The sequence below is a fragment of the Anguilla rostrata genome, chromosome 4 (genome assembly GCF_018555375.3).
Source record: "Anguilla rostrata isolate EN2019 chromosome 4, ASM1855537v3, whole genome shotgun sequence".
NCBI classification, from domain to species: Eukaryota; Metazoa; Chordata; class Actinopteri; order Anguilliformes; family Anguillidae; genus Anguilla; species Anguilla rostrata.
The window spans coordinates 6867476-7006544 of NC_057936.1; the positions used below are offsets into that span (position 1 = coordinate 6867476).

General features: G+C 48.8%; 8 protein-coding genes and 1 long non-coding RNA gene across 19 annotated transcripts in view; 3 read left to right on the forward strand and 6 right to left on the reverse strand.

Annotated features, from left to right (window-relative positions):
- Positions 1-16813: 16813 nt before the first annotated feature.
- org (oogenesis-related gene) lies at positions 16814-19970 on the reverse strand. Of its 2 annotated transcripts, none has more exons than XM_064330323.1 (7): positions 19814-19970; positions 19405-19485; positions 18864-19071; positions 18550-18713; positions 17850-17952; positions 17461-17517; positions 16814-16928 (listed from the first exon to the last, which is right to left on the reverse strand). In XM_064330323.1, the coding sequence occupies exons 1-6, from the start codon at positions 19865-19867 to the stop codon at positions 17486-17488; spliced, it is 642 nt and encodes a 213-aa protein (XP_064186393.1). In that variant the 5' UTR covers positions 19868-19970; the 3' UTR covers positions 16814-16928; positions 17461-17485. The 2 variants fall into 2 exon arrangements, with proteins under 2 accessions (XP_064186393.1, XP_064186392.1); XM_064330322.1 differs by having other exon boundaries at positions 17461-17523.
- A 5031-nt stretch (positions 19971-25001) lies between these two features.
- peak3 (PEAK family member 3) lies at positions 25002-31353 on the forward strand. 2 transcript variants are annotated; one of them, XM_064330324.1, is made up of 4 exons: positions 25010-26788; positions 27269-27444; positions 28517-29052; positions 29884-31353. In XM_064330324.1, exons 1-4 carry the CDS (start codon positions 26730-26732, stop codon positions 31027-31029), a joined length of 1917 nt encoding a protein of 638 aa, XP_064186394.1. In that variant the 5' UTR covers positions 25010-26729; the 3' UTR covers positions 31030-31353. The 2 variants fall into 2 exon arrangements, with proteins under 2 accessions (XP_064186396.1, XP_064186394.1); XM_064330326.1 differs by lacking the exon at positions 27269-27444 and having other exon boundaries at positions 25002-26788.
- A 2310-nt stretch (positions 31354-33663) lies between these two features.
- On the reverse strand, positions 33664-40615 carry oaz1a (ornithine decarboxylase antizyme 1a). Its single transcript, XM_064330327.1, is given in 4 exon segments — positions 33664-34358; positions 35004-35090; positions 35092-35149; positions 40415-40615. Coding segments are annotated over 4 exon segments (441 nt in total). The 5' UTR covers positions 40534-40615; the 3' UTR covers positions 33664-34181.
- Positions 40616-41716: 1101 nt separating this feature from the next.
- On the forward strand, positions 41717-48551 carry LOC135252352 (uncharacterized). The gene is made up of 7 exons (XM_064330331.1): positions 41717-41834; positions 43095-43208; positions 44648-44676; positions 45080-45140; positions 46050-46169; positions 46455-46555; positions 47057-48551. The coding sequence occupies exons 2-7, from the start codon at positions 43115-43117 to the stop codon at positions 47450-47452; spliced, it is 801 nt and encodes a 266-aa protein (XP_064186401.1). The 5' UTR covers positions 41717-41834; positions 43095-43114; the 3' UTR covers positions 47453-48551.
- Positions 48373-55799, reverse strand: amh (anti-Mullerian hormone). 2 transcript variants are annotated; one of them, XM_064330328.1, is made up of 7 exons: positions 55036-55799; positions 53344-53742; positions 51984-52171; positions 51582-51723; positions 50903-51023; positions 49605-50056; positions 48373-49184 (listed from the first exon to the last, which is right to left on the reverse strand). In XM_064330328.1, the coding sequence occupies exons 1-7, from the start codon at positions 55160-55162 to the stop codon at positions 48763-48765; spliced, it is 1851 nt and encodes a 616-aa protein (XP_064186398.1). In that variant the 5' UTR covers positions 55163-55799; the 3' UTR covers positions 48373-48762. The 2 variants fall into 2 exon arrangements, with proteins under 2 accessions (XP_064186398.1, XP_064186399.1); XM_064330329.1 differs by lacking the exon at positions 55036-55799 and adding an exon at positions 53888-54948.
- Positions 55800-62340: 6541 nt separating this feature from the next.
- On the reverse strand, positions 62341-99520 carry dot1l (DOT1-like histone H3K79 methyltransferase). Its single transcript, XM_064330332.1, has 28 exons — positions 98968-99520; positions 91224-91267; positions 90837-90911; positions 89907-89970; positions 86480-86708; positions 86117-86211; positions 85599-85661; positions 85091-85146; positions 84873-84952; positions 84331-84399; positions 83381-83503; positions 81696-81820; positions 80930-81176; positions 80449-80562; positions 80241-80332; positions 79651-79752; positions 78639-78776; positions 77892-78017; positions 77260-77711; positions 76551-76659; positions 76148-76294; positions 75961-76042; positions 73528-74102; positions 72665-72873; positions 71405-71469; positions 70292-70993; positions 68398-69142; positions 62341-67800 (listed from the first exon to the last, which is right to left on the reverse strand). Exons 1-27 carry the CDS (start codon positions 99046-99048, stop codon positions 68520-68522), a joined length of 4887 nt encoding a protein of 1628 aa, XP_064186402.1. The 5' UTR covers positions 99049-99520; the 3' UTR covers positions 62341-67800; positions 68398-68519.
- A 3320-nt stretch (positions 99521-102840) lies between these two features.
- On the forward strand, positions 102841-106132 carry LOC135252356 (uncharacterized). 6 transcript variants are annotated; one of them, XR_010329399.1, is made up of 4 exons: positions 102882-103867; positions 104130-104190; positions 105677-105695; positions 105823-106132. It is a non-coding gene; the product is annotated as an uncharacterized LOC135252356 (long non-coding RNA). The 6 variants fall into 6 exon arrangements; XR_010329400.1 differs by having other exon boundaries at positions 102887-103704; XR_010329395.1 differs by having other exon boundaries at positions 102883-103867; positions 105677-106132.
- A 414-nt stretch (positions 106133-106546) lies between these two features.
- Positions 106547-120113, reverse strand: LOC135252355 (inositol-3-phosphate synthase 1-B-like). 3 transcript variants are annotated; one of them, XM_064330334.1, is made up of 11 exons: positions 119968-120113; positions 117820-117942; positions 116574-116735; positions 115257-115386; positions 114539-114732; positions 112738-112887; positions 111857-112072; positions 109832-109996; positions 108752-108865; positions 107824-108041; positions 106547-107409 (listed from the first exon to the last, which is right to left on the reverse strand). In XM_064330334.1, the coding sequence occupies exons 1-11, from the start codon at positions 120043-120045 to the stop codon at positions 107217-107219; spliced, it is 1743 nt and encodes a 580-aa protein (XP_064186404.1). In that variant the 5' UTR covers positions 120046-120113; the 3' UTR covers positions 106547-107216. The 3 variants fall into 3 exon arrangements, with proteins under 3 accessions (XP_064186404.1, XP_064186406.1, XP_064186405.1); XM_064330336.1 differs by lacking the exon at positions 119968-120113 and adding an exon at positions 118238-118774; XM_064330335.1 differs by lacking the exon at positions 119968-120113 and adding an exon at positions 118292-118773.
- A 6421-nt stretch (positions 120114-126534) lies between these two features.
- Positions 126535-139069, reverse strand: part of ell (elongation factor RNA polymerase II) — a 55922-nt gene continuing 43387 nt past the window's right edge. Inside the window, exons 7-12 of the mRNA XM_064330333.1 lie at positions 136741-136831; positions 134808-135480; positions 132642-132708; positions 129707-129878; positions 129191-129235; positions 126535-129067 (exon numbers count right to left, since the gene is read on the reverse strand). Coding sequence (XP_064186403.1) covers positions 128951-129067; positions 129191-129235; positions 129707-129878; positions 132642-132708; positions 134808-135480; positions 136741-136831 — 1165 coding nt within the window. The 3' untranslated portion in view covers positions 126535-128950. The remainder of the gene's footprint in view (positions 129068-129190; positions 129236-129706; positions 129879-132641; positions 132709-134807; positions 135481-136740; positions 136832-139069) is intronic.

The following is a 139069-nucleotide window of genomic DNA, read 5'->3' on the forward strand; positions in this document are numbered from 1 at the left end:
ATTTATGAGGGGGTGGGCGGGGGGGGGGCGTGTGGGAGTGTTTACGCTACATCCTTGATGTTGATTGCCTGTATAAAAACGCTTTCCTTGACAGGCAATGAAAGCACGGCGGTCGCTGCTGCATACCAAGGCTCTGGTCAATAACTTATCTTGAGTGCCTGCCCGAATCAGGGGGAAAAAAAAAACACCGGAGCACATAACGCCAAAATCTACTACGTTTATCTTCCCCCATTTTCTCTCGTTCCAATCAACACCTCCTCGATGCTTAACCCAAGGATGAGGGCCGTCTGCGATTGCTGTTCAAGCCGCTGCAGTGTGTGCGTGTGCACCTGTGGGGGTCAGTTCTGCAGAAACGTCCGTTACTGTGTGGAGAGCTGACAGTAAGAGACGTCAGGTCTCTGCAGTGACGTGTGCAGCATGGACGTCCTGCTGGGGTGAAGTGTGTGTGTGTGGGAGAGTGTGTGTGTGTGTGTGTGTGTGGGTGTGTGTGTGTGTGCGCGTGCGTATGTGTGTGTGTGTGCGTGTGTATGTGGGAGAGCGTGTGCATGTGTGTGTATGTGGGAGAGCGTGTGTGTGTGTGTGTGTATGTGGGAGAGCGTGTGTGTGTGTGTATGTGGGAGAGCGTGTGTGTGTGTGTGTATGTGGGAGAGCGTGTGTATGCGTGTGTGTGTGTGTATTTGAGAGAGTGTGTGTATGTGTGTGGGTCAGTGGGTGGGTGGATGTGTGCACACATGCATGCACATGTGTTTGCGTGTATGCGTGTGTGTAGGAGGGGGTGCGCACGTGTATGTGTATGCGTACACGTTTGAGCATAGCGTGCATAGACGTGTCCATCGATGTGTGTGTGCGTGCGTGTGTGTGCATGCATGCGTGTTCGGGCGCACGTGTGCATGAATGTGTGTGTATGCGTTGCACATTCACAGTCACAAGTCGCTGTGGTTTCACGTTCAGCACCGAGCCGCCATGCTACAGGCTAACATGATACGATTAGCTTTCCCTCTGCATTCCATCGCTTCCGTTATTTTCACTGCAACAGATGAATCCCCATAAAAATAAAATATTGCTTGTTCTTAAAGGACACAGGCCAGCTAGGGTAAAAGATAAAGATAAAAAGAGGGGCGGGAGGGAAATCATGCGTTTTTTTCTAAACCTTAATGATGATAACCATAAAAAATTCTGATTTTATATTTAAAATTCCAGCAAATCACACGCTTGAGCGAGCAGTGAGTCAGACACCGAGCGCGGCATTCCATGTAGGCCGCACAGGAAGTGACATTATTGGGCTACGCATCGCACACTAGCACGTGCAACAAAGAGCCCCATTGATGCGAGGCAGAAAGGGTAGTAGCAGCAGCGGGGGGTTAGAATGGAGGGGGGGGATGGAGGGGGGAGGGGGGGTGAGTGGTATAGCGAGGTCACGGGCTGAAATAGAGCCAGTTAATAATAAATACGGAATCCGAGGGCGGCATCAAACGCAGAGCCTGATTAATTATCCGGCTCCAGCTTCTGAGGCGTCGGTTGAGCGGGTGGCTGATGCGCCGCCGTCCACCGGCCGCGCGCGCGGCTAAAGGCTTCGCGCCGCGCCGTTTCCCGTCGAAGAATACAAAATGGCGGCAGTTCGCTTGAGACCAGAGACAAGCGCCTGAAAGGCCGTTACAGGGACAGCGGGGTGTTGCATGAGGTCAGGGCTGGCGACATTCCACTGGGCCCATGGTAACCGTACGGGAACCCAAATTTAGTACTGCAGGTTATTCACAGAAGTTTTGGGTTTGTCGGTCACCTCCTTTGTTCAACGCTGACTGTCCACCACTGATTGTTTGAAATTCGGGCCCTCCCAACAAGCGACTTCACACGCACTGCACATCCATCACTGGCTGTCACAGGCTCACACGGATCCGCCCAAACACCGACGACCTCATACGTCTCCGGGGCGAAACCAGCCTCAGTTTCTAGGACAGAAGCGCAAGCACCCGTTCCTCCGCTCGCTAATGAAACAAAACGGTGAATTGGATTTTAAACATGGGGGGGGGGGAGGGGGGCGGGAGAAACCGACCCTGTTCTGCCCCCCACGCACTTGAAGGGTTGGAGTTAATGGGGGGGAAAAAATAAATAAATCAGCGACTGGCTTGGCGCATACCAAAAAACTAAAAGTGGAACCCAGGCAGAGTAAACACAGCATTTGTTGCAGCCTGTGCACAGCTGAGGCTGAACGATGCCGTTTTTCATCGCGTTTGTGGTTTCATTGCAAGTTTCCTTTTCAAAGCACCTGGATGTGGAGTGGCTATTCACAGTGAGCTCGGAGCCTACACAATGGCCACCCACACCTTATGCAGATTCGCGCGGAACAGAGGCGACCGGAGGTGGGTTCGAAAGCGGGAGGATTATGACATCTTTCACATTTGGATTAGCTCTTTTCCCCCACAATCAAAGTAGCGGGTAGTTGTTCTTAAAAAAATGAAGGCTTGCCAAGATCGCAAAAAAAAGAAAAACCCAGAGCATGTTTGAACTTAATATCAAGGAGCCGCTTTCTAGATGAAAGCGTTGCGTTAAAAACATACATGTGTACATTAACACTGCTGCCACAGTGACACGCGTATCCCATGATGCTCTTTGTGAGATCCGGAAGCTTCCACGGGCCTGTGAGTGTGAGATAACAAAATCCGTGTCCGGATATCTGTCAGCGCGAGGGGGCACTCCTCAGCTGAGGCCTGGCAGGTGGAGATTTATAGCATTACAGCTCTACTAAGAGGAGATGTGTGTGTGTGTGTGTGTGTGTGTGTGTGTGTGTGTGTGTGTGCGCGTGTGTATGATTTCTCTGTCAACGGAAAGATGGTACATCCCCACACTTCACTGTGTTCGCGCCCCCCACACACTCAACACAGGAGAGGGACAGAAACACACAAGCATGCAAGCGAGCCGCCAAACACAACACAACCGATTAAACGTTCCCCTCATGCAAACATATATCGAAATTTTAAAAAAATGCATGATTCTGCAACCCTTCAGTGGTCAGCCACCCAACAGATTACACTAGCGATGTGAAATTCATGAGCTTGCCGGCCACTCCAGAATACCAAACTGAATTAAACAACGCGTGCCGATGAAGTGAAGGAACCCCGTGTTCACAACAGAACACACCGAAGCGTGATTATACACCGCTGACTGCCGCAACGCAAACACGTCAACGAGCGTTCGACAGACAGACGCGAGCTGCGGCTCTGTTTCGCGGAGCTAACAAGGTACATTTACATGAATTCACAGTGGGGGGGGGGGGGGAGGCCTAATTGGTTCTTATTACAAGACATCTGAAGCCTCAGCCGAACACAAGGGTGATCATGTGTTTGGCTGTCTGCTTTGGAAGGCACCTCGTGCTCTATGCTGGAAAGGGTGCTATATAAATAAAATATGTTATTATTATTGTTCTATGCAGCTCCTAGTACACATATGTACGTATGCCACATCTTCTAAAATATTGCATTCTCAGAGATATTGCCGTTTTAGTCCTTTTACGAAACGTTGTTATGCAACACGCACTGAGATGAACATTGAAAGTGAGCTGCCAGTCGGCTACACCGATCCACACGCTCACACTGCAGACAGACTCAGTGGAAAGTTCTCTGCACCTTGTGGGCATGTGGGCGGCGGGGGGGGGGGGGGGTTGGGGGCAAGTAATATGGGTCGGGGATCAGGTGCAGTGCATGGAGACAGAGGTGCACACAGAGCACACCGTCACCCCTGTCAAACTGTCACAGGGTGGGGTGGACACGGGGGGGGGGACACGTCCTCTCCACAGCCCCTGCCCCCGAATTGCCAATTCCTTTCAGAGACGGGAGCGGGAAGAAAAGAAAATGAAAGGATAAGAACAACAACTCCTCTGCTACAGGACTGGTCGTGTCACTTCTCACTCTCATTTATTTACGAGAGTGAGAACCACAAACCCCCCCCCCATCATCCCTCCACATACAGCCCCCCCGCCCCCCAAACCTTCCCGCGGCTGTGACTGCATCGAAAAGGCCGCCTGAGTCCGCCCCCCCCCACCCCCACTCCCGTCTCCATCCCCGCCCCCACAGAGGCTCGGGAGTTGCGTAAGTTTGGACGAGAGTTAAAGCGAAGACTCAGCCGCTTCGGTTCTTCTCATACATCCCCCTCACGGTTTCACAGCTACAGAAGAACCAGAAGCCCGGAGCTAGCTAGCATAAAAATATGAAATAATAAATAAATAAATAAATAAAAAGCTTTCTCTGTTCCCAGCCACGTCGTTGTTTTACGCAGACATTGCTGCTGTGATTTTTTTCTGTCTCGGAGGTGGGGATTTTTGTCTGCGTGACTGGGAATGATGTGCAGCAGGTACCCCGAGGGCAGGGGGAGGGGGATTGGGGGGAGGGGGATTGGGGGGGGGGCAATGTACACGTTTGCCAGGAAGCAGCCAATTAAGTTACGCGTCAATCAGATGTCACGAAAAACTGAGAAGACGACATTTTGGACCTCAAGCACTGATGTCTGGCAAGCAGCCTGCACACACACATTGTGATCTGAATCAGTGCAAAGACGGAGGAAGGACCGTGACACGGAAGAATGGATAGGGTAGCGATGTGGCACAACTGGGCCACAATCCAGCGTTGCAGGTTCGATTCCTACATGAGGCACTGATGTTGTACCCTTGGGGGGAAAAGGACTCATCCAGAACAGCTTCAGTAAAACATCCAGCTGTTTACACATGGATCGGATGCAAAAAGAATGCAAGTACTGCTGTACCCTTGAGCAAGGCACTTAAGCTGCATTGCTTCGGTATATATCCAGCTGTATAAATGCAATGTAAAACGCAAATGTAAATGTTGTGTAAGTCGCTCTGGATAAGAGCGTCTGCTAAATGCCTGTATTGTAATGTAATAATAATAATAATAATAATAATAATAATTATCATTCTGACTGAGGTTACACTATCCAGAACGTTCTTTCCAAAGAATGTTTCCAAAGAGAAATGCGACCCGCTCGATGTGAAAGCGTTACATCACCACGCGGTCCTTTTCCTCAGACAGAACGCGTTGGCCCTGCCCTCGCATCACCCGAAAACGTTCCCGCGGTCGAGAGTGCTCTGTGAAAGTGTCTGCAATCACGTCCAATCATCGCCCTGCGAAGGGTCACCTGAGCAGGGGCTCTTCAACAGGCAGGCAAAGGGGGAACCTGACACAGGTAGGAAGAGGAAGAGGACGTACGTGGTGATATAATGGATACCAAAAGTAACTGCAATGTTACATAAGGCTCTACCCACCTAAGCTATAGATACAGAGTGAGCAGCTGCTGTGCTGCACTTCGTATTATATACGCTTGAAGAAATGCTTCATCAAAAAGCTGATATCAGGAATTTTCTATATATATATATATATATATATATATATATAGATAGATATATATAAATCCACTGCAGGCTAACACTGCAGAGTCAAAATAAGGAATAAACAGATTGTAAGACCAATTCATGCATATGCACACACACACACACACACACACACACACACATACGCACACACACTCACTCTCTCTGTCACACACACAAAATACACACACACAAATACACAATTTATATGCTTCCTCCTAAGAGGAAAAAGGGGGCGGGTACTTGGCTGAAGCATCATGGCGCGGCTTCTGCTCTCGTTGCGTAACATCGCCACGGAAACACAGCAGCGTGGGGAGCCCTTCCACTCAGGCCCGTCGTCGTCAGCGCTGTCTCACTGCTGAGAAAAACAACATTTAGCTCACTGTCTAGAGACAGAAAAATCATTATCTCTTTACTTAATAATGGGTTTGGATCCATTTACAGACTGTTAAAAGACTCACCTTAATAATAATATCGAATTTATTTCACCAATCTCACCCACACTTTTAACCACCGCGCCCAGGTCTGCATTTTAAATCGAATCTGGGTGACAGCATCTGCTGAACAGCAGTAAAGCGAAGTGAAGTGAAGTAAAAGTACTCCAGCACAGGGCGCATTACAGCACGTCACACACTCCATCTCAGTGCACGTTGTTTGTGCTGTCAAAACAGATGATGATGCTCTCCTAATGAGTTTAATAATGCACTTGTGTTTTTTTTTTCTTCTTTCTTTCTTCTGAGCGGAAAAGGAAAAGATGTTTTGAAACAACCCCCAGGGTCTCTTCCCAGACAGATGGCGGCGACTACCACTTCACAGGGTGACGGCGGATCTCGGCTCTGCCACCGCACGCGCATCGAACGGCTCGGACCGCGTGACTGACAGGCCGAAATGCCCCGTGGACCGCCTCTCTCTCTCTCTCTCTCTCTCTCTCTCTCTCTGTGTCTCTCTGTGTCTCTCTGTGTCTCTGTGTCTCTCTCTCTCTCTCTGTGTCTCTCTCACTCTGTCTCTCTCTCTCTGTCTCTCTCTCTCTCTCTCTAGCTGTCAGAACTCCGCCCTGAAAATGAAAGGCAGGCGCAGAAATAAGCCTCTCAGTCACCTGACCCTGGCAACCAGGCAGATCGCCCTCCCACCGCCACCTCCCTCATGAAGCCCTGCGATCTCTTGCCGTCCACGCCTTCCAAAATGCAATATTACTGCAGCAGAGCAGGGACGTGCTACTCCAGTCCTGGAGAGCTGGTGCGCATGTTGGGTTTTTTTTGGTCCTGACTAGTTACTCCGGCTTCAGTTTTCTGAAGAGCTTTCTTTATGTGACATCAAGCATCAAGTGGATCTACGCAAGTGCATCTCTTTGGGAACCGCGGATGAACTCTCTTACCAAGGGCACGCAGGCAGACTTGAGCCACTGCTCGTCATTTTTAAAACAAAGGTGGGCTCAAGCCGAGTTTGATTAAACGAGCACGGATGTTGGCACTGAATTCTGCACCATATATGGTGGAGCCACCATCCCAAAAAAATGAGCCCCCCCATCCCCGCGTGAATTCATGCTCCGGAGTATCGATTGGGCGATCAGCCATGGGACGGACGGTGCCAGCCTCCACAACTCTGTACGTATCAATTACCGCCAACATACAGTATAACGCCAGCGGAGCGGATCACGGCCCTCCCTAGCAGCGGCTCGTCTTGTTGTCGGCGGTCCGCTAGCGCGCGTAATGAAGCCGCTGGGCTGGAGTGGTGGACTTACGCAACACGCCCACCGCCTCTCAGGGGCTCTCTGACGCACACGCGCACACACACGCACACACACACGCACACACAGACACACACATACAGACACACCTGCTACACATACATACACACACACACACACACACACACACACACACACACACACAAATACACACACACACACACACACACACACACGCAGGCGCACACACACCACACACACAAACACAAACACATACATGCATGCATACACATATGCCAACACACACGAACCCACACACCCACTCACATGCACAGACACAGGCAAACAAACAAACACACACACACAAACCCACACACTCACACACATGCAGACACAGACAAAAAAACAAACAAACACACACACAAAACACACTACGCTATTCACCAACACAGAAAAGGCACATACGTACATTCAGCACACTGGTCCCAACTAAAAACCTCCACACAAGTGCATTTCAGGGACATGATTATTTCCTACAGCCACCGCCAGTCAGGGACTCTTGTACTCTAATTACCCCACAGCCGTCTGTCATATCAACGGAACTGAGCTGGTAAGGCCATTCCTTTGAAAAAAAGCTAACTCTCCTAACTCAAGCCCATTGCAATGCCGTGAGACTTATCTGAAACTTAAGAAGCTATTCCAAGCCAAGAAACTCGGTGCTGAACGATCAAAGCAACCTCGTAAATTTGTGAAAAATCGAAAATAACGGTGCACATAGACACAGCAGCCATGCCCGCCATTAGCACGTCTCGCTCACCAGTCATTCGTCCAGCCTGCCCTGAGCCCGTTAGCCGTACCATCACCAAGCTAGCAATGACTAAACAGTCACTGAAAAATGCTCCTTTGAGCTTGTTGGCTCACTGCACTTACATGTCTCCTGATCACATTTCTTGTGGGCAAGCGGTCTCATCCAACAAGAAATACATTAACCAGTTAGCACACCCAACCACTTTTTTTTCTCTCTCACACATTTGTATATTTTTTAAATCTTGAGACCTAGGGCACCCCCAGATCCTATGGGCAGTTAAGCTACTCCCAGGTTACATTCAGATTGTGCAGATTACCCTTCTAATTTTTTTTTTGTTTGTTTGTTTTTCTCCCACTATTGTGTTACATTTTACCTGCTCATTTTTTTTTTTTTATTGTTGCTAAATACAGTTTTTGCTTTTGTTGTAATAACCACCCAAGATGTCTGCCTCTTGTCAGGCTGCCCTTGCAAATAAGAACTTGTATCCAAGTGACCCGCCTGGTTAAATAAATAAACAAAGAAAAACCAGCAAACGGTTCTCCCGATAGGCCAACCAGCGCGCATACATTACCTCAGTTCTGAGCGGGCCTTGATCCCAGACATGCCGGGTCAGCGCCAGCATACTGCTGATCAGCATCTTTCGCGAGCAGCTCTCTCTCCACCGTCTCCGCTCGCTGCCGTCTCTAGGCTGACCTCCTGACGCCCACCCGCTCTCACCCCCAGCGTTTAAACTGACAGCCAACCTCCATTACTGCCCAGGAGGCGTTTAGCAAAAAACAAAAAAAAAAAAAAACACAAACACACACCGCACCTTTCACAGGGACTCGCCTGGATTAAACATAGGAGGACATAATAAAAATCATAAATATACACATACTTAAAAAAAATAAAACATCCCCCCCCCACCTCGCATACCTGCCTTTCCCTGATAAAGTCACGTACCGGAAGCCATTCCGTGTGCAAATGGAGATCATGGAGAGGGGGGTGTCCATACTATACTGATTCTTTACGGATACTATGCTTCCGTATTCAGACGGGCAACAGTCTTTTCTTGGGGGGGGGGGGATTTCAGGTAGGAGCACAGGGCAGGCGGGGGTTGGCAGAGGACACAGAATATCTGGCTCAGGTTGTGACAGGCTCAGAAAAAGACAAAAAAGACCAGGCAGGGTGGCAGACAGGGAGATGTGCAAGACTCTTTAGCGCTAGCCAAGGGTGAGGGGGGGTTGGGGTGCAGGCAGACCAATCTGGCAACCCTATTCTGGGCACTGAACCACCCCAAACTCATTCGCCCAGAAGTCTGTTTTCAAGGGCATACCACCGTTCGGATAATCCAGGATAACTTTGTCCCTGTCACACTGCACAACTCGCTCCCTTAGCGGCCAGGTACACACACACACACGCACACGCACGCACACACACGCACACGCACACACACACACACTCTCTCTGTGCTGTGGGTGACAGCTTCATGAAAATTCGAAAAAAAAATTTCCGGAGTGTCACTACTCAAAGATCTCGGGGGAGGACGAAGCGATGACTCTGATGGGGCATGTAATCGCATGGATCTGTGGCAATCCCCCCCCCCCATCCATCACACCCTCCCCCAAATCATCCCCCTTTTTGGAAAAACACTCAAATGTCATGGGCTTTCAACAGAGCCCCAGAACAGCTTTGTCCCAGATTTTAACCCCATTTCTAAACTGAATTAATTTCAAATACCCCTGTCAACCACGATGGATGTATCCAAGAAAAAGAAATATCACAAATTGCACATCATGCAAAACATGCACATACATATGTATATATACATATATATATATGTGGCAATCTGTCAACCTGTCCTAGCGGCAAGTAGAAAATAATCTTAATTAAACGTGACACTGTAAAGGTGGAGTGTCGCAGGTTTAGCTGCTGCTCACACTGTGGGGAGAGAGCTGGAATTACGGCAGCCGGGAGTAATTACACTGCAACACGTTTGCTTCATTAAGCACGAGAGAAAAAAAATGACCTTATTGAATAGAACCTGCATATCTCTCCCTCAGACACCTTTATTACACATTGGTCGTGTGTATGCGTGTGTGTGTGTGTGTGAGTACACACATTAGAGTGCGACAGCAAGTGCAGGTGTGTGTGCATGTGTTATTAGACATTAGTGTGACACCAAGTGCAGGTGAGTATGTGTGTGTGTGTGTGTATAATTAGACACATAGTAAGACAGATAGTAAGCACAGTTGAGTGTGTGTGTGTCTTAGGCCTCTTCCCAGTTCCCTCCCGTTCCCTCCCTTAAGTTCACTGCTGCTAAGCGACTCCTGACTGACAGGCTGAGGATTGCTGCCATGTTGCTTTGCCCCGCCCACGCCCTGTAGACCAGGGGAAGGACAGGTGGAAGGACACACCTGCGGAGGTTTTAGACGCAGCCTGAGAGTGTCGGTGAGTATGAGAGTGAGTACGAGTGAGTCTGTAAGCGTGTATGAGTGTGTGCATGCAGTGCCAATGTGAGAACGGGCAAATGCAATCAAGTGCAAATGCAAGTGTTAGGGAATGCAATTATGAACAAATGCGACCAAGTGCAAATGCGATCATAAGCAAATTCGACTAAGAGCAAATGTGAGTGAAAGTGAAAGCGATTCTAAGTGCATATATGAGAATAAACAAATGCGACCAAGTGCAAATGTGAGTGTAATCGAATCAGACCTGGGTCAAATTTGTTTTCAATTCAAATACATTTTTCTGTGCTCTGTTGATCTTGCCTGGTGTAATTGAGCCTGCCAATATGACCAGAAGGCAGGGTTTGCACTTTTTGAGAGCATTTCATTGGTTCCATTACACCAAACAAGATCATGAATGCAGTTACAAGTGAGTGCAAAAATGCATTTATTTATTTATTTAAAAACCTCCCTGCTGTACCCCATCCTTCACTACGGTTCTGATCTCCAGCCTGCTGACGCTGGTGATTGACAGGTCCTTGCACGCAACACGACTCCCGCACATTAGGCCGAGCTCCTGCAGGGGGCGCTAGCACACAAGCTCCAGGGGAACTGAACCGTATCTGGCCACAGAGAGTCAGCACGCTCGCCTTCATGCACAGGGATGCTGGGAGCCCTTTTTTTTTTTTCTTTTTTTTAGCTATGTTGACAGGAAGTGATGCAACGCAGCAGATAATGACCTGTGGGTCAGATGGAGGGGGCTTGGCTGTGGTTCAGGCCTCCCCGCCACGTTGTCAAGGCGACAGCGCGCAGGATCTGCTGACCGGTGCAGAGTTCGCTGCCAAGCCAACGGGGAGGAGCATGGAGACGCGCCGGGACAAGGGCAGGCAAGGACAGTCACACCTCAGGCCACCAATCGGGAGGGCGGCTGCGGGAAGGTTGGAACACCAAAAAAAAATTTTTTTTTAAAATATAAAATCAATGACCATTTTCTCCTTCAGCTCCTCTGTGTGTCTTCAGTTCACTCCTGAACGCCGCAGACACTGAACACGCACACAGACTTTTCCACAGACACTGCAGTAACGAGGCCCCTCACCACAACCACAGAGCCCGCCGCGCTGAACTCATTTCACAGCCACCGTCTCGTTTCAACATCCTCTTCTGCAAGGACGCGACACAACCGTTACCTGCGCGTGTCATATGTCTTTTAAAAGACAAAGACAAACACATTTTAAACAGGCAGCTTTCCCAGGTCCCTGTGCCAGACCAGGCCTGCTTCCCACTTTCTGCTATGATCAGAGTCCAGTCTTCAGAAGACCCCCACCCCCCAGAGGGCAGAAGAAACCCCCAAAAGATGGAGCCCCCCCCCCCCCCGCTGCACCCCATCCAAAATGGGCCAGCCCCTCCCGACCACCTCTCGCACTTCCCTGTTCTCCGCACATCCCTCCCAACATCCACAAAACAAAAACAAAAAAAAAAAAACAAACTCCTTTCATTTCACGCAATCTCCCAGTTCCGCGGTTCCCCGAGAGGTCACCCCTTGTTCTATTCAGAATCCTGCAGGGGAAAAAAATCTATTCGCAGAGATGACTGCAGGAAAAAAAGAAAAAGAACTACTCAAAAGAAGAAAAAGATCTCGTAAGCCTGAAAAAGGCTTTGTAAAATTTACGTTAAGTTATTTTTTCCCCCCCGACTCAAAGAAAATACCGGCACGAATACACACACGATGCTAACGAGCACTCTTCTCATTTGTGCTTCATCATGAGGCCTAAGTGGCACAAAATGGCCTCCCCTGCTTTGCTTGTACCCTCCTCTGAACGCCCCGCTGCAGGCCAGTTAGGTTACGGCTACTGCACGCTTTTTACGAATTCGCAGTTCGCTCACGAGTTTACGAAAAGGAACACGGACGAGGCGGAAAGCGCAGGTGACCGTTTTCAGAGGCGACGGCGGTCACGGCATCGGCAGGTAGTCGCACACCTCTTCTCTTCACCTGCGGTCTGGTCATTTTTGTCGCTATGGTGATTTTTTTTTTTTAAATGTATTTTTTTATTTTTAACCAAGTGCCGAACCCCCATAACAGTTTAATGGAAAACGCGTGACCTCGCTGGATGGTGCCATTGTGTTGCTGGAGAACATGAGCGCACGTACGCACCGTACGCGGTATTGCTTTGAGGAGCAGTGAGTAAGCAGCGATTGCTCACTCTATGAGAGGAGCGCTCGCTGTCGGAAATGGCGGTGGTGGGTTGGCGGCGCTGAGGGTGCCCACACCCGTCTATCGAACGTTTAAAACGGCATCCCACCCTCTGGCCGAAACATAAGTGCCAAAAAGTGTGACACACGGTCCTTAGCTTTCAGCTGGAATACGGATGGAGGGGGGAGGGGGAGGGGGGAGGGGGGAGGGTTGGGGGTGGATTCCATAGTAGGTGCACTGAGTCATTTCAATCACCAGCGAGTCTGGTCCAGATGAAAAAAAAAAAAAAAAAAACAATATTTTCACAGCAGCCGCAGCTGATTGACATGCGCATATTCATGAGCCAATCAAGATTCGAAAACAGGAGGGAGGGGTTGGACATTAATCTTCGAGGGTCAGTGGGCACGCAGCATAATTAGTTTACCGTTGGTGTAGTGCAGTTTAATGGTGCGTGGGAAGGGAAGGGGGAAAAAAAATAAAACGTTTACAGACCACGTGTGAGAGGAGCACCTGTACGCAGCTGCTCACTGACACACAGCACTCCACAGTGAGGCACCAGCAGAAAAAAAACAAAGACAAAACAAAAAAAAAATAAGATTTTTCACGAGCACTTCAGCTCAGGACAAACACTGAACAAAATGTCCTGTTCACAAGGGATCAGAGAAATACTCCTGCGTGTACATACCAAAACAGAGACAGAGATCTATTTAAAGCCACCAAAGTCAGAACATAAAGATGAATATAGTATATACTTTTTTTCAAATTTCTAAACTGGAAAGTAATCCAATTTCCTTTTGCATGTCATTTTTCAATGTGAGGGCTTGAGGCCTGTTCATAATCAACTCAACTGCAATGCCAATTGGCTGCCCACTAAATGGACGCCTGATTGGTTAAATTGTAAATTGCCACATTACTTATGCATAGTCTCCTAATAAGTTAATACATTTTAAAGCACTTTTCAAAACACCCAAAGACAATAAAATTACAGATAAGAGTCACAGCATCAAAACAAATAATAATTTAAACAGGCCAAAAAAAAGAATGAATAAAATTTATATTAGATTAATATTGAAGTACATTTTATCATGTGAAATACAAATACTGCTCAGTCTAGGGTATTTTGAAGATATAAACACATATCTGCATTAACCATGGTTAAACATGTGTCTTTCCATTCACTGCTTTAGAGCCATTTGTCTACTATAAAAATAAAAAATGTCAGCGTAAGGTTACCCTGATGTTACGGAGGAGTGTAGCACAGTGGGTAAGGAACTGGGCTTGTAACCGAAAGGTCGCAGGTTCGATTCCTGGGTAAGGACACTGCCGTTGTACCCTTGAGCAAGGTACTTAACCGAAATTGCTTCAGTATATATCCAGCTGTATAAATGGATGCAGTGTAAATGCTATGTAAAAGTTGTGTAAGTCGCTCTGGATAAGAGCGTCTGCTAAATGCCTGTAATGTAATGTTACGCAAGAACGTACAAATTCAAATTCCTGGCTTTGATAACTGTTAGGCCACGCTGCGTATGGCTGAACAGGCTCTACATCCTGCGGCAAGGTTAAAATCCCACAGCGACGTTAGGGACGAGGCTGCAGTCACCACCAGCAGACACAGCGTATCGGCCATGGACATATTACATTACATTACAGGCATTTAGCAGACGCCCTTATCCAGAGTGACTTTTTATCTTTTACATAGCATTTTTACATTGTATCCATTTATACAGCTGGATATATACTGAAGCAATTCTGGTTAAGTACCTTGCTCAAGGGTACAACGGCAGTGTCCTTACCCGGGAATCGAACCTGCGACCTTTCGGTTACAAGCCCAGTTCCTTACCCACTGTGCTACACTCCGTCCCACATAGCTGACCCGCAAAAGCTCTTAAGGGAAAAAAAAAAAACACAAGTAGATCTGATGGTCAGATGACAGCAGAGTTCCCATTGGTCAGATTCAAACAGTAACAGCCAGGAATACCCGCTACTCTCTCACCTTTACAGCATCCGTCACCGCAGATGCCGACCCATTCTACCCCCCCCTCGCCCCTCGCCGAACCCAAAAAGCCCCGTTATTTATGGCTCGCTAATGGAAAAATGGTCCACTCGGCCCGTCTGGGAAAGATATAATTAGCTCGCTCCCTTAATCCACAGCGAGGCATTCTACCCGCAAGTATCCGGCTTAAACTGGCGTCCCAAAGGAGCGCTTGAGAGAGAGAGAGAGAGAGTGGGTACATCACCACCCAGCGGCCATGACATGCGACTCCGGGCATCATGGAATGGGAAGATACAGGCAGGGGTGCCATACTTCTGGGGGGGGGGTGGGGGTTTGGAACATTCCAAGGGCCCTGACTGATAGGGGCCATTCAAAAAAGCATTACTACATAGGGATTTCTGGGAAGACGGACCCCAAAATCACTGGTGGCAACGCAGCACACAAGCTAAGAGCAGGCAGGGACACCCAAACCCAGCCCTGGAGGCCAGTAGCACTGCTGGTTTAGTTTTCTACCAAATATTAAACCGATCGATTTATGCCACCGATTGGCCGGAGACTGAACTCACAAAACAGGGCTTAAAATCAGTCTCGATCAGAGCAAAAGAATGAAAACCAGCAGCACTACTCACCTCGAGGGCCAGATTTGAATATCCCCGCAGTAGATCTACTCTGCGTTGGTGCTTTCATGGAGAAGGATTAAGGATTCAGCCAGCCAACTTGAAAATACATTAAATTTGATGAAATCGGATTAGGAAGAAATCCAAATACGAAAACATTTATAAAAAGTTAAGCTACTAGGCTCAAACGCACACCATGAAATTACCATTAAGGCCACCGAAGAGCAGCACGTCCTTTATAAAAGGACCACAAACCCGCATCGTGCAACTCATGCAGAGGAGCATTTAGTCACTGCCCAACCCGAAAACTGTCCTTCATGCGATATGTGGGGCATGACAAAGCCCGCAGTGACATCGCTTAACCCACTTTAATACCCGCCACAACGGGACAAGGTAAAACTTTGAAGGTGCCCAAGACCTGAGGACACACTTGGTCCCTCGTCAAGTTCACCCAGGAGACTGTGCGAAAGTTCCTTCTCTCCAAAGGAGACTTCCGTGCCAAGGACAACCTGCACACTTGCTTACGTTCTCCATCCTAAAACCGATTTTAAAGTAGTACACACTCACACAGACCGCTCCCCCATGCTCACGGGTGTTACTGCTGCTAAATACTGCCATCTCATTTACTTTTTAATGAAGCCATTTATATTTAAACTGGGGGAGGCTTTGGGGGAAATGGCTCCAGCTGCAAGTATCGACCCACCTGTGACAATGTTAAAAAAAAAAAAAATGCTAGTTACTGAACTGTGGTGAAATTCCACTGCGGGCTCAAATTAAACCAAGGTTATACGCTGGACATTTAAATTATACTTCACCTGAAAAACATTTAACCGTGCAGTGATTTGAATGTCCCCGATGTGCATGACAGCTATACAAACGATCAAGACAACTGCAAGACGTGAAAATGCTGTACTTTGTATACGTAGTACACCCCATCTGACAAACTTATTTCTGCAGTGTAGACAAAAAAAAAAAAAAACCCCAAACGGGACTACAGCTATAGATCATAGTCAAACTCAAATCCAGGGAATCTACATTTATGGATTTTTAAAAAAAAAAACCTGCCAAAATAAGCTACTATAATTAGGAGTTTCAAGTTTATTAAAAAATAATATAATGGAATAAGCCCCTGGAGGGGCATCATGTCAGCAGGTTTGATGCGTTCCTGCATTCAAGCGCCTATTTGAGTCTGAAAACCTTGTTTCCTAGGCCTACATTGCTTTGGGATTCCACCAATTAGCAGCCAGTAGACTGCAGCCCTCACACTGGCGTTCGAGACCCCAGCCCATTGCAAGAGATAACTGAATCAAACCTTCCTGACATCGTACTGTAGGCCCAAGAATCTGTGGGATTAATGACAAGGTGTAGAACTTAAATCTGAAGTTTAAGTGTCAACAAAGAACAAGCTGACTGCCACAGAACCACAGTATGTTCCTTCAAATCATAATCAAGGGTGAACACTTCAATGACAAGGTAATTCCCAAAAGCATTATTCTAGGAAATGTTTATGTAACCCTTTCTAGTCAGTTAAAGGAGCTAGAATTTTGATTTAGCTGAACATGTAAAGTGCTGCAAACATTGGGAAGTGTGGAATTGGCAATATGTACAGCCTAAGTCACGGTAATGCAGCGCCCTCTAGTGGTCAGCTATAACAGTAGCCCAGCTGACCAACAGGAGTTTTAAAGGTACAGATCACAACCAATAACTGACAGTGTTCAAGTTCAAATACGAAAGCTTTATTTTTTACACACAACATACTTTTACATTTTTGTACATGAAACACTGACATCTTGAGCACGTATGAAACTCCAATCATCCCCAGACTGCACCTGAAGGAGAGGGAAACACCTATGAGTGCACAGGTGCATGCTAGAGGTATCCAATCTCATCCAAAAAGAGCCAGTGTGGGTGCAGGTTTATTTTAGCCCAGCACCTACTTAAAGGTTGTGATTGAAGACTACGATTGGTAAACGTAGTTGAAGCAGGTGTCGTACTGTAAGGCTAAAAGAAGCCTGCACTCACAGGTCCTTTTCAGATAAGACCAGATACCGCTGGTGGACACCATTCAGAAGCCTATTAAGTATAAAAGGCCTTAACTTAACAAGCAGCAAGTACAGCAGATAACCAAAGAGGAATTAAGCAAAACTTTCAGGAGTCCTTAGACTCAAATTTAGATCGTATGAAAATATACTTATAGAAATTTCTATACAATAAAGCTAGGAAACTCAAAAAACTAATAATTTTTAAAAAATAAGGTAGCGCCAAAATGCATTCAATCCACACACACAGGAAAAACAAACACCGTTATTCAGCATCTTCTGGCAAACCCCAGCACACCTTGCTTTTGTCTCACACACCTACCTGATCACCGTGTCGTCTGCTTCAGCTATGCCTCAGCAGGCACCTCAGCTCCTGCAGCTGCAGCTGAAAGGGGAGGGGGGTGGGGGGGGTCCAGAGTTTCATTACAAGCTCAACACAGCTGGCCTACATTTTTTCTCCTGAGGTCCAGCCAGGCAGTGAACAGCCTCAATGGCATTCCAAGTCAAGTGCTGTCCATGCAATACACCTGCCACTACACTGTGTGTGTGTGTGTGTGTGTGTGTGTGTGTGTGTGTGTACAGCATACAATTACCCACAGTCAGCAGGACTGAGAAAGCAGCACAAAGTCTAAAAGACCCCCTAAAAGACCCCAGGCCAATGTTAGCGTTTTCAGTGACCCATCCTGCGACTCCTCACGCTCAGGTCCTCACCTGATCCCTCTCCGCTCTCGTTGCTCTCCAGCACTTCCGTGTCACTTTCGGTGTCGTTGTGTGTGCGGTACTCCTCGCTGTCCGTCTCCCCCACGCTGCTGGGCTGAAAGGGGTAAACGGAGCCAAATCCATATATACCCACTTACACAGGACCGTTCGTGCAGTCGACAATTGAAATTAAAACTGGAGAAAATAATTCAATGGGGATATAGGAATCCAAAACCAGTTGGTAATGCATATAAAATTTGAGTAGACTGCTCACAATACACACAGAAAACAGTAAAACCAGCCCAATTCATAGCCTATTCATTTGCAAGAGGCTTACATTTTACAATGCAAGCACACATTCTATAATCTCCGGTATTCAAATTTGCAGGTACCTAAAATTATAATCCAATGCTTGTTGTAGGAATCTGTACAAGCAACAAAATGAAATGCTGAAGTGTTGATACAAAAACAAACTTCAGAGCAAAGCTTAGTGCGCCCCACCACTGGTCAAAATTTGACATGGGATACATGCACAGGAGGGGAGAGAAAAAAAAAAAAAAAAAAAAAATTCAGTCAGTCACCGAAGATTCTTCCATTTGTGTACGCTCATGCCAGGATGTGTTGTAATATCCAGCCCCAGCCCAGATTTCTCCAATCACAAGCCCCAGCCCAGATTCCTCCAATCACAAGCACTGTTAAGCCATGTTCTGACCTCATAATCTGGATCAGCCAGGCTGTCCTCCTCCACCAGTTCCTGGGTCAGAACCTCGACCCAGGATGGCTGGGGCAGCTCTTCCTCGTCATCATCCTCATCCACATCATCCTGCTTCCTTTTGCTGCCCTTCCCAGAGGGCTTTGTGGGAGAGCTTCGTACCTCTGAAAACAAAAACCCAAGGCCCATCAACTTGCATTACATTAAACTACTTTTTTGGGGAAAATCCTTTCCCAGAAAATGTTTGGATAATGTCCCCTCCCCCCAAACCACAACTAAACTGTTCACTGATCTTCAGAAAATACGGTACTTGCCTGGCGACGCCGAGCAGACAATGCTGGTGCAGACGGGGTAGCCGAGCGCGCGCTGCAGCCTACGGGGCAGGAAAGCCAGCACCAGGCGCGTGACCCGATGCAGACGCTTCTTGCCCGTGCGAAACTGGCGTGCCGAAGGGGACTCGGGGAGCTCTTTCTCTGGAGGGGAGAACCCGAGCAGCCACCAGAAGCCACGGAGAGAGCGCATCTGCAACCGCACGCACACGTACCGTTTTTACACTTGAGCACTTAACAGATGCTAATATCCAGAGCAACTTTGCTTACACAGTGTACACCCAACTCCGTTTACACAGCAGGGTATCTACGAAAGCAACTCCGACGTCACGTGTCATGGAATCGTTTGTGGACTAACGTTACAAAGCGTTGTGAACAGTTGCAAACACAGGTTACAAGTCATTTTGACCTCGTGTGTCGCTGTGCTTGAGAGCGCAAAGCTTCACATTTGTAAGAATGAGAGGAAATACGATTTAGCAACCTAATGGGGGTGCAATAAAAACGCGCCAAGATGCAAACCACGTACCACGAAACTGACCGGCCAGAACTGTGAAAGACGACAAAGCACAGAGCTAAGGACAGAGCCTCTCTTCACCACAGCCTTGTCCTATAGAAAATATAAAGTCGTGTTTAGGTTAGAAAACATGCCAATTTATTAACCCCGATTAACGTTATAACTAAAACCAAAGGCCTGTTCAATTGTCCTTACGTAGCTAGTTTTTCACAACATGGCTACAACCATACAAGTTTGCTATGCTAGTCAACAAAATTAGCACTGCGGCTTCTAGTTAATTAGAATCAACAGCCAGATGGATTTACACGTCATTCTCTGTGGCTAGTATACACGGCATAACTTTATTATTAGCTAAATAAACACGTAGGTGAACCGGTTACACAGTCGCTTGAAGTAGGCTTCATATAAGATCAAACATTACCTCAGAATCTTCCAGGTTCTCTGCCTCAATCCTGTAGCTGCAGGTGGTCGACATCGCCGTAGGTGCAGCAAAGGTAATTAACGAGGCGAGCGTTGCATGATGGGGTGTAAATGTATGCTGGTTTTGGCGTCGCTAAACCAATCAGTCCTTTCCAACGCACCTTAAGCAATTAGGAAATTCGCTGAGTCAAATGAGTGGAAAGGCAAAGCAATTTACCTGAATCGGATAACAGTAGCTACATAACTGAATTGATATATGGGCCTACATTTGCCACTCTCAATGTAGATTGCAATCTCCATTACATTGAATGTACGTTTTAGGCAATATGTTTACATACTATCCGTTAAACTATAAATTCAGCTTCAAGGGCGAACTTCAAGTTTAATTTTAAGATGAACTGTCGATCAAAATAAGAACAAAACGTGAGTTAGGCATTACTTGGATAAAGCATTGCAGTTTCAAGAAGCAGAACAACGTTGGTCAGGTTCACAAACATGACATGTTTTGCAATTAAACAACTGGGCTATCATAAAACTTCGCATTTAATCAGGCGTGGTGTTGAAACAACACCACCGGCCCCGTATCTCGAACGCATAGGTGGGCTAGTCTTTTTGTTGTTGTTTTTCCTTTGTCGCTGTAAACACTGTGCTGTTTATTAATTGCCACGTATTAGCATGTGGGCGTGTTTATTCCAGAGGAAGGACGGCCACACTTGGTATATTTCCGCCGGCACATCTTCGTCACCAATTCAACGCGCGTCAAAGAGAGTGGGAGACGGATTAAAGGGTCTGAAAGGTGGGGGGCTGAAGACCGCGACTATAAAACATCAGTGGCGTCGCACGAGAACATGCGAACCATCAAGCGCTGCAGATAAGTGTGCGCACTGCCAAGACAGCTACAATGAAGAGAAACATCGCGGTGACTCGGACCGTCAGCGCTGGAAGCTGCAGCGTTGCCAGCCTCTCCAGAACCTTCAGCACTCCAGAGGACGCGCAACCGTACACCGCGCGGAGGCACAGCAGCGCCGGGGTCAGAGCGCTGAAGTGGGCGACCGCAAGCGCGCGCTCCTTCGGTAGCTCGCTCGTGCTGGAAAACCGAGCGAGCAAAGACAACCTCTTCAACATTGTAGTGACGCCCGACAGCATCCCGCAGTTCACCATTCCCAGCCTGGCGCTGCAGGACGGTTTGAGATTCGGCGGGAAAGACAGAGAGAAACAGAGTGAAAGGGGAGTCAGAGAAGAGGTTCAGTTCAGCTGGGGCGGTAGCACAGAAAACCAGACAGAGTCTCTTCCCCACTGGCCGACGTCAACTTCACTTTCCTCGTCCCCCGCCTCCTCATCTTCAGGTTTCGGTTCCTCCCCACCGCTGGAGCGAAGAGCCCATCGGAGTGTCTCGGATCCCACCAGCAACAACAGGCTTCCGCACGACCGACGCGGGAACTGCGCCTTGCTGGAGGGGCAGGACTTCCACGACCCGGTCACCAGGGCAGCGTTCTCCCTGCCGCACCTCCCCAAGGTCACCACGCCGTACGGCTTCCTGACCCTGAGCCGGAGCCCGCAGATGGCCGACGAAGAGGCCCTGCTCTTCCAGGCTGGGCACCGGCGCTGTCTCAGGGACGAGGAGGGCGTGTCCCGCAGACGCACGCCGGACACGAACGAGAATTCGACTTCTCGGACGGGTCGAACCCGCCTGCCCGCCAGCACATCCTGCCCCGCCCAGCTCGTCCGACGGCGTTCTTCTCCGGACCGCAGGATCTCGGAGACCGGAAGAGCCAAACAGAACGTCCAGGGTTCTGCCAGGCGCCCTAAATCCAGATTTTGGGCTGTTCTGCAGAAACACTTTACCAACTTGAAGGAGAAGTCCCAGTAACTGAACATTTACACCTCTCAAAAAAATGCAAGCACAACATGATGTACTTTTTCCACTGCAAACACAGAGACCAGCAATAATTCAGTTTTGGTTTTTTTTCAACTGCATTTGTGGAAATACTGCACAACCTTACATTTAAAGTTTTATTTTAAATGGCTGTGTGTTTTCTTGGCTTTCGTATATTCATTTGGTATTTAAGGAATGTACATGCATATTTTTATCATTTGTGTAATGTGATGTGCTTGTGAATTATTGAACATCACAATAAATCTTTAAATTTGTATGATACAAACTTTCTTGTGTCAAATGCCATTTTGTGTTCTTTACATTATGTACTTCAGGCATTTGGAAGACCCTCCTATCCAGAGCAACTTAGCACAGCTTGCACTCTTTCACATACAGTCCTTTTTATAGAGCTGGATATTTACTTACTTATATTTAAGTTACTGAAGCGATGCAGGTCAAGTATCGTACTCGAGGGTACAACAGCACCTGGGAGTAAAAACTACAATCATGGAGTTGCAAGTGTAGTTTCTTAACTGTTACATTCCAGCGCCACCCTGGAATGTAACAGTTAAGACAGTGTGCTGTCACCCCCAGGTGATGGAAATACCCTAGCCTGGCTATATTATGTTTAACATCACTGTCAGTGAGTGTAGGTCCAGTTGGTGAGTAATAATAATGATCTTCTTTTTGTTCATTTACATTTTATAGCAAATGGCTTCTAGTTAAGGTCAGGCATCAGTCGCATTGCAAAAGACTGTGTAAGGTACCGTCTGGTAAGCCTTGCACGCTAGCTCTACTAGCCACGTGCCTGGGGAATAAGGGGTGTCTGTGGAGTCTATTTTCTCATTCGGCTGGATACTTAACAGTAAATACTTGAAGTACCCCTCAACTGGGTGCGACTGGTTTCACTGCAGTCCTTCTGAGCCTGTCATAAGTGGCTTGAAAGTGACGATCAATAATGAAATGCCAGTACCCATGTCCAGTGTTAATTCTACTCTACCAGTGTTAATTCAACTCTAACAGTGTTAATTCAACTATAGCAGTGTTAATTAAACTCTTAACTGATAACACTTGGTCCCACTTTGGAATGTGGACCCAAATATTATCTATTGAGAGATGAATGAACACTGGACATTTTTCTGTGTACGTACAGAATACTGCCTTAACGAGTCCTGGAAACTGTACAGTTTATTGGAGGTTTTGGTTGCAAAAAGAACATTGTAGTACAGGGGGAAAAAAACACAGTAAAATATCCAGTGTTAATTCAACACTTAACAGAGTACACATGAGTCCAATAGGGGCCGTATGTACTCTGTAGAAGTTGATTTAACGCGGAACATTTTACTGTGGATATTTGACCAATTAAGACAGTGCTTTGTGAGGACATCATAAAAAGGCGGTTTCTGTCACGCATTCGCATGTATTGAACACCGTTGGCAACACGCAGAGTTTGGCTGTACTTAATGATGCCTCTTCCTATACAGCTCCATCAGCTCATTCCCAGCTGTGTGTCTCGTCGGCGTGAAGAGGCTGGTTGTGCATGATCTGAGCATGCCCTAATGAGGCGTAAAAGGACCGCCCCCCCCCCCCCCCACGGATCCCTCTGTACGCACGTCTGCTCTCTACAGAAGGAACAAGAGGGCCTCTAAACTGATGAACCTCCATTCTGTGCCCCCTTTTCAACGGTTCGCAATCTCTCCCTGTCAAATTTAGCAAAACTTCACAAAAAAATGAAATGTGACAAAAAAATGCGTGTGATGACAAGAAAGCTTTTTCATGAATGCACTCTGACTCTGCAATTCTTAAAATAAACACAAACATCCACCCTTCTATTTTGAGGAATAAAGCAAAGCGTTCCCTCTTTCTACTTAAAAATGGCAGTGTTCTCTTACTGCCCCTCTAAATTCCTTCCATGGCACTATATCTATTGCTGTGGCAGTGGTGTAGTATCATGGGTAAGGAACTTGTAAACCAAAGGTTGCAGGTTCACCTGTATAAATAGATACTATGTAATAATGCTAAAGAACAAAGTTCTGTATGTCACTCTGGATAAGAGCATCTTCTAAATGGTAGTAATGTAGAAATGTAATGCTGTTTTGGGGAGAGTATCTCTGTTCTTCCTTCTTTAAAGATCACAACTTCTTAAATAGTTATTATAAATGAGGAATCAAATAAATACACATTAGGACATAGAGCCTATTTTATTAAGTTGGAATGTTCAGAGCATTCTAATCAGACATATGTGATCTTAGGGGTTGAAGGGGCAACGCTAGAGTAGATCACCCTTTTTGTTAAAAAAAATAATAACATTTAAAAAAAAAGTCATTTCACGTGTCAATGAAGGGCCTATGTACAAACTACCATGCACTATGGCTGCTTGCGGTTATGTCGTGACGCACTAGCACTGTTCTCTTGCTGTCGCGGTGATGACTGACGGACAGCGACGCTCCTTCTCAGAGCAGAAGAACATTGCTTCGCTGAATGGGGACCGTTTTGTGTAGTTTTGTGAATGGATGAGATTTCATGCAAATGCGCGGAAGAGAAAGGTCAGAGGCTCCCCGGTCCGTGGAAAAATCTTTTCGCCTCTGTTTCCTGTAAAAGTACTGAAACATTGGAATCGACGTTTCTCAGGACAGGAAAGCTCTCAGTTGAAGGCGATTAAATTTTAAACATTGCTGTCGGCATCAGTCAAACTAAACTGCGTTATGAAAAGCAAGACTGCTGGGGGTGAGGTGAGGGGCGGGGAGGCATCAGACAATGTGGCCGTTATCAAAGCCCGTCTGATTCACACACACGTCTCTCTCTCTCGCGCGCGCGCGCGCGCGCTCTCTCAGGCCCACTTGAAATCTATATATGCCACATGCAGAGGTTCTAAGGAGCACAAGCACTCAGCTGATTATGCGAACCGAGTTTAATCCAACAACAGCAGGCGCCACTGCTTCAGACCTACGCAGGTCCCTCCATACAGCCAGCCCTCGCGCATTTGTATAACAATGATCCCCTTTTTTTGTCATACGTAATCTCGGTCAGGATGGTGGCGATGACTCAACAGCATCGGCAAGAACAAAATATTCTAAGATAAATGCTAAACCGAGGATGCATTAAAGACAGACTATCTCGTAATTTTAAAACAAACTGTATGTTGTTATCCGTCAGCTAGCTTCACCTGTGAGGCAAATAACTTTGAGGTACTTTGAGCTTGACCAGTTTCATGTGAGCTAAAAGCACACGAACTCCAGACACGCGCTTTGCTAATAACCCAAGGAATCTTGCATGAATGAGGCCCTTCATGCCTATAATGCTAATGCGTTTTTCTGTTTTTTTTTTCTGTTTTTTACTCCTAGTTTAGTATTTAAACTATTGGGCCTGAACAAAACCAACTTTCAAGCCTTTTCATTCTTACATAATCTACTGACATTTGCATTATACTGAAAAATAGATCTGCAACGAGCATTACGTTCATCACGCTGGCTCGACTTTGCTGTGACATGAAAAAAACTGCGAGCGTAAGCAAAGGGAAGACTGTGCCAGTTTTTATGCTCCGTTTCAATGTTTCTGAAACGTATCATTAGTAAAAAGATGTTTGATATACCCCGACCAAACGCAGAGGACAACAGTGCCCTCTAATGGACACTCGTGTATAACGGCCTCACTCAACAAGCGGCCTTTGCAAATTACAGCGCAGTCACGATGATTCCCGTCGTTCAACACTCAGGAAGGAAACGGTGAGTAAATCATATTATATCTTTTCAGTGTAGGCTCACCACAAGAGCCCCAGTCGTGCTGCACAGTAATAGCAAAATCAACACCGTTCTGTTCACGAAAAGAACAGATTGGATTGACTAGCCCAGGAGAGTGAAGTGGTTGATGATTCTCAGTCCAGTTGCATTTTCGATGGAACATACTGTAGCATTTTACCTTTGCTTGTCATGCCAGTACCCTTACTAATCGTAGCCCAAAACACAAGATCGATTCTCCCATATAAATATTTTGGGTCACATCCACAGTGTCACCAGTGTAGAAACATGATCACATTATCAACTTGCAAAATTAGACTTATGTCATTGGAAAACTGGAAGTTTCATGCCAGTAAATGAAACAAAAAAACAACAACGTTTGTCTTCATGAATTCAAAATCAAGCCGAATTGTCCTGTAGAAGGAGAACCCGGTGGAACCAGATTCAGTTTCATATGAAAGTTTCAGGTTGTGCAGGACGAGGGCGAAAGAGGACAGTCTATGTTCCTTCGTTTATTCACGTATTTTCAGTTACGCTGCGCCACAGAAAAGGGAAGTGGGGCACAGTGGAACGGCAGTGTGTGCAGGTCCAGAGAGAGAGAGAGAGAGATAGAGAGGGGTCTAAGAGGAAGGTCAAACGGTTTCAAAGCGAGAGAAGAGTTGCAGAAGCAGTTGCAACGCGGAACGGGGGAAGATGCGCTTGTGTGTGTGTGTGTGTGTGTGTGTGTGTTCTCCCTCTCGCGCTTGTGTTTGAGGTTTTCTGCAGGAACACCCATACCAGCACAAATGGCTGTTCCGTTACCAGCCTCAGACTTCAGAGATCACAGAAACAGATAGTGTCTCTTAGACAACACTTACCCACGGTGAGAGAAAGAGAAAGAGAGCGATAGAGAGTGTGCGTGTGTGTGTGTGAGAGAGAGAGAGACAGAGACAGAGACAGTGTGTGTGTGAGAGACAGAGAGAGAGACAGACACGGAGTGCATTTGTGTGTGTGTGTATGTGTGAGAGAAAGAGAGACAGTGTCTGTGCGTGTGTGAGAGAGAGAGAGACAGTGTCTGTGCATGTGTGTGAGAGAGAGAGAGAGACAGTGTCTGTGTCTGTGTGTGTGTGTGTGAGAGAGAGAGATTGAGAGAGAGAGAGAGAGAGAGAGAGAGAGAGAGAGAGAGAGAGAGAGAGAGAGAGAGAGCGTAGCCAGCAGAGCATACGTACAAACTGAGAGTAGAGCAGTATCCTCGTGTCAGAGGGAGTGAGACCTCTCGACTGCTGAAGACTCCGAGCTCCACGGCGGACCGTCCCACCGACAGCATGTGCAGCAGGGCGGACAAGGCAGGCTACCCCCCTCCCCTGCCCCTGAAACAGCGCAGGTAAGACCAGACCGGCCGCCCCGCCCGATTTCACCCCTTCAGTCGAGCGCCTCGATCTCAGTGTGTGCAAAACAGCAAATAAATAAACGATGAAACGATAACTTCAGCGCAGAGAAACCGTGGGTGCATCCTGCTCCTCGTCTGTGCGTTGTAACGTTCCTGTAGACCAGAGCTGCCGAAGCGTGTTCCCAGAGATCTACCTGTCCTGTAGGCTTTCACTCCAAACCTAACAGAGCGCACCTCGTCCGACGGCGAGAGAACCCGTTGAGCTGCTGATTAGTACAGAATCCAGTGTGCCAGGTCAGGGTATGAATTGAAAACCTACAGTAGACAGTAGATCTCTGGGGAACGGGGCTGGGCAGCCCTGCTGTGGTCTGGTTGAGGATGCTCTCGCTTGTGCTTCTTGACGCTGGCGCTCCTGTAGCTTAGCGCTAGCCCCGACCCCCCCATGCTGATCCCAACGGCCGTCTCGCCCCAAAGGAGCGCCAACTCAGGAGGCTCCAGCACGGGGTCCAGCGTGGATCTGGAGCTGGAGGCAGGGGAGAGGTACAGCCTCCTGGGGTCCCCGTACGAGGCCGCCCCCACCCCCCTCCCGGACGTCTTCTCCTCGTCCATCGACTGCCACGCGCCCCGGTGCCCGATACATCACAGCGACGGTGAGCACGCGGCCCGCGCCGAGTTACCGTGACGACCCCCCCCCCCCCCCGCCCCCCCCCCTCCCCCCCAACCAAACACAGACACGCTGGCTGAAAGTTTTTTGTGCTGTGTGCTTCTTGGGTTGGGGGGGTTCAGCGTCCTAGACATCACGTGCTTTCGGGGCACCGAGACGAAATCGTGAACTTGCTTGTCGAAAAAGCAAAGCTTGAGAGAACCGTGCATGTGTGTCGCTTCCCCATTCGACTCTGTAGTGAATCGGAGGAAGTTACACCTGAAACCAGACTCCCTGTCACAGACCTCAGGCTGACAGACGTCAGACCACAGGGTTAGAAGGCTTCACACGCTCTGCGTAGTGCTCATTTCCCTCTGAACACTTGTGCCACTTGTAGGTTCAAAAAAAAAAAAAAATTGCTGGAGAACATCTACAGACTTCAAGTGTTCAGTTAAGAACAGTGGTATTGTTCTCCTTTTGGTATGGTTTCTGGTCCTGTGACTTTTGAAATGGGGGTGGGGGGGTGATTGTGTGACTTTGTGTGTGTGTGTGTGTGTGTGCGCGCTTGCACCTGTGTGTGTGCATGTGATACTATTTCTACCGCTGCTGTGCGGTTCAGCGATGATTAACCAAACGTAGAAGTTGCAGAAAGTGCAAACGGCAAACTGCACAAGCAGAGCAAACATCATTCTACATTTGCTGTATTAATAGAGCCAAGCTACATATTTCGGGAGACTATTTTTACCCGATATGGTCAGACCGCGACCGACAGGTTATGACATGTCACCGATACGCTGCAGTTTTCCGCACTAACTCGCGTGAACACACAGAAAGCCTGGTCCTGCCTGGCACATGGCTAAAACCAACAGTTTTGCTGAAAAAAAATCACCACACTTTTTTTTTTTCAGGAGGCTGCATCAAGGTCCAGTACAATCTAGCACATCTCCACATTATTAAATGTGATCGTTTTCTCTCGATAGTGTTATTTTCTTTTAAAGCCGTTAGCATAAGTGTCATATGCGTTGGTGGCAGGTAACTGTGGTACGACGCCTGTGTTTCTAAGGGCCTCTCTTCGTCAGGTCATCAGGAGAGATTTTTTTCGGAGAGCACCCCGCCGCCGGTCCCCAAAAAGAGACTGGCTCGAGCTGTGTCCTTACCGGGGGGGTGTCTCCACCCCCGGTGCTCCCTGCCCTCCAGACACCAAAACTACGACAACCCCCTCTACATGCTGGCCCCCATCAGAGACGGCCAGCCGGAGGTGGAGAAGAGAGAGAGCCAGAAGCCGGCGTTCCAGGCCCCGCCCCCTCCTCGTCTGCCCCTGGGACTCCTGACCTTCGACACGCCCGACCCGCAGCTGCCCCACTTTTTCGGGAGCCTCCAGGACCAGGAGCAGGTCTCCTCGGCTATCCAAGAGTGCCACCTGCTGTTCCTGAAGCGCATCGCGCGGCAGCTGGAAACGCTGCCGCTCGGCTGGGCGGAGTCCGCGAAGGGGATCGAGTCCTCCCAGCCTCAGGAATTCCGGCTTTGTGAGGGTCGCCCGTCGAGACAGATAGGGGATGCCGTTTTCTACTCCGTCCATTGCCCACAGTTGCCTGGGAGGGTGTTTTCAGCCAAGGTAAGCGTGCGGCCGCAGGCAGGGCGAGTGTTTAACGTGTAATTTTCCACTAGACCTGAGTCATAGTGTGTTTGTCACCACCGTTAATGCGTTTACTCAAACATACCACAGAATTTCACAGTTCCGTGGTATATTAGGCTATGTCTGCCATATCCATATATTGTGTAACTTCAGAACACACCATCAGGGCAGTCATTCATTTTATATTTAGCTGCAAATGGTATAGGAACCAAAGGAACAAAAAAAATAAGTTGTGCATAATAAATAAAAAAATCCTACTGCAGATATTACAGATATTTTCACTCCTCTGGGCACAGCAGAAAACTGAGACGATTTGCACATGCTTACTTATCAGTGCTGCAGGGTAAGCACCCCAGGTGGTTCACTGGGAGGTGCCTGCTGACGAATGGCGAGCACAGAGAAAACAATCGCGAGAAAAAGAAAAGAATTAATCAAGAAATCGGTTTTTATCCACCATAGAAACACACGCGGGCCTCCAAGCCACAGATTTGAGACATACCCATATATGGCAACCCCCTTTGCTCCCGCTGTAGAATGAACACATTTGAGAAACACTTCCTGCGCTGCAAGCTCCAAGTTGAGCAATTTAACTGCCTGTTCTCGTGTAAGTGATAGAACGTGGCCTCCTGGCACCACAGCGCTCTGTGCAAGAATGAGGCTTTACAGAGGCTGTTTTCAAACATGCTCATATTTGGAAATTGTATAATCGGGCGTTAGTGCAGCGACGGGTTACTCATTACTTATCAGCATCTGCGCACGCTGAGCGAGGGAAGAGGTTGGAAAGTCATCTGCAATTTTCATCCCCCTCAGGTTTACAGGCCAAACAGCAAAGCCGCTGCAGGAGCCCTTTCGAAGCCCCTGCCGCCCCACGTCAATATTCAGCAGCTCTTAGTGCATTTCCCACAATGCCCCGGGCCGGAGAGAGACGTCAGCGCCGAGGATCGAATGTCCCTGGAGTCGCCACACGGTGGCAGCACTGAGCAGGGAGAGTCTCCCGAGCGCACGGTGGCGTCGCTGCTGTCGGACGGCTACGCGGCGGACGTCGAGCGCGAGCTGCCCAGGGGGACGCTCGAGGACTTCGTCCGCGACGGAGCCGCCCTCCGCCGCGCCCAGCCTCAGCTGTACGAGCGGCAGCTCGGCCTCCTGCTGCTGCAGGTGGCCCGGGGCCTGCTGCACCTGCGCGAGCACGGAGCCGTCTGCGCAGAGCTGCAGCCGCGCGACGTCATACTGGCCTGGCCCGGGAACGGGAACGGGGGAGGAGCGGAGGGAGGGATGGAGGGAGCAGGCGAGAGAGGCGCCGCAGAGGGAGGGGCCTGCGGAAGAACCGAAGGACTGGAAGGTGGGGTGGAGATGGAGGTGGGGACGGGGGCGGGGGCGAGGGAGGGGGAGAATCCGGGCGCACCCGTACAGGAGCTGTGGAAAAGATGGGGCCCCCCACGGGCGGCGCTGACGGCGTTCCAGCCTCAGTCCGAGCGCGAGGCGAGCGGCGATTCCTACGAGGGCCGGCTCGGCCGTCTGCTGCTCCTCTGCCTGCATCGCCTCCCGGAGACCCCCGTCCCGCCGCCGGACCCGAGACCCTCCGGCTGGGACCCCCCCCAGGGCCCCCCGTCCCCGTCCCCCAGCGGGCTGCTCCGGCTGGCCCACCTGCTCCTGGACCCGGGGAGCGGGGTGCGGGCGGCGGAGGCCGCCGGCGTCCTGCAGGTCCTCCTCTGGGGCCCGCGGGCGGAGCTCTTCCTGCAGGGCCCGCCCGGCGCCCCCTGGCCCGCCCTGCTGGCCGGCTGGCTGTCGCTGAAGCGCTCGCTGCTGCTCCAGGAGCTCTCCGAGCTGGCGCTGTCCGGCGCCGGGGGGCGGCCCGACCGCGAGGACGTCCTGTGCCTGCAGTACCTCTCCGCGGCGGAGCCCGACGCCGTGCTGAAGATCGCCGCCCTGCTGGGGCTTCACCACACCGCGCCCTAACTACATCTACAACTGCATAAGTGACTTTAATTTTACGTTCCTGGCTCTCGCATAAATTTTCCCTAAGTATTATTTCACACTCATTACAGGATTTATTAAATGTTTTTCTCAAAAATACTTTCCTTCTCGTAGCAATTCTCACCTTTATGAGTACCTACAGGGAAGTGAACCCTTGTGAGCCTAAAGACTACATACACTTTCATCAGCTGAGTATATACTGAAAGAAGCATTTCAATTATCCCAATTACAACTGTTGCAATCCTGAGTTTGCATTTCATGCTGATCTGTCAACTGAATAATTAAACAGAAAATTCTGGAAGTGAACATCCTTTATCTTTTAACCCATGTCTAATGGAAACACCATCAATCCTGGCATGCAGAGCCAAACTAGCCAGTGACTCCTGTGGTTCATTCCAATCGCTTATTTTATCCATCCTCGTCTGATGCAGTAATCCATCGATGGCCGCCATCTTGGGAGTTCCAATTCTTTAAAAGCTCCTTGGAGGAGCGAGGAGGATCCGAGAGGATGCTTCATTTAATACACAAACGCAGCTTTTGCAGAAGTCTTTTTTCGAAATGCATGACCTCCGGACCCCACCTCTCCCAATTGGTGCTGCGTCAAACTGATGCTAGACTGAGCAAAGAAGGTGCCAATCGTCTAATGCACGCTTCCACGCTTTCTCCACCCTCTTATCTATCCCCCTCGCGATCTCCACTGAGTGGAGCGAAGGAGTGAGGAAAGGACATGGAGATGAACGGAGTAAAAATAAGCGATTGGAATGAACCCCTGGTAGGCATCATTCCCCAAGGAGGTAGGACCAGGCTATTGCCGGGGACAGCCACAATCCACCTGACTAATGCAGAGCCAAGAAGCCAAATCAAACATGCACCGGCACGCTTTTATGCAAAGATTTTAAAATGCTTGAAGGCTTGATTACAGAATCTTACCCAACATTTAATCTAACTAGCAACTAATGCTGCATAGTATCTTGGGGAGAGTTAGCACTTGCATGGCAAATTCAATAGATCAATTTAGCAATGTATCCATGGTCGGAGAGCTTGCAGACACGTCCAACTCGTATGAAAATCTGTTTGTAGGTCACACAAGGCAAGAGTGCAAGGAGACGTTCATAAGCCACGGTTTTAAGGTGAGCAGTTTTATTTTGCGCACTGTTACAACATGCAGATTTTCAGTGAAACCAAAACAGGTCTAAAAATTCAGAATCATGCACACATATAAAATCAATACAATAATGAAGAGGAGAAACAAAATAAATCAACAAAATGAGAATGAAAAACTAATTACACTTAATTGTGCATGGGAATCTTACCCATAAATATTACATCCTAAGGATGATCAGTAGGCGTTGGATTGAGGACACTGGTGAAGCTAAGTCAGCACAGTTTCCAAAACAAGAGTTTAATCTCCCAGGTTTTCGTGTTTTTGAAATCATCCAATGGGCCGGTCGGGCTGTCTCCAGTTTACACTATGGGGGCATGGATAATCCAACGTGTACGTGGGGAGAGAGAAGAAGTGAAGAGAGATGCACAGGTCACCAGCTGAGTTTCATAGGAGTGGGGGAGGGGACAGGGAGTGCAGCAGACGAGAGGAGGGAGCGCAGAAGAAGACGCGGGGGGGTTAGCTCAGCCGAAGTGACGACTGAACAAAAGTAAGGCGGCTTGCCTTCTGGGAAGGGATGGGACAGGAAGATAATGACAAGCAGAGCCTAGGGGGAGAAGGGGAGGGGAGACGAGAAGCGTATGATCATCGACGCTTGTGGAGCAGATGAAGACGAATGGCACACTGCAGCTGATGTCAGCGAACCCTGTGAGCAGGAAACAGGCAACTCGTGTGGAAGGGGGAGGCAGGAGACAGTGATGTCATCGACTATAAGCAAATCTTCACCTCCCAGCAACTAAGAGACATTCGTGAAGCCAAATGTAGCCTTAAGAATACACTTCTAGACCAAAACTAAATCTGAACACTTTGACCAAAACTAAATCTACATTTATCTATATAATCCATCTTCTCAACACTAACCTCATGAAAAAAAAACCAGTTTAAAAAGAAAAAAAAGAGGAAGTTTTCCATTCGTCTCAACCTTGACAGACCATGACAAACTTAAACTGAAGGCGTCAACCAATGGGGAAGCTGGATTTAGTTGAGAGAAGTGTGTCCTGACCAATCGCGCATCAGGAAACATTTAAAAATACATGAGCTAAGCCTGTCCAGCTGTGCTCATTGCTCATACTTGTTCACAGTGTGTGGCAGTTAGGAATGAGCTCTTCTGACTGATCACAGCTACGAACTGGATCTCAGGTGAGCTGGAGCGGAGGTCTAATCGAAGTGGTTTAAGAATAAAAAATTTTAAAAAATAAAAAGTAAATGCTGGGAAAATATTTTCTTAAGACGGCCTGCAAACCACTCAACCTGGCACTAACTAGACATAAAATTAAACTTTAAAAACCGAAATGGCTAAGCCAGGTCTTAATTTTAGCTCACCTGTTAAAGGTCACGAATGCCTTAAGGACAAAACTGTTAATTGTGCACCAGTTCGTTTACAAAACATTGCAAAACAGAGAAGCAATTATGCCTCAGTTATGGTGGACAGCACCACCTTGCTCTTTTTACATCACACAGTATAATGGTGATTCTCTATCTCAGCCCTGCCGACCCCCGTGCATGGCCTGTTCTTTTGCTACAGACATTCTCTTGCTTAATTAAGGTGGTTGAATACATGAGTTTCATAAACTTTTCCTTAGACCTTGTAACACTGCAGGTCTGGCAGCTTAATTACATTGTCTCAGTGGTCCACACATTTCACCAATTAAAAACCTACTGATTCATCGCAGCCATTAATTTGAATCTGTTGTTAAAAAAAATTTCTTTTTTTGTTTTATAATAATTTTACCTCTTTATTTGCACCCGTTTACAAACGCAATGTGACATCACTCTTCACGATGGCATGCACAGCCATCTCAGACATAACGTGGCCCGAGGGTGAAGAACCCCTCAGAGCACTAAACGCGTCCAAGAAAAATGAACAGCTTGTTTAAAATTCTGCTATTGCAGTTGTGGTGGGAATGAGAAACCTGCATATACAGAGGGTCCCCCCAGGAGGGGGGGCTGGAGGGAGGGGGGGGCGTAGCACTCACCCGTCCTTGCTGCCCTCGGGCAGGGCTCCGGGGGGGATCTCGATGTACAGGTTCCCCCCCTTCAGCGCCCCTCTCCAGGAGCAGGGCTTGCCCTCGGCCCGGCGCGGCTCGAAGTGCAGGAAGCGCACCCGGGCGGGGGGCGGCTGCTCCTCCAGAACCAGCAAGCGAGCGTCCTGCGGGGGGGGGGCGAGGGGGGGCACACGGTGAAAAAGGGGTCCGCGATCGGCCGCCGCGCTGGGGCTCATCAGGCCGTACGCTAACTGCGTACGGGAGAGTCCGAAGAGCAGGGAAAATAACAAGGCGGCGGTGCAGCGTAGTCGCTAAGGAACCGGGCTTGTAACCGAAAGGTCAAAGGTGCGTTCCGGAGTGGTACTACTGCATTGCCACCAGCCTGTCATGTAGCAAGTTACTTAACCTGCATCGCTTCAGTTAAGTCCACACAATTTAAACTGGGCATGAGTTGTACCAATTACCGGTGCAATTAACAGATCAAGACTAAATAATCCTTGAACAAAATGTTAGCAGCTGAGACCCAAATTCAGGGGGCATCGGAGGGACTTCAGTGACTGAACTGTGGACTGAAGCAGGCAGGCTGCAGCGCAGGCTACACGGGGGTGTATCTAAAAGGCCCCGCCTGGCTTTAACACGCGTGCAGTAGGAATGCCCCGCGCCACGGCCCGTGGGCACACCGTGTACATGACGCCGATACAGGCGTTCAGGGGAGCAGGACAGGGAGGTCATTCATAAAGCCGCAGGTCCTGCAGTTAGAGAGCAGTAAAACCTGTGTGTGTGTGTGGGGTGGGGTGGGGGGGGCTCACCGAGTAGAAGAGTTTAGCTGAAAGATTGCGATCCCTCTGGTCATTCCCTCGCCCACCTGGGATCCTCAGGGGTGGGAGAGGGGCATCAGGAGCACCACAGAGGCCCCGGACACAGGTTACTACAGGAACGGGAACACCGACAAGGACTGCGGGGGAGGGGAGGGGGGAGAGAGAGGGAGAGAGAGAGGGAGAGATCTGTTAGCCACCACAGAGGAAAGCATTAGAGATGCAACACTAAGGGACAGAGATCAGGGCCCGGTTTCACAAAGCAGGATGACTGCGTTAGCTGGATAACTGAGTTAGCTGGATAACTGCGTTAGCTGGATAACTGCGTTAGCTGGATAACTGCGTTGAGTAAAACCCTGAGGAACCCCCTCAGATTTGGAATCTGGACTGAAGTTAAAGGTAAAAAGCTCTTCATGGGTTACCCCACGCAGTTATCCAGCTAACTCAGTGATCCTGTTTCATGAAATTCCCCATCCTAGATTTGCACCATCATTCAAACCAAACCGACTTACACAGTGGACTTCACACACCGCGTCCCAGAACCCTTTCCCAACACACCTAAGCCCGATATCTCACCCCATCCCAAAAAAAAAGCATTAAATAAACTGCCAAAGCTTAAAAGGGACCACTAATGTTGACTACCCAAAATGGAAAATAGTCTCATTTCCTCTTATTATCAGTGTGCTCTGACATTCGCTGCTCTCAAAGAGGCCTGCGCCTTTAAGAATATCTACGTTGAAATCAGTCATGCAGATGAACATGACCCAACAGAACACAGGAAAAACTAGTGGCTTCCTGAAAAAACAATGCCAAACCACCGAGAGCAGAAGTTATTCATCAACACGCAACGGCGAGTTAAAAGTAGACTTGGGTGACTAATAAAGACAGTTTGTCCTCGAAGCAAAGCAGCAAGAAAAAACCTGGCAGCCTGTGATTTATTACTGAAGTCCATGACAAATCCCACAATGAGTGCAGAGAACACACCCACCTGGAGTGGTATTAATTAGCACACGGACCACGGGACGGGTTAACAAAAGGTAGATTGCATACAGACATTAGGAAGAATTTTTTTCCCCACACAAGAGTAGTCAATGTGTGGCATAGCCTGCCAAGTCACATGGCAGAGGCAGAAACTCCAGGGATTTTCAAGACTAGGCTTGATACAGTGTTAGATACCATCTAGTCTGTAGGTAATCAGAGCACTGATTTAGTTAGGAAAACGGAGAGCACTGTTGGGCTGAATGGCCTGTTCTCGTCATTATATTATGTTAAGTTCACAGGGTTGTACCGAGGCAAACCAAACAAGACCCAGAAGGCTGCGGAGAAACAAGAACCGCCATTTTCCTGCAGCATTCAGAAGTCAAAAAAAATTGCCTCATGTAAAAAAAATAAATAAATAAATAAAAAAAGGGGGAAGTGAATTACTTGAGAAACCAGGGGATAAACTTAAAAATTCCCCCCCAATTCTGCGTTTTCAAAAGAACAGCATGAAGAACTCGGCAACTTCCAGCAGTGCTCATGTCCAGCTTGTGACTGCGGTTTTGGCCACTGTGGGACAGGGGGGGTGGGGTTGGGTGTGGAGGATGGGGTGGGGGCTAGTTCTGCATTTTACTTCTACTTAGCAGCAGGCCCGGTTCACGTTCATGAATCCTCCTGCAGGCGCACAGGTTGCCAAGCAACCAGAAAAGGGGGAGGGGCTGAGTGGCTCATCCTTGTGTGAGTGACACCCCCTTCCAGTGTGGGGATGAGCGGCACGGTCTGACACGAGACCCAGACCACTCCAGTCCCAGCCGGAAGTCTTTCACGAAAAGGGAATGGGTTTTCAATTACAATGACAAGCACTCACTAAAGACACAAACAAGTGATATAAATCATTTAATTCATTCATCATTCCCAAACCACAAACAGTTCAAATATGAATAAATGTCACCAATGCGTGCTTTTGCTGCACAACCAAACAGTTTAAAAAAAATAAATTTAAAAAAATGTACAAATTTTTTTTTTTTTTTTTTGCAGACAAGCAACAGAGGGAATTTTGCAATCAAGAAAAAATATTTGCATTGGAAAATGCATATCGTCCAGCACAAAGTCCAGATAAATGGGACGCTTTGAAAACAGAAATCAGAGTGGCAGCCGTTTGAAAGTTGACCTCGATCATGACAGCATTTCTGAAATTCTTTTTGGGGGTAGTTCTTCAGACTGGAATAAGTGAAATAGTCCTGTTATACTGCGTCTTGTACCAGGGGGTATGCAAGAAGATACAAGGAGCCTAGTTCAATGGACTTGAATTTGTGAGACAAACGCCACACAAAGCCACACATCGTTGTGTAAATAATACATACAATGCTTGGGCTCATAGGCCAAATGTGAATAGCAGAAGCCTGGCGTGACTTGCAAGTGCAAAAATGTCTCCCTCACAAAAACTAATGCTGGCAGATAAAACAATTTCACAATCTGTTGCCCACAAACTGTTTTGAATGGCATGTTACCAGAGAAAGGAACTGAATTTTATTCAGCCTTACGGGAAAATCTACTGAAGGTGTAAAACGAAGGCCCACGCAGACAATAGTCATTTGCAATTTAAAATGATTTGGTCGATAACAGGCAGACTTCCGCCAAATACAAGATCCTCATCAATGCATAATCTAATCATCTGTCGGCCAATTCAGCAACAGACTGCAAGAACACTCCTCACAAAGAGCTCGCAGAATCATTTCAATTCAGCAGCTCTTCACGTATCGAGCTTGGCTTAATCTTATACAACCCGACGGAGGAAAACCGTTCTGTTCCCGACAGAATGGTTTGACGTCTCTCCGCTCGTCAGTAGCGTGACTCCTCACACACGCTGGTGTGCGCAAATGACACCCGGGTGCTATATCTGGAGGTGAGGTGCCATGGCAAAATCAGAAACACTTCCCCCACCGCGTCCCGACGGTACCCACGCAAAGATATCTTCCGTCGCTAACATCGTCAGAATTCTCCAAAGCCGACACTGGCGCGCGCTGACTCTACACAAGGCACGCGCATATAAGTAGTTCAACGCAGAGCAGCTGCTCGGAGAACACAAGGGGATGAGTATAGCGTATTGCGTAACGGCTTTGGTCCTCTTCCCTCGAACAAATCAGATTTACATAAGACTGCAGCAAACGCAGCTTGGTGTTGTTTAGAAACAAACGAATAAAGCTTTAAAAAAAAAAAAAAAAAAAAAACATTCTGCATACCGTATTCCACCTTGCAGCATAATGTTAACGCACACTTGAAAAAATCCAAAAGACAAACAGCAGTAACAGGTGTTTGACCTAGCCCTCCACCAAACCTACCAAAACTGACCCCAATTTGTGGTTCTGTACCACAGGACTCCCGAGCGAGAAATTGAACTTAAACTCAGCATACACAGACACACCCTTTAAAAATTAAAGAAGCCAGGTCTGGATGTTTCCAGATTCCCGATAAATGATGCTCAGAATTTAGAGTTAAAAAACTGAAATTTAGATCCATCCAGAGATCCAAAGAGATCACATAACATTATATATATATTTTTGAAGACTACAAAAAAGAATCCACTTCCCCCCACTCACACCTACCTACCCACTGCCCTGGGGTCAAATAAAGCTACAATGCTCCCAATTCAGAAATATAAAGTGAAATTACGTCGCACATTTTCAAGAGATTAAAAGGAAAGCAGTTAGCGCTGTACTTTGTGTACATCTCATCTGTATTCAAACTGCCTGTGAAGAAAGGCTTTTGGTACGTGGCTACCAACTCTTCCTAATGTGCTTAGCTTCGCAGATTCGGGGAGGGGGGGGGTTCTTTGTGTTTCGAAATACACCCTGAAGTGTAAACCCAAACAAGCTTGCTCCTGCTGACGCAGCAAAGACTAAAATTCCTCCAAGTCATCACATGGAGAGTCGCGAGTTCCTGAATATTCACTTTTCAATAGCTGAAAAATAAGTCCCGTGAACAAACGCGCACTCGCATGAGCAAAACACACAAATAGTCCGAGAGACCTCGGTATAATTTTTCATTGAAGCATTCATAAACTTTGTGCTGTACTCTTGGACTCAGTCAAAGTTCAAGAGGATTAACACAAACCCCACTTAAAACGTTACCCCTTGTAATGTTTAATCCTCCTCTACACCTAACTGGCTGTTTGACATGTCATAAGGAAATCTCATCTGAATTTTCAGGTACATTTGATCTTGATAGTTAAGTATTTACCGAAGGAACCGTAACCCCTTATGCAACAAGGCCATTTATTGCTAGTCTGAAGTTAGCTACAAAGCAAAACATTAACTCAATTCTCCTGACTAACGTCAATTGGTTGCCAAATGATGTTACTTTTGTTGCCAATTTCATTAAGAAATTCACACGAGGATCAAAGGATAAATTCCACACGGGCAGCTAGTTAACGTTAACGAGTAAAACGGCTCAATCCAACTTTAGCGGACTTCACTCGCCTAAACGTTAAAATGGCCAGCAAGCTAACGTTAAGCTACTATGCCAACCACTACTAGCCACTCAGACGTCGAGAATGTTCGATTCGTTTAAATGACGTTAGGCTAGCTAGCCAGCTACGTTGCTGCGATAGCTAGCTAACGCCTGTAGTCTTCCAAAGACATTGCAAGCTTATTGCGGTGTGTGAGAAACGTTGGGAAAAGAAACATTAGATAGAAACGCTTGTTGGTATAGTTAGGAACATAATCTTGTCACAAGCATTGGCTCAATACGACAAGGTAATGAATAACGTCAGTCTAAGCCGTGTTAGCCAAGCTTAATTTCAGCACTTGCTAAATCAAACGGCTAACGCCAATGTTATACCTAGACTAGCTAATATATGGGCCATCTGGCTGTAATTCTACATAATACCAAGCGATAGTTAACTTCGACATCGTTATAACCATTATAATCATAGCGAAGGTTAATACTTACCGGTTTATGATATGCTACGGAATACAACTAGAGCTAGCTAACTAACGTAGTTAGCTACATGCTAGCTACATTTCTAGGTGGCTAGCTAGCCAAATACAAAGCTAAGTTAGCTAACAAGCCCTCTAAAATATGGCCTGTGTCAGCTTGGTGATCAATTTGACGTAAATCTACTTTAACGTTAAAGATGACAATCTAGTGACACAACTGAAACAAACCAAAGCTTACAGAGAAGCCATCGTCACTTGAAACGAGTTAAGGTAGAAAGATTAAAGCTTAAAAAACGTTGGCTAGTTCCATTCAGCTAGACAGCTACACAGGCCTCGAATTATCCACGGACTAGCGTTAAGAATTTGCCTACCAACTAACGTTAGCCTAGAGGCAGCTCCACTTACAACTAGCAAGCTAGTCTAACACTATTAAAGTGTCGTTAAAAGTAAGTTGTCCATTATTTCCCATCTAGCTAACAATTCTCTTACCTTTTACTTTCGGGAATATTACTGGTCAGATCGATAACTGGCATTTTGGGTATGTTTCTTTCCTTTTCTCTTACAAAACAGTGGCTATTCAGGATCGTCTGTAGGTTGGATTTAACCATCCGGCCTATGTCCGCTCCCGCAGCTCCTTCTCGCCTCCTTGCTTCTTCGTCAAAATGGATTCACTACCTCTAGGCCAGCTATTTATATGACGTGGGAGTGTTCCTGGACAACAAGGAGGTTGTGTTGTTTTTCACTTCGCACGAAAACCTTATTTTTTTCTTATTGGCCCATTCAGGTCACATGAGGCGTTAGCACCAATTGCAGCAAAGAACAGATGGAGCACCAAAGGGAAAGGTGGTGTTGGCAAAGTATTGTTGGAGGGCACTGTACGTTGGCTTGTTTTAGATGCTGATATTGGATGAAAATGAACGAGACATTGTAATAAATGAACGGTATTCTGGTAAAATTGTTATGAATGCACATTAACGATACGTGCTTCTTCCTACCTGGCTATTTTCTGTTTTACAAGAAAAGAAAGTAGGCTATTAAATCCAGTATAATCGATGTTCAATTGGTGAGAATAACTCATTTACAGTGCTTGTTCACTTTTTATGGGTAGCCCAACTTTTGCCGACGTTACAGTAATGTTTACTATCAGGCTGCGCTGTACGACAGTAGTAGCAACATTTTTACCACCCCATACCCAGAGATTTCCAACTATTCCGCTATAAATTGGCACAGACCATACCTATGTTTTTCTGCAGGAAAATGGTCTTAAGACCACGTTTGCAAAACCAGACACCTGTCCATTCCCAAGCTACTATTGTCTACAAACCAGTTCAATCAACAAGAACATTAGGGAGGCTAAGAAAATCATATGACAGAGGGGTGTGCCCCCAAGTCCAATGATATCATCCATATTCATGAATATTTTTTGATTTTGAATGTTACAGGCACTGCATTGGCCATGTGGTAGCATGAATGGTAGGCCTATATAAAGGTATGCAGTTTTTTTTTTTACACTGAAATGTACAATAACAGTTTTTGTATAGCCTATAGGAATACAAAAACTAAATAAAATAGGAGTACAAAATCTAAATGAAATAGGAGTTTACAGAAGCGAGACATTTTGTATGATTAACCCTTACCCTACCAATCTGACTCAGCGGAATGCCGTGAGTATTAACAGCCCGTCTTAAGAGCAATGCCGGGGATGTTTTATTTTTTTTAATACTTCACAGCTGTGCATGTCCGTCAGGGAATTTGCCAGGGGAGGGAGGGAGGGGAGGGGGGGGGGGGGGGGGGGGAATGAGAGCAGTAGTTTGAGGATCAGGTGCAAGAGCTGGGAGAAAGTCTTCTGCCCCACTATTCGAGCCACTGCGACTGAAGACTCGTCGCAGGACTGGAAAGTTCGATTCAGGTAAGCTCAAATTAATGATTGATCCAGGGTTAAACCTAAACTTTGTGTAGGGAATTTTTTACAGAAGGAGCTTGATCCCACTGGTGGAAATTGGCATTGGACTTCTTTCTAATTCTCTCACTCTGTCTCGCTCCTTTGATCTAGCATAGTGTCCATTTTAGGAGTGGCTGTAATATTAGTCCGTGCCTCATATACTTTAATCTCAGCGGTCTTGCACCGCTGCTCCAGTCTTAGAAAGAGGGGAAGCAAATATTAATTATATTGTAACAGGGTTTAAATTATGTATGCATATGGGATGATCCTTATTCTAGCAGCTATCAATTATTTTTGACAAAGGATCCAACAAAAAGTCAGTTTTTGCATTTGAATAGAAGCTTTATAGCATTTCCGATGAAGCCGTAGTGTACAGGTCGGATGTAAAAGCCATCAACACACACACACATACACACACATGCACACACACACACAGACACACACATGCACACACACACACACAGACACACACATACACACAGACACACACACACACACACACACACATTCACACACATACACACACACGCAGACACACACACGCACACACACATTCACACACATACACACAGACACACACACACACACATTCACACACATACACACACACACACACACACACACACATTCACACACACACACACACACATTCACACACATACACACACACGCACACACACATGCAGACACACACACGCACACACACATACGTATTGCTATACTTGTGACGACTTCCGATTGACTTACATTCATTCCGTAACCTCTAACCCTAACCCTAACCCTAACCCCAAACACTACATGCCTAACCTTAACCTAATTGTAACCCTTTTTAGGAATTTGTGACCAGCAAAAGGTCCCGACCTTGCGTAATTTTCCTCATCTTTCTATCCTTGTGGAGACATTTGGCTCTCGCAAAGATAGTAATACATGCCCACACACACACACACAGAATAGCTCAAATATGTTTTCAGTAGTTTTGCTGTCTTAAGTGCAAGTCATTGATCACAAACAAAGTGGAGTGAAGTTTGGTATGGGTAAAGGTTTACATATGTTGTTATGATGGGAAACGCCATGACAACTGGCATCGCCCGTCAATTGGAGTGTTTACGTATATGAATATTGTTTAGTGTGTGCTCGTTTGTTTAAAACAGAATATGAATTAATATCAGGGACATGGATAAATGGTCTAAAGCTATTTTTGCACCCTCCCTACACTTTTTGAGTCAGGCTCTCCCAGGCTCTCTGGGATGGGGGATAAAGCTGTTGAGATACTGGAGGGTGAACCTGGAGTGGAGCTGAAAGAAAAGTCACCTCCCAAACCAGCCAGGCTGCGGAAGGCAGGTAAATAAGAAAATAAAAGGCGCACAAAAAAACTTTTCTTTTTTGTTTAGGATGGTATAAATTGATATTGGGTATATATATATATTTCCATAGGTACTGAGTCAGTCATTCATGTGTAATATGAATTGAGCCACCCCATTGCATCATCATACATTGGCCGGAATATACCAAGGAAAACATGCCACTTTCACTTGCATATTTGCTATCGCCACATTAATTACTAATTAATTCATTAATAATTTATTTGGACAAATTAACGTGAATTACATTGCTCAAGGGTGCAACTGGAGTGCCCCATCCTGAGGGCCAAATATATAGCCCTCTGGTTAAAAACCCAGAATGCAACACTGCCATCAGCAACAAGACTTAACTCCTGTGTTTGGTTTGAGTCAAACTGACCTGTCTTAAACTTTTATTAAAAGAGGAATGACACTTTCGAGCAGGGGTGTCGTAGTGGGGGGGAAAGTGGGACTGACTACCCAGGGCCCGAATGAGGGGAGGGCCCTCGAAAAGCCTGGAATGATGCATGAGAGACATGGGTCAAGAGAGGAAGGGAGGCCCACAGGGACTGCTTGTGTATAAGGCCCAGAATTTTGTGCTACACCCCAGCTTTTGAGTGACTCTGTACCAGTCTTTTGCCCGTATGGTTTCTTTGAATATAATAAAAATATACAAAATAGTATTTTTTTAAAAGATGACGTAGTTGTAGTGGATTTTTACATACATATCACATTTTTATCACAAATGAATGACACTTTCATTGTTAAATGTGACCTAGTAGGGATGGCTACCATTAGCCATTTACATATATTGTTTACATTGTTTGGAACTGAGAAAAAGATCATATATTTTGAATATTTTTGCATACATTTTATTTCTGTAGGGCTTTAAAATCCCAGTAATGTCCTGGGTATATCTGATCCCGGCTAACAGCTTTGCTGGTGCCAATAAATAAAGACAACACAACAGTTAACTGTGCAAATTGTATTTAAAGACATACATAGAGCATCCCCAGAGAAAAAGAACTGCTGTCTGGGCCGGATCGTGCCTGAGTTCGCGACAACATCCGGACTGGAACACAGACTCAGCCTGGCCACCAAATGCACGAGCCAATGCTGGCATGGAGACGGCCTTCCGGATCGTAAGCATAGCGAGCTACTTCTGGCCTATTTTTATACAGTCTCTGGTTCTGGCACAGGAGCACCAGCGATGTATTATCGCCCAAATTGTGAATGTTTCACGCGGCTCCGGCTCAAGCGCGGCACAGACCCACAAAAAAAAAACCGTTGCGTTCGTTTCTCTGGTCCACGACTGAATCCAGCGCAAAGGTAGCTGTTTCAGTCCGGTCGAAAACCAGATCCAGATTGGAGTTGCTTGCTATCTGGGTCATACGTTCAACTGCTAAAAGTTACACTAAATGTCACGTCTTCCTGTTACAGATGCGCAGCCATCAAAGAAAAAGAAAGAGGTGAGTTATGAGCTAACGTCGTTCACTGAAACCAGTATTGCCAATCATTCTGACAATTATTTACTGTAATTTTGTGTAAAATCTGTGCCACAAAGAAGCTCAGTAAATCAACATTTTTTACATTCTAAGGCTTTTACGTTTTATTTTCTTGATTGTCTAAGGCTGAGTCAGGCTTTTGGCTATATACACCGACAAGTCTGACGTAGTCATCTGATAGTGTTTGGAGTACCTGCTTATAATCCTGTAAACCTGTTCACTGATCCCCGATCTCCCACCGTAGAATGCTCACAGTGTTAAATGAACGCTTACAGTGTACACGTGGTCCCTATTGGACTCAAAGAAACTCTGTCAGAAGTTTGAATTAACACTGGATGTTGCACTGTGCCTCTTCTCTCTTTCAAAGGGAGCACCAACAAGCCACAAGCAAGGCACAAAGAAAGCCACAAAGGAAAAAGCCAAGCCCGGTGTGCCTCCCCATTTTCTCTGTGCATTAGCCCTGTGTGTCCATATGTCAGTCCTCCTGTTGCATGTGCATTCATCTACACCAGACGGTACCCAACCCCATTCCATGAGAGCTACAGTACCAGCCTGTAGGTTTTCACTCCAACCCTAACGAAGCACACCTCATTCAAGAGCTAGAGATATCGCCGAGCTGCTAATTATTAGAATCAGGTGAGCCATATTTGGGGTTGAAATGAAAACCCGCAGTAGATCTCGAGGATCAGGATTGGGAACCACTGGTCTACACCAACTCAAATTCTGTCTGCAGGGTTTTTAATGTGTTTCCGCACTTACAGTTAGTGCTGAATTTAAGTCATTGGCTGAAGAGTCTGCATGGCTGCTAGTGGAAAGGAGATTACAAAAACCAGGAGTGACTGCCGCCCTCCGGGGCTGGAGTTTGAGACCCATTATCCACAAAGTGTTCATTTAACTCAGAGCTTGCTCTACCAGAGTTACATGTACTTTACGAAGAGTTAAATGCATTTCATCAGAATTAAATGTAGTCTATCAGAGTTAATTTAATGCTGAAAATTTTACTGTGTGTACTGTGTCATGAGCTATGTTCATAGCCAGCATGTTCAATTATCTCTATATTTATGTCCTTGACACCACTCACCCAATACCAATCATGTCTCTTTTGACCTTTGACCTAACCCTTTAAACACCCATGAAGGTCCTGCAGATAACTGACAAGCTTAACGGAACAATTTAACTTCACCAATATGCACAGAAATATTCTTCTTCCCTGTGATATTTACGGGTGGTTGGTGATACATTTAGTTTTCTCAGAAATCTGCCAGTTTTTTATTTTTATTTTTTTCAATTTTACCCCTATCTGAACTTTTTCAAATAATTATTTGTCTGTCTTGCAGCATCCAATCAACATTCAGGTGATGATGATGAAAATCCACTGGAATGGCTTACACTGAATCGCTGCATTCTATTGGCTGTCATCACAATTTTGGTCAGTACTGGAGTCAACACTCTGAATGGTAAGTGATTTCACATGCATTAAAGAGGTCATACTCTGGGAAGAGACAAGTGTGTACTACTTTAATTCATATCTCAGTTTTTAAGGAAGTATCAATATGCATATGTGACAAGCATAAGTACCTTTTTTGGGACTTTTTTGCACCTTTCTTTTGAGAGTATACACTCTTTTGAACTGGAACTGGGTGTATTACATACACACATATCATTCCAAGGACAGTGGAACACATTCTCACACTCTGACACTCCCAGGCCACCAGTCTCATCCAGTGCGCCCTGTCTTTCAGAAACATGGGGGGAATTCTGGGGGATGGAGGAAGTGGAGCTCACTGCAGAGGAACTGGCTTTGGGAGGCAACGACGTAACGGCAGGCAGCGAACCCGAGGAGGTACCGAAGCCACGGCCCGTCCCTGTCTCTCCCTCCCTCTGTCAGTCTGCATGTCAGTCAGAACGTCATCCTAAAGGGGGGGAAAAGGAGAACGAGGACACACGGTGTCATTGATGCGAAGCAGCGCTATTACGCGAACATTCAGCTTGCTAAATGTGAGTGAGTGAGTGATTGAGTTGCCGAGTGAGTGAGTGAGTCAGTGGGCGAGTGAGTGGGCAGATGAATGGGTGGGTGAGTGAGTGAGTGAGTGTGTGGACAGGTGAGTGAGTGAGTGTGTGGGCGAGTGAGTGAGTGAGTGAGTGAGTGAGTGGGCGAGTGTTTGGGCGAGTGAGTGAGTGTGTGGACAGGTGAGTGAGTGAGTGTGTGGGCGAGTGAATGCCTCAGAGTGGCTGAGTGAGTGGGTTACAAGCCAGGTCCATTAGGTGCTTCGTATCTAATAAAAGTTCATGTGGGCACTTATATAGCTCATGCAGACCTGTGTTTCCTGTTTCTCTCCTCCAGACCGAGAGCTCACTGTGGAACCTGTTCTCCTGGAGCTGGGGGTCAAGATACGATTGCGGTGCAGACGATAATTGCGATGCAGATGATGATGATGACGTCGCTTATTACTATTATTATTACGCTGCTGATGATGATGACGATGGCGATGACACTGTCAATGATGATGACAACAATGCCGTCGATGAAGATGACGATGATGATGGTGACGAACGCCCAGGAGGAAGATCGAGAAAGCTGGCTCTAAAGAGGGAGGTGCAGAGCGAATCAGGGAGGGAGGAACACACAGTGAAACGTAGGAAACGACTTCCAAGGGAACCAGAGGAAGATACAACCCAAAGGAAAAGATCGACAAGGCATAAGCCTGGTGATGAGGAGGAGGAAGAAGAGGAGGAATGAGCCTGGAGGAAGAGGGAGAAAGAGGAACGGGGACAGCGTCGGGGGTAGTTCACCTGGAGACGAGAGCTTCTGCTGATGAAAGACTCCTCTTCTGTCCTTGGCAACGAAGGTCAACGTCTCTGGAGTATCTCCTCCTGTGCAGTTTGTTTCACTGCAGTCAAACGTCACCAGAAGAGAAATGATCCCCTGGAAGGATCCTTCGTTTTCATTCAATATGTCAGCCATTACCTTCCCCCGCAAAGCGCTATTCTCTCTAATATGCAAGGTGGTGACTGAGGACATTAATCCTGAAAAACAGATGTTCGCATGAGAACTGCTCACCTGTTAAGTGTTGATATAGTTGGCTGATTGGCTCACACAGGGTCGAGTCAGATGCACAGTATAGTTTCCAGGAGAAAATGAAACTTATGTTTCACAATTTACACGATACAGACTGAATATTATCCCATATTACACTTTGAGCATTTTGATTTCTAAGTGTCATTCATATTAAATGATTTACTTACATCACTGTCATTTCCTAACTGATCTGATATGCTTCACCATACCTGCTCTAGGATTTATTCAGCTCAAAAGCCAAGAGCATAACAAACAAGGTTATATTCTTTTTACCCCAATATGTTATTAGAAATGAAAGATACCATTTCTGTAATGTTTCACCATTTATTGAATTGTGTGCATTATATTTGTATTTGAGGACAAGGGATTTATTAACTTCCAAAGCTCCATCAAGAAGAATTGCTCTTTTGCCTTGACTCTGAAACCTTGCCACCATGCAATAAAGCCCAGTGATTTTTTTCTTTGTATATCCTACTTTCTGGATGTCAATACCAGGTCCAAAGCCACCCATCCTTAGACAGACAAATATATACAAATTCATTCAGACAAATATACGCGTGATTACAAAAAACCCGGCTATATTTTTGTGCAATAGTGTTCTTTTTATTCACTTATCACCGAAGTGTGTTCACACAAGAACTTTGAACAACCACACACACACACACACGCAAAACTTCATATGTTATGTGGGCGTGCACAGTGAACAGAAACACGAGCAGTGGAATGGCAAAACACAGCGTGCATTTCCATTTTTTTTTTTTTTTTAAAAAGAAGAAAAAAAAAGAAAAGAAAAACCAATGTACAAAGTGAGGACCACCAGTCTGGTCGTTTTTTTTTGCGTAGCCGCGTTCGGAAACGCAGACGGGCGCGAGCGGGAACGGGGGCCGGGTCAGGGGCGGGGTCCTGCGGAACCTCAGCGTTCCCGCGCCCCCGACCCCCCTCCCCCTCCCCCCCTCCCTCCTCCCCCTCCTTCAGCGGCAGCCGCAGCGCGTGGCGACCATGTTGGGCTTGATGGTGATCTCGGTGCCCGCCCCCTTGAGCTCCACCACCTGCAGGTCGGCGTAGCGCAGGGGCACGCAGCAGGGCGAGCGGCCCAGCGGCTGCCCGCTCTGCTCGTGGCTGTGCAGCAGGATGGCGTGGTTGTTGGCCTCCGCCAGCGGGAAGCCGCACGGGCCCTCGCAGTTGTTGATGGCGGCCGTGGCGGGCTCCAGCACGTAGCTCTTCAGCGACACGGACAGGGGCTGCAGCCGGCACCCTCCCCCCTTTCCGGAGCCCTCCTGACCCCCCCGGGCGGACCGGAGGCTGCGCTCCTCCTCCCAGGCCCCCAGCACCGTCTGCAGGGCCTTGAACAGGAGCAGGGCGCGGTACTGTGCCTCTCTGTCGCTCCCCTTATCTGCGGCGAAACGGCACAGGGCGAGAAAAACAGCTCAGTCTGTTGCGAACACCTATTATAAACGTGTACATCTGCTATACATAAACGGTAATCCGTATTGTTACTAGAAGTATAATTATTCTCCATCAGACCAGGCACAGCATGTTTTAAAAGTTTCTGGGCCTGATTTTCTAAGACCTTAAGCATGTGCAAACCCTTTCAGCACACACAAAGCCAACAACATGACCAATGATTTCTCAGGGTATTTGTTTTGCACCAATCATTGGTTGTGTTATTATTTTTGTGTGTTTGTGGACGTACCTAAGGTCATAGTAAATCAGGGCCTCTGTGATTTATAAAATGATTCATAAAATAAAATGCAGCGTTTGCATTCCTCTGCTCCCTCTTTCCAACGTCACTCAGGCGAATCCCCGTTCTCACCTGCTGGGGGCGCTGCACCCTCCCCGGGCAGCGAGCCGAGCTCCCGCAGCCGCTGCAGCCGGTCGCCGAGGCCACACCCTCCCGTCGCCTCCCGAGCCGCCCGGGCCGCGGCCTCCTCCAGCCGCAGTCTCAACACGGCCACCAGGGGGGGCTGCAGATCCAGCTCCACCCGGTGCTCCAGCAGCTCGCCGGCCCGGCGGGGGAAGGAGAACAAGGTCGGGGCCGAGGAGTTGAGGAGCCCCAGGAGGAGCGACTCGCTGGAGGAGGCTCCCAGGGTCAGGGGAGGCAGGGACTGCAGGGAGTCCAGGGAGACGGAGGCAGCCTGAGCCGGAACAGACCCCGCCTTCTCCGGGGAGAGGGCCTCGCTCAGGAATTTCTGCAGGACGCACAGGAAGTGGAAAGTCCGGGAGGGTGCCAGAGGGCCTGGGGATGGACTCACCTCTGGTGCCAATCTGCAGGTCAAACAAGGAACAGCAGAATGTTGAACCAGCGCTGTCTCTGTCAGGTAACAGGAACGTTCCCTGCTGGTCACTCTGCAGGGAGCAGGACCCACAGTAGCCAGCGCTAATCTGTCCTCGGGGAACAGGACCCCATGTAACCAGTGCTAGTCGCTCTGGGGCTGCAGACCAGCTCCACCGTGTCCAGCTAATCTGCCTGGGGGAAAGGACAACATGTTGAGCCAGGAATCGCTGTGGGGAACTCCCACAGGTAGCAGGACTAGTCAATCGTGGGAACGGAGCAGTAGCCTGAGCGGAACAATCTCAGGGAGAGGCCTGCTCATGGCAGTCTGTCAGGAACAGGAACATCCGAGTGTTGCCAGGGCCTGAATCTCTGGTGTGGGAACAAGACCACACATGTTAGCCAGCGCTAGTCTGTCTGTGGGGAACAGGACCATTCATGTTAGCCAGTGCTAGTCTGTCTGTGGGGAACAGGACCACACATGTTAGCCAGCACTAGTCTGTGTGTGGGGAACAGGACCACACATGTTAGCCAGCGCTAATCTGTCTGTGGGGAACAGGACCACACAGTTAGCCAGCCTAATCTGCGGGGAACGGGACCAAAGTTGTCAGCCACAGCTAATCTGTAGGAAACAGGGCCACACACGTTAGCCAGCGCTAGTCACAGCCTTATCCCAGAGCTTCTCCTTAAGCTCATTTGTAGCATTTTCATTCCTGGGGCAGAAGTAATGTCTCATTATAAAAACAAAAAACAAAAAAACCATGCACAAACTCTCCCATGTAAGGCAGTTGAATACGTCTGACGACGCAACGCCCCGACCCCAAAACACACAGACAAACCCGTTGCTAGGAGAGTCTGCGCTGTCCAGTATTCTGCTCTGGAACAACAGCAGAGGACCCTGGGTGCCAGTACGCCCGACTCCCTCCCCTGTCAGCAGGTCCTGCAGGCTCCTCTTCTCCCCTGGAAGGAGAAATGAGCACGGCGACCTTTGAAGACACTTGTTCCACGTGAACCAGGAAGAAGTACCTTCATTTCCCTAGTTCAGTGGTGCGTAAACCCAGTCGTTTTCCCCAACAGTGCATGGAGCCAATGTGATCATTTAATGAATCCAGAAATGTAATCCAGGGCTGCCCAACCCTGTTCCTGGAGATCTACCATCCTGTAAATTTTTCATTTGTCCCATAACACACCCGATTCCACTAATTAGTAGCTCAATGGGGTCTCTAGATGTTGAGTGAGGTGTGGTTTGTTAGGGTGCGCTTCCTACAGGAAGGAGGGTAGATCTCCAGGAACTGGGTCGGGCAGCCCTGATGTAACCCAAAAGAATCATTTCTCACGTATAGCACATCACATAAAATGGAAGCATAAGTTGACCTGACAGTTTTTAAAATGCCCTGGGGCGTGAATGTACCCTTGACCTCCGCAGCTAACTTCGCTGTTAAACATCAAAATGGATGCAGAGGCGGTTGAAAGGCCTAAATGAGGGTCCTTTCTGAAATGCAGACAGGATGTGGTCACCTTCCTCTGCCCGGTTCGCCTCCACCGTAATTCGCAGCACCACGTGACCTTGACCTTGACCTTGACCGTGACCGTGACCGTGGTCCTTCGTTTGTCTCCTGGTCAGGACTGCGTATCGGGTCCCAGCTGAAACGCAAACTGTCTGAAACAAAGGTTTCATTAAAGTTTTTTTATTAAAGTAAGTTCCCCACTTTAAAGCCATGGACAATCCCCTGCAGGGACAGGCTGCTCAAAAATCATGTTGTATTAACGTACCGGTCTGGCGCGCGGTCGCTGACATGCGACTGATGCATATTCATACAGCCTCCATGAATAAAATATGAAACCGTTCTGCTTTGTTCGTTTCATGGCAGGTGGCACGGGGCACTCCGGAGCACGGGGCAGAGATCGGGGAAGCCTCACCTGTCGGTGCGGGAGGAGGGACGGGCTGCCGAAGGACACCCTCATCCCACCCGTGCTGGCGGTGCCCCCCAGGGCAAAGATCAGGACGGGGGCCAGGCCGCCGAGGCGGGAGCGGTGCGGTGGGGGGGGCAGGAGGAAGCGGAGGGTCAGCTCCCTCCTCTGGTGCTCCCCGTCTTCCCCCCAGAGCTCTGACACAGGGACAGACAGCACAAGAGCGCTTTCAATCCCCCAAATACACGTACAATATACGTTACAATATACTCAGTTAAAATAACTAAAGAAACACGTATCATTAAATGGTAAATGGACTGCATTTATATAGCGCTTTTATCCAAAGCGCTTTACAATTGATGCCTCTCATTCGCCAGAGCAGTTAGGGGTTAGGTGTCTTGCTCAAGGACACTTCGACACGCCCAGGGCGGGGTTTGAACCGGCAACCCTCCGACTGCCAGACAATCGGTCTTACCTCCTGAGCTATGTCGCCCCATAGATACGTATCAGTTTGCTGTTAACATTAGCGTAAGAAATAAACAGCTAGCGAATGACTGATTTTTGTGGACAATGCAGTTTCCGAGCTTGTAGAATAAAAAAACAAATTTCTTCTAAATACTTGTCATATTTAGCATCTATTGCAATTAATACACTCCATTTTGTTTATATTACCATTTGTTAAAACAGGAGGAGCATTCTTGTCGTTTTTTTGTTTTGTTTTCCGTTAAAGCAACAATTTTATGTTGTTTTATATATTATATGAATGTAAAAAGGTTGTATTTCATGTGTTAAAAATTTGAATAAAAATATTGTGGGGGAAAAAAGAAATAAATAGCTAAAAATAACTAAACTCCCTTCTGTGGAGTACTGTGAATCGTGTGGTCCACCAATGTATTGATTACACATTTAAGTGTTGAAAAGCAACACTGAATTCAAGGTAGCATAAAGCAGGGGTGTCTGGTTCCTGTCTTGGAGGGCAGTAGGTCTGATGCTTTTTTAGATGTGTATCACCCTGTAAGTGATTAATCTAAGTCACTGTTTGGCTAATCAGTCCACACATCTTATTTACAAAAGCCTGAACTGGCTATTGATTGAAAGAAAAACACAAAAACCTGCCCATCCAGAACATGAGAGACAATGCCATAAATTCTTCACTTATACGAAGCTAATTCATAAGGAGAGCTATATGGTGTGATTGGTTGTTCACCTTAAAATCGTCAACTAATTCAGGTTCAAGAAACCAGGCCAGGTAAGTTAACTGGGTAAAAATCCACTTCCATCAATCAATTGTTTTAAAGAAATCAGAAGACGCTGTGGCTATGCAGGAGCAGGGCTACAGATTCCTGGTACCCAGAAATGAAACACGTACCTTTAGTGGGGTGTAAAACGTGCAGTCCGCCCCTGTCTTTCTCCACACCCTTTGCTAGGGCAGACAGCACTGCGTCCAGGCCGGTCGAGTTCCCATCCGGATCGGAACAAAGTCCGAAGCGGGTCAGATCCTCCTGCTCCGGCTCCCTTTCCCTTCCCCAGCCCTCGAGCACCGCATTCAGCAGGTCCCTCCCGACGGCCTCGTGCTCCTCCACCAGGCCGAAGCACGGACCCATCCCGGACGGGGTCTTGGGGTCGGGTTCGGGCTCGGGCTCCGGGTCAGGGCGGGCGGTGCTATTCTGGTCCGCGGTCTCCGCGGGGTCACCGAAGGAACGGGACCGGGGGTCCTCGTTCTCCCGCTCGCCCCCCCAAGCTCCATCTTCGCCGCCGTCCGTTTGGTCTGTCGTACATTTTGGATAAACAGGGAGCACAGGGGTTACGTTATCAGAAACAACAGAAAGCCTCGGATTTCACAAAAAGCCAAGGGCAGCACAGCAGACATACAAACAATAGCGATTTTATGGAAAAATAACTAGAATTCTTACCGTTTTGCCCTCTGCTGGTGTTTTGCTTTCCAAACTAACAAGGAAACCATTTTGTGCAACTCAACAAAGTTGAAGATCAGTAAGCGTTGTAAAATTTCACAAAGAGCTGTTGGTCTGTTGAGGATACGCAAAGCATTGCATCACTGTTGTTTTTTTAAGCTGAAACAACATTGGACTGAATGTCTGGTTGCACAGTGCTGTTGATACAGTGCCTGAAAGGCAGGCCATGTACAGACACCATTACTTTAATATGCGATTCGCTGTTTCTGGTTGCAGTCCATGAACACCAGTCAAGGTAGCAGACAAATTGCAAAGTAAAGTGTCCAGATATTCTGTATTAGCCAGGATACCCAGCTTAAAACAGTATTTAAAAACGGTACACATCCCTACATACCATCCAAAACCCCCTGGTTGAGGTCACCATAGTGTGCACATGTCCTATATTCCGGCTTGGGTAGTTCTTTAGTTCTTTATTTATTTGCACAAATTTAAAATCCACAAAGCGAAAGAAACTAGTAAGCATAAAATCGTGCAGGTAGTGACAAGAAACTCTAAAGGGCTTATGTAAGGTCTCTACCTATAATGATAGACAGTTCACGTGAATATTTACAACACATAGCCTACGTTGTTACATTTATCCCTGTTTCAAAACAATGCAAACCGACTAGAGAGGACATAGCTTTAAAGGCAGGAAAGTTATGAAATTGTTTTTCATGCTGTACCACTGGTCAAGTCACGTCAAATCCAAATCAGGTATTCAATAAAACATTTCAAGGTAACGTAATTAATTAAGCCCTGAAAAAACTACAAGGCAAAGGACCGACTGGATCACGGTTAAAAACACATCTTCGTGCTACCGGTGTCCACTGTCCATGTTTGGTCACAAATGAGAGCAAGATGAAAAAAAGTAATGGTAGCCAATTCAACACTCAAACCGTCCCCGCTATTATCAAATAAGGGGCGGGAAGTGCATTTGCGAACGGCAGTTCCTATCACGTTAGCATTTCTGAAATTGCACGCGCATATTTAGTCATGCGTACTACGGGCAGCATACACTCTATCTAGTAAAGTCTGATACTACAGCTACTGTACGTGACATCAGAAAAGGTTTGAAGGCCATGCAGAAAAAAGCAGGGAATGTCACAGACCTGGCCTGGGACGGTCTGGCTTTAGGATTCGGTCCATCCCTCCCCCTCCTTCCCCATGATGTGGCAGCGTTGCCGTGGCGCAGGACAGCAACAGCAGCATCGCTCTCATCACCCTCCGTGACCACATGTCTGTCTGTCTGTCCAGCCCTTCGCCCGATTCGGCGTCAGCCACGCTTCTGGGTAGGACGTTGAGCAGGACGGGGTATGTATACGCATTCCTCCTCTCCCGGGACAGTCCAAACTGCCAAGAAAGCTGTGCAGCAATGCGCGGCCTTGGAGTGATGAAAGATGCTTTTATTTTAATTTTATTATTATTTAACAAAAAAAAAAAAAAGGGAAAAACTTTTAACACCAAGGGGAGCGGAGGGGAGTGCTCGTGCAGATGGCCTACCACGGCTCTCGACGAAGGGGCACAAACAAAGACGCTGTTTGAACAGAGAGGAACAGCGCATACTATTAATAATTCCTGTGTCTGCGATAAGGGCAAGGTAACCAACCCGGAGGCAGATAATGGGGAACTGTGCAACAGCAGACAGCACCTGCTTGAACGTCTGGGTGTGGGAAAAGTCAGGCTGCTGGTTCGCAGAACAAAGGAAGGACAAGCGCGAGCCAAATGCACGACGAACTTTAAAAGCGCCGCCTCGTTGTCACTACTTTTTATTTACAAACTGAAAATATGCAGAGGCCCGTTTAAGAGATTTACGCTTCAGAGCACACCGATTAAAGGTGACGATCTCACGCGGATAATTTTGTTTTGGATTACTGAAGCGTGGTCACACATTGTGTATTCCCTACTGCGACCCAAGTGTGAAAGTGGCATCCCATCTGGCTGATCTAATGAAACTCCAGGACGAAGTCATTGTTCAAACAGGATGTAGCTAATAATTGGGTTTAAAAAAAAAACAGATTGAAACTACCGCGGTGGTAGGCTACTCCTTGCCAGTATCGTTTTGTTCTTCCTGACAATGCAAAAAATTTGCGAGGATTATTTTAGACTAAGCACAATAGGCAGCACCAGCCGGACTCTCAGTTAAGACAGCCAATTAAGCACTAATTGGCTTCATTTATAAGAAAATACGAAACTGTTCATTTTAACACACCACACCCAGCCGTTTTCTGTCATTAAAAAAAAGAAGCATTTGTGAAGAGAATCTGAAGCATGCATTGCTTTTTGTACTAAATACAATGTGTGCTTGAATGTGCATTCTGGCTCACATCCATTAGACTTGATAAAACACAGTGGAGAATCTACTGGCTGTCGGTCTTAAGTAGACCCATGTGTAGGCCTACCCATATGAAAAATTAATATATTTTAATATATGGCAGAAAATATGTAATATGTAATATATGTATGAAACACATAAATGAACATGTAAATATATATTAAATATATTTAATATACGTTAGGACATATACATATATGTAAATACATGTCATATATACAAAAGCAGCCAATTTTGAATATATATATTTTCACAATATATTTAAATGTATGTAAATATATGATGTAAAACTATATGTGAAGTGTAGTTTCCATATATTTCCAGGTATCATTTACCTGTATGGGTATATGCAAGTACGGTATCTAGCTCTTGGCAGCAGTTTGGAGTTTGGATAGCCAGATCAGCCTAAAGAACTAATCTGGCAACCCAGTGTTAGCAAATCGACAAAATTGCTTCTGTTTCAATGTATTTTTGTGACACTGTTGTTTCAATGTGGCTTAGGGGACAACATTGAATACAATTATACTATGGTTCTTAGCTCAACCATGTAAGCTCCTACTCTCCCTGAAAACCCAGAAAAGTAGCCTGTATGCCATTGGCTGCATTTACCCATTTCACATAAATTGCAAATTGAATATTTAAGTCAACCACAGTACTACCTGTATGTCCATGTACACTAGCATATATGGCATTTATATTATATATATATATATATACTGTATAATGGCTGTTATGGTCCTTGTTCCATTGGCTACGTGTGGGCCTGTAGGCTATATGTCTTTGCCAAGGACCTTAAGAAAAAAGGGCCACCATTGTCACACACAAAACAGTTTTCTCATTCTTGACATGCCCCAAAATTTCAAATCATTGTAAATTTTACAGATTCCCAGAGAGCAGCACTGGGGCTGCTGTTAGCGGAAACCCTGTATTTTTGTGGTTTTTTTCTGTTAACATTGGGCTACTGTGGGACTATTTACCAACTATTTTGCCATCTCAACGGTCCCACCCTGGGTGGCTACTTGCGGACCGACCAGTGCCAATTTGCGAAAGGCTGCGGGGCCACTACACGTTTGCTAGCCGCTACACGCTTGCCAGTCGCTACACTCTCGCTAGCTGCTACACGCTCGCTAGCCGCTACACGCTCGCTAGCCGCTACACGCTCGCCAGTCGCTACACGCTCGATAGCCCTACACGGTCGCCAGCTGCTACACGCTCGCCAGTCGCTACACTCTCGCTAGCCGCTACACGCTCGCTAGCCGCTACACGCTCGCTAGCCGCTACACGCTCGATAGCCCCTACACGCTCGCCAGTCGCTACACGCTCGCTAGCTGCTACACGCTCCCTAGCCGCTACACGCTCGCCAGCCGTTACACGCTTGCTAGCTGCTACACGCTCCCTAGCCGTTACACGCTCGCCAGCCGCTACACGCTCGCCAGCTGCTACACGCTCGCCAGCTGCTACACGCTCGCTAGCTGCTACACGCTCCCTAGCCGCTACACGCTCGCTAGCTGCTACACGCTCATTAGCTGCTACATGCTCGCTAGCCATTACATGCTCTCTAGCCGCTACACGCTCGCTAGGTGGGTTCTGTCTGTCTGTGTTCCTGCTCTGCATAAGGTCAGACTCCCATCCTGTGGTTCTGTTGAAATATTAATGTACTCCTTACTTGATTTGGAAATCACACACAGCTGCAATCTTGTTTTGAGGCTTCTCAAGGTCTGTTATGTTCGCTATTTCGTCACCGCAAGCCAAGAGATACACACCAAGGCTAATTCCATGAATTCAGAAAGAACTGACAAATTAAGGAGAACAGGAAACAGGACAAGACTTGTTTACACAAAGGCTGCTACAGTTTGGGGACAAAAGAAAGAAACTTTCAATATTTCTCTTTATGTTTACTCCTAAGGTGGTATTGAATGAAACCATGCACTAAAACGCTTCTTTCAAATAATCTAATTGAAACACTGGGGGCATTCACATGCACACTAATACTCTGATTTTACCCCAATTATGATAATACTATGATAAGACTATTGAAATAATCATTCATACACTTTTGTCTGATTATCTTTATCAGCATAAGGTCATAATCGGTGTATTCATAACCATATTAAGACACCCCAAATTTTGCCAAACCTATCGATTTTCTGGTGCATGTAGACCTCTTACTCTCATTTCTAAAAGCTTTTTGAAACTGCACGTCAGGCAAAAGTAGAAGATCACAGATGAAAACAACCATGGCTGGCACATCCGCAGTTTCCGCTGAGCTTATTTCGATTATGAAAAGAATCATGCAAACGTGGCTATTGGAGTAACATTACATTACTTATATCCATGTGTAGGCAATAATCTAACTACTGGCATAAACTGACTCCTCCCAATAATCAGGGTATTGGTGTGCAGGCAAATGTAGCCAAAGATAAATGGATCTACATTAATAAATAATGACGGTTGGGAATGAATCTTTTACATTACACTACAGGCATTTAGCAGATGCTCTTATCCAGAGCGACTTACACAACATTTACATTGCATCCATTTATACAGCAGGATATATACTGAAGCAATGCAGGTTAAGTACCTTGCTCAATGGTACAACCTACCTGGGAACTGAACCTTTGACCTTTAGGTTGCAAGACCAGTTCCTTACCCATTATACTACACTGCCGCCCAGACGGGGGCTTGTACCAAGGCCTTAAACTTCTGAGCAGTTACAGGCAGCCAATGAAGTTTGATGGTGGAACGCACTTGGTTTGGTTCCATTTTGACTCAGGGAGTTAAACTCTGTGCAAATTTAAGATCAGACTGTCTCATTTATCAGACGCTATACATTCATATGTGGCCAGATCAAATGCAGGAGAGAGCCCGGGTTTTTTTTTTATTTTAAACATACAGCAGCGATGAGCCACATGTTGCGATATTCAGTGTAGATTGAATAAGTGAATGTTTATCAGGGTAATTACGTTTTAGACCCAAGGAAAATAAGAGCATGTCGGCACTCATAGTAACAGAGGCCTGTTCCAGAAGCAACAGAGAGGGATGGAGAGGACAGCCATGGTTTCAGCACTGAAGGGGCACTTTCTGACCCCCAAAACACAATCCAGGACCCCGGGGTTCTCAAACGAAACACAGGTCATCACAGGGTGCGCTACGTTTGTTTTTGGGTGACCCCTTGTTTTGGGGCGGCAGTGTAGGGTATAATGGTTAGGGAACTGGGAACCATTGTAAAATTTGCAGGTAGGATGCTTGAACTGTACCCTTGAACAAGGTGAGTAACATGAATTGCTTCATTATATATCCAGCTGAATATGGTAAATGGACTGCATTTATTTAGCGCTTTTATCCAAAGCGCTTTACAATTGATGCCTCTCATTCGCCAGAGCAGTTAGGGGTTAGGGGTTAGGTGTCTTGCTCAAGGACACTTCGACATGCCCAGGGCGGGGTTTGAACCGGCAACCCTCCGACTGCCAGACAATCGGTCTTACCTCCTGAGCTATGTCGCCCCTGGTATAAATAAATTGGATACTATGTAAAAAACAAAAAAAATAAATAAAAGTGCTGTAAATCACTCTGGATAAGACCATCAGCTAAATGCCTATAACATAACGGTGTACATATTAATCATAAATGGTAAATTACATTAAAGTGAGTATCTGGATCATACACGTGGTTGTTTTCATTTTTACTTTGGTCCATGTCTGCTCCAACTAATCAACCATAAACATCTGCGTACAGTTCTCACACCAGTATATTAAAGAAGAACAGCACTCTGTATAGGAAACACAACATTTTATTAATAATTATAATAAAAAGCTGAGAAAATTCCAAAGCATTATTATAGGTCGTTCTCTTGGCGAGAGAAAAGCACCAATGCCAAAACAGTAAAACTTTCCACACCTCAGGCCATTTCGTAAAGTAGGTTTGCCTATTATTGCACCTCAAACCTCTTTGTCTTGACAGATAGTCGTTTCAGCCCCAACCCACCACCCCCCCCCCCAAAAAAATAACAGTAATGCAGCACCAGACACTTGGCTTCCATTTGAAAATCAATAATGAGGAAAAAAAAGAGGGAGCTTTTTGTGGACAGAGAGGAAGGAAGGAATGAATGAATGAATGAATGAATGAACGTGGGAGTGCTAACAGACAGGAGGACAGCTGCAAGGGACAGCCAGATACGCAAGGGACAGAATCTCCCACTTAGGAGGGAGGGAAGACAGACATCAGAGTGATTTTGGGGGGGGGGGGGGGGAGCTTTTCCAAAAAACATTTTAAAGATATTACAAAAATAAACATTGTGAACAAATGTTACAATTCTTCAGAGCATAATGGGAGCATTTATTGTGAGAACATCGAGACAACAGAACCCGTTAATAAATAACTGCTGGACCGACAACCTTGAGCAGCTGGCAGCAAAATGACAGCTGTGGCGACGCCAGTGAGGCAGCGGAGCCTCCACTAAAGACACCAGAGCACCATTGCAATCCGGCACGGATTAAGAAGGGTGGAGAAGGGCCGCTCGCTCGCACAGCAGCAAGATGGAAGATTAACCTGGAGTCACAGTGCTTTCAGTCAGGAATAATTACATCACCACCGCAGGATTTCCTGAGTGACACAGCTTTTTGCCAATGCCGGCACCAGCATCTCCAACTTTGAGTGGCTGGCGTACATTTTTGCTCTGAGGATATAAACGTGCACTTTGCTCCCTAGAATCACAGTCAGAAAAAAAAGCGTCATTTATAAAATGGGCTTGCCAGAGTTTAGTGGGGTTTATCTCATTTTCGTGTTTGCCGTCTATAGTTTATCATCTTTGATTTTCAGTGTTCTCCGATGTTTCTTTTCAGGATGTCACAGCACCAGGACCCAATTAAAAAATGGACACAAACATTGCAACCCTGTGCCACATTTTAGAGACACGGCATTAATTATGATAATATTATTTGTAAAAAAAATGAGGACCCAATTGTTTTTTTTTTTACATTAGAGCATTTTTAATCATACAGGTGTAAATCCCACCCATTTCCCACCACCAGTTCTCACAGAGAAGTCCCACTTTGCACAATTTTTTTTAAAGGCTCAACAAACAAACGGCTCAAATCTCATCAACGCAACCAACGGTGAGCCAGCCGCGTGACTTCAACTCACAGAACAGAGACCTGTGATAGGTCACTTACCCACGTCCTCATTTTTAACTTACAGCACGCCACCCATGTATTTACCACATGACCCACGTCTTTTCCCTGCGGTGTTTCGGTTGGTAAAACATACTATTTTTTTCCCCCGTCATTGCGAGTTTGTTACTCCTTGGTGTCTGGTATTCTTAAAGGCCACCGTAGTATCCGTGTCTGGGGTCTACACCCTGGCCATTCACCTCCAGAGAACGTTTCTCCCCGGCAACGGAGCGCAAAGCCCCCCCCCCCCCCCAAACACCATTTCGCTACGTTCGGAAGCGGGACTGATCAAAACACGCCTCCGTCAGGTGGAGCTTTTGCAAAAACCCTCTAATTAATCAAAGCTTACAAAACTGAAAACAAAATAACCCGGGCAAGCCCATTTAAAAATTTTTTTTTTTTTTTTTTTTTAAACAAAAACATTTAAAAATAGTCAGTACAGACCCGTTTTCTACAAAAGCATCAACTGTTCACACGAATCTCATGGACTGATGTGATTACTAGAATGGAGCAGTGCACTGCAGGAAGTAACAACCAAACAGTTCTGTATCATCAGTGAGGATAATTGTCTCTCTTTATTTTTTTCTTTGAATAAAGGCAAAAGCAGGAAATCCAGGTCATCCGTTACCCCCCCTAAGGGGGTATTGGCAATGCTGCGCACTCCAAGCCGAAACTGAGCCTGACCACCGTTTAAGAAAACCATGGTTTTTCAAGTTACCCTTACGGCAGAGTGTGCCACATATGAAGAGAAATTGTCAAAGAGCTGCCAAACAGTTACTGTAAAATGCATTTAATGTGTTAACCCAGAAACCCCCTTTCCCCCGAACCACACGCTTTACCACCACAGACTGGAAAAGAAAGCAAATCAGGTACACGGGAACACCAAGTGGGGGGGGAAAAAATGAAAAAGAAAATCAAACTTCCGCGTGTAATTTTATTAAAAGCTCATCTCTCCTTTAGCACAATCAGAGAGGGCACGTTAAACCCATTAGCTGCATGTTCCTTGTTTAAAGTGTAGGAGAGCACCTTACTGTTTAAGGATATTAAAATTGATCTGAATCTTTAGTTATTGTCATAAAAAAACACCAATAACGACTGCAATTATATCAAACATCGAGAATAAATCATAACTGTAACAAGTTCAACATTAACAACAATTACAAAAGACCCCTCAGTGCTGGTAATAAAGGACTAGCTTTTTCTGGTCGTGTCCTATATGGACATATTGTAGTCCACACTTCACGCAGAACAGAAATAGTCATTACACATTCCTGGTTACAAAGCATCCTTAACCTCTCAAAAGCATTGTGACTATAAAGCTTAGACGAGCCTTGACACAGATGCAAATTAAACACACACACACACACCCGCACGCACATGCACAAAACACAAACGTACAATACATCACACGTGTCATTTCCTGTTAGTGAAGACTGTACACGGACACCTGACCAATGGAAGCCTAGACACTATGACCCATGTAATGTGTAGTCCTACTACCCGGCAATGTCCAAGTTCTTAAACATCACAGTTAGAAGTTATAGGCTCACACTGTGGAATGGGGGGGGGGGGGGGGCGTATGAGGGGGTGCAGAGGACACGGACAGCCCTGGGACAGGCAGCCAGTGTAAGGTCTCAAAACGCTGGAATTTGGTATAAGATGCGCCAGCTAGTTATTTATTTTTCCCCACTGTTGTTGTATTCCGATTGTTAAAACAGCACCAGTTTGTTTTTGTTTTTTAAAAACAGAGAAGGCATCATCACCATGTCGAACGATCTCACAGAGCCAGAGGTTTAAGAAAAGAAGAGCAAAACGTAAAGCAAAATCAAAAAAGCATGAACCGATGATTCTTACGTTATCTCCACACACCACGCAACCCGAAAAGAAAAATGTCTATGCCTGTGTTGAGGGTCGTATACAGACTGGTGATTTAAGAGGCAGTCGGGGGGAGACGGTAGACTGTGGCTGATTAGGCCTCATAACTCCACACTGAGTGCATGGAACAGTCAAGGTGAACTCAGTGTTCTGTTGGGTCTGTCGCCGTCACGGCAACGGTTTCCCCGCCCCCCCGAGCGTACATCAGTCTGTCCGACCAATGTTATTGGCTGCGCAGGTGTTTTTGTTCAGCACCAATGAAAATGCACCATTATCCCCGTCACAAAAAGCACTTGGCCTTGCCTGTATTTTCCTTTGTCAACAACAACGTCCGCCTACTCATAAATTAAAGACCTTTTTGCAGGTTATTTATACAGAAGTATGATACAACCTTGTCTGCATTGATAGACTGTCCTGAATGAAACCGAAGCAAGTTTTCAGAAAGAAAAAAAACGTGTTTTCTTTTGTGTCATACACAAACACACTATATATGTACGTACATATCTATTTGTATGTGCGTGTGTGTGTGTATATACATGTATATATATTATACACACACACACACTCATACATACCTAGTGAAAACTTAATTTGTATCAATGACCCGGTGCCAAGCTCAGCAGATGGCTTTATGGAAACATGCAGTGTATGTTCACACTAGGCCTTAAAAGAGAACACCTGCATTATTAACACAATACATTTTTTAAATATCACAAACAAAGGAATGCCACAAAATGGCACACAACTTCCCTGTGTACAAGAAGCACCAAAATGTTTCTAATAATTGTTGTTGACGTTCTTAATGTTTCATAAATAACATTAGGCACAGTCCGGAGATTAGATTGTAGCACCAAGAGTTGTTTTTTTTTTTTCTTCTTCAGACTGTGCGTCACTTACCCTAAGACCTATTGCGTCCTACACCGTTTGCTCTAATGTTTTCGGGAAAAATGAAATAATCCCAATACAATTATCACCATGGAAACAAACAAACAAAAAAAAAAAATTACAGGATAAATATAATAAACTAAATTATAAACAATTATACAGTCTAAGGAGAGTCACTCCATTTCACAGTACGATACTTCTCTATGAAAACTGATTACAAAATAAAAGTTCAAAATGAGTAATTAAAAAAAAAAAAAAAAAGTCCCCAGTAGTTTGACTGTCGTTCGTGAGTTTCCCAGTGTGTGAGAATGTTTGTACTAGAGAGTGCGTGTGCGAGCCCGCGTGTTGATTGGACTGGCTGCAGAACTACACTGACAGAGGATTTTATTTAATCAAATATATATAAAAAATAAAAAAAAACCTTGCTAATACACGTATTTGAAGGCAAAAAATGCCCACAACACCAGCAGAAACTATGCCTCAGTGACAACACACACACACACATTTACATCAATTAACACAAGCTTGCTTTGAATTCACTGTACACACCATCGCATCCTACATCTGCAAATATATTTCTCACAATTTTATCCTGACTAAAAAGGATAGCTTTCCAGACACTCCTGGTCCAATTGCCTAAATTCTTCATCGACAATCTATATGCATTTAGTGTACATACATAAATATACAATCCCCCCACCCCCCCGCGGCCACTCCACTATTTCGTGGTCCCCTCGTCTGTGATGCAGGCAGAGGTATAATGGTCAAAGGTGACGGTGGATTTGAAAGGAAGCTTAAAATGACTTGCATTATTAATAATGATAATAATAATAAAAGGTCTTATTTCTATGCAGAATTCTCTTAAACTAAGCTGTAATAGTCGGGATGACTGACAGCTGGCTGCTACAAAAAAAAAGAAAAAATTCAAATACAAAATAAATCATACGAGTGTGACCAAAACGAGTCGGAGGAGCTGAGGAGTTCACCCGTAAAAAGCGGACCGGTGGCTACGCTTCTATCCGGTTCTGACTGGGTTCTATCCGGGTTCTGACCCGGTTCTGACTGGGTTCTACCCGGGTTCTGACCTGGTTCTGATTGGGTTCTATTCAGGTTCTGACCCGGTTCTGACTGGGTTCTAGCCCGGTTCTTACTGGGTTCTAGCCGGGTTCTAACCTGGTTCTGACCCAGTTCTGAGCGTGTTCTCGCAGTCCTGTGGATCGACTACGGTCACTTTGCCTTCTACAGCCAGCCGAACCACGCCGAACCACACCTGGACCGGCCTGGTCAGCGGGAGAGCTAAAAACACAAGACCGCCCAGCAGCACCACAATGGATAAGAGCCCAGCTTTAACGACCGGTCCGCGCGTGCGTATGATTCTCAGACTGCTCCATACGTGACCGTGCTGTGTACTCCGTAACCGTGGAAACTCGCACCATGATTCTCAATGACTTAAAAAAAAAAAAAAAAAAAAATCATTTTTTTTTTTTTGTTAAAAACAAGCTGCTGACTCACCGAGCCCACACCAGTGGTACGTTGTCAACACCTCACACAGGTATGATTATATCCAGTGTTAAATTCAGAGAGGAGAGCACCATTAACGCCACAGAAACCTCAAAGTTGCTTTCAAAGATGCATATTTTCACACACCAGAGAAGTAGTAAAATAAGTTAAACATTTACGAGGAAGGGGCGGTGGATCGCTGTGATGTAAGATCCTTTACGCTGCAGCGGAGAGAACGGAACTGAGACAGAATACCACTGGGTCCAGACAGGCCGGCGCCATGGCGACAGACAGGCGACGCGCTGAGACCCCCCCTGCCCCGCGGTCGAGAGGGGCGGGGGCGAGGAGAGGCGCTCCGGCTCGTCTGCGTCCCGTTCTCCATCCTCCGGCCAGGGCGAGAAAACAAAAATGGCGCCGAGCGGCAAGGCGGAGGCGGGGCTTAGCGCTCCACGGGTGGAGGCGGGGCTCAGCGCTCCGCGGTCAGCAGCTTTGGGTGTCCGTGTGTCTGTGCGTGTCCGTGCGTCTGTCCTGAGCTTAGCCATCAGACCGGCCGACCCCGTGTGCGGGGGGGGGGGGGTTTGTGGGGGTGTGTCCCTTTAATTTGGAGGAGGGGAGGAGCGTCAGTCACACGTTGGGTGCGGCACCGGCAGAAACCCTCCTCACCTCCACTCACCGCACCGTATCTACTCTTACCTACATACGACGACAGTTTGTTATTTTAAAAACATTTATTAACAGTCAAATAAAGTTTTTCGCATTGTTCCTGGGCGGGGGGGTATTTGATTAACATTATATTTGGTGCATTGTACTAAAGGACACACAACTCAACCGAAAATAAAATGCCAGCCCCAGTAAGAGGTGCCAAGGGCCCCATCACTCCCTGATGCAGACTTAAGAGCACCCAAAACACCGACACCCCTAAAAGCAGGCACCCTAAGCAAACCAACCTCACACTAAACGCAGCAGCAAACTTACGTACGGTACGGACAGGGCACGGACCGTACAGACCACCGCACACGATGGATCTGTCACTCAGTCAGAAACCCAGACGCCTGTGGCATGATCAATATTGCTTATTATTATGTTAATTCCAGGAACATATGGAGATTCCACAAGGAAGAGATTTGAAAACATCACATTGGTTGACTTCCCATTTCGGTTATAATAATGGTCGGCATGTTTTTTGTGTAACAGTCTCTGGTACGTTTCCCGCTTTCTATTTGGGTTCTGCTCTCAGTGACACTCAATTAACAGCAAACCCAACTCACTCACACCCTAACGACCTGTGATCTATAATGCCTACAACCGAGCTGGAAAGAGCAGATCTGGTTCTAAAACAAAAACACACCAGCCAGTATCTTGTCGTTTTAACTTCCTGTTAACGCTCACCAAACTGGGACTGCAAAACCCACATCCGACTGCGCTGTGGGATATTTACTTATTAATGCACTTTAGCAGCAATGAATATTAATGCTGTAACGCGTAATATTCAGCATGCCAAGGAGATGAAACGTGAGGTTATTCCCGTAAAGATCACCGCCGGGTTTGATCTAATCTCTCTCTTCCAGGGGTGCAGAGACTGCTGTGGATGCCTCTCTCAAGTGTGACCAGGCTACAGCCCCCCAGCCCCCTCCTCCCTCCTCCCTGCCAGGTACGCACGCACACACGCACGCACGCACGCACACACACACACGCACGCACGCAGGGCTGGGCCGTCTCGACGCCGCTCAGGACTGGCTGAGTGTATGAATGTATAGTGGAGCTGCACGTGCGTTTTTGTTTCGTTCTTTTTGTTTTTGTTTTGTTTTGTTTTGTTTTGAACACGCAGCCAATGAGAGAGGCGGCTCAGAAGTCAAGAGAGCACCAGTCTGTGGTTGGAGGATGACGGAGAGCACCGGTCGGTCTGTGATTGGAGGGAGCACCAGACTGTGATGAGAGGATGACAGAGAGCACCAGTCTGTGATTGGAGGCAGCACCAGTCTGTGATGAGAGGGAGCACCAATCAGTGATGAGAGGGAGCACCAGACTGTGAGTAGAGGGCCACACCTCCTTGGTCCACACCTGTCCATTTGCATAGGTCTGATAATAGGGTTGAGGTAGATTTCTTCAGTTACCTACCACAGAGGGGGAAAAAAAAAACAACACAACAGGACATCAGCATACGGACGAAGCCCTGCCATTGGGCACAGGGGTCAGCTGCTTTTATCAGCAAATCAGGACGAAACGCTGGAGTGTCCAATGAGCTTCCCTCTGAACCCCATGCAAGCGCACTGAAGCGAGCAGCCAGTGCTAGCGGAAGCGAGCGCGCCATCTGCATTTTTACCAGCAGGCTTTGGGCATGACAAAAATAAACTGTGACTAGCGCTTAAAACAGGCTGAGAATGAAAGAAATATCGGCTGCAGACTCTGGGGTTTTAAAACGGCGTGTTCCGAACAGTCTGGCCCTCCTCAGGCAGCGCTGAGCGTCTGAGTCAGCGGCCGTCACCAAACGTGGGCTGCTCTCCTTTTGTTTTTTTTTTTGGATGTTTCAGGTTCATGACCCTGCACATCTCCGCAAAGCAACCCACGACTGTACAAGCTGTTCTCACACACACACACACACACACACACACACACACACACACACACACATACATGTGGGAGAATCAAAGCGCCCTTACTGACACCCCCACACAAACCTCCCACCCCCCCCCCCCCAACAGCAGACTCACCTTTTATTCCCGGACTGAGCAGCAGGATGGGGAAGCACACGGCACAGCCAGCCAGCCCCCCCGTCCCGTGTCCCTCCCTCCCGCCCCCCTTACCCCCCCCCCCGAACCCCTCGCCCCGCGCCCTATCTGGGCCGGGGGCTGGCTGAGGCCACGTACGGGGACTGCATCCCCAAAGTCCGCCACATGCCCACGCCGCCCCCCCCGCCGCCGCCGTGGGGCAGGGGAGGGGCAGGGGCGGAGCGCGGGGCCGGCAGGGGAGGGTGGTGCACCGTGAAAGCGCGCGAGGAGGAGGGGGGGAGGGAGGAAGCAGCGGCGGGGGCGGAGCCAGCGGACACCAAAGCGGAGGATGAGGAGGGCACAGAGAGGGAGAGGGACGAAGGCAGCGCTCTCTGGTGGTGGTGGTGGGGGGGCGCGGGGTGGGGCCCGCGGGACTGGGCCGGCTCGGGGGGCGGGGGGGTGGAGGCGGCAGTCAGCAGGGGAGGGGGCGGGGGCAGGGAGAGGGGCGGGGCCTGCGGGGAGTGCAGGACGGTCTGGGTGCGGCTGGGCTGCGTCTGGGAGAGGGGCGGGGCTGAGGAAGAGGAGGAGGAGGAGGGCGCGGAGCTGAGGAAGGCGGGCCCCAGGGGGCCGCTCTGCTGGGACGGGGCCTGGGAGGAGAGACTGAGCAGAGAGCTGAGGGCCCCGGGGACCGGCAAGGAGGCCCCAAACTGCCGAGAGGAAACTGAAGGCACCACGTGGTGAAATATACCTGCAGATACACAGCGGGGGGGAGGGGGGGGGGGGGGGGGAGAGAGAGAGAGAGAGAGAGAGAGAGGGGGCAGGAGAGAGAGAGAGAGAGAGAGGAGAGGGGAGGGACAGAAATGGGGGAGAGAGAGAGAGAGAGATGGGGAGGGACAGAGATGGGGAGAGAGAGAGAGAGAGAGAGAGATGGGAGGGACAGAGATGGGGGAGAGAGAGAGACAGAGATGGGGAGGGACAGAGATGGGGGAGAGAGAAAGAGAGAGAGAGATGGGGAGGGACAGAGATGGGGGGAGAGAGAGAGACAGAGATGGGGAGGGACAGAGATGGGGGAGAGAGAGAGAGAAAGATGGGGGAGAGAGAGAGAGAGAGAGAGAGATGGGGAGGGACAGAGATGGGGGAGAGAGAGAGAGAAAGATGGGGGAGGGAGAGAGATGGGGGGGCTCAGCCAGGTTGTGCATAGCAGACAAGCACACAGAAAGCAGGCAGACATTCCCCTCAGATCCAAGACCAAACCGGCCCTGCGTGAGCGAGCCAGGCGTGAAGGTCTGGAGTTCAGAGAGAAATGTCTGCGTCTAAAACAAAACAGTCAGAGACACCCAGGGAAGAGGACCCTGCTGAGGAGGCTTTCAGGCTCGCAGGCTCGGGGGGGGAGCAGTCAAACTCTGCGGGGGGGGGGGTAAAAAGGGTACAGAATCCTGCAGCTGTCTCGCTAGGACTGCTATTACGTTTCCCGCAGGCTTTCCTTAGAGACGTAACCTACGGGAATGTGGTAGATGTACACAGGGCAATGCACCTGCATATCGGTCATGTAAGTTTGTGGAACCAGTACAGAATACACGAGAGCTGTTACCAGCTGAGATATTTCCGCAGGCCTGTGTAGCGTTAGCGTCTTTCTGTGCCTGTGGGGGTCGCGGTCGGTGAGGACGGGGGGGGGGGGGGTTTGGGGGAAACAGAGCCATTTTCCCTGGGTGTGCGGTAGCGGTGGCCGAGCTGCCAATCAAACGGCAAAGCGAGCAGCAGGGGGGGGGCGGAGCGATCAGGCAGGGGCGGGGCTTCACACCTACCTGCGGCTCTCCCGCCGGGAGCCCGGACGACGGGACGGCTAACGTGCTAACGGGCTGTAACGGGACGGGTTAGGGCGTTTCGAGGGGCTCACCTCCTGCAGCGCCCCCGGCCAGGCCCGTGGTGGAGAAGGCCCCCAGGGAAGTGTGTCCGTTCACCAGGCGGGGCGCCCCCGACGCACCCCCCGAAACGGGCGTCTGCCCCCCGAACAGAGGGTGGAGGACCGAGGTGCCCCCCAGGGGGAACTGCCCCCCCAGGTACTGTCCTACGGCGACCCCGGGGGCGGAGGAGACCACCGCGGCCACGCCCCCCTTCCCGCCGAGGACGGCCCCGCCCACCGCCGCCGCCGCCGTCGCCGCGGAGATGAACAGGTTCTGGCTGCCGGGCTTCAGCTCCCAGTCCCTGGGGGCCTTCTGCTTCGGCTGCCGGTCGGGACCCCCCCCTGCCGCCCCCCCGCGGCACCCCTGGCTGGGGTCCTGGCTGAGGAAGGGGTTGTGGTTCAGGAAGGGGGTCCCGGAGGGGTGCGTGGAGTCCGGGGCCCCTCCCTCCCCCCTCCGCTGCTGCTGCTGCTGCTGCTGCTTGTGATCCGAGTCTGAGTCGGTCCCGCCTCCTCCGCCCCGGGCCCCGCCCACCCCAAAGGGGGAGCCCCCCTGCCTGGGGTCGGCCGGGGGCTGCTTGAGGTCGGAGATCGGGGAGAAGGTAGACTTCCACTTGCTGGAGGAGGTCGAGGAAGAGGAAGACGAGGAAGAGGAGACCTCACTGCTGCTGTTTCCGGATCTCCGCCCCAGCGAGCCACCTCCTGAGAGAGGAACACACACACCCCACACACACACACACACACACACACACACACACACACACACCGCACATGCACACACCACACACACACACACACGCGCGCGAACACATAGACACCACACACGCACCGAGTAAGTGACTAAACGCGACAAAACAAAAAAAAACTGTGTGCTTGACAACACAGCAAAGCCCAGAGTCGCTGAAGAGATGCTAGACGTGTATATTCTGAGTCCAAGTGTGAAATTCTGAGTGCAGGAAACCGTGTAGACGTGACAAAAACCCAAATAAACGACAGCACAGCATGTGACTGCCGCACGGAGGGAAGGAAAACCCTAATTTAACGTTAAACCAACGCTGTCTTTTCTCCTTTAAAAGGCAGCGGTGAATGGCGTCTCTCTCCCCTGCTCACCTTCCCCCCCCTTCAGGGGGCTGTCTCTGCTCTCCAGGGAGATGGTGGCGATCTTCCTCTCGATCCTGCGAGGCAAAGCAATTACAATTAAACCCCTTAACGAACGTTCCTGTTCCAAAGCGACTTACAAGCTTAACGTTGTTTTTCTTTCCCATACTGTCCATTTATACAACTGGATACATAGAGGCAAGTAAGTACCTGGGTCGAGGGCACAATGCCAGGACTCTGGCTGGGAATTGAACCTGCAACCATTACTAAACATTACAGCTTAGCTGTGCGTTTGTGTCTGTGTGTCAGGTCACTGTATGCTTATGGGTACCATGAGGCATAGACATTACAAGCCTAGCAGTGTGTTTGTGTGTCAGGTTATTGTGTATTTGTGGGGACATTACAAGCCTAGCGGTGTGTTTGCGTGTCAGGTTACTGTGTATTTGTGGGGACATTACAAGCCTAGCGGTGTGCTTGTGTGTCAGGTTATTGTGTATTTGTGGGGACATTACAAGCCTAGCCATTCGTTTCTTGTGTCAGGTCACTGTGTATTTGTGGGGACATTACAAGCCTAGCTGTTTGTTTGTGTGTCAGGTTATTGTGTATTTGTGGGGACATTACAAGCCTAATGGTGTGTTTGTGTGTCAGGTTACTGTGTATTTGTGGGGACATACAAGCCTAGCGGTGTGTTTCGTGTCAGGTTATTGTGTATTTGTGGGGACATTACAAGCCTAGGGTGTGTTGTGTGTCAGGTACTGTTATTTGTGGGGACATTACAAGCCTAGCGGTGTGTTTGGTGTCAGGTTATTGTGTATTTGTGGGGACATTACAAGCTAGGTGTGTTTGGTGTCAGGTTATTGTGTATTTGTGGGGACATTACAAGCCTAGCGGTGTGTTTGGTGTCAGGTTACTGTGATTTGTGGGGACATTACAAGCCTAGTGTCTTGGTCAGTATTGTTGTGGGCATTTCAGCTGGTTTGTGGGGTTACTGTGTATTTGTGGGGACATTACAAGCCTAGCGGTGTGTTTGTGTGTCAGGTTACTGTGTATTTGTGGGGACATTACAAGCCTAGCGGTGTGTTTGCGTGTCAGGTTATTGTGTATTTGTGGGGACATTACAAGCCTAGCGGTGTGTTTGTGTGTCAGGTCACTGTGTATTTGTGGGGACATTACAAGCCTAGCCATTCGTTTCTTGTGTCGGGTCACTGTATGTGGACATTAGTGGTGGTTGGTGTCGGGTCACTGTGATTTGGACTGGAGCTGTGTCGGTACGTGGGTAGAGTGGAGCTGTCGGCGGGGTAGCCCGGGTCCTCGTCGTCCGAGCTGGGCGGGGAGGAGTAGCGCCCCGAGCCGTTGAGCTCCACGGGCCACTCCCTCTTCAGGACGGGGGGCTGGTCCAGGTCCGTCCCGCACGGGCTCCCCCCCGCCTGCTCGGGGGAAGAGATGGCGGCGATGTCCAGCGGCTGGTTAATGTTGTTCACCTGCCGGGCCCGAGCGGAGAGTTTAGGGCACAGGGGGGCGAGAGGGTCGGTCTCCACGGCAACGTCAGCACTACGTTATTCATTTAGACTCATCTTTTTCATCTGACAGCTCCCTGAGGAAGCGATCCGCTTACGAGCTGTGAACTACACGTGGACCCGCAATGAAAATATTTTGGTGAAAACAGAGAGTGACGCCAACCAACTCATTCTTCGCGTAAATAAACTAACTGCCAAGTATTATATGAATAGTGTCCTTCTAGGATTGTCTATCAATGCTATTCATTCACTTTCTCGCAAAGCCTTGTGTGCCAGAACCAAAAATCTGCAGGTTACGAAACGTATGAGTAATCATGTATTGCAGTAAAATGCTTATTACAGTGGTCCAGACCTGGTTCAAACACGTCTTTGTTTCAGATTCGAATACTTTTCTGTGCTCTATTGATCATGTCTGGTGTAATTGAGCCTGCCAACATGACCAGAAGGCAGGGTTTGCACTTTCTGAGAGCATTTCATTGGTTCCAATACACCAGACAAGATCAGTAAAGCGTAGAAAAATATTTGAATCCACAACATATACGTACTTGAATCCAAAGTCTGAAGGGCTCTCTGCCCGTTACAGGCACCCAACCCAACAACCGCAGTTTCATGGCTCACCATGGAGTTGATGTTGAGGGGGGAGCCAGAGGGGTGGTTGACCCCGCCCACTCCAGGGAAGGACCGCCTCTTGGGGGAGGAGCCTCCGGGAGGGGGCCCGCCCGCCGAGCCGCGCTTCCGCCGCCCCCGCTTGCGGCCCTCGTGCGAGGCGGAGCCGGGCGAGTGGTGGTGGTGGTGATGGTGGTGGTGGTTGCCGTGGTGGTTGCCGTGGTGATTCTGCCCTTGCTTGCCGTGGTGCTGGCGGGAGGACGAGGAGGAGGACGAGGAGGAGGAGGAGGAGGAGGAGGACGAGGAGAAGAAGATGCGGCGCTTGGCCTCGCTCTCGTGGAGGGGCTCCGAGTCGGACTCCGCCTGCCGGCCGCCGGGCCCCGTCTCGGGGAGGATTCTGGGGGGGCCGTCGGCGTACTGCAGCACCCCCCCGGTGCCCGGCGGGGGGCTGTAGCCGGAGGGGCGCCCCTGCAGGCCCGACGGGGGGGTGCAGTGGGGGGGCGGGGAGGAGGAGGCCGAATCGTGGTCCAGGGAGAAGGATCCGGAGTGAGAGCCACCGTTCACCATCACAGAACCCGAGGAGAACCCTGAGGGAGGAGACGCGAGGCTGATCAGCACCCAGCCCGTTCACCACCTTCACCCCGACCAGGGGGAGCCCCGCTCCTGGACCCGCTTCATCCGTTTCTGCTTTTCATTCCAGCCTCAGGTACTCGATTTGCACCCCTCGCGCACACGATCTGACATGACGGCTATGTGTCGGCTAGCTGAGTAACAGCAGCACTCCGTGGGCGGGTGCGAACGCCACTGGCTGTACATGCTGCTGATCAGAGGCTTGTGAGCGCATCGGTGCCGAGGATAACCAGAATAACCTCTGACTGCGAGGACCAGGGCAGCAAACCGCTGTGTTAGCGCAGAGCCGTAGAGGCGCTAGCTCCTACCTGAGGTAGGGGTGTGGGGCTGGCTCGTACCTGAGGTAGGGGTGTGGGGGTGGCTGGTACCTGAGGTAGGGGTGTGGGGCTAGCTGGTGCCTGAGGTAGGGGTGTGGGGGTGGCTGGTACCTGAGGTAGGGGTGTGGGGCTAGCTGGTGCCTGAGGTAGGGGTGTGGGGGTGGCTCGTACCTGAGGTAGGGGTGTGGGGCTGGCTCGTACCTGAGGTAGGGGTGTGGGGCGCTAGCTCATACCTGAGGTAGGGGTGTGGGGCTAGCTGGTACCTGAGGTAGGGGTGTGGGGCTGGCTCGTACCTGAGGTAGGGGTGTGGCGCTGGCTGGTACCTGAGGTAGGGGTGTGGGGCTAGCTGGTACCTGAGGTAGGGGTGTGGGGGTGGCTGGTACCTGAGGTAGGGGTGTGGGGGTGGCTGGTACCTGAGGTAGGGGTGTGGGGCTAGCTGGTGCCTGAGGTAGGGGTGTGGGGCTAGCTGGTACCTGAGGTAGGGGTGTGGGGCTGGCTCGTACCTGAGGTAGGGGTGTGGGGCGCTAGCTGGTACCTGAGGTAGGGGTGTGGGGCTAGCTGGTACCTGAGGTAGGGGTGTGGCGCTAGCTGGTACCTGAGGTAGGGGTGTGGGGCTGGCTCGTACCTGAGGTAGGGGTGTGGGGCTAGCTCGTACCTGAGGTAGGGGTGTGGGGCTAGCTGGTACCTGAGGTAGGGGTGTGGGGCTAGCTGGTGCCTGAGGTAGGGGTGTGGGTGGCTCGTACCTGAGGTAGGGGTGTGGGGCTGGCTCGTACCTGAGGTAGGGGTGTGGGGCTAGCTCATACCTGAGGTAGGGGTGTGGGGCTGGCTCGTACCTGAGGTAGGGGTGTGGCGCTAGCTGGTACCTGAGGTAGGGGTGTGGGGCTAGCTGGTACCTGAGGTAGGGGTGGGGGTGGCTGGTACCTGAGGTAGGGGTGTGGGGCTAGCTGGTACCTGAGGTAGGGGTGTGGGGGTGGCTGGTACCTGAGGTAGGGGTGTGGGGGTGGCTGGTACCTGAGGTAGGGGTGTGGGGCTAGCTGGTGCCTGAGGTAGGGTGTGGGGCTAGCTGGTACCTGAGGTAGGGGTGTGGGGCTGGCTCGTACCTGAGGTAGGGGTGTGGGCGCTAGCTGGTACCTGAGGTAGGGGTGTGGGGCTAGCTGGTACCTGAGGTAGGGTGTGGCGCTAGCTGGTACCTGAGGTAGGGGTGTGGGGCTGGCTCGTACCTGAGGTAGGGGTGTGGGGCTGGCTCGTACCTGAGGTAGGGTGTGGGCTGGCTCATACCTGAGGTAGGGGTGTGGGGCTAGCTGGTACCTGAGGTAGGGGTGTGGGGCTGGCTCGTACCTGAGGTAGGGGTGTGGGGGTGTGGGGCTGGCTCGTACCTGAGGTAGGGGTGTGCGGCTGGCTCATACCTGAGGTAGGGGTGTGGGGCTAGCTCGTACCTGAGGTAGTGGTGTGGGGGGCTGGCTCGTACCTGAGGTAGGGGTGTGGGGCTGGCTCGTACCTGAGGTAGGGGTGTGCGGCTGCTTGCCGTTGCTCTGAGCCGTGGGGTCCCGGCCCTGGAAAACCGGACTGGGCGTGTTCCTCTGCAGAGAGGGGAGAGAGGCGGAGTCAGGGGCGGAGTCAGAGGCAGCAGACAGACGGAAGCAGGGGGCACTGGCCCTACTGAGCGCGTGCGGAAAGCCACCCACCAGTCTCTCGGCCCGGCTGGGCAGCACCACGCTGGCGAGGGGGATGCTGACGGGCAGCTTGCTGGGGTGCACAGTGCTGAGGGGGATGCTGATTGGCAGGCTGGTGATGGTATCCCCGGCAACCGCCGGGCTCTTCTCCTTACACGCCTACAGAGGGGCGGAGAAAGCAGGTGTCACACGCCAGCGTAAACGCGCATTAGTGAGCATGCGCACACACACACACGCAAGCAAGGAGACATGCACCAGAGCGCACACACACCACACACACACACACACACACACACACACACAGGCAGACTCACGTACGTATGCACACACACAGACACGTGCACACACACACTCTCTCTCACACACACACATACACACACACACACACAGAGTCTCGGCAGTGTGTGAGGGTTACCCTTTCTGCAGACTTGGGCGTGGCGCTCTGTTGTGTGTCAGGAGAGCTGGGCGATGGGCAGCCTTGCTTTATCCCCAGGGGAGGAGGTGACACCATGGCAAGGTCTCCCCTGCAAAACACACCACTGTTACGCTATATGCACACACACACACACACACACACACACACACCACACACACACACACACACACACACACACCACTGTTACTCTATATGCACACACACACACACACACACACCATACACACACCATACACACACCATACACACACACACACACACTGTTACTCTATATGCACACACACACACACACACACACACACACACACACACACACACACACCATACACACACACACACCAAACACACACACACACATAACTGTTACTGTATATGCACACACACACACACACACATAACTGTTACTGTATATGCACACACACAACTGTTACTGACTATGCACACACACACACACAGTTACTCTATGTGCACACACACATACACATGCACACACACACATACTGCATATGCATACAGTACACAACCACACACACATCAAACACGCACATCTAACTACTACTGCAAGCGCGCACACACACACACGCTGCATATACATACAGTACATAAGCACACACAGACTCACACACACACACACACACACACACACACACACACACGGACACACACACACACAGAAACACTATCTGACCTGTGTGTGAAGGCCCCGGGGCTGCGGAAGGGGGCGTTGCCGGGGTCCTGGTTGAGGTGGCGGCGCAGGGCGATCTTGGCGGGCGAGAAGCGGGTGTAGTCGGGCAGCGCGTGCCCCAGCTGCCGGTGGCGGGCGTCGGGGGTGGGGGGCACGATGTCGTGCTCGGGGGAGATGGGCAGGTAGCGGGACAGGAGCTCGGGCTTGCCCCCGCCCCCGCCCCCGCCCCCGGCCCGCTCGCAGGGCGAGGCCGTGCCGTTCATGGAAAGCTCCGGGCTCAGCCCGTTCATCGCCGTGGCGACCAGGCCCAGCTTGGGCGTGCCGGGCTCCCGCGGGGGCCGGGGGTCCAGGCTGGGGAGGCTCTTGCGGTAGAGGGGCTCGTCGCAGGGGCTGTAGGACTTGAGCTGCAGTAGCTCCTGCTGCCTCTGGCTCGTCTCCAGCTCCACGATGCTGATCTGGAAACAGACACCAGGGGGCGCTCAGCACCCGACACTGCAAGGACCGTGTCCAAAGACCCCAGACCGCTGATCAATGCCTTCTTTTAAAAAGGTACAAGTGAAAAACAGCGCTTGGCAGGAGTGCAGAGGAATGGCTCTGATCACTGTGTGCTCCAGCTGAACTCAGGGCGCAGTTACCTGCAGCTCCAGGTAGTGGCGCTGGTTCTCACAGATCTGCCTGCGCAGGGTCTGCATCTCCTTCAGCAGGCTCTCCAAACACAGAGTGCCCCAGTCCAGCTTCAGCTCCTCACAGCGAGACTTCAGCTGCAGAAACACACACACATGCACGCGCACACACACACACACAGCCAGACATACACACACACACACACACAGCCAGACACACACACACACACACACAGCCAGACACACACACAGACAACCAGACACACACACAGCCAGACACACACACAGACAACCAGACGCACACACACACAGACACACACACACAGACAACCAGACACACACGCACACAGCCAGACACACACACACACACACACACACAGACAGCCAGACACACACACAGACAACCAGACACACACACACACACACACACAGACAACCAGACGCACACGCACACACACACAGCCAGACACACACACACACAAACACACACACACACACGCACACAGACAACCAGACACACACACGCAGCCAGAGACACACAGACAAAACAATCAGAGGAACACACACACACACACACACACACACACACGGATAAGTCCCTATCCCCTGGCAGGACACAGCTCATGTGTTGCCAGAGAAACTGAGGCACTGCATGACGGCAGGTGGAGGAGCACAAGCTGTTGCTATAGAAACAGCAGAGCGGAACGAGCCAGGCGAGCCTCCCTACAGGAGGCGCTGTGGCACAGCGCGCCTCCTCACCAGGAGCAGGCTTTGATCCCGCAGCTCCGCGTTGTCCTTCTCCAGCTGCCTGGTCTGCTCCTGCAGCTGCCGGTTGTGCGCTGCGATCTCCTTCTGGGCCTGGAGCAGGTCCTCCACAGTCACCGCCTTCACTCCCAGCTGGGGCGGGGGCACAGGGAGAGACAGGCCCACTGACACCACGGTCTACAGACACGGTCTACAGACACACTCCAGTCAACAGAGCGCTGGAGCACACCAGCTGCAGGACTCGTCGCATATATTCGCAGGTGGGGTGGGTGGATGGGGGGGGCAAAGCAACAATTTCAAATGTAACAATTTCAGCAGTGTAATTTCTGAGGATTTATTTTCCTGGGTATATCCCCCTGTGTGTGTGTGTGTGTGTGAGAGAGAGTGTGAGCATATGCGCAAGTGTACGCACGTGCATGTGTGTGAGCACATGGGAACATGTGTGTGTGTGTGTGTGTGTACGTGTGTGAGTATGTGTGCGTATGCACGTTGTGCGTATGTGTGAGTATGTGTGTGTGCACGATGTGCAAGTGCACGCTGTGTGCGTGTGTGAGTATGTGTGCGTGTGCACGCTGTGTGTGTGTGTGTGAATATGTGTGCGTGTGCAGGCTATGTGTGTGTATGTGTGTGGGCACAATGTGCGAGTATGCGTGCGTGTGCACGCTGTGTGTGTGTGTGAGTATGTGTGCGTGTGCAGGCTGTGTGTATGTGTGTGTGTGTGTGTGGGCACAGCGTGCGAGTATGTGTGTGTGTGCACGCTGTGCGTATGTGAGAGTATGTGTGCGTGTGCACGCTGTGTGTGTGTGTGAGTATGTGTGTGTGTGCACGCTGTGCGTATGTGTGAGTATGGGTGTGTGTGCACGCTGTGCGTATGTGAGAGTATGTGTGCGTGTGCACGCTGTGTGTGTGTGTGAGTATGTGTGTGTGTGCACGCTGTGCGTATGTGTGAGTATGGGTGTGTCTGCATGCGCACACACACAGCTGTACAGTCATTCTGTTTCCTCACCTCCTCCAGTTTGGCCTGACAAAGCGCTTTAATCTTCTCCTTGTGGGTCTGACACACACCGTACAGCTGCTCCACCTGACCAGTCAGCTCACTGTGTCTGAGCTGGGGAGGGACGGGGGGGTGGAGGGGGACGGGGGAGAGATGGAGAGACAGGGAGAGGTGGGACGAAAGGGAGAGAAACACTCATTGGGTTAACGGCCAATCAGAACGAAGGACCAGCGGGCTGGAAGACGACCCCGCCTGGCCCCAAGATCAAGAACGGCAGCACCAATCGGACTCTTAAATAATTCACAGGGGCCGGCAGAGCACAGGACGCCTCTCCCCCCCCCTCCGGAATGCGATGAGAAGCTCTTTTACCCCGCCTCCCTGTGCCCCTGGGAGAGCGGGAGGATGCACTGAGACGATGGAGAGAGAGAGCAGCCGCGGAATGGCTAATTAATAAAAGATGTGGCGTCAGGAAGGCTAACGCTAATTAAGCGCTGCCTCTTTGGGAGAGACGGGCCCCTGGTGTGAGGGGCGGAGGGGCAGGGGGGTAATGGGGGGTGGTATTGGGGGGGGGGGGGTGAGCAGGGGTTAGAGGAGCGGCTTACCTTCTCCTTTTCCAGACACTGCTGCAGATTACTGCGGTACTGGGGCGTCTTCATGTAGGCCGTGAACTGCAGGTACTGCACCTTGAAGTTATCTGCGGGATTAAGGGGGAGGGTCGTCAGACGGACCGATCTGTTCGCTCGTGGTGCGTGTGTAATTAGGCTGTGGTCTTGGCACAGGCCGGGGGAGGGCATTTGGGGGGGGTCTTACCCAGTAACTGCTGCAGGGCCGGGGGGGTGGGGCCCAGGTGAAGCTGCCCAGATGTATAGTGCTGAACTTTGGGAGGTAGCTGGTAGAAGGGGCTGTGAGGTGACCTGTATGCATCTGGAAAGAAGACCAGAAAATGAGCCATTAGGGCCAAAGATGAGATGCAAACGATGCGTGAGAGAGACAGGCAGTCATGGCCACGTTCGCTAACGGAGCTAGCATGCTCAAAGAACTCTCTAAAACTGTGAGAGCAGAAGAGACGGGGCGGGTGGGAAAAAAAAAAAACCCGGCAAAGACTACAGAGCCAGTGTCAAAACAGCAGTTAAAAGACTGTTTCCATAACAACCAGTTATGAGCTGATTGGGCGGGATTAGTGTCATCTGCAGCGAACTCGAGATCTGGCGCGTCGAATCTCGGGAGACGACAGCAGCCGCCGTCAGCGGACGTTCCCCAAGGCCGGGCGGGCGCAGTGGCGCTCTCTCACCCTGAGGGGGCGCTGCCGAGAGGGTCTTGGCGTGCAGCAGCTCCAGGGCGCTCTGGCTCTTCCTGCTCTTGCGCTCGGCGGCGGTGGGCGCGGCGGCGGCGGCGGCGGGGGCCGAGGCCTTCTTGGGGCGCCCCCGCTTCCTGCTCCCCAGCTTCCGGCTCTTGGCCATCAGCCGCGCCCGCCGGGGTTTCGGGGACGCCTTGGCCGCCGTCAGCAGGCCCGGCCGCTCGTCCTCCCCGCAGGAGTCCTGAAACACACACAAACACACACACACCAGCGCTTACCCACGGGCCCTCTACCGCACACACCACCCAAGTCCAGGCTGGGACAGCTGCAGCGGCTGCAGGGTGTTTTGGTCTTTCACCACTTAAGTCACTGCCTGGCTTGGGGCGTGGGGCGTGGGGCGTGGGGCACTGTCCACACACCTGCATCCAAGGCCTACACTGGTTGCTGAATGAAAGGAAACCATATGACCCTGCAGAACGTGTGACCGTCCCAGACTGAGGCATTGAGATCCCTGTTCCACAACAACAGACACTTTAACGCTAGGAAGCCGGTACAGGGGGGGTGAAGCGGGTAGGGTTCCAGACCGATTCAAACAGAGGATTCCAGACCCTGGACCAAACACTACAGCGGGAAGACCTGGGGCTGGATGAGGTGCGGCCAGAAGCAAACGGTCACAGGGGGAGGGAGCTGCTGACACTGCGTGGGGAGCGATGGGAGAACTCAACATGGCGCAGCGAGGCCTCTGCTCTCCAGGACGTACCTTGTGCTCCTTGGCCTTGGTCGGGGTGGTGGTGTTGCTCTTGCTGTCTCTGTCTTTCTGCTGACGACGCCTAGCTGCCTCTTGCTCCTCCTGCAAGGCACAGACAGACGAGCGTCTCTCAGAGCCTGAGCTGTGCGGAGCACACCTGTATCTCTCAGAGCCTGAGCTGTGCTGAGCACACCTGTATCTCTCAGAGCCTGAGCTGTGCTGAGCACACCTGTATCTCTCAGAGCCTGAGCTGTGCTGAGCACACCTGTATCTCTCAGAGCCTGAGCTGTGCTGAGCACACCTGTATCTCTCAGAGCCTGAGCTGTGCTGAGCACACCTGTATCTCTCAGAGCCTGAGCTGTGCTGAGCACACCTGTATCTCTCAGAGCCTGAGCTGTGCTTAGCACACCTGTATCTCTCAGAGCCTGAGCTGTGCTGAGCACACCTGTATCTCTCAGAGCCTGAGCTGTGCTGAGCACACCTGTATCTCAAACAGCCTGAGCTGTGCTGAGCACACCTGTATCTCTCAGAGCCTGAGCTGAGCTGAGCACACCTGTATCTCTCAGAGCCTGAGCTGTGCTGAGCACACCTGTATCTCTCAGAGCCTGAGCTGTGCTGAGCACACCTGTATCTCAAACAGCCTGAGCTGTGCTGAGCACACTGTTCTTCAGAGCTGAGCAGTGAGCACACCTGTATCTCTCAGAGCCTGAGCGCAAACTGTGCTGCTGTAGCACACTGTATCTCTCAGAGCTGAGCTGCTGGACCCGTACTGGCTGAGCTGTCACACCTGTATCTCAAACAGCCTGAGCTGTGCTGAGCACAATAGCATCTTAGAGAGCCTGAGCTGTGCTGAGCACAATAGCATCTTAGAGAGCCAGTAAAATCAACCACCACACAGTCTAGAACTAGACAGGTGCAACAGATTACATAAGACTATAAGGAATCTGACGTTGTTGAGACCCGATTTGATGAGGAAAGACAGACCAAAACACCTGAGTGATTTTGAGACTAGAAAGAGTTCAGCTGCAGCAAAGTGCTGCATTAGTATCGACTCAAACAGCAGGTAGAGCCGGACGCCGTACTGACTTCACTGCATCAATATGTCAGTCAATAAAGGTCATTTATTTTTTGGCCACAAAATCTGTCCAAATGACAAATGTGCATTTTGTCACTTCGACAGAGGAAATGATGTGGAAATCAAGACTGAGTGACGAGAGACTCACAAATCAGGACTTACTATGAGCAACAAGAACTCACTATGGTGCAGTGTGGTGTATGCAGTAATAGGGACTCACTGTGGTGTGGTCTATTGTATGCAGTAATAGGGACTCACTATGGTGCGGTGTGGTGTATGCAGTAATAGGGACTCACTATGGTGCGGTCTATTGTATGCAGTAATAGGGACTCACTATGGTGCGGTGTGGTGTATGCAGTAATAGGGACTCACTATGGTGTGGTCTATTGTATGCAGTAATAGGGACTCACTATGGTGTAGTCTATAGTATACAGTAATAGGGACTCACTATGGTGTGGTCTATTGTATGCAGTAATAGGGACTCACTATGGTGTGGTCTATAGTATACAGTAATAGGGACTCACTATGGTGTGGTCTATAGTATACAGTAATAGGGACTCACTATGGTGTGGTCTATAGTATACAGTAATAGGGACTCACTATGGTGGAGTGCAGTGTATACAGTAGTAATGACTCACTATGGTGCGGTCTATTGTATGCAGATAGTAGGAAACCGGCTTCCCAGTCCAGGACACTGAGCCTCTCAGAGGAGACAGTTCCACTACCCTCATGATTGTGCCAATGTCTGCAGAGAGAAGCACACACACACGCACACACACACAATCAGCAACACAACTGACAGCCTGTTCTCAGACGTGAGAATTACTGCCAATACAACCTACAGGGTTCCCACTGAAATCAGATTTATATTCTCCATGATTTTCTCACACTGAAAAGTCATAAAGGATAATGGTTTCCCTTTCTAGGATTTATTGTGGGTGGGCTTTTTGGGTTACTTTTGTGAAACAGACACACATTTTGCAGCACATTATTTTATATTGCATTACATTACAGGCATTTAGCAGACGCTCTTATCCAGAGCGACTTACACAACTTTTACATAGCATTTTACATTGTATCCATTTATACAGCTGGATATATACTGAAGCAATTTCGGTTAAGTACCTTGCTCAAGGGTACAACGGCAGTGTCCTTACCCGGGAATGGAACCTGCGACCTTTAGGCTACAAGCCCAGTTCCTTACCCACTGTGCTACACTCCGTCCATTACCACATAGATACACAAATCACTCCTCAGTAACATATTACTTTTGATAGAGGAGTTAAGCAGTGAGCCATTCAATATGTCAGCATTATCAGAATACCAGCTGTTGCAAGACTTGACATCATGCTCGCTAGTGTGCTAGTAAAAATAAAAAAAGATGGATTTATATCACCTGCTGTGAAGGTTTATGTTTATATGGGCAATAATCCCAAACTTTTTCCAAAGACAATGGAACAGCTGAGTTCTTCCCATGACTTTTTAACGACATTCCAGGATGCAAACATTTCCATGTATTGTGGGAACCCTCAGCATAATGGACAGTCAACAACATCTTATCATGCGACTTACCACTCAAGTTTCGACTGTTAGTTCTAAAATTTAGAGGTGCAAAAGGTTTTGAGGATACGATTTTGCCACCTGAGGAGAAAAATGGAACACAAGTTCACTATGATCATAAAAACAACTTTACATTCATAACGACCCTCAATGGCTACAGTGGCGTACCAAGAAACAGTTTCAAGTCATTTCCTTTTAATAAGATCCAGACTGAAATTAGCATAATCTAAAATATTGCCTGAATCCTCCCTTGTTAAAAAAATACAAGCCTTTTTCACAAACAGATAGACACAGGTCAACAATGAGAAGGATCAAAGAGCCAGAAGGTCAAAGGTCAAATTTCAAGTGTTGACACAGCTGCCATAAACTAACACAGGGTGCGTGGCTCTTGATTTCTCCAGTGAAAATGGCTGTGTACGTAAAGCGCTGGGAATAATCCTTCTGGCTCATCAGAAATTGACCAGCGTACCACACTGAAGTTTCTCCTTGGCATGGCATTTCGCTTCACCCCCGATAACGACGAGAGCATTATTTGGGCCCGGAGAGACACCCACCTTCCTTCATGTTGGCAAACCGCTCCTTAAGCTGGTGATCCACCTCGGGACCAAAGGCAAAGTTGTTCACAAAAATAACACTGCGAGGACACAGAGGGAGTGGCAGCGTTAAGACTTCACCATAATTAAAACGATTAGACATGACAGTGAGCGCGCTACACACGTTTCAGGGGTTGTATCTGCGGTCAACAAAAAGCGAGTTGTTGCACTTGCACTACCTTGTGTTGGCGATTCTGTCTTTCCACTCCTCCGACAGGAAGTCTCCCCGCTCCAGCTTCGGGAATAAACCAGGAAACACGGACGTGAGCTCAGCAAGTCTCAACAAGTCGAGCGGCAGTTCATCTGTGACTGATTCTGATGCAGCAAACTGTCTGTGACTGACGTCGCTGCAGTAAATCGTCTGTGACTGATTCTAATGCAGCAAACTGTCTGTGACTGACGTCGCTGCAGTAAATCATCTGTGACTGATTCTAATGCAGCAAACTGTGACTGACGTCGCTGCAGTAAATCGTCTGTGACTGATTCAGATGTGTCTGTGACTGACGTCGCTGCAGTAAATCATCTGTGACTGATTCTGATGGTGACTGTGACTGATGGTGCTGCAGTAAATCATCTGTGACTGATTCAGATGTGTCTGTGACTGATGGTGCTGCAGTAAATCATCTGTGACTGAGCCTAATGCAGCAAACTGTCTGTGACTGACGGCTTGGCGGGCTCCTCACTCACCGTGTACTCTCCGTGCTTCTTGCCGTACCACCTCATCCACTTCTTAAACTCCCTGTCCATCGACTGCAAGGACAGGCACACGAGCAGGACGGCGTGAGCATGAAACCTGGCACATCTGCACACATTCCCCGCTACACTGGGAATACGCTTCAGAGCAGGGCTGCCCAACCCTACTCCACGGCATCTACCAGCCGGTGGGTTTTCACTCCAACCCTAACAAAGCGCACCTCATACAACAGCTAGAGATCTCGTTTGAGCTGATAATTAGCAGAATCTAGTGTGCCAAACGAGGGTCGGAGTGAAAACCTACAAGAGAGGGCAGATCTCCAGAAACAGGGTTGGGCAGCCCCTGCTTCGGACCGAACTCAGAGAAAGGCAGGCTGCTTGTGTAGGAAACGGGCTCTGGTGATTTTGGTGATACGGTGCTCTTTGAACAAACAGGGGAATGGACTGGACAGTAATACTAGCGCTACAGTGGAGCGTGGTGTGGCTGAGAGAGACGTCAGTTTGGACGTTACCTCTGCGTAACTGGCCGGGATATCCGCCTTCTCAATCCCATAGTAATGCTTACAGTTCGTCGCCGCGGCAACCTGTAGCACTACCTGTCCCACACCTGTGTCAAAAAACACAGGAACACATGGTTTTAAAACAATAGCACAGCCCTGAGGGTCTAGACATCCTGGGTTTCGGGTTAAACCCCTTTTTATGGCTTTTTCCATGACTTTGCACAATGCGAGTATCGTTTAAAAAAATAAAAAAAAAACATTTTAAGGAAGCAATAAAATTTCATAACCGAGTAACTCAAGTGCACCGGGTTTTAGCATTAGCACTGATGAATCGGGGGGGGGGGGGGGGGAAGAGGGGGGGAAACATGAACCGACCGCTTCCTAGGTCCACGAAGGTGTCCTCCTCCATCATCTCCATCTCGTCGATGATCTGCGCCACCAGGTCGAAGGAGGTCTCGCCGTACACCTCCGGGCTGAAGGGCTCATAGTTGTTGAGTTTCTCGGGGTCGGTGACCGAGTGGTTGTACACCTGCTGCAGGATGTGGCGAAGCAGGCCGTTGGAGGGCCGCTTGTTTAGCTTCATGGGCTGGGTGGTACCTTTCCACTGGAGGACGCGCGCGCACACGCACACACACACGCACGCACACACACACACACACACGCAAAATGAGTCGGGGGGGGCTGGGGTTCGTAGAGGGACTGTGTGTGTGTGCGCGTGCGCGCGTGAGTGAATGCATGAGAGAGTGTGTGTGTGTGTGTATGTATGTGTGTGAGAGAGTGCATGCGTGAGTGGGCAGTAGTGTAGTATAATGGGTAAGGAGTTGGTCTTGTAGCCTAAAGGTCGCAGGTTCGATTCCCCGCTAGGACACTGCCGTTGTACCCTTGAGCAAGGTACTTAACCTGCATTGCTCCAGTATATATCCAACTGTATGACTGGATACAATGTAAGTGCTATGTAAATTACTTGTGTAAGTCGCTCTAGATAAGAGCATCTGCTAAATGCCTGTAATGTAATGAGAGTATGTGTGTGTGCATGTGTGAAAGTGCCCTTGTGAGTGTGTGCGTGCGTGAGAGTGAGAGTGCATGCATGAGTGTACATGTGTGTAGGCAGGAACATCAATGATCATTCACTGAGCAACAGTGAGACTAAAGGGTATTCAGTACTCAAACTGTGTACTCTACAGCAGTGGAGCCCAAAACTGAGTCAGGAGTGAGTGGTGTGTTGTGGGAGTTGTGATACACATGAAGTCATGTGACGCATGTTGTGACATAGATAAAGAACCTTTTAATTGCACAGATGAACATATCTAAAGCTGACTCTGAATCAGGGGCAGGCCACACAAACCTACTGACCCATTAGGTGGATTGTGGGATCTGCTCCAGTACAGAGAACTGAGTAAAGAGGTTAGGCTATAAAATGTCAGCCATTTACACTTAAAAGACACAAAGGCGCGTGTGTGTGTGTGTACGTGCAGAGAAACAAACCAGAGGACAGCCCCGCGTCTTCCACCCTGACTGACAGGTATACGCTAGACTTTGCTCCTGCGCAGACCTTTGCACCGGCAGCAAACGCAGTCATTCTGACCACGCCCAGGCCAAACAGAGCAGTGCAAACAGCCTTAGGGGCTAACAGCACGCTTACTCAGTCGCGGATTTGGCCGGAGCCCAATGCGATGGTAAGCTTTCGAAGCATTTTCATTAACTCCAGGTATTCACGCTATCCAAACCCACGCACGCACGCACGCACACACACGCAATGCGGGACCACGCAGGTAAGCACACATTCGCGTAGTTCTATCATCAGGATAACACCGTTTCTCACATGCCTCCCGCTAATGACTAGCGCATTTTTTTTTTTTTTTTTTTCCAAATCTTTGGAATTTCAACCTTTCACTGCTGCTAACAAAAAAAATAACACACACACAAAGTGAGGTAACGGTGTGATTGCTGTGATAACTGCTAAGTGTCATATCCCAGAGTGCTGTGAGAGAGATGGGCCAGTATTGGCGTTGCAGGACGGAGCGCCAGGCCACACGTGCTACAGTTTACCACCGTGCTCTGATGTAGGTAACCGCCAAAACACTCAACCCCCCCGCCCCCCCCCCCCCCCCCGCCCCCCCCCCCCCACGATTTCCTCAAGAGGTGGGAAACATACAACAATCAAAGCACTGTGTGTGCCCACTGTACATTATCCGCTGTGTCATTATCACTGACTCCGGCGTCGGACTGTCAGCTCAGTCTAGACCACTGTAAACGTGACCCGTGTGGATGGACTCGTGTTCAGTCTAGACCACTGTAAATGTGACCCGTGTGGATGGACTCGTGTGCAGTGTGCTCAGTCTAGACCACTGTAAATGTGACCCGTGTGGATGGACTCGTGTTCAGTGTGCTCAGTCTAGACCACTGTAAATGTGACCCGTGTGGATGGACTCGTGTGCAGTGTGCTCAGTCTAGACCACTGTAAATGTGACCCGTGTGGATGGACTCGTGTTCAGTCTAGACCACTGTAAATGTGACCCGTGTGGACGGACTCGTGTTCAGTGTGCTCAGTCTAGACCACTGTAAATGTGACCCGTGTGGATGGACTCGTGCTCAGTGTGCTCAGTCTAGACCACTGTAAATGTGACCCGTGTGGATGGACTCGTGTTCAGTGTGCTCAGTCTAGACCACTGTAAATGTGACCCGTGTGGATGGACTCGTGCTCAGTGTGCTCAGTCTAGACCACTGTAAATGTGACCCGTGTGGACGGACTCGTGTGCAGTGTGCTCAGTCTAGACCACTGTAAATATGACTCGTGTTCAGTGTGCTCAGTCTAGACCACTGTAAATGTGACCCGTGTGGATGGACTCATGTGCAGTGTGCTCAGTCTAGACCACTGTAAATATGACTCGTGTTCAGTGTGCTCAGTCTAGACCACTGTAAATGTGACCCGTGTGGACGGACTCGTGTTCAGTGTGCTCAGTCTAGACCACTGTAAATGTGACCCGTGTGGACGGACTCGTGTTCAGTGTGCTCAGTCTAGACCACTGTAAATGTGACCCGTGTGGATGGACTCGTGTGCAGTGTGCTCAGTCTAGACCACTGTAAATGTGACCCGTGTGGATGGACTCGTGTGCAGTGTGCTCAGTCTAGACCACTGTAAATGTGACCCGTGTGCGGTGTGCTCAGTCTAGACCACTGTAAATGTGACCCGTGTGCAGTGTGCTCAGTCTAGACCACTGTAAATGTGACCCGTGTGGATGGACTCGTGTGCAGTGTGCTCAGTCTAGACCACTGTAAATGTGACCCGTGTGCAGTGTGCTCAGTCTAGACCACTGTAAATGTGACCCGTGTGGATGGACTCGTGTGCAGTGTGCTCAGTCTAGACCACTGTAAATGTGACCCGTGTGCGGTGTGCTCAGTCTAGACCACTGTAAATGTGACCCGTGTGCAGTGTGCTCAGTCTAGACCACTGTAAATGTGACCCGTGTGGATGGACTCGTGTGCGGTGTGCTCAGTCTAGACCACTGTAAATATGACCCGTGTGCAGTGTGCTCAGTCTAGACCACTGTAAATGTGACCCGTGTGGATGGACTCGTGTGCAGTGTGCTCAGTCTAGACCACTGTAAATGTGACCCGTTTGGACGGACTCGTGTGCGGTCACACTGTGTGCGGCCGGGGATGACATCTCGTCTCTTATTGGCCTCCGTCGATCCTTCACTCAGCCAGCTTCTGCGCGGACGTACGGAAAAACGGGGGGGGGGGGCAGGGCCAGGGAGCAGTCGACCGGAGAAGCTTCCGGAGAGCGCGCGTGGGAACTCACCAGCTGGTGGATGCTGTCGATGGCTCTGTTGTACTTGTCGCACAGTCTCTGCATGCTCTCGAAGCTGAGAAGGGGAAAGACAAAACGCACGCTCGCTCAGAGTCGCGGTCGAGCCGACCGCAGTGGCCGCAGCGCTCAGCGTGTCGGCGGGGCGGGGGGGGCACAGCGTCGCGCTGCTGCGGTCTCCCGCGCGCGGCCAGCAGGGGGCGCCTAACTGGCCCCCGAGCGACGCGGTGCTGCTAATTGCGGGCGGTTTTGTCAGCAGGGTGCGAGAAACTCTCCTGTGCTGCTGCAGCAGAGAGACGGAGCCAACAGGGACCATATGGGCCTGAGAGAAGGGGATTAACTCTGCCCCCTGTGTGTGTGAGAGAGAGAGTGTGTGTGTGTGTGTGTGTGTGTGAGTGAGTATGAGAGTGTGTGTGTGTGTGAGTGTGTGTGTGTGTGTGTGTGTGTGTGTGTGAGTGAGTGTGTATGAGAGTGTGTGTGTGTGTGTGAGAGTGCGTGTGTGTGCGTGTGACTATGTGTGACTGGGTGTGAGTGAGTGAGTGAGTGTGTGTGTGTGTGTGTGTGTGAGATGTGTGTGTGTGTGTGTGTGTGTGGTGTGTTGAGTAGTGTGTGTGTGTGTGTGAGAGTGTGGGTGTGTGTGTGTAGTGTGTGAGTGTGTGTTGGTGTAGTGGTGGGGTGTGTGTGTTGTAGTGTGTGTGTGTGTGTGTGGGGTGTGTGTGTGTGTGTGTGTGTGTGTGTGTGTGTGTGTAGTGTGTGTGTGTGTGTGTGACTGTGTGTGGCTGGGTGTGAGTGAGTGTGTGTGTGTGTGTGTGTGTGTGTGTGTGTGTGTGTGTGTGTGTGTGTGTTGTGCAGCACAGGGAGGCAGCACTGTAAGAGCTCTTTCCTCCTGAAGCGCAGGTGCTAGCTGACAGACTGGGCTCTAACCTCTTGGTGTCGTAGTCGATGAGGACGTAGTTCTCCATGGCCAGCTTGAGGTCAGGAATCTCCTCACACACCCACCTGGGCACATGCAAAGGCCAACACACATTAATCTATCTGCATACACACACGGACACGCACAAACAAGCACACACAAGCACCCACGCACACACCGCTTACCCCACTTACCTATTTACACATGGATAAACACATGCACACACACATTAATCTACTTACACACCTATCTGCACTCACGCACACACACACACACACACACACACACACACACACACACACACACACACACACACACACACACACTCACACACACACACACACACACACACACACACACACGTGCATTACGCCATATCAGGAGGAGAGGTTTCTCACCGTATGGTTTCAATGATTTCATGAGCAGCGTCATGGTGCTTATCCTGAATGAGAGGAGGGAGAGAGGGGGGGATGGAGGAGGGAGAGAGGAGAGAGGGAGGAGGGAGAGAGGAGGGAGAGAGGAGGGAGAGAGTCAGAACAAAAAAAAAACAAAAAAAAAAACAACCAAACCAGGCAAACATCTATGATTCAATAACATTTCCCAAAATGTTATGCATGGTCTGACCAGTGAACTTTATTTGAACTTCAAATTCATGTTCTAAATAGCCTGCCCCCTCACAGTGTGACTTTCAAATTAGTCATCGGTGTGACTTTGGCTTCAATTTTAAGAATAACCCACGTCAAATTCACAAATGCAATACGATGCATTGGCCTGGCGCTCACGTGCTCGATGAAGCAATAAAGATCTGCAGTATGTTTACAGCATTTGAATAAGACCGTTTATAAATAGCCTTGGAAACGGCACGAGGCTCCACCCACTCTGTGAAAATGGCCAGCCCAGGCAGCCCGGTCAAATGAGGCCAGGTCTCTGTGGCTTAATCCACACTACAGGCCCGCTCCCCCTCTCCCTCTCCCTCACCCTCTCCCTCTCTCCTCCCCTCCTCTCTCTCCCTCTCCTCGCCCCACTTTCTCTCTCCCTCTTCCTCTCGTTCTCTCTCTCTGAGGCATTAATGTGACTGCAGCATCAGCTGGCACACGATCTCAGAAGGACAGGACCGTAGCATAGCCAGCAGCAATACTTAAGGAGGGAAGGAGGGAGTGAGAGAGGGAGAGAGATAGTGGGTAAAAGAGAGCGAGAGAGAGGCAGAGAGAGAGAGCGAGACAGAGAAAGCAAGAGAGATTATGAGGGGGGAGGGGAGGGAGACCGAGAAAGAGCAGGACAGATAAGCGAGAGATTATAAGAGAAAGAGAGAGACAGCGAGCGAGAGAGAAAGAGAGAGAAAGAGGGAGAGAGAGAAAGAGGGAGAGAGAGAATGAGAGAGGGAGAGAGAGAGAAAGAGGGAGAGAGAGAGAATGAGTGAGGGAGGGAGGGGGAGAGAGAGAGAGAGAGAGAGAGAGAGACAGAGAGGGAGAGAGAGACCCTTACCATGCCAATAAAGCTTATTGAATTGAATTGAATTGAATTGAATTGAATTGAAAAATTGAGAGAGAGAGGGGGAGAGAGAGAGAGAGAGGGAGAGAGAGAGAGAGAGAGAGAGAGAGAGAGAGAGAGAGAGAGAGAGAGAGAGAGAGCTCCCGGCTCTGCCCCTGAGTAGCACAGGGATTAGTGGTCCCTCCCCTCAGAGCTCTGTTACAGAGCAGAGCTGCCGCTGGCTGACCCAGTGACCCACTTTACCGCCAGAGAGGCCGGCAGCGTGAAGGAGACCAAACAGCCCAGCTACACCAGCCAAGCTACGCTAACCAAGCTACTCTAACCGGGCTCCACTAACCAGGCCATGCCAGCTGGACTATGCTAACCAGGCTAAGCTAGCCGGGCTACGCTAACCAGGCTATGCTAGCCGAACTCCATTAACCAGGCCATGCCAGCCGGACTATGCTAACCAGGCTAAGCTAGCCAAACTCCACTAACCGGGCTATTATAACCAGGCTACACTAGCTGGGCCAGGCCCGATACACCAGCTGCTGCTCCTGCCACAGGCTCCCCGCGGCTCCATAACCATAACCAGCCTGTCCTCAGCTCCAGTAAAGACTGCTTCCTGAGCGGAGCCGCCACACGCAGAACGGCACCTTCCCCCTCCACTCACACGCTGAAATTCAGCTGCAAATATCGAATACAACCCGGCGCGTGCACAGTGCTCTCTGGGGCAGCACTAGAGCTCACAGAGCAGGGCTGTCGTGTGTGTGTGTCTGCTTATGAGGGCAGCCTGTTCAGTGTGTGTGCGTGAGTGTGTGTGTGTGTGTGTGAGCGCGTGCGTGTGGGTGGGAGCGTAGGAGGGCAGCCAGGACACTGGCAGCCTGTTCAGTGGGTGTGTGTGTGTGTGTAGGGGGGGGGGGGGTGAGCAGCAGCAGCAGCAGCAGCGCTGTGGCTAAAAATAACCCAGAGCTGAAAGGGAGGCTCAGCCGGGGCCAGCGTCCCCCCCCCCGCCCCCCTCCCCCCTCCTCCCTCCTCTTTTCTGTTGTCACGGCGGCGGACGTGACTCACACGCGTACCACAGCTCACCCCGTCCTGACTCCACCTCACAGAGTCACGCCGCTACGCTCCCAGGACAAATGACTAAGCAGTGACCGCGGCAACGTGCCGGCATGCCGCAGATTCCTCACGACTGCCTGCGCTGACGCAGCAACCTTCCCCCCCGTCCCCCCCCGCTCTGTTCCCGCGGCGACAGCTCGGCCTCCGGTCCCGCCCCCCCAGCTGGCCGCGCCGAGGCCTCGAAGAGGCGGTCAAGCGCCCGGCAACAAGGCCGCCGGCGACCGGCGCGGGGCGGGGCGGGGCGGGGCGGACGAGGGCGTTCTCGAGCACGTTCCGGCAAGTTGCTATTAATCATGGGACGGGTGAGGGGTGGGATGACTCAGTGTCCGTGGTGGGCGTGGGACAACATGCGCACGTGGGCGGGGAACTCAGCGAGAAAGAAAAAAAAGAAAACCCCCACAAATTTCCCCCACGTCGAACCGAGGCGTCGACGGATTACATCTCACTCTTCCATTCGCCAGCAAACTCAGAGAAAGACATTTCTCCAGCGTGAGGGGTGTTCTTCACATGGAAACGGTTTACGATGATTTACAGCCTCAGATATACACGGCATGTGTGTGTGTGTGTGTGTGTGTGTGTGTGTGTGTGTGTCAGGGAGACGGAGAGGGAGAGAGAGAGAGAGAGAGACAGGAAGCCTGTATGCGCACGCCGCTTCTGTATGAGCTTGTGTGGATCCTCTGTGAGCGTGTGTGGAGAGTGAAGCTGTCTGTCCGATGGCCATACTGTGCGGAAGTGTGCGCTAAACGTGTGCTCGTGCGGCGGGAGAGCGAAGCCGCCGTGTGCGAGACAGACTACGCGCCTGAACCCAGCAGGCCACGGCCAGCGTACAAAGCTGAACAAATCCAAGCTGCACACAGCCAACTCCATTCACAAACACCATTTCCAGGCAGGAATACGGAATCACACACGTGGTTGGAATGTTCTTGAACTGAACATTCTAATGCCGATGTAACAATCTCAGCTACCAGCAGCAAGTACTGGAAGCTCTAGAACACGACTTAGAATTTTGTAAAAAAAAACACATTCCAAAACTCCCTGCTGTACAAAGGGTTAAAGGACGTTAAGAGTGCAGAGGAGAGCCGTGGTTTCTGCGGCCAAACGTCTGCAGTCGATCAAAGTGCTGCAGAGCGAGGACTTCGCCGTCTTCCCAGCACGGCCTGCTGTCCCAGCGCTGGCTGTTTACGGGGTAAAAGTGAGCACACGCCTTACTGGCAAGAGGAATAGGAACTCCCATCGTCTTTCACCGCCGCACACGCGCAGACGCGCTCGCACCGCCGCACACGCTCGCTCGCACGTGTACACGCAATCTCCCGCGCACCAGCGCCACGCCCTCAGCCCACATAAACACACCCTTGTTTCGCCCTCGCAGGGTGACGCAGATTAACACAGCGTCGTGCGGCGTCGAGCGGAGGGGGTGTGGGGGGGGGGTTTACGCAAACCCAGGCCTGTGCAGGTGGTTTCGGTTTTTCTGCGGTCAGACGCCCCCTCCCCCCCCCAGACGCTCCCCCAATCGACTGACCGTGCCCTGACTGAGCACAGGGCCGTTTGTGAAGAGCGCCATCAGAGCGAGGCAGAGTTCAGCCGCTAACCCCCCACTCTCAGAGACGGGCCATTACGCAATCGCATTCTTATCAGCCTCTGATGAAACAAGGTCAAGTCAGCCAAAGGGAAACCCGAACAGCGGACTGAGTCAACAGCCTGTACTCGCTTCTTTAGAAAAAAGTGAAAATCCCCCCCCGTATGTTCGTCATTTGTACATCTCTGACTCAGACCCCCATGTTTTGGAAGTTACAGCCAAGCAACGTATGCTCGTTACCGTTCCACTGCATTCCCAGATAGAATTTGTTGTCACAAGTCACACCACTTTTTTTTTCTTCTTTTTTCTTCTTCTGAGAAACAAGGGCTCGTGGCTTTTCTCTGACGTCAAAGTGTTTTTTTTCACATGCTTCCATTAACCGCGTTTCTCGCGAAACGACAGAATGGAAACACGTCCGTGTAGTAGAGGGAGAAACCGCGAAAGCTTCTGATCTGCGTTTCACAGGCGAACATGTGACCCCCTCCACACTGATTTACACCTACACTACACGAGTCTCCAAACCTTTACATCTCAGGACCTGGCCCACGCACAAACCGAAAGCAAATCCCTGCCATGCAGAGCCACGTGAACAACAGACTGAGGCGCTTGTGCACAAACACAAACATGGCCCTCTCAAAGCCTCAAGACCACTTTTCTGCTACGCGGCCAGAGCTACACGGGGCTCCACGCAAACAGCTCTTCCACGGGGCACATGGGCTCCCAAGTTGAAAACCTTAGGAGCGCACTAATGCATCCCTATTAGCAGATGTGCTCCTAAATCATCTTTCCAGTTAGCACACGTCCAACTTTCGGGAGCAAACGCTCCTAAGATGTGGGAGCACTGCATGTCCAGGTACGTGTGCAGCCTAGCCTGGCTTCCTCTTGGCTACAGGATGAGGGCACTTCCACCGCATCACCGGCACCCTGGTGATGTCACAGCTGGTGATGTCACATCAAACACTGGCATGTGCACACGCACGCTGCTCTTCTTCGGCAGTCCAAGGGTTCAGCGGTAGGATTCACATGACTTTCGCTACCTTCAGCATGCCCCTTTCTCCATTCTGCATCAATATTGAAAGTTTTTTTTTTTTTTTTTTTTGAAGCAGACGGACATGTGCATTCCCTCAGCTTGCCAGCTTACATGCAAGCATGACATTATAAACGAACAAGCAAGCCGAGTTATAAATGGGTCTGAACAACAGAAAGAAACGCTACGGAAAACCACAGGAAGAGAGCATGGTCCGATGGCATGCTTTACGATCACTTCTCAGAAAAGCCACCACTTAGCACGTGGGCTAGGCACCAGCATGCTAGCTCAGCTTGACACTGGCGTAGCACTTGAATCAGACCAACTATTTCCAAGTACATCTCAGTGTGGCAATGGGGACAAAAGAAGCGGGCAGTACAGGGTCTACAGAAGCTTATCATAAAGGCTGCTGAATGGAAGTCCACGTCCAAACTCTGGACTTAGTAAGGACGACAGACAGTGAAGTGAAATCCTGGGCTGGTCCTTCATCAGAGCAGCTTATCCCTATAGCATAGTTTTCAGGGGGCTGATTCTGGAGTGAAAAACACGAATAAAAATGTGCGGAATGCCGTCTCGCCCAGAGTTTTAACTACAGCAGCCGAATCTCCACTAAAACTTTCAGCGGAATTCCAGTTCCACTCTCCACATCCTGTTTCTTCCAACTGCAGCCCAGAACCCTCCAGCTCTCTAATCGATGATCCCAGCAGGGATGAATTTAACGTCCCACAACGTCAACACGCCCTAGCTTCCCGTCTCGCGCTCAGCATTGCTCTCACAGTGGTCGCCTTTCAGGACGTCCTGTCCCGGCTACTCCCCGGCCACCAGATTACAAACATTATCAAGCACCTACTATGTCCACAGCTCAGCTCATCTGAAAAAAAGCAGCCTAGACGATGTGGAAATAACCCAGCCATACGCTAAAACAGCATGAACTTAAAACCGTCATGGAATTACACCTCTGGATTGAAAAGCATTCGCTCATCTTGGAGACTGAAATCCCGGGGTATATGCGATATTTACGAGGTTTCCAGCGCGTAGCATACCAATGTTTTTATCTGTGAAACGGTTACGTTTGGGTTATTCATCTGTGCACAGAATGGTCGTTCGTGAAATACAGGCATCCCGGTAATAGCTTAGTAAATCTGAAACGTTGTGAAATGGATTGAGGCGAACACAATAACAAAACGAAGCTGGCAATAGGTTCTGGTGTTTCTCTCGCTACCTCAGTTGACCCCAAAGCGGTGCAATAAATAATTAAAATATTGCGCAGCAGCGTTCGTTCAGTTAACCGCCAGTATCTGAATTTTATCACGACACGCAATTACGCCGCTAAGTACAGTATACATCAACGTAATGACAGTATAAATATCGTGGCAAGCTTGTGTATGTAAATGCTTGAGCGACGTCCGTATTTCTTGGTAATTTACACAGCTAGCGGTGGAACAAGAAATGCCTGCTCTAGCAATCGTTTCAAACCTCTACAGCGTTTGCTCGCGGCTGCCACAATTAGCCGTTTCCCAAGACTCACCCCATCCCCCACCATATAAAGCTCTCCGTCGTCAGGAGGTCCCAAGATAATTTAGCTACCCTCTCACAAAGGCACCAAAATCAGCCCCATTCTCAAACCATTTGCACCGTTCAGATCATACGTGTGCCAACCAAGGCAGACAACTTAGCCAACGTTAGCTATCCTCGTACACAGCAGCTCGTTGCAATACAATAACCAGCATGTCCACTTGGCGAAATGCTAAATCGAAAACCACAAATGTTGACATTAGCGCTATTATCTATTATATTAGCAAGCAGTTCTAATTAGATAGGTGGTTCTAGTCAAACACGACAGCTAGGCTAACAAACTACCGTAAGGATAGCCTTCAGGTAAGAGTCAGCTTAGCCAATTCACGTAATAAACAATAACTCACTAGCCAATGCTCCCAATTAAAAAAAACAGACTCTTCAATCGCAGCTAATGACCTATGACAAAGATCAAGGTAGTAAGCATAAGCATCTAACATATACTCGTGTCTAATACTAATACTGTATTGTCGTTAACGGTAGTCTAGCCATCTACATAGATGGCAATATTCAATTAGTTTCTACCACCGAATAACAAACCAACTATCATATAGCTAGACTAACTATCAATTACAGCCACATAACGTAGGTATGATAGATACCCAACTATCTAGCAAGTCAATAAGGTGACCAGCTATCAAGCTATATTAGCACCAAAAAAAGCTATATGCATGGCTAGGTAGTAGTCTAGACGGATTTCCGAGCCAAGTCCAGTTTCATGTTTAGCCAGGATAACAATCTAGTAGTACCTATCCATTTATCGATCATGCTATACACTGGCGAGCTATGTAGTTAAGCTGCAACTTGCAAGTCGAGGAGCCAGCAATAGCTGGTATTACTTAACCAAGTACTGCCACCAACCAAATTGCCTTCAAATTACGACATTGTCTTATCTAACTGGCCGGAGACGAAGCGAATTTGCCTATTTAGACCGTCGGCATTAATGCTCTGCTCTTCAAGATAGTCAGCTAGTTATAATCAGCTAGCTAGCTACCTAGCCAGACACATGTAGTAGCCTATCGTACAACTCCGTAACTTAGCTACCATGCATGGTGCTAAAAACTACCATGGTGCCAACGGACTAGCAACCAATTATTAGTGCTCTGGTATTTACTGCTAACAAGGTTTACTGCGTTTGTTACTACTACTAATCCGGTAGTTATCACCAAACAGCTATTTCGGTAAAAACTTATAGCTAGCCGGCTAATGATGTCCAAAATGACCAACACTAGCTAGCTACTGCTAGCTACCATTCAGCAAGTAGTCATGTAACTTGCTGGTCAGCATGCCTTCAAGTTGAATGATATATTTGTTTATTGTAAGCCATTAATTGCTGCTTGAAATATGTTATGATGGATATGAATATATAACTCACATATACTGGTAATGGCCACGGGTAGCCCGCTGCTTCGGCTCCAACCGGCGATTTCAACTTGAGTTCCAGCTTCTCTCCCATTCTCCACCTCTCTCCGGTGTCCTGTGGTAGCCAGCGAGCTAGCCAGCTAGATCGTGAACATTTTGACAGAAAATTCTGTCAACACGATGACAAAGATCCGATTGTGATAATTCAGGGGTGGGCAAGTTCTAAATAATTTCTTTAAACCTAATTTCCCGAATTAATATTTTGTTTTTTATCTCTTTATGATTAAAAACTACTCAATCCGAGCGGCTAGTACCCTTCAGCTGTACCGCCGCCATCTTGAGCCGGCGTGAAAAAAAACGGGTAAAACTGGCCACTACCACAAACACAGAAACGATGGGGAGAGGAACTCAGTCCTGCCACCGTACTTAGGAGATATTGACAGCTACGAGGGACAGAGCCGGTTTGTCATACTAGTACGCCCTCCCTTCGGCGACGGTGACGACAAGCGTGGGCTTCTGTACTCCACGGGAAAAGTTTGAATCGAGTCCCCCGGTGCCAATAACGGCAAATGGGCGGGCTGTACCATTTCCCGGCGGCGGATGCGCCTCCCCTCTTTGCTTAGGCACAAACAAAAGCCAAATACTGAGAACAAGCTGTGAAATAGAGGAAAAGGCGAGACCGGAGAACGAAGAGAGTTGCCCCCTGCTACTTTTTCATTAGCTTTCGTTTCTCCATTCTCATTCCATAGTTTTCCGTCTTCAGTTGACTGGCATTACAGCAGATAAAATGTGGTATATTTGCAATAACCGTAAAAAGAATGTTAAAGTACTGTTTCACTTTGTTGCAATCATTGCATATCCACAAATTCTCCTTAAAACTTTCCAGAAAATACATACTCTTAATCAGACATACCTATGCATTTAAGACTGCACACACTGCCATTCCCCTACACAGCTAGCCTAAATGACAATGCATACACAAAATGCTCTAATAAACTAATTGGTCGATCTTTGAGCAGCTGGTCCCTGTCACAGCAAAGGATATCTCCTGCAGACTTGGGCATGGCACATATGGCCATTTGTCCTGCAAGATAGGAGCAGCTCTCACTGCCGTCCATATGGTCTCGACGCACACTGCTGTCGTTACTTTAGTGTCATCTTTTGTTTTAAGGGTGAAATAAAATGATACAACTGCAAATGAACTTGTTTCTTTGCTCTTAGTGTAAATGAAAAATAAATAATATCTGCATTCTTGACGTTAAAAAAACATCAAGATAAGTGGAACATAAATCAAGTGGAACTGGAATGGAGCTGCAACTAAAGGAAATTAAATGCTTGTTCTTGAAATTCAACATTCATTGAATAAAGTAGTACTACATTAATTGTGCATGAATTGCTATATAGAATACTATAGAAAATATAGAATACTATATTTTCAGAGGGGCACAGAGGAACTGTAAAAAATGCAGTGGCTGCATCTTCAAAGTCCATCAGAAAACCGTGACCAGACCAGTCCTAATTCGCCATAGGAGTGCACCAGTGCCATGATAAGGGGAAGAAGCCTGCATTTTGGCATCTTTTATATGTAGGTTCCCCGTGGGGAGACCAAGTGTCAAGGCTAGCTGGCATGCAAGGTTCCAAATTCCATGTACATGCCAGCCATTCCAGGGATGGGCAGCAACTGGCAGCTGTGACGTGTTAAACTCCTTGAAGGTGTAAGATCAAATGTGTGATTAGAATGTTTTTAACTGAACATTCTAGTGCTGAGGTAACAATCACTACTGGTGACTGAAAGCAATGGAGTTCTAGGACACTAACATAATTTTGCAAAAACAAAAACAAAAAACCACAGCCAGACACACAACACACAATTACAGTTCCTTATATTAAGAACAAGGAGATGTGGAGGAAACAGTTCATATTGCTCTTATAACAATATTATGTATGTGTGGTCACTTAAATCAGTTAAGATGACACCATTGCACTGTCTGAAGCTTGGTGCATGATAATTCCTCCAGTATCTTTTTTTCCTTGTGTGCACAGCCAAACACATGGTATGCCATAATAAGTGCAGTTCAGTGATTGAGATGTCACCAAATCAAAGCCAAATGCTTGGTGCAAGGTAGAGTAAAAAACATCTTACCGGAACACTGAACACTTAAATAAGGAACACTGGAGCACACATACTTATTTTGGGCCAGTCCCAATGAAGAGTCCAGGCTAGGAGTTTTTTACTCTAGTTTGACCACCTTGGCTGTTGAGCACCTATCCAGTCCTCTTATTTAGCTTGCTTGAAGCATGTAGGCCATCTTCTTTATCGCCTGGTGCAAGGTGTTTTTGTAACACAGCCAATCACATGTCTGCAGCATCAATCTCACTTCAATGAGTGAAGATGCTATCTAAGCACAGCCAGATGCTCAACGCATGGTCTTGCTTCCTTATTTTGATTTGTTCAAAGAGCCGAGAAGATTCTGATATACGAGCAATAGCGCCTTTGTGAGGACCGGCTTCACAAGCAATTGACAGGTGCATCTTCAGAAACTTGGAACTGTTCAAAAAAATGAAAAAAACTTGTAGTGATGACATCTGCTGGTACAGGATAATCACAACTAATAATTTACATTAGAAGTTGCAAATCGTATATAAATACTTATATGAATACTTTCTATACAACACTGCATTTGACTCATACAACCTACTGTTCTTTTTCCCACATTCAACACAGCATGTGTGTTCCTTTCAAAACTGCTTAAAAAAGTTCTAGATCCGTTTGACATGACATTCATGCACCAGCAGATGTCCCTCACGGGCTAACAGGAGAACTGGGCAAAGACAGTTTGAAGATGATGGGTCGAGAGATCAGAAGGCATGAAGTGCAGTCCCAAGACAGCCTTAATGTAAACTCAGGAGCGGAGAGCAACCAATACAGAGTTCAACGTTTTCAGTTACTCCAGGAGTTTTATATAGGTATGTATATTCTAATACATTTTAATCTTGCTAAACAGTGGTTGGTCCGGATAGTTTTACATGTCATGTTGCTAGGTTGGCATGCACTTGGTCGGATGGGTTGATGTTGTATTGTTGAGCGCGAAGTCAGTTTCCTTTCTATGATGACAGCAGTCAGAAATATAAAAGTAAAGTCTGTGTTCTTAAGCGAAGCTAAGAAAAAGAAAGAAAAAAAACACCATGATGAGGGAGAAACAGAAGCATTCTTGCTCCCTTCCTTTGTAATTTCACACATCTGAACAAAATGAGTTCTGACTATTCCCCCTTTCTTCTTTGCCTTTTTTTTCCTGCAGACCCACTCTTTTTTGCACTCTCCCTCTCTCCGGTACATCTAGGAATGGGGAGATGGATTTTGGCACATATAGATGCGCTCACACCTACATATTCAGAGTCGCCGGAGTAGCGTAAATGCCAAGGCTAATCCTGTGATCTGGTAAGACAGGCAACTGCCTGGGGCCCCGAGCATTGGGGTCCCTCTGAGGGTTGAGTTTTGGGGTGCTATGACGACAGTGGAAGTTTGTCAGAAGCAGAAGGGCCCCATGGGGGTTTTTGCCCAGCTTAAATGACGCCATTTAACTCGTAAAAGTACAAAGAGCGGGTCTGTAGACCATTGGCAGCTTCTGTAATAGGTGACTATCACCTCTTTAACTCATGTACTTTTTCCATTATCATTGCAATTACATGATTTATTTCTATCTGATGTAATGATGCATCCCGGTATAACTATTGTTTCAGCTATTACATACAAGCTTATTTTGTCAACGCTGTTGATATTTTTGAGGTGATGACACAAATAGGTTTCATGCCCATCCAAGGTTGGGAAATATGCGAATATAGCTTCAGTTAGGTTGTCAAAGTAAAAAGTTAATGGAGTTTTTGGTTCTGAAAGCCCCACAAAACAACCACGCCCACGTCTCTCACTCATATGTACGTCATGTTGCGGAAGCTAGTTCTGTTTTAAGTTTCGTTTCGTGGCAGGTTGCTTTTAAGATAGGTGACGTTATCTGTGTATAACGTAAAACAGAGAACAGGTGATACTTACACCGTCGTTAAATAAAACGTAAGAAGAAGGTAATGCCTATTGTCGCGCAGCATGGGGATATTCCTGTTAAACGAATGAACAAAGCTAATGTTAACTAGGTAACGTTATCTAATTTTAGGCTACCTAGTGTCATTATTGCTTTAAAATTAATAATCCGACTTGATATTCAACCAATGTAACACTTGTTGGACCTTTGACATGGAAATGCAGGTTAAAACCAAAGTCAATGATCGCATGATTTCTGAAACAAACTGCGGATCATATGATGGAGCGGAAAGCATCTCGGTGAACCCAGAACCGGAGACTAGTATTGATATCGCCGCACAATCGGTGCACTCGCGACATTGCAGGATAACAGTGACGGGAGAACACCCAGGAGAATTTCATTGCCCGGTGAAACCCGACAATGGAGTAGATTTAGATATTACAGTGAAACGCATATAAAATTAAGCTCATTGTGTTTCCACATTGAAACTGGACCACGCGGAACATGACACTTATCTCTGTGCAGACCTTTCGATTGCCGGGAGTATTTGTAAAAATGAGAACGATCCAAGGGTTGTAAAGCCCGAAGCTCCGAGAAAGAAGTGCATTGAGACTCGCAGGAATACCGAACAGCTGGCAAGGCCCAGGAAGCGGAACCCAAAGGTGTTCCACTGTGGAATTTTCGGCAAGCACATTAAACAAAGTTCGAATTTCCAGGTACGAGAGTATAGAGCCGTGGGTCGTACCAATACCACATACTGTGTAAATATTGCATTGCTCTATACCAGTGGTCTCCAACCCTGGTCCTGGAGAGCTACAGGGTCTGCTGGTTTTTGTTCTCACCTTAAAATCAGCACCCAATTGAGACCCAAGACACCAGGTGAGTTGAGTTAACTGTGTACTCAACTGCTCTAATTGATTCATGAAGTGCAGAGTCACTATGAGAACCAGCAGACCCTGTAGCTCTCCAGGACCAGGGTTGGAGACCACTGGTATAGAGCAATGCAATATTTACACAGTATGTGGTATTGGTACGACCCCTCAAAATGCTTGTTTTGTTTTTTTTTTACTGAAAAACAAATGCTTGTTTATAACAGTTTAATGGTAATTCCCTGATACTTCACTCCGTCCTCGTTTCGTAGGGGCATCAGCGGGTGTACAGTAATGAGAGTCTTTACGAGTGGGGGCGACATAGCTCAGGGGGTAAGAGCGGCTGTCTGACAGTCGGAGGGTTGCCGGTTCGATCCCTCGCCCTGGGCGTGTCGAAGTGTCCCCTGAGCAAGACACCTAACCCGTAACTGCTCCCAACGAGCTGATTGGTACCTTGCATGGCAGCCTTTCACCGTTGGTGTGTGAGCGTGTGTGTGTGTGAATGGGTGAGTGAGAGGCATCAATTGTAAAGCGCTTTGGATAAAAGCGCTATATAAATGCAGTCCATTTACCATTTACCTGAACCACCGGCAGTTCCACTGCCACCTCGGCTTCAACCGTCGCTCCAACCTGAGGAAGCAGGAGCAGGTGTGACTGCCCCGGAAGCGCACGGGGGGCCCGGGGGTTCGAGCCTCCGACCTGCGGTGCCGGGACAGCCACAGGTGGGGTCACAAGCACCTGGCAATTCGAATTTTACAATGCTGAGAGAAGTAACTACATTTAGTTTTTCATTACTGTAGCTGTTGGTACAGAAACGAACGACGCTTGAAAGAGTACCACCGTTGAAATGCGAAACAATATTTAATAATAATTCAGTAGAATAAAATGATACAGATATGCAAGACGTACATAAGTAAATGGCTCTTCAAACAGAATTGCAGACATTTAGTATTACATTTAAATCATTTGGCAGATGCTTTTATTCAAAAGATAATAATGAGACTGGCCATTAGGACTGATAGAGGTGCATACCTGGCCGCTTGCCCATAGGGGCGACATAGCTCAGGAGGTAAGACCGATTGTCTGGCAGTCGGAGGGTTGCCGGTTCAAACCCCGCCCTGGGCGTGTCGAAGTGTCCTTGAGCAAGACACCTAACCCCTAACTGCTCTGGCGAATGAGAGGCATCAATTGTAAAGCGCTTTGGATAAAAGCGCTATATAAATGCAGTCCATTTAGGTGTAACGGAACACCTTCAGCTGGAGAAATGTCCCGTGCAACACTGTGCACATGGGCTTGTAGCCAGAAAGAAAATTTCTAATGAAATCCAAATGCTCTGCAGCAGGGGTGTCCAGTCTTATCCAAAAAGGGCCGGTGTGGGTGCAGGTTTCTGTTTTAGCCCAACACTAAGACGCCCCGATTCTGCTTATCAGTGACCACGGTCAGTTAAATGGACTGCATTTATATAGCGCTTTTATCCAAAGTGCTTCACAATTGATGCCTCTCATTCGCCAGAGCAGTTAGGGGTTAGGTGCCTTGCTCAAGGACACTTCGACAGACAATCGGTCTTACCTCCTGATCTATGTCGGCCAGTTAATCCGTCGAATTAGGTGCTGTGCTGTTGGGATAAAGCAAAAAAACCTGCACCCACACCGGCCCTTTTCGGGGAATATTTTACACCCCTGCTTTACAGGTTTCTAAAATAAAGAGGCTCCGTGCTCTGTTTAAACCATTTTCAGTGAAAGGGATGGATTTACGTGCCCCGAATGCTGGTTTTGCTTGATGTACCGAGCAAATCTCTTTCCTTGTTTTTTTTTACCAGGACCAAAAGGGTTCTTATGGTAAGCAGAAGCTGCTTTCGTTTAAGTTCGGAAGTACGTAAGCGAGAGGGGGAGAGAAAGAGGTGACCCCCCCGACCCCCCCCGTTGCGCATGTGGGTCATTTCTCATCTCTTCTATGGCTGCACAGAACCGAAGAGAAAACATGGAGGGAGTTTGTGAAGTTGTTGTTGCATTGGAGGACTGAGCAGAGACCCTGGCGATAATGGGTCCCTTTGTTTGGCAAGACTTTGCCGACGGAACGAGAGAGAAGTCTCTCGGCATCTGTGGATTACGTTAAGTTCACTCAGCGGACGATCTTATCCGGACGGGCCTACAAAACGTGGAAAACACCAGTGTTACTCTGTGGACAATGTCACCAAGAAGGCACCGAAGATCCTTTCATGACAGTAAGTGTAAAAAGTTAGCCAAACGAACCAAAAATAAAGCATTATAAAGCACCTCTGCATGCATGACTTGATTCCCTCCTTATAGTTGTACGTACAATATACTGCTATGTTTTCAGGCCGAAGTGCTGAGTGCAGTTGGTCTGGGGGGGGGCTAGCGGGGCCCTTAGTGCTGACAGGCGCTTGCGGCCTGACAACGACAAACTGCCGTTTGACCTCAAACGTTGATAAGGGGAAGTGGACCAGAAAGAAAAAAAAATGACACCCTCTTGAGAAACGGATGCAGAATACTGACATTTTGGACAGTTGATTTTTAATTTGGCGTGCCATGTCTCAATAACACCAAAGCTCAGGTGGAAAACTTTACTTGCAGAATTCGATATGATCAACACTGTTAAACATTTTTGGACTCACCTGTCCAAACCTTAAACTGAACATTATGTTGGGACACAAACAACACAAGAAGCATTGGGTCAGGTTGGGATTTATTTTCGGATTGTGTCATGTAAAACAATGTGAATATTCCAAAATACACCAAAATTTTTAACAATACAGCAGATTAAAATACTCTCTTTTTCAAACAGCACAAACTCACATTATACCGGCCATATACTTACCCCAGGGAAGAGAACATACTTCTTTTACATATACGTACACGTATTAAAAATCACCATCGTTCAGTGACTTTTTACCTTTATTTAAGAATGCTGGTACAGTGAAAAACTATGGTAGATTCTTTTACATTCAAAATGTCACAGTGACCGATTTCTCCCACTAACCCTGAACAAGAACCAACCCAGAGAAGACACAATATAAACGAACGGTGAAAGACTTCCTTTTGTTGTAGCGATATGTAAGAGTCACAGAGTAGCCGCCGTAGTCTCCGGTCTCAAAAAAATAATGTGCGATCTGTGTTGAAGTACATTTTTAAAACCGCAAATGAACGAGGGAAAGCAATGAGATTCGTATTTTTTTTCAGTGTTGTGCTTTGTAAAACATCGTAAAGGTTCAAAAGACTTTTTTGCGGAAATCTTGTGAGGCCCAGTTGAGGATTCCTGTATGGAAAAAGCAGCTACAACCGGAACATCCGTGTTTTTTTTGGGGTGGTGGTGGTGGTGGGGGCGGCGTTTAGCGCACTCTAGCGGTGCGTCTCGAAGCCGTTGTGCTGGACGCCGTTCAGGACCGGGACGTGGTACCCGTTCTTCAGGACGCCGGCGCTCTTGGGGGTCGTTGCCGTGACGCGGACTTGGCCGACGCTGCTGGTCAGGCCGCCACTCTGCATCTTGTGCTCCAGCTGCATGTGGCCTTGAGGGGGCAGGCCGAGACACGCCCTGCGAGATGGAGATGGAGCCCACAGTTACACGGCTGTGCCGTTTGCATCGAACTGGCAACCCCCCCACTTTTTTTCACGCATTTGCTTTTGGACAGGGACTCGACTTAAAAGCTTCGGAGACTGAGCTCACTTCCACTTTCAACACGGACCGAATCGAGTGCTTTCATGAGACTGCCTCAAAAATCACACAGGAACTCGAGGCCAGTTTAATTCACACCGGACTTCGCTCAGCGTTTGCAGACAGGCCGGGATGGTCAAACTCGAGCAAGCGCTGTGGCGAATGGCCACATGTGGAGAAACCCAAATTACAGGCGATGGGCTACATCAGCTGCCTGGCTACCTCCCCAAACTGAAAGGAGGGTGCAGGACAGGGAAGGGACAGGACGGGGGTGGGGAGACTCGTGCGACTCACCTGAGGACGTTTTCGATGCAGGCACGCTGGCGGAAGAAGGAGTTGACCACCGGCGCCCCCTGGGGGACGAGGGGGGCCTTGAGGAGATAGCTGAGCAGCGACAGCACGCTGTGGAAGGTCTGGAAGGTCGGCTCGCTCTCCGTACAGAAGGAGATCCTCTGGCAGAGCTCCGTCAGGAGGACCAGGTCCAGGATGATCGGGCTGGCCAGCAGGGAGTCCTGGACACAAACACACGGCCATTATGGGGGGGGGGGTTTGTGATTTAATAAATTAATATTCTGTTAATTTATTAAATCAGAACCCTAAAAAACCAATCCAAAATCCTTTCAGCCAAATCCAGTCCAAATTCAAAGCCAGATCAAACACAATTCAATAGTATACAAATCCAATCCAAATCCAATTCAAGGCCCAATCCAAATTCAAAGCGAAATTTAAATCCCAACCCATCCCCAATCCAATTCAATGTATGAAGAAATCACTGTCAAGGAGAAGGGCTCAAACTCACCTCTCAGGTGTGTGTAGAGCTACAGAGGAGGTCCCCTCTAAACTCACCTCTCAGGTGTGTGTAGGGCTACAGAGGAGGTCCCCTCTAAACTCATCTCTCAGGTGTGTGTAGGGCTACAGAGGAGGTCCCCTCTAAACTCACCTCTCAGGTGTGTGTAGGGCTACAGAGGCAATCCCCTCTAAACCCACCTCTCAGGTGTGTGTAGGGCTACAGAGGAGGTCCCCTCTAAACTCACCTCTCAGGTGTGTGTAGGGCTACAGAGGAGGTCCCCTCTAAACTCACCTCTCAGGTGTGTGTAGGGCTACAGAGGCAATCCCCTCTAAACCCACCTCTCAGGTGTGTGTAGGGCTACAGAGGCAATCCCCTCTAAACCCACCTCTCAGGTGTGTGTAGGGCTACAGAGGCAACCCCCTCTAAACTCACCTCGCAGGTGTTGTGCAGGGCGATGGTGTTGGTGCCTCCCATCATGATCTCGGAGGTGTACTCGTCCATGGCCCGCTTGCTGTCGCCCACATACGGCACATACTTGATCACCACCTAGGAAACAGACAAAGCAGTGAGCACCTCCCACTGCCACTTGTGCGCAATGAAGATATCCTGAAATACAGGATTTTAAAAAAAGAAAAGAAAGAAAGGTACTCCTGAATCTACAAGAATAGAAGCACTGGCCTCACACACGTGCGCACACATGCACACAGACACACACGTGCACACACACACACACTCAGGTACACACACACACACACACACTCACTCACGTACACACACACACACACACACACACACACTCACGTACACACACACACACACACACTCACGTACACACACACACACACACGTACACACACACACGCACACACACACACACACACACACAGCAGGCCCCCGGGCCCAGTACCCACACAGTGGTCAGGCTTCTCCCCTGGGCCGTAGAGAAGGGGGTTGGACTGCACCATGTCGTCCACCACACACTCACGTACACACACACACACACACACACACACCACACACACACGCACGCACGCACACACACACACACACACGCACGCACGCACACACACACACACACGCACGCACGCACACGCACACACACACACACACACACACACACACACACACGCACGCACACACACACAGCAGGCCCCCGGGCCCAGTACCCACACAGTGGTCAGGCTTCTCCCCTGGGCTGTAGAGGAGGGGGTTGGACAGCACCATGTCGTCCACCACACACTCACGTACACGCACACACACACACACTCACGTACACACGTACACACACTCACGTACACACACACACACTCACGCACGCACGCACACACACACACACGGCAGGCCCCCGGGCCCAGTACCCACACAGTGGTCAGGCTTCTCCCCTGGGCCGTAGAGCAGGGGGTTGGACTGCACCATGTCGTCCACCACACACTCACGTACACACACACACACACACACGTACACACACACGCACGCACACACACACGGCAGGCCCCCGGGCCCAGTACCCACACAGTGGTCAGGCTTCTCCCCTGGGCCGTAGAGCAGGGGGTTGGACTGCACCATGTCGTCCACCACGTTGCTCTTGCTGATCTCCTTGGAGCGGAACTGCTGCGGTGCCGACAGGTTCTTGCCGTCGTTGTTGCCCAGGTGATTGTAGCTGACGATGGCGGCGGGCTGCGCTCGTCACCGAGGGAAGAAGAGGAGATCGTGTCAGGAACTCGTCCTCGTTTCTCCCTTTGTAAAAACGCTTTCAGAAAACTGCTTTATGCTCCTGCTTATTGAAGCTATTTTTGCATCCGCGCTCGATGACGGCGGTAGTACTCAGCTTGCATGTTCAAGAGGGCCGGCTAATTAGCGTTTCAAAGTGTCCTATTTTTCCAAATAAGGGCAATGACCTACGTTAATCTGATCTGTCTGAAATCTGAAATATCTCCCACAATCCCCTCACACGAGACTGACATTTTGAGTCCGCCTCTTATTGGCCGCCTTCGACAGAACGCGAGGAGGGCGGCAGTAAATCTGCGCCTGGCGGTAAGCACGCTGGGGTCTGGCTCGGCGCGCTGGGCCGTACGCGGGAGTGAGGGGGGCGGGGGGGGGAACGGGGGCGGGGGATGGAACAGCGCCACAGCGAACTCGCTGACACTCCTTGAGATCCCGGGCCCGGAGCCAGAGACGTGGGACTACCGCCAAACCCGCCGCGGCGGGGCCAGCTGGAACAGCGCACTTTTCACCCGCCGCCCCGGAGCTGCTGCTCCCCCCCCGATCCGCCCGCCGATCCGCCCGCCGCTCCTCCTGCTGCTGCTCTCCCCCCCGCTCCACCCACTGCTCCTCCCGCCGATCTGCCCGCCTCCTCCTGCTGCTCTCCCCCCGCTCCACCCACTGCTCCTCCCCCGATCTGCCCGCCACTCCTCCTGCTGCTCTCCCCCGCTCCACCCACTGCTCCTCCCGCCGATCTGCCCGCCGTCCTCCTGCTGCTCTCCCCCGCTCCACCCACTGCTCCTGCTGCTCTCCCCCCACTCCACCCACTGCTCCGCCGCCAATCCGCCCGCCGCTCCTCCTGCTGCTCTCCCCCCACTCCACCCACTGCTCCCCCGATCCACCCGCCGCACCTCCTGCTGCTCTCCCCCCCCTCCACCCACAGCTCCTCTCCCCGCTCTGCCCACTACTCCCCCCTGCTCCGCCCACTGCTCCTCCCTCCCGCTCCACCCACTGCTCCTCCCCTACTCCGCCCACTGCTCCTCCTGCTGCTCCTCCCCCCACTCCGCCCACTGCTCCTCCTGCTGCTCCTCCCCCGCTCCGCCAACTGCTCCTCCTGCTGCTCCTCCCCCCACTCCGCCCACTGCTCCTCCTGCTGCTCCTCCACCCCACTCCACCCACTGCTCCTCCTGCTGCTCCCCCCACTACTCCTCCTGCTGCTCCCCCACTGCTCCTCCTGCTGCTCCTCCACCCCACTCCACCCACTGCCCTCCTGCTGCCCTCCCCCCACTGCTCCTCCTGCTGCTCCTCCCCCCACTGCTCCTCCTGCTGCTCCTCCCCCCCGCTCCGCCCGCCGCTCCTTACCGCGACGCGGCCGCGCATCAGGAGTGGGGTAGCGCACCAGCCACAGCCTCACACGCCCTTCACGTGAGGTCCAGTGAGGAAAGCCGCTTCATCCTACACACGAGTGACAGTACCCTCCAGCGCATCGGAAAATTCCACCTGCATTTCATCCGAATAAAAGGAGAGGTGTTCACGTATTCACTGCGTCGCGGGAACGGATCCTTCTCCCCTCCGGACACAGGCGTGTGCGGATTACATCAAAACAAACTGCGACTGGTTGCCATAGTTACAATTAGGGACAGATAATTTGGCTCCCTCAGCCCCAAGTGCACTTAAGTGTACTTGTTAGGAAGCCAGTGTGCCGCAGGGGCCGACGCGCTCGCGTTGGGTAGACCCTCCCGTGAGAGGCGTGGGCCTCGTTGCCGGGGGACGAGCAGTACGCCGCGGTCTGCGACTCCGATGCCTGGGCCAGGTGGAGGCAGGGCTGTCGCTCACCTTGATGCCAGCGCTGACCAGGAAGTCCACCAGCACGGACTTGATCTTGGTCTGGCCGGACTTGAAGTCGTCCCCGCCGATGAAGACGCCCTTCTGCACGGCCAGCTCCACGGCCCCGGGGACGAAGGTGTTCTGCGGGGCGCCGTTGATGTAGGCGCAGCCCTCCAGGATGCTCGCCACGGCGAAGAGCGTGGAGGGGGACACCTCCGCACCCGTCTGGGGGGGGGGAGGGGGGGAAGGGGGGGTAAGTAAGAACCTGCATCCTGGGGTTCCAGGGATCAGCAGCTGAGAATTAAAGCGTATGCCGTTTCCCAAACCCCCATGTTTTCCCCCCCTAACTGTAACCCGTAAGTGAAAACAGAGTGGAACCCCTTGGGGGGGCGGGGCGGGGGTGGGGGAGCTGGCCCCCGCAAACAAACTTCTGGAAGAAATTCTGAAATTTAAACTCCGCCTGGCTTAGATACAAGAACAGTAATTCTGCTTCCCTCCTGCAGTCTACAGCTTCTTCAAAAGTTCCCAACTGCAGTCCACCCTTGTTTTGATAGTATTGCTGCCCCCTAGAGGACAATGAGACACAATACACTAATAATTGCTATCGTGAGCTAAAACTACTCTGGTAAAATGTGCTAATCTGGCTGCAGAGACCATAAATACTCTATTTCTTTCTATGGCTTGTGCATTAGTAGTGCTGCCATTAAGAGAAACAACAAGCTTAATTCCATTCTCCCATTTAGTTTCTTACATAGATTAATGTAAAACGATCTACACCCCACCTCATCCTTGTTGCTTTCAGTGGAATTTTACAGAAATGACTGCTTGCCAAATAAATTTGAAAATTAAAGTTGAACTGAATCATCTTAATAAGCAAATTTTCCCCATACCTGGATGGCAGCCAGCAGGTTTTTGGCGGTGTCGTTGACCCCGGGTATGATGTCACAGAAGCGTTCGGTGTTGGCGGTCCACAGCACGATGACTTTGTCTACGCCGCCCTTCTGCTTGAAGTCCTGGATATCCCTGCGGATCTGGTCCAACTGTAACAGAGTCAGAGAGAGAGAGAAGGAGAGAGAGAGACAGAGAAAGAGAGAGAAACAGCGAGAGAGAGAGAGAGAGAGAGAGAGAGACAGGGCGAGAGAGACAGACACAAATCAAATTTTTGTCCCGTTCATTTGAACATCACAAAAAATAATTGCAGGAACAACTAAACAAGCAGTAATTCCATGTAAATGTTCCTAAAAGACGCTAAAAAGAAAACCCCAGAAAGATTTAAAAAGAAACAAACGAAACCACAATAAAAGCCATACAGAACAATACATCAGAACAATACACCATCAGAAAACAGACATCCAATAAAACATTGATAAAACCGATAAATAACATAAATAAGTAAAAACACAACACAACCAGAGTAAAAAAAACAAAACCATTCCAATTCCACCCATGTCTCACATACTGTTGCTAAGGAACAAACATTGCGGCCCCCTCCATCATCCACCGTGGAGGCCGCCTCATTTACACTCCAAATTTTCTGGAAGTTACTTATTTTGCTATGCAAACTAACGTTATATGCAAACTGTGCTCCACACAAAGACGTTCTGAAACCAACCCCCTAAAAACCAGCAATGGATCAGTTACCTCCCCCTTCCTCTTGTATCCTGTTCCTCCTTGTGATCCAAACTGCAAGCTTTGCTTGCCCAAAATAGGAAATTGACCAAGGAGAGTTTAACACTTGCGTTTCGCACTGTACCCCAGGGACGTAGATCGAAAAGCACCCCAAGCCTCCCGCACAACCGATCACTCAACGAGAGAGAGAGAGAGAGGGACAGAGAGACAACAGTGTTGGACCCTTACAACCCCGAGAGAGCAGGCCTTTGAGATGCACTCCTAAATTAATCAGTGTTTGGGAACTGCCCGTGTTCTGTTACACCCTGTCTCGGTAGGCCGATGGTGAACTTAGACGGGGAGTAGATACCGTTCTCTGCCCTTTATTAGCATTTTATTTTACTTATCCTTTATTTAACCGGAAAGTTCCACTGTAGTACTTAACCAGGAAGTCCCACGGAGACCAAGTCGTTTTCAGGAGGGACGCGGTTAAGCTAACAGGAGCACGTGCTGTACAAGGTTTCAGTTCCAAAAATAAGCGCAAATACCCAGTGCAACAAAGCAATCCATTAAAGGGGAACGTGAAGCACTCTGCAATATCACACTGGTTCAGTTGCTTTTCACATTTGCTAAGATATGGCCCTGCATTCAAATCTGAAATTGACCGGCATTTGCTAAAGAACATGCTTAAGCTGCAAAATTTCTCATTTCGTATATTTTTCTGGTAAATATGGGTCAATTTCAGATTTGACTGCAGGGCTTATATCTTATCTAAGGTAAAGCAAACGAACCACAGTCATATCACCACCGAGTCATATCACGGTTCCCGTGCCCTTTAAAGACTGTGCCTTCATCTCGTCCTGGGCTGACTGGAACTTTAAAACTCAGTTGAAAGACCATTTTTCCCCCTGGCCTTTAAACCCAGTCGAGATCCATCCTTTTTATTTTTTTCTCTGTTTTTAATTACTGAACGTGTACAGCACTTTTGGTCAACGTCAGTTGTTTGTAAATGTGCTTTATGAATAAAGTTGACTTGACTTGAATGTCTTGTGTGCCAAGCCAAGCCATTTCCCAGTGCTGTACCTGCTCTGCCTTGGTTCCAGTGACGAGATTATCAGCTCGGTCCTTCTGATTGGCCGCAATGAACTCCGGGTAATACACGGAAGGCCTGGGCTTCAGCTTGGCCATATAGGGGCGGAGCTGCTCCTGCAGGGCCCAGTCCAGAACCTTGGCCCGCTCCATTCCCTGCCCCAAATCCATGGAGGAGATGTCCCAACCTGGGAGGACACAGGTAGCACAGGTCCCAGTTACTCATGCGATTTATTTCACAGGAACAGTGCACATTATTCAGAAGTTGAGTTTTCACATTTAGCTTGCTCAGCCTGCCCTGCGCAGGCTGAAAGAGATAAAGTGGCACAGCACTGTCACTACAGCAGCTGCAAGTGAAACTACAAGCTGTTGTCGAGCGGGGAACACAAAAGCCCCTGTTCACAAGCACATCCATCTGCAGCCTGCACTCACGACAAAAAAAACGCCAGTCAGTACAAAACACTCCCACATAAGAACACATCAGCACAGGACACGCCCACCGTACAGACACACTGGCAGATGGGGGGCGGGGGGGGGGGGTCTTCTAGCGATGCATCTCTGCGCTTCCAAAGCATTGGGGGGGGCACACCTTGAACCGATGTGTCCGTATGGTGGGGGTTGTCTTGTACTGGTGGGTGCGTTTTGCAGGGAGTCTGCAAGCTGTAGGTAGACCCTTCTCCCTACTCAGCTTTGTGCAAGGCAGCCATCTTACCGTCAAAGATGATGTCATTGGGGTGCACCATGGGTAGAAGGTCCCGGAAGGGCACGTAGACCTCTCCTTCAGGACCTGTGCCTAGAGACACCGTAGAGGCCTGCAGTAGGGAGCCAAAGTAATTGGCTTTCTGAGGGGGGAGGAGGGGGGTGAAGAGTTAGAGTTAGGGTTAGGTAAGTAAAGTAAGAGTAAGGTAAAGATACGCAGGTACAAGAAAGATGGACAGGAGACGCACGTAGGGCTCTTTTTACACCAGTGTCCTCGCAGTGAAACCGGGTTGTTCCGTCACTGTTATAACACCGCCTCTACATTCCAGCAACACTGAGGACATTTTGTGTTAGTTGGGAAGGCGCAGCCGTCCAAATAGAACAGGGTCAGCCTGTTCCCGGAGATCTACAATCCCGTTCTTTTTCACACCAACCCTAAAAGAGCGCACCCCATTCAACAGTGAGAGAGCTCATTGAGATGCTAATTAGGAGAATCAGGTGTGCCAAATTAGGGTTGAAAATACAAACCCACAGGACAGTAGATGGGCAGCCCTGCAATGGATTGCATTGGCTTAAATCATTTTCCCACCAAAAATAGCACATTACCATTGGCTAATATAAACGGTTGGTGAGAGTGTGACCCCCCTGGCTCTAAAACATTTCCAATAAAGGACAGTGACAGCTAAATACAGGCCATTTGCAGTAGCAGTGCATGATCGGAGAGAAATACACTTAGGAACAGAGCAAGCCATTAATCCTGGCTACCAGAATAGATTTGGGTATTCTCTGTGCATCAATGCTCCTGCACACAATGCATTGTCTACATTTTATGGGAGCAATAGTAATGGGACAACTGATGACTCGGCTGTTTCTTGGCCAGCTGCGTGTCTTTGCGTCATCAGCTCTGGCGCAAGAAAGCTAACAAAAGGTCGAGAGCGAGGTCTCGATGCTAGCTGCGAAATTAGCATTTGGAGTCTGTTGCTACTGTCTCTCAACCACTGAGGACCAAATAAGTTTCAATGCCAGCAAAGCAGGCCATCACGAGGGTGAAAAAATCGACCAGAGGCATAGCCAAGACATTTAGGGGTGTCAAAATCAACTGCTCGATGCACTGTGCTTCTCTTGATATTGGCATGGCTGGGGGGGTTACTGGCACTCCACTCTGTGCAGTGCCGAGTAGCACCCCCCCTCGCCACACCAACACCCATGATATGCCACGGGTTCCTGTGCCATATCGCTTTAAGGGGAGTTTGGGGAAGCGTTATACAGCACCCTTCTCCATTTCACTGTACCCTGCCCCCCAAACCAGCACCCCCCCTCCCCCATTTACCTTCAGCCCCTCCTTGGTTCTCCAGGACAGGCCCAGCTTGTTGGCCAGGACGGCGGCTGTGACGGTGGTGCCGTTGTTGCCCCCCCAGCCCACCAGCATGACCCCTAGCCTGGGGACCCTGCGCTCGGTGCGGAAGGTGAAGCGGGTGGTGAGGGGGGTCACCTGGGGACGGAGGTCACGAGAGGGGTGAGGGGTTAATGTGATTTTTTTTTAAAAACAACAAAAAAAACAGCAGACCTGCTCCTGATGAGTCACACAGGGAAAGGAATGGTGCGGCACCAGCGGGAGACCGCTGCATTAACGGTAGCAGCCGGGCCACTGTGCTTAGGGTGACCAAAATACCTTCCTCTAATCAAGTTAGTACTTGTTGGTGCAAAACAGGACATCCAGCATTAGTGAACAATAGCTGCCATCAGCCTCAGTGGCATAAGCCATATGTCCACAGTAATCCGGACACAAAACAACGTCATCCACGCCCCCCCCCCCTCCCCCATTATGATTAATGTGTGGTATTTTGTGCAAAAATTCTCACAAGGGAAGGAGGACATTAAAGCCACAAAATGGCATATATATTTAAAAACAGAAAGGATACCTACATATGTACCAGATTGCATAGCAACAATGAGTAGGAATGTATAATTCATTTAGTAACCAAGGAAACATGAGCACCACTAGGGATGGCTGTTAAAGGATGCAAATACAGTAGTGGCTGAGGAAATATGTATTGGCAAATATAAAACAAAAATATTTTTTGTTCCTGTAAGTGGCAAATAAGCAAATACCTAATATGTTTCACCCGCATATTGGAAGACTGAAAAATAATATCCTGATGCTGCAAACAGAGGAAGACCTTCCTGGAAACCGCAGTCTGACATATCCAACCGTTAGGCTAGAAGAGAACCCCTGGAAGAGCACACTTCCGACATTCACAGATCATACGTCATATCCTCTTTCCACTAGAGCCACAGATATAATTCAAGTACACGAATTTGTCAGTTTGTCTGTAAATGAACGATCCCCGCTAAAGTAGGTAGAATTTACAAACACAATAACTTTAGCAAAATAAATAAATGTGCAGGTGAACTCTGTTGTTCAGCTTTTCAGGTTTTTATTTTAAAATGCCAAAGAAACCGTTACACATATCATTCCATATAACAAAGGATTGTAGCCAGTCTAACGCCCCCCCCCCCTCCCCAATATGAAAGTCTACTTCACAATAATTAGGTTTTTGAATAATTTGAGTTACCGTATATTTGCCATCGTCGCATGACACCGTTGTAGTGTGGTAATCGTACTGAGCCTCGATGTGCTTGGCAGTGTACCGGACATCCGGGCTGTTTATTCTGACGGGTTCAGCCATTTTTGGTGCCTACAAAAAAAAAGAGTTACAGATGACTTCACAGTGTGGCATCATTTCAAATGTAACTCCCGGTCCATCACTTCAGAATAAGACAATCAAATTCGATAAAGATTAAGTACAAAATAAAATGATAGATTTTTTTGGCGTTTTCCAATGAGAAATAATTAAAATATAGCTATAAATGCAAACTATGTACAGGTGCCGAAATTAAATAGCCTATGCGAAGGAATAATTGCACGATAAAAAAAACATCGAATCCACAGCCTCCCACGCAAAACTGCGAAAAACAAGAGGGGGGGCGTACCTACACCTTTTTTCTGACGATAAATAAAAATAAATGCGAACTATTCACTGGTACCTGTCAGTCAGATGCGGATGCGCATTTGACGAATCCTCGTGTTCACCGAGGTGTTTCCGTGAAGATCACAATTTCCGGTTTAACAAATTGTAGGGGCGTTTCAATTTTACACTCATTCTATAGCTATTTCTTGGCGAGCTTTCCCATCCCATCTTCAGACGTCTCCAATGTCTGCTCTTGAAGACATTTTAGATAACTCTTGTTTCTACTCTTTAAACCCATGCGACTGTGGAAAAACTAAACTTTCAACACCGGCACAAGCAGAAAATAACTTTGTTTAAATTAAAAGGTTACACTTTTTCATTAGGTGAGAAACCAAAAGGCGTCCAAACAGATTAAGTAACAGTATTGTTCGACTTGGTGACAAGGTCATTCGCTGTCCGTTTTGCAGATGCCATTGTTCTGATCACTTCAGTGAAGAACAAAAAGAACGTTCTCGAAGTCTCTATAAGAAGTTGAATCAGGTCACAGGCGAAAACCACGCCCACAGGAATCAGTCTGCGGGATGAAACCGTTTTATATTTTGATATAAGGACTGCCGGCTACAATTGCTCACGAAGGAAACTATAAATCATACATATCACAAATTCTTTCCTATATTCATCTCTTTCAGTGGACTTTGACTGAAGAGAGCCGACAAAAGAGAGCTACTCTTGGCGTAAGGGACCGTCTACAAAGTTCACAACCAGAAATGAATTTCTTTAAAAAAATCAATTCCTTCACAAACAGAAGTAAATCCAACTCGACAAGATTAGGAGCCATCAACAGCTCATATCACATATTTTATAAGCGGACGTTTTGCCTCAGTTTAATTGAACATTGAACAATTCGCCAAAATTAAGCAGATGCTACATTTCCGAGCCTGAAAGGAATAGTATGGTCTTCATTAGAGCCTTGGAACAGGGGAATACTTTTGACGTTGGTCGGTAGCTTCTGACATTTTGAATGTCTTAAATTTCTCGTCTCTATACTTTTCTGACGACCCCTAAACGCTCATCCAGCTATGGAATGCCATAGAGATAAATGTGATTTCCAATTTTCAAAACGAAAAATAGATTGTATTAGTTGACCGACTATGTTGTCAGGGTTGAGAATGTGTCATCTTATTTAGACGTTTCGTTCGTGAGCTCTTGAAGTCGAAAATCGGAATCTCCTTACATAAAACTTACTTTACCGCACTTGGACTAAATAACGGATCGTTTTCCTTGTTAAATGCGGCATGTTTTTTTCAGCAGTCAGTACACACCAATAGCACACCGTCCACGATTTTCCACGATAAATTGTATATAGGCTAGTCAAATTGTAGTGGTTAAACAATTAAAGCCAGGTTGTTTTCCACGTTAATAACCATCTTCCTTGTGACATTTTCTCATTGTATCAAGTAGAGTGCATTTCAGATACGCAGGCGTAGACAGGATCAACAGTCTACGAATGTCGACCATCCCCCAGTGCACCAGCATTGCGCATGTAGCTGCACGCAGTTCTGAAATGGCATAGGCTAACCTACCGATTCAAACCTAACCTGGAACGTCAGTAAGTAGTGCTTTCATTAAATCAATTAACAAAATATTTCCCTTGCTGTCATTAAAAAATATATACAATATATACAGACTCTCGAGTTGCAAATTAAATCATTTTGGATTGGACGCGACGCAAAGAGTGAAAACAGAACCTACCTTTAAATAAGATTGTGACAGCGCAGTGTTCGATGCTACGATGCAAGTCTGGCAGAAAATCGGCGAGCGAAGGAACATTTAAATAAATGGACTGCAGGATGCGCCCATCTCGTTGAAGGGGGCGTGTCTATGCAAAACAACGCGACAGCAGACCGGGAGAATTTATTTCGTATGTTCTGGTATATTCTGGAAAGCTTACCCTCGTTTTCAAGTGCAGAGCACTTCAGGTAAAACCAAACCTAGACAGAACAAGGCATATATGTAAAACAGTCAATCTAAATGTAAATCCACAGACTGTCAATCCAATTTAGTAGCCCAATGTCACAACATTAAAGCTAGTTCAGCCGACTTCTTTGAAATTATTCCAAAGTATGCAAATTATTCCAAAGTATGAAATCATTCATTAATTCGGCAGTAATACAATGTACGAAACTGCGCCATATAGTGTAAGATAATAGTTACTACTGACTTTGGTTACGTTTGATAAAATAGTTTATCGTATCTTGCCTAATTTATTCCTGCATAACTACTAACAAGAAGAACTGGTTGCTTAGCCAGATACTGCCAAGTTCACACGCCGTGTTGGACCGGTGATTGAAAATGCAAATAACTACTGTCTTGTGAAACGTGGCTTCAGTGTGTTTTGTGATCTGGGTTTATAACCTAAAGGTCATAGGATCGATTCCTCCTCACTGCCGCTGAAAAATTCAGCTGACATGCAAAGAAAGGTATGATTGTAGACTGATTTATTGTGAATAGAAATAATTTGGCAAAAAAAAACTCCAGTCATAATGGAATCCCAATCATGAAGGGAAATCATAAAAAGTCATACTTTGTCTAGCCAGTAGAGGCAGAATTTTTGTGGTTGCTGCAGCTCTGAAGTACTGTATCTTCTTGTGTGCTATTAGGAGTAATGTCCATGAGCAAGCAGATAGCAAGGCCTCTATCACCCAGATGGTCCACATTTATCTGTTGTGTCAGGGTGAAATTTTATAATCCAGTTGTGGATGGTCATAAATAAAATAAAAAACTGCTGTGAGTTGTAAAACCTTCCAGTCAAATTTCAAATGAAGAGGTTGTGTATTTTGCTATACTATTATTCGATGTTAATTTTCCAAGGAAAAGTTACCCAGCAACCTACCCATTCAATCAGTTCAATTCAATGAGTAATATGGCTAAAGTTATAATTAGTGTAATCACCAGAGTAAAAGGGTTCTTGCCCTCATAGATGATTTTAATTAGGTGATCATCTCAGCAGAAATGAAAACACATCTATGTTTATACTAAGACGAAAGTCTTCTTGATGGCCTTCACCTTTTACTTTTAGACAATGTAACTGTTACTTTCAAAACGGGTAACAATTTTCAATAAAGCATAGAATGGAAACAATTCCATGATACAGGTAATAATGACTTTGTCCTCGCTTACTAGCAATTAACCATGTTGTCTCCTATAGGACGGTGAAGAACTTAAATCACTGAAAGAACTGCGTCGCTATTTCACCACCGAAGCCATAGTCATAGAAATGAACATGCTTTATTTCAGTGAAACAGAACCGCCGCGGCTTACTCACGAGGTAGCATGGTAAGCATGTGCGCGTTTACAAATCCGCGTACCTTAGTTTGCATGGTGGATACGCCATTGCTTGCTTTGCCCGAGACCAGATCAGACGGGGAGTTTAGGCCAGGTTAACCCACGGTGGTATTTTCGTTCCACGCTTTCCATAGCGCGTTGGTCTACCTGCAGGAGGACCAACCAGTCACTTTGCATATGTGCCCTCCGGGGGAAAGCCACACTTTCCACACCACAGGAGACTCTCTGCACTTCTGAGGCTGGTCGAGGAGGGCCTTGCCAGCTTCTGGATTTCACACAGCCTGCTGAACCAGAGCAGACATTAAATCCTATTTCATTTTATGAAGCAATCTGACGCATTAGCAATGACACATTGGCAAGCACACGAACAGCAGCTGAAGAATGTTCTCGTGCGCCTACATGAAGTGTTACACCGTGGGCTAGCCTACGCGCGAACCAGCACTGGTGTATAAAGATAGTTAACTGAGTGTACCAGGATGACTGGTGGTAGAAGGCAGTGTGTACACAGCACACACGCACAACGGCACGGTCTCCCAGTTCGGGGCCAGTCTGAGAGCCTGTGTTCAGTCAACTTCGGTCCTTAGCTTATTCGTGGGGTGGGGGGTCAAATTCCAGCCCTGGAGGGTCCGCAGCGTCTGCAGATTTTGCGCCCTTTCGTCATCCCGTCAGCCAGTCTAGGCCTGGGAGATGGAGTGTGTGAACTCCTCCTCCAGCCAGTCTAAAACCAGCGGTGTCCAATCTTGTCCATAAAGGGCAGTGGGGTGGGTGCAGGTTTTTATTTCAGCCCTGTACTAGGACGCCCAATTCTAAAACTAAACAGCTAACTAACTGGCCTTGTAATCTAAAGGTCACGTGTCCAACAACTCCCGGGTCGGACACTGCCGTCGTACCCTTGGGCAAGGTGCTTAACCTGCATTGCTTCAGTATACATCCAGCTGCATAAATGGATGCAAATGCTACGTAGAAAGTTGTGCGAGTCGCTCTGGATAAGGGCGTCTGCTAAATGCCTGAAATGTAATGTAATGTAATGTCATGTCATAGTGCTGGGCTACAACAAAAAACCTGCACCCACACCAGCCCTTTTTTCAGATAAGAGTGGACACCCCTGACCCAAATCAATCACTTAAAAGGAAAGTCCAGGGGTCAGAAAGTAGAAGTCCTGCCATGTGTTTCTTTCACCCATGAACTCAGCCAGCCGACTTCCCCGATTAGTCCTATGTCCTGGCTGGAGCACGGTGCCATTTAGCAAATCCAGGTGACTGGAACAAAATACTGGGGAGGGAGGACTTTTACTATCTGAACTCGAATTTCCACCGCTTCTTATTAAATGCTGAAACACACCAAAAATCAGTTCTCTTAACCATACTCTGACTTCCTCACACAGTCCACAGACGTGCACGCTCCAGGGCTCACTGGCAAAGGACATGTCAATCTCAATGCGACTACCCTGGTTAAATAGAGCACTGCAAGTAAATCCAGTGTTCACAAGAACATCGTTTCCTTATAATGTGACATACAGTGGCCATGTTAGTACTGTGACCAAATGTATATAGTTTTTTTTTTTAGATAATTCAAAACAGAGACCCTTTTGTTTGCTTTTTAAAAATCTTGAATATTGTCATTTTCAGATGCGCATTGAATGGCTCACAAATGCATTTAACATTCAACTGCCCAAATCGTTTCATTTCTGTAATGAGAAATAAACTCGTCAGATCATTTAAAGAAACTGCTGCTTATTTGACAGCTGAAAATACAATATTCATTTGGTTTCAGGTGAACTGAAAGGTCCACAGTGATTATAGGACCAGCATTGCAATTCAGCTGTGGTTAACGGACTCCAAATCTTGGCTCAAATACCGAATCCAATTGGCTGTTTGTCACTACCAAATGGGCCCACTCCACTGGTAAACGGACATCACTGTGATCCAATTCCAAGGTTAGCCCACTGCCCAGGTGTTCAACTCTGGTTTGGCTTAGCGCCGCGCTAACTCCCCTGGCATATTGGTTTGGCATGGGGAAGACTGTCATGTCAAAGCATGTCATGATTTGCAATTCTTTCCTCGACATTCCTGGCCTGAAAAACTCAACAAAAAGCAAACAAATCCAAAGTCTGAAAATGTAATTAGCCTGATTAAAGGGGTGCTCAAATAAGTCTGGGTTTTTTTTTGGACAGACAGGGGCTCTACAGAAGGTAATGTCAAGCAGACAGGAGCTTTAGTTTGACCAATTCCTCAGCAACCAGCTATACCCTGTCATCCTGCATTCACGATATACACCATTATCATTATTTACATTTTTTCTTTTCAAGCAAACTTTTTGGAGGGAAGCAAATGCTACCTAGAAAGTTGTGCAAGTCTCTCTGGATAAGAGCGTCATACGTACGTCGCTTTGGATAAAAGTGTCTGCTGAATAAATGTAATGTAATGTAAAACTGCACTGCAACAGTTCAACAAAGTGAAAAAAAATAATTAAAATAAAAAAGTGTTCAAGTAAGTAAATCAGTAGATTTGCAATTCCACGTTTTTGGCAGTCCACAAAAGCCAAAAAATGAAGGTAAAAGAAGATAGTCACAATGTGGGAGCGGAGTAATTTTCCATCACGCAGCAAGTATAAGCACATCCCTCCAGGAGGAGGAGGAGGAGAGAAAACTTTACTAAAATATTTACTTAAAATGAACGCCAGTCGAGGAAGCTCTACTCTTTTTTACATCAGAATCATTAAAGACAATGGGCAGTGAGAAGACGTTTAGGTATGTTGTGTGATCACTTTTAACTTCAAATGACACACCAGGTGTGAATGCGTATGATCTGGCGTGTTTACTAGGCTACTGGGTAACCGTTTTTCAGTAAACCATTGTACCCACAGACAAGTGATGTGTGAGCCGTCATAAAAGCCTATTAGTTATCGTGAACACAAATAGCAACTTCTAAGACCAACATCCTGTACCATTCTACCCATTCATTGAAGGATTTACAAAAGCAAGACAAGGTAATATTGTTTTAAAGCACGCCTATCCTTCACTTTTGATGCCCCTCAAGTCCCTGAGCTTGTGCCATCGCTGAGTGAAAAGCCGAACCGATGACCAATTTCCAAAAATTGGAAATTGTTCACATTTGCCAGTTGGCGTGAAGGTAGCCTTATTGATATCTGTCAAAATGAAGGAAATTTAACCAAATATGAACTAAAGTGTCATTTAAAAACTTGAATACTGCACCTTTAAGCAATTGTATCTTTTGTGTCTCCTAAAAAAAAAAAAAAAAAAAAAAAAAAAAATCAATTTTGCATTGCAAAGGTTTTTCTCCCCTCCCTGCATATTCATTCACTGGGGTTTTCTTTTGTTTGTTTTGTTTTGTTTGTTTGGTGCATCCACCCACTATTCTCCTGGAACTCGAGCACAAGGTGATCTTCCAAGAACAGCGGCGACACCTTGGGCGGAACTCCTCGACTCGTTAAGCGTTAGAAAGAGCGAGGCGTGATGAGGGAAACCGAGCCAATCGCAGCGAGTGGCCCCATCTGGAACAGGTGACGGCCAGGCGAGCAGCGATTGGTCGACGGCGACGGCATTCCCTCTGGGCCCGGCAGAGCTGCAGGTGGTTCGTTGACACTCTGCACCCTAGCCAATTAAACCAGCCGATTACGCAATCGACTCATCTCGCAAGGTTTCGATGGTCTGGATTAGATACCGCTGGCTCCTCCAGGGGAACGCTCCAAGCCTACACTGCCTGCAGAACCGCCCACGCACAGGCAGGCATCCTCCATCACCAGAACCCATGTCACCAAGGGCAAGCCTCCGTAGAGGAACATGCTTAAAATACCTCTGCATCTCGCACATATTCGTCAAATGTTTTCTCCCAAGCGGAAAGCAGCCACAGGGCACAAGGCAATATCTTAACAACCTGAAGGCAATGCAGAACAAACTCACGGTATTTTCCAGACATTCCTAAGAAATCATACTGCAAATGGGGTTTAGCTGTATGGAAATTTACAAACTTCCATCATTACAAATTTCCAAGAAGGTTTAACAATTAGAACTCTGTTGTCTTGAAAAATGAGGTTATTCTTGAATGTCTTAGTATGCCTGCCAAGATGAATTCATATAAAGATCGTTAAAGCACGTGAATGTAGCGCATTCATAAGCAAAGTTGCTCTAGGAATCAGACAGGGTAAATGAAGGAGACCGCTTTTTTCCGTGGAAGTAAAATTTTATTGAAATATTAACATCATTTCCAACCCTAAGTCCCTTCTTGTTTTTATAAAGCCCACTTTGGATTTTTAGCGTCAATACACCAGCCCTGCCCACGGTACAATCCCCACTGCCGGCCCCGCCCACTTCCTAGACATCTCCACACCCCTCCTGCCCATCAAACGAAAGTTCATTTGGCACACTGGGGTCTTGGTGTTTTGCACTTTGCCATTCGCAAAAAAGGATACAGCCAACAGTCAGCAGGTGAGCAGATGGAATGGCATCCAGCCAATGAATACTCTGAACAGAGCTATCACTTAACTTAACACTGAAGACACAAAAAAAAAAAGAAAAAAAGAAAAAAAAAAAAAGTCTGCTGCTCACATCGATTCCTGGGGTGGGGGGGAGGGGGAGGAAATCAAACAAAGATACTGGAAATCTCACCAATCACAGGGATTGGCCTGAGGGTATAACACTAAAATGAGGCTCAGGCCAAGAGGGTCACAGTCACATGACTGGGTGAGTTGTCTGAGCATCTGAGAGTAAAGTAGCAACATCCATACTTGTGGGCCAAAGCCCTGCAGTCTCCATCTTGGGGAAAAGGGTGGGGGGGGGCAGAGAGAACATCAGGGAAGGGGGAAAGCCAGCGTCCCGAGCAACAGCTTCGTGACAGCTCAATGCAAAACCTCCCTCGAGATCAGACACAGTGTGACATTTCTGCACTAAACCACAGCTGCTGATGAGTTGTGAATCCCGTGTACATTTACTGCAACCGAACTGAATCCGCCGGGTTTTCTTTTTCTTTTCTTCTTTTTTCGTACAAGCGCCATTCAAATTAAAGTTCAGGACCGTTAAAATCATTACGCAACGACAGAATTTGCAACCCTGCTCAACATAAATTCTGCAATCAGGCTAACAATTTCTGATAAAAAAAAAAAAAAAAGGTCAGTTTTCAATTCCCACAGGACACATTTGTGATGCACTGAAATGAGACACACGGAGCAAAAATCATGTCCTTTTGGGGGGGGGGGGGGGCAAATCTTGCATCAGATCAGGAGTGAAGGAACTGCAAGAGGAAGCTTTGATTCTCACATTTAACCACACACAGGCTCAGTGTGAGGGACCAGCATTCAGGGCCGTCATTACGAGAACCAATCAGGAACCTCGGATCGGTCAGCCAAATGCGGACTACAAAAATGGCTGCCAATAACACACCCGATACCACAGAGGCTGGCCGCTCAGTGTAGTTCAATAAGAGCCGTGTAAACTCCAGCTGAAGTGCACTGAAGTGAGGGATACTGGTAAGGAGTCAGACCGTGTCCAAGTGCAAATTTTCTGCATTTCTGGAAAGAAAAAAAAAAAAAAAGAAAGAAGAAAAAGCCAGCGGCTCCTCTTCCTGGCATCCGCTGGGGGGGGGGGAACCGTCTCTGTGTTTACGGTCAATACTGTCTCACATTCATACTGGGTTCACAGTTTTCTCCGTTTCCTAAAGGGGGGGGAGGAAGCAGAGTTGGGAAGGAGCAGCAGCCAATTAATGCTGCATTAGGACCCTCAAACCCTCAAACAAAAAAACCCAACAGGAAACAGACAGGAACACTCCAGGCCTGTTCTGAAAAGCCAAACATTAACACGGCAGTCCTGGCAAGAACCCTTCTGTCTGAAACAGCTGTTGGGGGACTTTTTCCCAAAATACGGCACGAGGGCAAAAATTCATCCAGATGCAGAAATTCACTAAGGCGGGGGGGTGGGACCGCGGTTTTGGGCGGGGGGGGGGGGTAGTTGTTGTTCCAGACCCGGTCTCCAGTGTGCGATGGACAGTACGAATAGAACGCGTGACGATTTAAACCGCACCTCTCCGTGACACCGCCCTCAACACCGCCGCACAGTTCTCAGTCACAGCTGTGGAGGAGCACCATGTGTGTGAGAGTGGAGTCCACTTTGCTGAACAGTCGCAGACGCTGGCCGCGTGCGTACCTGGGACTCCGCCCCCCCGCCCCCCCCCCCTCCCTGCTTAAGGAGGACTGCTCTCGTACCCACGCCACCTTAAGAGACGCCAGCCTCAGGCTCCAGCCTGGCGAGGCGGGCAGACCTTGGACAGACTTTTTTTTTAAAGGGTGACCGTGGTAACCAGGCAAGGACAGTGTAACATTTCCAGTCCATGTTCTGCCCCCTCCCACCCCCCCTTAAATAACCAGAGGCACAGACCTGGTGTGCCAGACATCTTGAGGTTCAAGAAAGAAGGGAAAAAAGAGAATACTTCCTCTGTAAGAGAAGTGAAACTTGGGGCATCTGTGTCCATCTGCGACTACAGTGCTGTCTTTATTAATTGGGGGGAAAATAATAATAATAATAATAATAATCTCAAAAAAAAAAAAGTCATGAACTGCAACAGATAAGGGGTAATATGAGCCAAGGCAGCAGTTTTGCATAAAATACTGGCTGACATTCAGGTCAAGAGGACAAAGAGAGGCGATTCTGTAGTACTGATACTGAGGAGTGTAAAATTAAAACAGAACTTATTATCCCTATGGAAGTCCACAAATAACAGAATAAATTAAAAAAAAGAAATTGAATAAAATACATATTCACAAAGAGTTCTGCATCCAAAACCTTCCATTTCAATAAATGGGGAGGGGGGGTGGGGGAGGGGGGGAAGGAGGAAGAGAAAAAAAATATTTGATCTCATTTCATATTTCATCCGTTACATTTTTTTTTCCTGTTTTCAAACAAACTATTATCATTTGGCATACATTCCACCACCCGTTCCTTTTCAGTGTCACCCGCCCCCCCCCTCACCCCCTCACCCCCCCACCCACCCCGTTCACAGAAATGTTTTGTGAGATCCTCAAAGAATGCGGATTATCCTGTCACACCCTTTAAGAGACCTCTGTGCACTCATGGGGGGCTGGGTTCAAAAGCCACACAGGGTTTTATCCAGGTTGAACGCGGCTGCTCGAAGAGCTTGAGCCGCACTTTCAAAATAAGAGGGAGGGGGGGAGGAGACAAGGGGGGGGGGACGGGGGAGGGTCTGCTTTGTCATCACTAGTGCTTTTTGGCCCCAACGAAGGGGGGAATCAATTCTCCCTCTGTGTCATCTTTGATAAGAACTTTTGGAGCAAGCAGAATCCAGACTTTTTTTTTTTTTTTTTTCTCTCTCCTGTCTGGTTTCCAAACGAAAAAAAAGAAAAAAAAAGAAAAACCGTAGCACTAGTGCCAGCTTTGCAGTTGCTGTTGATCGTATTCCGCTATCAGTTTCTTTATGTGAGCCAGTTTATTGTGCAGATATTCACAGCGGTTCTTCTCCTGGCTATAGTTTGGATTAGTCTGCAAGGGAAGAAGAAAACATGATGAGCACCACATGACAAACCGTTCCTCTTCTGCTGGACTTCAAATGTCCCCCCCCCCCATAAAAAAAATGGATCCAGTGTCCATTTTCAAAAGACTTACTTTTTTTATTTTGCGATACTCTTGTAGTATCTGATTGTGGATTGTCTGTGGAACAGAAAACACAAACATTGAGGATACTGTCAAACAGAACCGTAACCGTAATCATCTTGACCAAGATTACTGGAATCATCTACCAGTCAAACGGTGTCAGATCACAAGCATGTGATTAGAATGTTCTTAGCTGAACATTCTAAATGCTGATGTCACAGTCGCTTGCTGGTGACTGAAAGCAGTGGAGTTCTAGAACACTGCCTTAGAATGTTGAAAAAACATCCCAGAAAAAAAACCTACGCCCTACCTTCAAAAGGGTTAAACACTGAAACATGGATGAATGGAAGGCCTCTGATATCAGGGGCTGGGTGGGTCAGCTGTACTCCAACCAATGATTTAAAAAGCACCCATAATAATGCTTTATGACAATTTCCCAACCGGGGTCCTGAACTGGCGGATTTAAAACGGATCTGACCCACAGCTGGGCGAGTGAGAAGTGGGAGGCTGGTGGATTTCGGGGGGTACCTTGTACTTGTCGGTGCCTTGCTGGAGCTGCTTCAGCTCGGTGTCGAGCACGGTGAACTGGCGGGTGATGCCCTCGATGCGCGCGTGCAGCCCCCGGTACTCGCTGTACTCCGCGTTGAAGTCGGTCTTGTAGCTCTGCCGCTGCTCCGGCGAGGCTATCTCCGTGTACTTCCTGCGCGGAGACGAAACACGCCCGGGAGCGTCAGGAGACCGTCGCCACCACCGCCCTGAACGCCGTGCACACGTACACGCCGCGACCAGGCCCGACCGGGCCTCCCCCCCCCCCCGACCGGGCCTCCTCCCCCCCCGGGGCTGTTTCACACCTCGCCCCAAAGGGCGTAACCACCAAAATTACAACGGACACGGGACACTGCCGTTCCGCCCCATTACAAACGCTACGCCTCCTCAGCTCTCCCCACAGCTGTTTTTTTAACATGAAAAGTTTCCACTCTGGCTGCAATCCCAGTCGAAGCTACCAGAGGAAAAACCTCTCCAGTAACTTTGGGCAGGTCCGTTAAACTGGATTAGATGACGGGCTGATAATTGTACAGTAAATACTGCGCAACGTCCTTAATTTAAGGACATTTCTTTCCTAAAATAGCGCGGCTGCCATTGGATGACCTGAAGCAGCCGACGTAGCATGACGCAGGTCAACGATCACAGCCTCCGTTCAGCGTTACGCACAAGGCCACACCCACACAAACCTTATATTTGTGTCGCGATGAAAATTCCTTGTGTACAGTTACATTACATTACAGGCATTTAGCAGACGCTCTTATCCAGAGCGACTTACACAACTTTTTACAAAAGCATTTTTACATTGTATCCATTTATACAGCTGGATATATACTGAAGCAATTTTGGTTAGGTACCTTGCTCAAGGGTACAACGGCAGTGTCCTTACCCGGGAATCGAACCTGCGACCTTTCGGTTACAAGCCCAGTTCCTTACCCACTGTGCTACACGCTTCTTTGCAGTTCATTCTGTATAAACCCAAAGGTATTCACCGAAGCTGCTTACACTCTGCAGCGATGCAGGGAGTCTGATCGGAGCTGCAGACAGAGGATTATGACTTTCACGAAATTAAAGACTCCAGTCTGCTCACGTTGGACTACAGGTGCATGTGCAGCTACTGCATACCTTAATACAAAAAGCTGAGGGGGACAGGAACAGAAAATGACATTAATCCCAAATTTTAGTAGGATTTGAATCATCCAATAATCCAAAGTGGGATGGATTATATACCAGTATTCAATCCTGGATTAACCCATTCCTTTACCTTTTCTGATAGGACACAAATTTTTATTACCCTGCATTATTAGCAATGATGAAGCTTCAGAGAAAAGCAGACCACCCATCTCATCCCAGTGAGTACACATGTGTACTTGGGTTTCCATGCTAGCTGATACTTTTGCATCACACACACATATTCTGGTTTTAAAGATAGCCAAAATTTTAGCATTGCGGACACATACTCAGGCCTTCTTGCTAGCTGAAATGTTAGCATCGCGCATACATACTCAGGCCTTCTTGCTAGCTGATATGTTAGCATCGCGCGTACATACTCAGGCCTTCTTGCTAGCTGATATGTTAGCATCGCGCAACATACTCAGGCCTTCTTGCTAGCTAATATGTTAGCATCGCGCGCACATACTCAGGCCTTCTTGCTAGCTGATATGTTAGCATCGCGCGCACATACTCAGGCCTTCTTGCTAGCTGACATGTTAGCATCGCGCACACATACTCAGGCCTTCTTGCTAGCTGAAATGTTAGCATCGCGCACACATACTCAGGCCTTCTTGCTAGCTGATATGTTAGCATTGCGCGCACATACTCAGGCCTTCGTGCTAGCCGATGTTAGCATCGCACGCACACATACTCAGGCCTTCTTTGTAGCTGACATGTTAGCATCACATACACACATACTCAGACCTTCATGTTAGTGATATGTTAGCATCAGGCCTTCGTGCTAGCGATATGTTAGCATCGCGCAGCAGCTACAGCACAGGCCTGCGCTCAGGCAGGCGGGAGAACACGCGTGTTTAACACCTGGCGGGGAGCTGCTGCTGCTGCTGCTGTCACAGCGGGAGCGCGTTATCTGTGCGAGTGAGAGATCGGCAGAGGGGAGACTCTCCCAAACGCGCAGCCCGAGCAGCGGAGCACGATAGCGCTTCCCTCAGATACGAAAGCTCGCCAGGAGGAGCACGAATCCGTGCCAGGCAACCTTTCTCTTCTGGGAAACGTTTTTTTTTTTTTATTGCCGAGTCACGGATCTGGCGTCAGTCTTTGCCCAAATCAGACGACGCGCCAACTTCCGGAATGCACTCTGGCTAAATTATTTTTGTTGTCCATTAATTATATAGACTGCAAAAAACGTTTGTTTAAAACATTTCACTCGTTTGGTTCCCAAATAAAGGCGAATGTGAGACCTCCACTGCACTCGTCCAAAAGTGACAGCCGAACGTAAGGGGCCCCCCACAGCTCACGATCAGCACAAGCGACGAAGCAGGAAACACAAGACAAACAAGCAGCTCTGCGATACACGGCGCACAGCGTGTGAGCGCAGGTTAGCCTGCCGCCGAACAGCGGTTCGCCCTGAGGAAGGTCCCGGAGGGAACAGGACAGCCCCGAGGCTGCTCCGGCGCAGGGTGAGACACGCGGATATCTGAACCCAGGCCAGGCCTCGCCGAGGAGCGGCATTCCGCAGAGTGCCTGTAACCGCTAACCTGCCGCCTCCGCGCTCGGCCTTGAGCAGGAAGTGCTTCAGGCCAGCGACAGTTAAACAGACTCCTCCGGCCGTACAGTTTGAGACGAACGAAAGAGGGAAACGAGGAACTGTTTAAACAGTCTACTGACGGTGGAAATACACTGGAAGACGTGAAGCACACAGGCAGCGCTGATCCACTTAAGGCGTAAGCACAGTTAAGGCTCTTACGTTAAATAGTCGGCCACCTCCGAGGATGACGTCAGAATACTAGAATCGTTGCACATCCCGTTGAGATCTGTGAGGGAACAGAAGGGTACTTATCAGAGCTCAGCACAGAGTAGAACACAGCAAAGCACATTACACAGACCAGACCACAACACAGAACTGCACACAGCACAGAACAGAACAGCACACAGCGCAGAACTGCGCACAACACACAGCATAGCGCAGAACACAGCAAAGCACATTACACAGAACAGCACAGAACTGCACACAGCACAGAACTGCACACAACACACAGCATAGCACAGCACAGAACACAGCGCAGAACTGCACACAACACACCGCATAGCACAGAACACAGCACAGCTCAAAACACAGAACTGCACACAACACACAGCAAGGCCACAGCACAGAACACAGCACAGAACACAGAACAGCTCAAAACACAGAACAGCACACAGCACAGCACAGAACACAGCACAGCTCAAAACACAGAACTGCACACAACACACAGCAAAGCACATTACACAGAACAGCACAGAGCACAGAACTGCACCAACACAACAAACTCATACACAGAACAGCACCCGAACAGAACTGCACCACAACACAGATGAGACAAACAACAGCATAGCAGAAACAGCAAAGCACATTACAAACAGCCACACGCAGAATGACAATAACACACACATAGCAAGAACACAGCACAGCTCAAACACAGAACAGTACACACAGACTGCACACACACACAGCATAGCAAGAACACGCACAGCTCAAAACACAGAACAGCCACAACACACAGCATAGCAAGAAACACAGCACAGTCAAAACCAGACAGACAAACAGAGGCACACAACACACAGCAGGCACAGCGACACAGCACAAAAACACAGAACACAGACTGCACACAACCAGCAAGCACAGAACACAGCACAGCTCAAACACAGACACAGCACACAGCACAGACATAGCACAACACACAGCACAGCTCAAAACGACACACAACACACAGCATAGCACAGAACACAGCACAAAACACAGAACACAGAACTGCACACAACACACAGCATAGCACAGAACACAGCACAGCTCAAAACACAGAACAGCACACAACACACAGCATAGCACAGAACACAGCACAGCTCAAAACACAGAACAGCACACAACACACAGCATAGCACAGAACACAGCACAGCTCAAAACACAGAACAGCACACAACACACAGCATAGCACAGAACACAGCACAAAACACAGAACAGCACACAACACACAGCATAGCACAGCTCAAAACACAGAACTGCACACAACACACAGCACAGCACAGAACACAACACAGCACACAACACAGCACAGCACACAACACAGCACAGACCAGACCACAACACAGCTCAGAACACAGCACAGCATAGCTCAGAACACAGCATAGCACAGAACAACACAGAACGGAACGCAGAACAGCACAGAACACAGCACAGAACACACAGCACAGCACAGAACACAGCACAGAACAGCTCAGAACACAGCACAGAACACAGCCAGAACAGCACAGAACACAGCACAGAACACAGCACAGAACAGCTCAGAACACAACACAGAACAGCTCAGAACACAGCACAGAACAGCTCAGAACACAGCTCAGAACAGCTCAGAACACAGCTCAGAACACAGCTCAGAACACAGCACAGAACAGCTCAGAACACAGCTCAGAACACAGCTCAGAACACAGCACAGAACAGCACAGAACACAGCTCAGAACACAGCTCAGAACACAGCTCAGAACACAGCACAGAACAGCACAGAACACAGCACGGTGTTCTCAGTCTCTCCACGCAGCCCTCACAGGCCTGTCACGCAGGCACAGAGGCGAACAGAAGCCCCGGCGTGGCGACTGATCACACGAGCTAACAGATAAAACATCCTGCAGCCATAAAGATTACAGCGGCCCACAGCAGATGGCGGCCTGCATCAGGCTGAGTAACACGACCGTGCAGTGCAATTCTGAACACTAGAGGGCGCCGCTTCACTGCCGTAACTGTGTCGCCACCGAAAACATTAGAGCAGATCTTCAGCGGGATTTTGCTGGAATGATAAACGATACGGCCTGTCAAAAGGAAGCCCGTTTCTCTGCGTGGGACGCGTGTGCAGCCGAACCGGGCGAGGCGAGACCTCACCTGCGCTCCCCTGTGGAATACTGCTGTTCAAACCGCCGGAGCCAATGGCGAGCTCGCAGGCCTTCTTGGGTTCCGCCCCTCGGTCCTCCCCTCCTTTTCTCTCCCTGTCCCGCTCCCGCTCCCTCTCTCTCTCCTTCTCCCGCGGTTTCTCCTTGTCTTTGTGCTTCTTGGACTTCTTCTTGGGCTTGCCGTGCAGCGACGCCGCGGAAGGGGAGGGGCCGGAGGCCGGGGCGTCGGCCGACGGCCTGCTTAGGCCGGGCCGGGGGGAGGAGGAGGAGGAGGAGAGGAGGGGCGCGGAGCCCAGGCTGGAGAGGGAGTTGGGGGCGGGGCCCGAGGCGGCGGAGGAGGGCTGGCTCAGCCGCTCCGCCACCGCCGCCTCCTGCGGCCCGTCGCAGTCCCGCCCGTTGTGGCTGGAGTCGTTGCTGACGTCCGACAGCGGGTCGAAGGGTCGCGAGATCTCCAGCACGGGGAGCTGGGAGCCGGACGTCACCCCGTCCGCCGCCGCCGCCGGCCCCGACACCGGGACCCCGCCGCCGCCGCCGCCGCCCGCCGGCCTCCCGTTGGACGAGCTCAGCTTGCCGTTGACCGGGCCGGAGGACGCCTTGCTGGCCAGGTGCGAAATCCGGGGCTTCTTATTGGCCAGCGGGTCGATGAACTCCTGCGCCGCCCGTTTCTGTTGAGAGCGCACACACCGGCGGTCAGCGAGGCCACGCCCCCACAACACGCTCAGCAAATATTAGCCTTCTAAAAGATTTCAATACAAATACGCCCCACGTCGCTTTTTCCACACTCTTACCACAGAGGAACACCAGAGAGATTAAGGTCCGGGGTCAAGGGCACGCATGCCCACAGCACATTCATATCAGGGGCACAAGAGCGGTGCACACACACCGGGGAAAAGAACGCAGTACAGTCCAACAGAACAGAACGGAACAGAACGTAATGTACCGCCATTGATCCCCCGGTGGGGGAATTCAAATCTGCCACCAGCAGAAAAGGTGCAAATAAGATCAGCAGAATGAGCGCAGCGTGCGCGCGTGTGTGTGAGCGTGTGTGTGTATGTGTGAGCGAGTGTGTGTGTGTGTGTGTGTGTGTGTGAGTGTGTGTGTGTGTGCGTGTGTGTGTGTGTGTGTGTGTGTGTGAGCGTGTGTGAGTGTGTGCGTGTGTGCGTGTGTGAGCGTGTGTGTGTGTGAGCGTGCAGGAGTGCATGCGTGTGGGAGGGGGCAGGTGCTACCTCACCCACCAAAGGAAAATGACGTGTGCGGTTTTAGCAGCAGCGGCGGGGGAAGGTCAAAGTCAGTAACACGTCGTTCCACTGCTGACTCAGGAGTGACCGCCATTTCCACGTAAAGCCTCACTTTATCACCAGCGCATTTCTACGGTGGCTCAGGAGGCCTGCAACCCTTTGTAGAGTAGGTGTTTCTGGAATGTTTACAGTGTTCTAGAACTCCACTGCTTTCAGTCACCAGCAGTGATTGTGACATCAGCATTAGAATGTTCAGTTAAGAACATTCTAATCACATCTTTGTGATCTCACACCATGAAGGGTGAAAAAAGCACAAAGCCCCATAGCCTGTATTCATAAAGCATCTCGCAGTAGGAGAGCCGATCCAGGATCAGTGTGGAATTGTCTAATGGATAATGCTAGCACACATAGACAGGGGGAAAACCTGTGCCTGGATCAGCGCTCTCACATACAGCAGGGATGCTTTATGAATACAGGCTCGGGTCCGTGTGACTCGCCGTCGTCAGGGCCAGCAGGACGTGACCTTGTTTGGTTTGGCAGAGGAGCCTGGATTTCCCTGCGGTCCCATTAGCCCTGATCCAGCGCTGATGCGCTGCGGTTACCTGCTCGGGATACATAAGCTGCTCATTTAAATAGGAGCCGGAGACGGGGGGGGGAGAGGCGGGGGGGGGGGGTTACCGTGCTCACCTGCGACGGGGAGGCGCCGGGCAGCTCTTTCGGGGGGCTGACGGGGTTCTCCGTGGGGGCAGGGGGGGCGTTCTGGGACTGGCACAGTTTCCTGTAGAATAACAGAGGGCACAGACTCAGCACAGCCACACACTAAACCAAGCTGGTGTCTGAGGGCTGAACACAGGCCCACACTAAACCAAGCTGGTGTCTGAGGGCTGAACACAGGCCCACACTAAACCAAGCTGGTGTCTGAGGGCTGAACACACACCCACATTAAACCAAGCTGGTGTCTGAGGGCTGAACACACACCCGCACTAAACCAAGCTGGTGTCTGAGGGCTGAACACAGGCCCCACAGGCCCACACTAAACCAAGCTGGTGTCTGGTGCCCAACACAGGCCCACACTAAACCAAGCTGGTGTCTGAGGGCTGAACACAGGCCCCACACTAAACCAAGCTGGAGTCTGAGGGCTGAACACAGGCCCACACTAAACCAAGCTGGTGTCTGAGGGCTGAACACAGGCCCCACACTAAACCAAGCTGGAGTCTGAGGGCTGAACACAGGCCCACACTAAACCAAGCTGGAGTCTGAGGGCTGAACACAGGCCCACACTAAACCAAGCTGGTGTCTGGTGCCCAACACACCCCCACACTAAACCAAGCTGGTGTCTGGTGCCCAACACACCCCCACACTAAACCAAGCTGGTGTCTGGTGCCCAACACACACCCACACTAAACCAAGCTGTGTCTGAGGGCTGAACACACCCCCACACTAAACCAAGCTGGTGTCTGGTGCCCAACACAGGCCCACACTAAACCAAGCTGGTGTCTGAGGGCTGAACACAGGCCCACACTAAACCAAGCTGGTGTCTGGTGCCCAACACAGGCCCACACTAAACCAAGCTGGTGCCTGGATCAGTCAAGATGCTCAAACTCAAGTCCCAGAGGACAGAGCACTTTCACAGTCTTTGGCTTTGGTTATCTTTCAATCAGACTCTGGAAACGAGGTACGCAGATTCTCCAGCCAATCAGTGACTTTGATTAAGCACTTAAGTGTCGGAACACATGAAACACCCAGCAGATGCTGTGGACCTCTAAGATTCAAGCTTCAGATCCCCTGATCAAAGCGATCAGTTTCTTTTTCTTCTTTTTGTTGAAAAATGTTCAACTTCAAGTTGAAACACAGTGGCTTTCATGACAAGACTACTGCACTGCTGTTTTAACCATTGGCTTGAATAACAGCATAATATAGCTCTACTACCAAAAAAGAAAAAAAAGCTAGGGGTGAAATGGTTTTAGTGACAGCACTATGCAGTGTGCGAAGCCATTTCTATTAAACATCAGTTCTTTCAGGAGGTGTTTACAGTCAGGTATGTCACGGTGTAGAGCACCAGAACACAACTCTGTGCCAAAACCAAACATCAAAATATCAGCCTTCACATTTTCCCTCTAAAGCTCTTAAGTCAAGGCAATTCTTCCATCCAGGAGCCTTCCAATTATTTCTAGGCTCGCTTTACTTTTCGAGCTGTAATTCTGAAAAGGCTGGGTGGGTCAATTTTAAGACAAAGAGACCGCTATTCGCAGGTGAACAGAAGCGGAGTACTCCGCATTTGGCAGAGGGACACTTCACAACACAACCGGTTTGGGGAACAACTTCACTTCATTTGTAACTCATGAAACCCTCGCTGGCTTCATGGCAGCCACTGCAATAGAAACATACTGCAGTTCCTCTGGGGAGCAGAATCGGGGATTTTACTGTAATCCCAGTACTAGAAAGCACCATATGCTCTGCCTGTGGTGCAGGCCCAATTTATTATGAATTCTAAGGATGCACAATTCTGGGATGACATATTGCAGGTAAAAAAAAACACATTTAAATGTCTGTAACTTTACATTTATGTCAAAGTTAATACTTAAAAAAAAAAAAACTCAAACCATTAATCATGTTTAAGCATGAAACCATTCAGGTTGTTTTAACACAGCTGGTAAGAATTTGCCAGACAAACAGAACACAAGCTGCAGAGGATGCAGAGGGCGAGTCTGGCCAGAAGAGGGCAGTGTCGCGCAATGTTTAGTGGACAGGGACGCACCCCGAGGAGGGAGGGAGGGAGATGGGGGGGGGGGGGGGAACAGTGAGCCAGCAGCCGGGCCGCCGTCTCAGTCTGGACCTCGGACCAGCGCCGCCCGCACACACACGCGGATCAGCACGTACTGGAGGAGTGTTGCATCACCGCCCCTCCAGTAGCGCAGCTGCTGCGGCTGCCTGAGCTGCGGGGCGCTGCAGTGACCGCCAGAGCACGGCTCCAGGGAACGCGCCGCCGCTCACTGATAAACCAGCAGAGCTCAAA

What these genes read in the sequence shown, in the direction of transcription:
- org (XM_064330322.1), bottom strand. Translation starts at nt 19,867, where the DNA reads ATGTCGACCACCTGCAGCTACAGGATTGAGGCAGAGAACCTGGAAGAT. An exon ending in AGAACCTGGAAGATTCTGAG is followed by an intron (nt 19,486 to 19,813) that starts GTAATGTTTGAT and finishes TATTTTCTATAG; the next exon opens with GACAAGGCTGTGGTGAAGAG. An exon ending in TGGCTGATCCAGATTATGAG is followed by an intron (nt 17,953 to 18,549) that starts GTCAGAACATGG and finishes TACCCCTTTCAG; the next exon opens with CCCAGCAGCGTGGGGGAGAC.
- peak3 (XM_064330324.1), top strand. Translation starts at nt 26,730, where the DNA reads ATGTGCAGCAGGGCGGACAAGGCAGGCTACCCCCCTCCCCTGCCCCTG. An exon ending in CTGCCCCTGAAACAGCGCAG is followed by an intron (nt 26,789 to 27,268) that starts GTAAGACCAGAC and finishes CTCGCCCCAAAG; the next exon opens with GAGCGCCAACTCAGGAGGCT. An exon ending in GGAGGGTGTTTTCAGCCAAG is followed by an intron (nt 29,053 to 29,883) that starts GTAAGCGTGCGG and finishes CATCCCCCTCAG; the next exon opens with GTTTACAGGCCAAACAGCAA.
- LOC135252352 (XM_064330331.1), top strand. Translation starts at nt 43,115, where the DNA reads ATGGGGGATAAAGCTGTTGAGATACTGGAGGGTGAACCTGGAGTGGAG. An exon ending in AAAGGAAAAAGCCAAGCCCG is followed by an intron (nt 45,141 to 46,049) that starts GTGTGCCTCCCC and finishes TCTGTCTTGCAG; the next exon opens with CATCCAATCAACATTCAGGT. An exon ending in TGGAGTCAACACTCTGAATG is followed by an intron (nt 46,170 to 46,454) that starts GTAAGTGATTTC and finishes CCTGTCTTTCAG; the next exon opens with AAACATGGGGGGAATTCTGG.
- amh (XM_064330328.1), bottom strand. Translation starts at nt 55,162, where the DNA reads ATGTGGTCACGGAGGGTGATGAGAGCGATGCTGCTGTTGCTGTCCTGC. An exon ending in CGTTTTACACCCCACTAAAG is followed by an intron (nt 52,172 to 53,343) that starts GTACGTGTTTCA and finishes TCCCTGTGTCAG; the next exon opens with AGCTCTGGGGGGAAGACGGG. An exon ending in GCAGACTCTCCTAGCAACGG is followed by an intron (nt 50,057 to 50,902) that starts GTTTGTCTGTGT and finishes TTTGACCTGCAG; the next exon opens with ATTGGCACCAGAGGTGAGTC.
- dot1l (XM_064330332.1), bottom strand. Translation starts at nt 99,048, where the DNA reads ATGGGAGAGAAGCTGGAACTCAAGTTGAAATCGCCGGTTGGAGCCGAA. An exon ending in GGCCCTGCAGCAGTTACTGG is followed by an intron (nt 80,333 to 80,448) that starts GTAAGACCCCCC and finishes TTAATCCCGCAG; the next exon opens with ATAACTTCAAGGTGCAGTAC. An exon ending in CCCTCAACATCAACTCCATG is followed by an intron (nt 72,874 to 73,527) that starts GTGAGCCATGAA and finishes CGGGCCCGGCAG; the next exon opens with GTGAACAACATTAACCAGCC.
- LOC135252355 (XM_064330334.1), bottom strand. Translation starts at nt 120,045, where the DNA reads ATGTTCCTTCGCTCGCCGATTTTCTGCCAGACTTGCATCGTAGCATCG. An exon ending in GCGACGATGGCAAATATACG is followed by an intron (nt 116,736 to 117,819) that starts GTAACTCAAATT and finishes CTCCGTCCCCAG; the next exon opens with GTGACCCCCCTCACCACCCG. An exon ending in TGCATCGAAAACGTCCTCAG is followed by an intron (nt 107,410 to 107,823) that starts GTGAGTCGCACG and finishes TCCATCTCGCAG; the next exon opens with GGCGTGTCTCGGCCTGCCCC.